The sequence below is a fragment of the Mesoplodon bidens genome (assembly GCF_964165515.1).
Source record: "Mesoplodon bidens genome assembly, chromosome: 3".
Taxonomy (NCBI): Eukaryota; Metazoa; Chordata; class Mammalia; order Artiodactyla; family Ziphiidae; genus Mesoplodon; species Mesoplodon bidens.
In genome coordinates, this window is record NC_138178.1 from 52716104 (window position 1) to 52859652 (window position 143549).

The 143549-nt window shown below is 45.2% G+C and overlaps 1 protein-coding gene across 1 annotated transcript; it reads left to right on the forward strand.

The window, feature by feature from the left end:
* The first annotated feature begins 7320 nt into the window (after positions 1-7320).
* LOC308613919 (uncharacterized protein) lies at positions 7321-110356 on the forward strand. Its single transcript, XM_081228044.1, has 5 exons — positions 7321-7392; positions 51345-51419; positions 77623-77774; positions 89399-89491; positions 109034-110356. Exons 2-5 carry the CDS (start codon positions 51358-51360, stop codon positions 109102-109104), a joined length of 378 nt encoding a protein of 125 aa, XP_081084170.1. The 5' UTR covers positions 7321-7392; positions 51345-51357; the 3' UTR covers positions 109105-110356.
* Positions 110357-143549: the final 33193 nt, after the last annotated feature.

The window sequence follows — 143549 nt, forward strand, 5'->3', positions numbered from 1 at the left end:
CAAAAAGGATCTTGCTGTGGTTTATGTCAGAGTGTTCTGCCTATGTTTTCCTCTAAGAGTTTTATAGTGTCTGGCCTTACGTTTAGGTCTTTAATCCACTTTGAGTTTCTTTTTGTGTATGGTGTTAGGAAGTGTTCTAATTTCATTCTTTTACATGTAGCTGTCCAGTTTTCCCAGCACCACTTATTGAAGAGGCTGTCTTTTCTCCATTGTATATTCTTGCCTCCTTTATCAAAGATAAGGTGATCATACGTGTGTGGGTTTATCTCTGGGCTATCCTGTTCCATTGATCTATATTTCTGTTTTTGTGCCAGTACCATACTGTCTTGATTACTGTAGCTTTGTAGTTTAGCCTGAAGTCAGGGAGCCTGATTCCTCCAGCTCCATTTTTCTTTCTCAAGATTGCTTTGGCTATTCAGGGTCTTTTGTGTTGCCATACAAATTGTGAAATTTTTTGTTCTAGTTCTGTGAAAAATGCCATTGGTAGTTTGATAGGGATTGCATTGAATCTGTAGATTGCTTTGGGTAGTAGAGTCATTTTCACAATGTTAATTCTTCCAGTCCAAGAACATGGTATATCTAATTCAACACCCATTTATGATAAAACCTCTCCAGAAAGTAGGCATAGAGGGAACTTACCTTAACATAATAAAGGCCATATATGACAAACCCACAGCCAACATCGTTCTCAATGGTGGAAAATCTGAAAGCATTTCCTCTAAAATCAGGAACAAGACAGGGATGCCCACTCTCACCACTATTATTCAACATAGTTTTGGAAGTTTTAACCACAGCAATCAGAGAAGAAAAAGAAATAAAAGGAATCCAAATTGGAAAAGAAGAAGTAAAGCTGTCATTGTTTGCAGATGACAGGATACTATGCATAGAGAATCCTAAAGATGCTACCAGAACGCTACTAGAGCCTAATCAATGAATTTGGTAAAGTAGCAGGATACAAAATTAATGCACAGAAATCTCTTGCATTCCTGTACACTAATGATGAAAAATCAGAAAGAGAAATTAAGGAAACACTCTTCCCATTTACCACTGCAACAAAAAGAATAAAATACCTAGGACTAAACCTACCTAAGGAGACAAAAGACCGGTATGCAGAAAACTATAAGACTGATGAAAGCACACATTTTAGAACAAAGAAAAGGAGCATGGGAGCGTGGCTTTACTTGCCAGGTATATGATATTTCTGTGTGAGCAGAGGGTGTTTATGAGGTGCCCCCAGTCCTAAAAAGCCGAGGCACCAGATTCCCTCCTCAGCCCACCCGCAGGGCTGCAACTCACCTCCCACTGAGCCCCTTGACCAACAGTGATTTACTGCAGGCCTGGAAAGGGCCTATTCCTGCCAGGCAGACAAAGGCTCTCCAGGGATGGAGGGAGAAGCTCTCAGAGCTCCCACAAGCTTTTAAGGGAGGGTGTTGACCAAGAAATTTCCCTGAGGCAGTTGGTAAAATGAAATATTTGTAGGTCAAACCTTATTTCCTGTTCTCTGATAAAAGGGCTCTTTCTTTCAAGTATAAATACTGAAACTGGTAGAGACAAAGCTTATTGTCTCTATCAGTTCTGTCTGCTTAAAAGGAGGCAAATCTGCTTTTCGGGAGCTTCTGAAAACCCCCTAGGACAATAGCAACAAGGCAGTACCTCCACTATAGGGCCTACCTGGGCATGTCACAGACCCGTATCACCATAATCCTCACAGAGGCTGCAGGCATGGCCCCCACCCCGCTTACAGAGGCAGGCATGGGGGCTGGTGCAGGGCTAGCACGAACTGTAGAGATCGTGGGTGGCAGAGCTGGGCTTGTCGAGGGGCATTACAGCCATTACAGCTCAGCCTCCACATTTTATTCCTCCCTTTCCCTCCTCTGAAAATTTCCTCAGTCTTGCAGGTAAGAAACTGAGGCACAATGTCAATGTCCTTATTGGCTTCTTGGGAACAGGAAATAAATCCCAGTCCCCTTTGCTGTCTTTCCTTTAAGGTCAGAGGAGAAACAGCTCTTTGCTCTCCTGTTGCAGCCTCCCATCCCCACCAAGGGGTCTGCTGGTCACTCCAGTGGCTGGCTTGCCAGTAAAATCCCCAGGAAGCACCTGGGTGGGGTGGAGCTTTGTGGGGATGGGGAGATTCTCCGCTCCCCACTGGAAATCCCAAAGAGGTGGGGTGTGGGAGAAGTTTCCAGAACTGGCCTACAGATCCCTGGGAGGCATCCCAGCTGAGCCCCTCTGAGCTGACAGAGGCAGCGTGGGCCTGACGCTCTAAGAGAGGCGGCAGCTCAGCCCACAGAACTGGAGTGGTGCTCCTGGGGAGGAGAGGCCAGTGGGCAGGGCACCCAGCTCTGCTCTGGGCCCAAGACCAATTCTGAGGGTTTCATATTCCCTGGAGAGCTCACCTGGGAGCCACCTGCAGCCCAGAGGCTCATGACACTGCTACCTGTGGGATTGCTATGCTTTCCACCCCTCAGCCTCTCGCTGGGTGAAGCTGGGCAGATATATCTGAGCTTTGCACTCAGAGAATGAGGGTTTCGGTTGCAGACCTGTGTGTGTCCCTGACCATACTCTGCTTGGTATGGACATTATAGCCCATGTGGGAGTTCACCAGTCCTACTCCCAGTCCTGTGGTCCCACGCTCTGTGCAGAGAGGTTCCAGGGCACACTTTCTTCCACCTGCTTGGTTTCCCCTGAGCCCAGGGTGCCCTCAGCTCTTGGAGCCCAAGTGGCAAAACTCAGGGTTTCTCTCATACAGCAAAAGCAATCCCAGGGGAGAAAGAGGCTTTTGACTCCTGGGGTCAGGGGTGCGTGTGTTCTAAAAGCCAAGGCTCTGAGGTCAGAGGCAAGCAGGGCTAGTTCAGAAGGACCTCACCCTTGGTTTAATGCTCTGCTGTCACTGTCCTGAAATCCTTAGTAATTTTATTTTTCAATTCGTATTTTGCAAGTGAAGTCCAAAGGACAGGGAATGCACGTAAGCAGAGATGAGTGAACACAGGAGACCCCAGCAACATGCGTGTCAGCCTCTCTGAGCTGCTTCACGTGCACAAGGCATTCGAGGTGCCCCATGAACACAGAATTCCAGGGGACCCACGATGCACAGGAATCCAGTGAGACCCAACCTGAGCACGAGATAAGCGTGTTATGCCTGTGACACTGAAAACCCCAAGAGGCCACACTTTCCAATCAAATCAGAGCTTGCTTCCAATGCAGAAATAAGGCAATGATGTTCTGAGAAACACAGACAGTCAAGGACGTCAACTATATATATCCTTTCTTACGCATGTTACTTCTCTGGATTAGCCGACCACCTATGCTGAGGATGATCTGGTGATTCCACATACAAGTTAAATGCTCTTATGTGTATTTTAAACTGGTATTGCACAATTTAAAGACCAGTAAAATTAACGCTAATGATTAAATTTTTTAATTTAATGACATTAAGTAGCAAATAAAAACAGCAAGACTCTAGAGAGAGACACAGGAAGGAAAGAAAACGCTTTATGTTTTAGCTCCTTTAATGGTATTTTCCCCCCTTGCTTTTTGAACAGGGGGTCCCTCGTTTTCATCTTGCACAAGGCTTTGCAGTTTGTGCAGCCGCCTCTGCAGGGAGCGCTGGGGTCAGAATCTTGCTCGGCACCGCGGCAACCTCGGGTAACTCTCTTTACCGGTTGGAGTCGCAGTTTCCCATCTGGACAACGGGGCCAATACTTCACAGTTGTTGAGGATTAAGGTAAGTAACAGGGCAGCTAAACCTTCTTGGCCTCTTAGACCAAGCAAGGCCCTGTGCTAAGTGCTTTACTGTTTGATCTCATTTGTTCCTCACAACAGCCCTATTTGTGGGAGTCATTGGCCACTGTGTTGGATTTCTCTGATATTTTTGGCCTGGCAGCCATTCACGCTTTCTTCTGGTACTGCGCCCAGCTCTGTTCTGAGAACAATCTCTGTCCTACTCTATGCAGGTTGGCGGGGTTGCCTCGCATCCTCTCTTAGCCAAACGGTGGCCATGTGACCCTGAAAGGCCAGTCAGGCTCTGTCCCACAGGACTGGGATTCTTGAGGGGGCCTGATTCATCCCCATGGCGGATGCAACCTGGGTTTGGGTCTGGCTTCCGGGATCCCTGGAGTAACTCTGGGGCCTGATGTTTCTGAGCCCCCCTTTCTGCAGCAGTCCCCCTCCTCTGTGAGCTGCCTACACCCAGCCCCTCAGTCCCCCTTTGTTTAAGTGAACAAGAGGGTGTTTCTGATGCCCACAACAAAAGGCCCCAACTGCTTCTCCTCACGTTTCAGGTGAGGAAACCAGGCCCAGAGAGGTAAAGTAATTTGCGCAATGCCCCACAGCAAGTGAGTAGCAGAGTCAGCATTTGAACTCAGGTAGTCTCGGGAGGCAGAGTCCTTACCCTCTTCTGCCCCTAGTGTAAGGTACCTGATACAGTATCACTGTAGGGGCCCGTGGGCCCCTAACAGAAGAGGCAGAAAGCGAGTGAGGCAGGATGCTCCAGGCCTGCACTCAGCATGGGAAGCTGACCCAGCCTCCGGCATGGAAGGCCTTGGCTGAACCGTCTCTGTTAAATGTTAGAGGCTCAGGCCTCTCTTTCGACACCAGGAGCCCTGGAGGGAAGTAGAACCCCCCCCACCACCACCACTAGCCCACCCCAGGCTGGCCCTGTGGACCCTCGTGCTCCAATAGGAGGTCAGGCCCTGTGTGTCTCAGGAGAGCCAGTCCCGTGACTACCTTGGATGATGAAGGGTACTGTCGTCTGTCCTCCAGGCCTGCCTGGCTGGATGCAAATACCCCATTGCATCCCAGCAGGGCTAGACCGACTTCTGGCCTGACTGGCCTGACTGGCCTCGCCTCATTCCTGCACGAGGAAGTCTGACGGTTTGTCTGTAACACGGAATGGACCTGTATGTCTGCCCTCTGCCCCTCCACACACGCGCCTTTGTCTCCCTCCGCTCTCCTTGTTTTCATCGATGCAAATGCAGGGCTACATTCGGTCCAGAGACACTGCTGTGTAGGTCCCTTTTTCTCTACTGAGGAAAAACTAAAGTTTTAAGGAAAAGTGAGCCTAAAGAGGGTAATGTGATATCAACATACAGGCGGTGAGATGGTCCTGAAATGGTATCATTTTTGTTATTGTTAAATGTCACATGTGTGTTTATTCAAGGAACCCTTTCATTACTTTATCTGGTCCTCCTAAAAAATCCCACAGCCAGTGGAGCCAGTGACAGTCTCACTGGGACATGAGGCCACTGAGATGCAGAGAGGGGGACTTTGGAACACAGCAAGATCTAAGGGAAACCCAGCTCTTTGCTGTACCGCCTGGGCCCCATCTCAGGGTCTACCACTTGGCTCCAGGTGAAGCGTCTGACCAGGCCCCTCCCTATGTGGCTCCAAAAGAACCCATGGGCCACGCGCTTCTTAATTCCCACGTGCTGGCGGCTGTGGATGAGACCCTTCTGTCTGTAGGACCCTCACGGACACTCTTTTTGGGGCAACTTGAAAGTAACCATTGCATTTGGAAAGCAAACCTTGGGCACAGATTAAGGTCTAAATCATGACTTAATTCTTTCCCAGATGTCAGAGAGCAATGAAGATAAGGCAGTGTTGGTAAAATGAAGCCCAAGCAACTATTCTAGGTCAGAAGAACAGGGCCAAGTCCATATGCTTGTTTGAGATTTTAAGGCCCCTGGTGTTCTTGGGAAGAACCGTGTGATGAAGAGGCTGGAGGATGAGCTCCAGGAGAGCAGGCCCCTTGCTGGTTTGTTGTTGCTATCTGCCACAGGGAGAGCAGTGCCTGGTACATAGCAGGTGCCCAGTGAATATCTGTGGGGTGAATGAATGACCTCCTCTAGTTTTAAGTGAGGTGAAGAAGTTGTCCCAGTGTTGGAGAAGGGATCTGAACTGGGAGCTCCTCTGGTCATTCTCTGAGAGCGCGCTGAAGGGGGTGGGCCTCCTAGGCAGAGAATCCCAGTCTCAGTCTTGCTGAGGGGAACGCAATTAACTAAACTAATAACGAGCAGGGCTCGGACTCACATCCAGGACTGACTGATCGCAGCTGAGTTCTCTTTCTCCCGCTGACCCACACCAATGACCCTGGGAGGCCTGGAGAGCTTCACATGGTGACAGCACTGAACCCTCTTTTACTGCAAGGCTGCGTGTCATGGCAACTGTGTGATCTGAGGTGGCCTCTGTACCAAGCAGAGGAGCAGAAACCATAGGGTCACAGTTCTGGAAAGGAGTGAGGACGAGTGGGGGGGGGGCGGGGAGGGTGGGTTATGTATCGTCTGGATTCCCAAGGCAGATGGAAGTGAAATGTCCATCAGTTCGTTAACTCATAAATATACAGCCCACAAGTGCATACAGAGGACTTAAAATTCAGTAAATATGAAAATAGAAATCATGTAATATTCATCTTTCTACTCTCAGTGGCTAATACAATTTCCAGCACATGGTAGTTTCTTAATATACATTAGTTGGTTGAATTGATTGGGCTTTTCACGTGTCTCAGGTTGATTAGTATTAGGGCCCATAAGAAAGAATAGTCCAATATTGACTATGCAGCAAAATAACGATAATCTTACCACACTTTTAGTTTGCACAGTGCCGTTGGGTACTTTCTCTTATTTATCTTGACCTCAAGGGATAGGCAGATATCAATCCCATGTTAACAGACAAAAAAATAAAGCTAAAGCAAACAACTTAGATGATTTGGCCGAGGACCTCAGAGCTTCTAACAGTTAAGAGGTGGAACCAGAACGAGACCCTGGCCTCATTAGTCCTTCCAGCCCTCACACTTGGCCCCCACTCTCCTCTCTCCATTTGCACTTGGGCAGGCAGACCTCTGTACCCCCAAAACAGGAAAGTTTTGAACAGACCGAAAAGAGGCCTCCTTTTTGTATCTTCACGGCACACACCACACCTGCACCCCCAGCTCACCTCTAGAGACACATGGGAGCTACTTTGAAAGACAGCACCAGGAAGACAGGCTTCACACAGAGAAGGATTAGACCCGAGGGACGTGTCATTTCTTCTTCTTCTTCTTTTTTTTTTTTTATCAAGAAGCAGTTTGTGGTATAAGCACAGCGTATTCTGCAGTGCTGACAAACCCTGCCTCTCAAAGGCCTTCCTAGCAGAAGGTGGCTCGCAGACCTCAGGGGACATGTAGGTGGGGAGGAAACCTGCAGCTGCTAATCCGCTGTGCTGTGAGAATGTGAACTGGTGACTCTAGAGGGTGGGATGAGCACGGCGCGCGCGCTCTCAGCTTATTCCCCGCCCCCCCGCCCCGCGCCGCGCGGCGCCGCGCCGCGCCCTCGCCCTCGCCCCTCCCCGGGCGGCTAAAGTTACGGGACACTTTGATTGCTCTCCCTCCTGTGACGGACCGGCCGCCACCGCTCCCAGGTATGTGTGAGCCATGCATTCGACATTCGGTGTGCGGCGTTAAATATCTTTCTAAAATAAGCTCTCTCAGATTTTACGTGCAAAGCAGCTGGGAAGAGCAGGCCGGCCCAGCCGTCTTCCCAGCTCGGAGACGCAAAGCCTTCCTCTCAATGGCGTGAAACCCGTTCCCAGGTGTAAAAGGCCTCCTTCCGTCACACCTCCCCGAGGGAGGGGAGGTTCCTTGCTTGGACACTTCCAACTGACGAGATTGTGTCCGGGTTACTGCCCCTCCCCCCGGCCTCGCTGCCCACCATGGAAAGCACAGGTTCCAATCATTACAAGGTTTTGTAAAATGACCTCATTTTCCTGTGAGTCCGCCAAGTCTTGTGCATGTCAAAGAATTATGGGGCCAAGAATCATTTTAGTCGTTATGATGCACTGTCAAAAAGTGGGAATTTTTGCAAAGAAAAAAGAAGAGTGAGATGCAGAAGGAAGGTCTAGAGGAGGTATTGATGGAATCAGTACTGATATTTCTCTCTGCATTTTACACACCCACACAGAGCCAGACACCATGGCCCTCTCACTCATGTTTCTCCATCCCTTTATGTGTATTTCAGTCACAGCAATTATCCGAGGGCTGCTGCATGGCCCAGCCTTGGCACGCACCATCCCCAGGTCCGGCAGTCTAGGGACTGGAACCGGGGTTGTGCAGTGGACGACCTCCACAGCCGTTCCAGCGGCCTCAGTTTCATCTCGTTTGTCCTATCACCTGTTATCCTGCCCTGACCCTGCCCCCCATACCCCAAACTTACCCAGGACTGGGCCACTGAGCGCACAGGCTGTACAGTATGTCTTACTTTGGAGGTCCACAGCATGCCAAACAGCACCTCTACAGAGCAGATCCTTCCCAAGGCTGCCTCTGTATTTGCTGTAACTAAGGCTTTTGCCTGCATGTCCTCTGAGTTTTGCAGGGTCTGACTTAGCAGAGTTTGCAGCAGAAGTGTGGGTGCTGCTTGAAAGAAGGCCAGGTCCTGCTGACTTGAGCCAGAAGTGTTTCTCCCCGACCTACAAATCCCGATTTCCTGTCTCCCCCACCGTCTATTTGTCTGGCTTTCTCCACAAATAATGCTTTGATGCTTAAGCTCAGTGGAAGAAAATGGATGGTGAGATCGAAGAACCCTCTGGGAGACCAAGAGCCTAATCTAGAGGCCGCAGGGAGCGCTAGATTCCAGCGCACTTGCTTTTTATCTCATTGCTCTGGGGAAGGCCCACAGTGTAAGTGAGTTGAGAGAGTGTGGAGAGAGGAAATCCATACATGTGATGTTACTTACTTGTTAAAGGTGATATTGACTTTAATATTAAGTACTGAAATAAATGCATGTATAATTCGGTGCTAAATTGCACGGTTCAAAGAAATTACAAAGGAACCTCTCAGGAGCGGAGGACTGGACTCGAGATGGAAGGTTTCCTTCCTTTATAGTTTGTGCTTGAGATAGGCAATAATATTTAAAGAATCCCCATTTTGGACTAGGCCCTAGACTAGACACTTTGAATATATTTTCTTATCCTGTCTTCATCACAACCCTAGAGGACAGGAAATTATCATCTCCATTTTATGGATAACAAAAACTGAGGTTCAGAACGATTCAGAATCTTGTGCAAGAGCACATAGCCAGTAGGTAAAGAAGCAGGAAATCAACCCCAGATGCTCTGGCTTGAGAACCCAAGCTCCTTCCACCCTGTAGTTCCCAAGTTATCCCCCTCCCCAGTGCACCTCAGAAGCAGCACCCAGGCCCGTGGAGAACCACCACCAACCTCATCACTGGGTCTGTGGGAGGGTGGGTTGATGATCCGTGGCTCAGAGTAGGGGGCAAGAGACCAATGCATCTCCCTAGGGAGGCAGCCCCGCCCCTAGAGGATCTCAGCAAGCTGCCTCTTCAGGCTAACTGATAGGAAACAGCCATCTGGACTGAAGGAAGAGTGAAGCAGGATTCTCCATGGAGAGAGAGAGAGAACAGGGTGATGGAGGTCGAGAGGCAGGAGCACTGCTCCCGGGACCCATACCTGGGAGTCCCCCGGTGAGCCCGTTGTGGTCCCACCCTACCTGGGCCCTGGCCACCTCCCTTCCCTCAGCCTGGGCTCTGGCTGCCCATGGGGCCCAAATGCGCTCACCTCCTGTCCAGGGTCTGCCCCCTGCCCCCTCTCCTCCAAGAGACACGGAGCAGGCGGGACCATGACAGGCTACCAGGTCCCGGCCCCACTGGCCACCCCAGACGCTTCCCTGTGCCTTTGGTTTTCCATTGCTCGGAGGTGTTCAGTTTCCCACCCTCTTTCCCTACTGCTGCCCCGGCCCCTGCCCTTTCAAGACATTGATGGCCAAAGCCAGGCCCTTCAGCTGTCCAAGGTGATTCATTCATTTTATTGTCTTCACCATTGCAGTCTTTATAGTATTATTTTCTGTTATTGCTGAGACCCCCCCAGTACAGTTACAAAACAGGTCTTATTACTCTTCAGACGCCTAGTGTCTTCAAGTTGAATGACTCCTTAGAGGTCATCCAGGCCCTTCATTTCCCCACGGAGGGAACTGAGCCCAGAGGAGGGGGTGACTTTCCAAGGGCAGCATGTTCATAACAGTTCAGGACCTGCGATGGGAAACTGTCAGAAATTATAATTTCTATAAAATTTCCATAAATTACTTAGCAGCTCTGTTCCTGTCCCTGACTTCTCTGTGGCGTCAGGTTTCGTGGGGCAATTAAAAGCATTCATCCTTGGCATTGGACAGAGAAGTGCTCGGTTCCCACCAGCTGTACCTCTTTATCCACTATAGGCAGCCCACCAACACTTGCAGGAGCGAGGCAAGAGCAGAAATGAAGGCCGCCCTGCTGTATGGCTCAATATTGAAGAGTTAAAATATATATATATATTTAACAAACTGTTAAATGCAAGTTCTATCCTACACCTTGACAAACGTACCTTCATAACTACCTAGAAGGCTAGCTTTGATTTAGAATTCCCAGACTCCTTGGACTTCTGCTCTGATACTATGAGAAGACCCAGTCTCCAGCCTCCTCCCCTGTCCATGCCTGCCCCTTCCTTCTCTTCCCACTCTCTCCCCACCCCCAGCTCTGTCCTGCATCACCAGAGGCCTCACGTGCATGTGTGCAAACTAGCTCACACACCCCTGCCCACAGCACCCCCTCTGTCACCCTTGAGGCCTGGGAGTACACACATCAACATCCCGGCACCCCTTCAGGAGTATGGATCCAGGGAAGAGACCTCTGTGGGCCTTGAAAGAAGGCTTAGGACCCTCTGTCAGGGAATTCCTGGGTTCCAGGTACCTGGAGCATCATCTGGGGCACGGGGGCACACAGGCTCTGGGGAAGCACATCCCCTGCCCCTGGGACTCTTGACCTCTTGGAGAGCAACGTGGCGAGAGGAGGACCAGAGCGCAGCCCTCTGTAGCCCATTGGCCCAAGGGGAAGGGGACTAGCCATGTGATTTTAGGCAAGCCTTAATTTCCTTGCCCGTAAAAATAGGAATAATATCCCTCAGGGGGAGGGATAGTTAGGGAATTTGGGATTTACATGTACACACTGCTATATTTAAAATGGATAAGCAGCGAGGACCTACTGTATAGCACAGGGAACTCTGCTAAATATTATGTAACAACCTAATTGGGAAAAGAATTTGAAAAAGAATAGATACATGCATATGTATAACTGAATCACTTTGCTGTATACCTGAAACTAACATAACATTGCTAATCAACTATCCTCCAATATAAACTAAAAAGTTAACAAAAAGAGAATTAAGGAGTATTAGTAGATAAAAAACAATAATAATAAAGGCAATTAATAATAATAAATAGGACTCTACTTTGTAGAGTTGCTTTGGGGATCAAATGAGATAGTTTATGTAAAAGCCTGGCACAGAGTAGGTGCTCAGTAAACATTCATTTTCTTCTCTGCCTCTGACCTTCCTAGCTCTTCCCTAGTCTTCCTTTCTCTCCATCACCCCTCCCACTCCACATCGCCACCCTCATCCCCTTTCCTTTCTCTCTCAAGCCCAAGTGGGACTGGGCTGGGCCCACCTGCCAACAGTGGCCCTGAGAAGGGGTCACTCCTCTCATCCTGGCTTCAGGACAGCTGTGATAGTCCTCTGTGAGTTCTTTCTCCATTTAGAAAATATTCCTGGGTTTTTCTGATTTTAAGGAAAGGGAGACGCTGTGGTTTACAGAGTGGGTGAGAACCCTCACATTACTCTCTGGCTTGCCAATGAGAAGTTTGAAAGAGTCCTTTGGGTCCCAACCAAAAACTCTTGGCTTTTCCTTGGCAGAAATGTGATTTCCTGTGAGATGTCAAAACATGCCATGAGCATACCTCACAGAGGTCTATTTTTCATTCTATCTGGTTTTGAGGTGAATGAAAGACACTTCCTTTGTGCTGCCCTCAGCAGAAATGCACGTCTGTGTAACTTGCTCTCTGCCTGCTGGGGCCTGAGGGTCTGTCGAGGGATTCAGGACACGGTCAAGTTCAGATCCCTTTTCAAAACTCTCCTTTCCTCTGCAAACCCCTTTCAAGAAAAACCTCACCATCCCATCTTAGTTTCTTATGACTTAAGCCTGTCTTTACATTGTTGCTGCATAGATGGAGAAGCTGAACCTTAATTCCTAGTAACCAGAGCCTGTGCCAGCGGTCAGACCTTCCATCAGCCACCACCTCAGGGCTCACCTTGAGTCTTCGAGGTCGGGGTCTCTTAGAGACACTTGTCTTTGGTGTTATTGAAACTGTTCAAATCTTGCTTGTCCCACTGCATCCAGTTATTGAGGAATAAAGTTTAACCTCCAGCCCCTCAAACATGTCTGCTCTTCAGTTTTACGTTGTTTAGGATCAGGGCAAGAGATCCAAGATTTCTCTGTCTCTGGAGGAAGTGGCCAGAAAATTAATAAAACACTTAAGTTTCTTTCCTTATATGAAGTGTTTTCTGTGAGCTGGATTAATGCATGTTTTCCTCCAACTTTTACGCAGTTCTATATTCATCTCGTTTTCCCATCTCAGGATGAACTTGCCTTTGAGCTATAGGCGATAAACGCAATTCACCATCATTCCTATCTTGATTTCATTCATTTGGCAAATAGACAGTTGCGCACCTATTCTGTGTGAGACAGTATTAAGTACTGTGAGGGATGCAAAGATTTATGAACCATGGTCTCTGCTCAAGTTTTTTAAACCAATCTTGGCTTGGTTATTCTTTCTATTAAGATGCTTTGTGTCTCTCCCATGTGTGTCTGAGTCAGTGACTCTTTCTTGGAAGCAGAACCAAGCCTATGCATTTCTTTGTACATTTGGATAAGAAAGCATTTATATAACAGATACTGCATACCTGCTCCAAGTACCCAGCACCAAGGAGATACAGAAAAGTTCAAGTCGTGAGCTGCTCCCCAGTGATCCAGATGAACAGAGAAGACAATTATTTGGTGATATAAGACAGATGCCCAGATGTAAACAGATGCAAAATTTTATAGTTAGGTGATTTTCAAATTATGGGAGGCAAAAGTTAAATTTGACAATTATAGAATTTACTAAAACTTAGCATGTACGTACCTGAAGACTCAGCAATTCCAGTCTTAAACATGAATCCAACAGAACTGTGTACATATATTCATCAAGGGCACCTGAAAGAATTTTTATGACAGCAATTCTTTGCAATAGCTCTGTACTAAGAACTACTCAAACGCCCTTGGTATTTGGTAGAAAGAATAAATTGTGGCATAATCAAATAATGGGATATGGTACAGCAATGAGAATGAACAGTCTATCTGAATATGCAAAAATATGGATGAACCTCACTAAAAAATACTGAGCTAAAGCAAACAGAAGCAAAAAAAGAAAATTATTTTTCCATTTCTAGAAAGTACAAAAACAGACAAAAGTATTCTGTGTGCTTAAATGTCAGAATAGTACATTTTGGGGGGATAGTGACTGGAAAGGAGCAGGAGAGGACTTCTGGGGCTGGAAATACTCTTTTTCTTGATATACGTGCTAGTTATGTTGGTGTGATCAGTTTCTGATCCTTTATTTGTTCACTTTTCTGCCTACATATTATACTTCATTAAAAAGTTTCAAAGATTCACCAGTTTGAAAATAGCTAGAACTCTGAATCACAAGGCAAGAAGCCTGAGTCTTAGTCCTGATTCTGATTTTTGAGCATACCCTTAAGCAAATCATTCTCTGTGTGCCTTGGACTCTTCCTCAGTGGAATGGAGCTAAGGCTTTCTTCCTGTGCTCCCAGCTGGACGTTTTATTCTACGTGGAGAAAACCTAGCATACCAAGAGCGGCTGTGAGCTTCTCTATGTTATTTCACTGCGTGTTTAGGAGCCTGCTCTTGGTTAAAATTCATTTCATGGAATCTGGCCTTTTCAATGCAGACCTTGAGTTGGTCTTTGAATCATACCTTCTTTTCACTGTGTTTATTCTCTCCACCTCCTCAGTCTCACAGAACAGTTCCTCAGTCTGAATGTCTACCCTGTGACATTATTTGGCCTCAAAAACATCAAATGAACTATGGCATCCACTGGGAGTATGTAATCTTATTTGGTTATGTTCTGGAACAATCCACACAAGTGCTAAATGTAGAGCCAGTGAGAGGGAATACTGAGAAGGACCCTCTTGCTGCTCTTAAGTTCAGTTCTGAGTCTTAGAAGTTGTGGTTTATTTGCGGCTGGCTGCGGCCTCCTCTTACGTCCCCTGGCCTTGCAGCACTGCCTGACCAGGGGCAGGGTGTCCAACTCCCGCCCTGGTCCTCCCCAGCAGCCCTGATCTCAGATGCTCCTGACCTGTATCTCCTCCGCTAACAGTCCCAACAGAAAGCACATGGTAAACTCCTTAACTTACCACACCCCGCTTTGAGTGAAGTTGTACCGCTTCATGTACGTATGAGAACTTGACAACAGAATGGCTCCATTTCTCCACTCCTGGCCTTTCCACTACTGTCACACATTTTACTTCTACATATTTCATAAATTCCACACTACGTTGTTTTATTTTTTGTTGAGGTACAATTAGTATATGGCATTATATAAGTTTCAGGTGTGCAACATTATAATTTGACGTCTGTAAGTGATTAGCGCCAAAGGTCTAGTTCCCATCCATCACCATACAGTTGACCCCCTTCACCCATTTCACCCACCCCTCAACCCCCTTCCCCTCTGGTAACCACCAATCTGTTCTCTGTATCTATGAGTTAGTTTTTATTTTGTCTTCCTTGTTCATTTGTCTTGTATTTTTTAGATTCCACATATGAGTGAAATCATACACTGTTAATATTTTTGCCCCAAACAGTCAAATGTCACTTAAGGAGAATTAAATAATTTTTAAAATTATACTGTTTAGCCATGAGGTTAACATCTCTGGCGTTGTTCATTCCTTTGCTGAGGTCTGTATTTCCATCTTGTGTCATTTTCCTTTTGCCCAGAGAACTTTCTTTAACATTGCTTATACTGCAGTTCTGCTGTTGATGGATTCTTTCAGCTTTGTATGTCTGAAAAGGTTTTTATTTCACTTTTGGTTGTGGAAAATATTTTTGCTAGGTATAGAATTCTAGCTTGACAGGTTTCTTTTTTTTTTAACTTCAATCCTTAAAAGATGTTGCTCCACTCTTTTCTCGCATTGTTTCCAAAGAAAAATAACTGCTGACCTTCTTATCTTTGTTCCTCCATACATAACTCATCTTCTTTCTCTGGTTGCTTTTAGAGTTTCTCTTTACATTGATTTTGAGTAATTTAACTGGGCAATGCCTTGGTGCAGCTTGATGCATGTTTCCTGTGCTTGGAGTTTGTTGCACTTCTTGGACGTGTGAGTTTATAGTTTTCATCAAATTTGGAACATTTTTGGCCATTATTTCTTCAAATAACTTTTTCTGTTGCCCAGCTTTCTCCCATTCTCCCTGAGAGACTCCTCTTTCACATATATTGGGCTGTTTGAAGTTGTCTTGTGGCTCACTGATGCTCTGTTCATTTATTTCCCACTATTTTTTCTGTCTTCTTTCTATTGGATAGTTTTGGATCATTTCTATTGCAAAGTCTTCAAGTTCATTAGTCTTCCTTCTGTGATATCTAATTTTTCGTTAATCCAATCTCAGACATAGTTTTCATCTCTAGAAGTTTGATTTGAGTCTTTCTTATATCTTTCATGTTACCTTTTAACGTGTTCAGTCTTTTCTTTAGCTTCTTGAATATATAGAATAGAGTTATAATAATTGTTTCAGTGTCCTTCTCAGCTAACTTTAGTATCTGTGTCAGTTCTGGGTCGGTTTTTTTTTTAAATTTATTTAATTAATTTATTTATTTTTGGCTGTATTGGGTCTTCATTGCTGCATGCGGGCTTTCTCTAGCTGTGGCGAGTGGGGGCCACTCTTGGTTGCGGTGCACGGGCCTCTCACCTTCGTGGCCTCTCCTGTTGCAGAGCACGGGCTCTAGGCTCATGGGCTTCAGTAGTTGTAGCATGCGGGCTCAGTGGTTGTGGCGCACGGGCCCAGCTGCTCCACGGCATGTGGGATCTTCCTGGACCAGGGCTCGAACCCATGTCCCCTGCATTGGCAGGCGGGTTACCACTGCACCACCAGGGAAGCCCCTTAAGTGTTTTTGTCCTCACTTTATTTTTATTGAAGTATAGTTTCTGGGCAATATTATATAAGTTACAGGTGTACAATATAGTGATTCACAGTTTTTAAAGAGTGGCTCAGTTTGGGTTGATTGATTTATTGCCTCAGTGTGGGTCTTATTTTCCCACTTCTTTGCATGCCTGACAATTTTTTTTTTTTTTTGATGTCAGACATTTTTGGGCACTGGATATTTTTGGATTCCTATAAACATTCTTGAGCTTTGTTCTGGGACATGGTTCAGTAATTATACTTGGAAACGGCTTTCGGGTTTTGCTTTTATGATTTGTTAGGTGGATCTAGAGGACTCCACCTAGGGTTAATTATTCCCTACTACTGAGGCAAAACCTTCCTGTGTATTCTACCATTGTCCTGTGAGTTATGAGTTTTTCCCTCTGGCTTGTGGGAACAAGCACTGTTTTCAGTTCTGTGTGACCTCTGAGGATTGTTCCTTCTAATCCTTTAGGGTGGTTCTTTTTCCAACCTTGGGTAGTTTTTTCATATGAATGTGCTTTTCAGTACTTGGTTGACTGTTCTATAGATCTCTGGAGTTTTCTCTCTGTGCAGTTTTCACCTCTCTGGTACTCTGCCCTGTGAAACCTAGTCACCTTGGCCTCACCAAACTCCCAGCTCCATCTCCTCAATTCAGGGGGAGCACCAAGGCTCCACGTGGGTCCCCTCTCCCTGTGCTGGAGCCTAGACACTCTCTCTGCCATAAGCTGGAGTAATTGTAGGCTCCCCTCATTTGTTTTCCAGCTCTCAGAGATCCCTGACCTTCCTTGCTTGTTGTCCAATGTCTTGAAAACCATTGTTTCATGTATTTTATCCAGTTTTTAGTTATTTTAAGTTGGTGAGTAAATTCAGTTCCTACTACTCCATCTTGGCTAGGACGGAAAGCATATGTAAACCCAGTTTACTGAAAGATGTTTATGACATCAAACACTTTTCCCATCATCTTATAGTGTTTGCAAGGCTAGTATCTTTCTTTTATTTATTTATTTATTTATTTATTGCTGTACGCGGCCCTCTCACTGCTGTGGCCTCTCCCATTGCGGAGCACAGGCTCCGGACGCGCAGGCCCAGCAGCCACGGCTCACGGGCCCAGCCGCTCCGTGGCATGTGGGATCCTCCCGGACCGAGCCACAAACCCGCGTTCCCTGCATCGGCAGGCGGACTCTCAACCACTGTGCCACCAGGAAAGCCCTAGGCTAGTATCTTTTAAACTTTTTGTTTTGAAATAATTTAAAAGTTACAAAATAGTTTCAAATATAAAGAATTCTAGTATATAACTTTACCCAGCTTCCCCTAATGTTACTATTTGTATTGGTTTTTGTTTTTGTTTTTGTTTTTGTTTTTGTTTTGCTGTACGCGGGCCTCTCACTGCTGTGGCCTCTCCCGTTGCGGAGCACAGGCTCCGGACACTCAGGCCCAGCGGCCATGGCTCACGGGCCCAGCTGCTCCGCGGCATATGGGATCCTCCCGGACCAGGGCACGAACCCGTATCCCCTGCATCAGCAGGCGGACTCTCAACCACTGCGCCACCAGGGAGGCCCTGTATTGGTATTTTTTTAAGTGAATTGTTTTTAAAAAGTAATGAATGCTAATGGTAAAAAAATTTATATATAAGGAACATATATTTAAAATGTTATATTTTATATATGAGAATATAAATAACAATAATCATATGTCATGAATATTCTTTCCATGTTGTACGTATTGGGGAGGGGAGGGGAATACTCTTCTTTTTGTATTTCTACCACAGCAAATAGAAGAGGGAACCTCCACTCTCCTCTCCCCGGAGAGTGTTGGAAGGAACACATCCTTCTGTTTTCTCTCTCCACACTCACCCACTCTTCTCAAGTGGGCAGAAGTGACTATCCTGGTGAGGCTCAACATTGGGCCCTATTTTGCTAGTGGGCAGAGTTAAAGCGTTAAAGGCCAGCTCCTGAGGGTGGGCTCACTTGACCTCTCCTTAGCTTCCTGTCTCCATGTGGTAAACTCAGCCAGGGCAAAGCCCAGTGTCTCCCTCTTTTATGCTCTTTTTTTTTTCTGCAGTAACTATGCATGTGAGACAGGCCAGTAGTCCATGATGCCAGCTGGGGAGCTGGACTCGGAGATAATTGTGTGGGTCCAGCTGTTCCTACAAACAAGTCCTTAGGTCTCTAACCAGGGGAAGAAGGAGGCTCTACTTTGGCATCAACTCTAAGTCCTGTTCTCCCAGCTGCTGATACAAGAGAGCCTTGGGGGGTTATTGGTGCTTCCCTGGTTAGAAATGAAGCTATTATTTTGATACCCATTTGCCTAGTGATTTTTCTCTTGGCCAGAATCCTAAGGAAAGAGGGGGAAATGGTAAGATTTGTGTACCCAACCTCACACCCAAACCCCCAGAAATTTACTTTACAGCATAATTTTTAACAACAGTGTAGAACTACTTTGTATAGTTATATTCATGATGAATTCGTTCAGTTCCCTGCTGTTGCACATTTAGCTTGTTTTCAATTTCTCACTATTATAAAAATGTTATGATTCTAATAATTTTATACATTAATGTTTTCATAGTAGCCTATTTTTTTTTAATTCTTGTCATGTGGGTAAGCTTCTGCCAGCTGAATAATGGTGCCTACATCTAATCTTGAAATCTCACAGATAGGTTTTCCTTAGGTCTGGATAAATAATCCAAAGATGCTACTAAATTGTAGTAAGATCATTTTAATATCAAAATAGCAATGCTCCCACCAAAAGACACAGATTGGCTGAATGGATACAAAAACAAGACCCATATATATGCTGTCTACAAGAGACCCACTTCAGACCTAGAGACACATACAGACTGAAAGTAAGGGGATGGAAAAAGATATTCCATGCAAATGGAAACCAAAAGAAAGCTGGAGTAGCCATTCTCATATCAGACAAAATAGACTTTAAAATAAAGACTACTAGAAGAGACAAAGAAGGACACTACATAATGATCAAGGGATCGATCCAAGAAGAAGATATAACAATTGTAAATATTTATCCACCCAACATAGGAGCACCTCAATACATAAGGCAAATACTAACAGCCATAAAAGGAGAAATCGACAGTAACACAATCATAGTAGGGGACTTTAACATCCCACTTTCACCAATGGACAGATCATCCAAAATGAAAATAAATAAGGAAACACAAGCTTTAAATGATACATTAAACAAGATGGACTTAATTGATATTTATAGGACATTCCATCCAAAAACAACAGAATACACATTTTTCTCAAGTGCTCATGGAACATTCTCCAGGATACATCATATCTTGGGACACAAATCAAGCCTTGGTAAATTTAAGAAAATGGAAATTGTATCAAGTATCTTTTCCGACCACAATGCTATGAGACTAGATATCAATTACAGGAAAAGAGCTGTAAAAAATACAAACACATGGAGGCTAAACAATACACTACTTAATAACAAAGTGATCACTGAAGAAATCAAAGGGGAAATTAAAAAATACCTAGAAACAAATGACAATGGAGACACGACGACCCAAAACCTATGGGATGCAGCAAAAGCAGTTCTAAGAGGGAAGTTTATAGCAATACAATCCCACCTTAAGAAACAGGAAACATCTCGAATAAACAACCTAACCTTGCACCTAAAGCAATTAGAGAAAGAAGAACAAAAACATCCCAAAGTTAGCAGAAGGAAAGAAATCATAAAGATCAGATCAGAAATAAATGAAAAAGAAATGAAGGAAACGATAGCAAAGATCAATAAAACTAAAAGCTGGTTCTTTGAGAAGATAAACAAAATAGACAAACCATTAGCCAGACTCATCAAGAAAAAAAGGGAGAAGACTCAAATCAATAGAATTAGAAATGAAAAAGGAGAAGTAACAACTGACACTGCAGAAATACAAAAGATCATGAGAGATTACTACAAGCAACTCTATGCCAATAAAATGGACAACCTGGAAGAAATGGACAAATTCTTAGAAATGCACAACCTGCCAAGACTGACTCAGGAAGAAATAGAAAATATGAACAGAACAATCACAAGCACTGAAATTGAAACTGTGATAAAAAATCTTCCAACAAACAAAAGCCCAGGACCAGATGGCTTCACAGGTGAATTCTATCAAGCATTTAGAGAAGAGCTAACACCTATCCTTCTGAAACTCTTCCAAAATATAGCAGAGGGAGGAACACTCCCAAACTCATTCTACGAGGCCACCATCACCTTGATACCAAAACCAGACAAGGATGTCACAATGAAAGAAAACTACAGGCCAATATCACTGATGAACATAGATGCAAAAATCCTCAACAAAATACTAGCAAACAGAATCCAACAGCACATTAAAAGGATCATACACCATGATCAAGTGGGGTTTATTCCAGGAATGCAAGGATTCTTCAATATACGCAAATCAATCAACGTGATACACCATATTAACAAATTGAAGGAGAAAAACCATATGATCATCTCAATAGATGCAGAGAAAGCTTTCGACAAAATTCAACGCCCATTTATGATAAAAACCCTGCAGAAAGTAGGCATAGAGGGAACTTTCCTCAACATAATAAAGGCCATATATGACAAACCCACAGCCAGCATCGTCCTCAATGGTGAAAAACTGAAACCATTTCCACTAAGATCAGGAACAAGACAAGGTTGCCCACTCTCACCACTCTTATTCAACCTAGTTTTGGAAGTTTTAGCCACAGCAATCAGAGAAGAAAAGGAAATAAAAGGAATCCAAATCGGAAAAGAAGAAGTAAAGCTGTCACTGTTTGCAGATGACATGATACTATACACAGAGAATCCTAAAGATGCTACCAGAAAACTACTAGAGCTAATCAATGAATTTGGTAAAGTTGCAGGATACAAAATTAATGCACAGAAATCTCTGGCATTCCTATATACTAATGATGAAAAATCTGAAAGTGAAATCAAGGAAACACTCCCATTTACCATTGCAACAAAAAGAATAAAATATCTAGGAATAAACCTACTTAAGGAGACAAAAGACCTGTATGCAGAAAATTATAAGACACTGATGAAAGAAATTAAAGATGATACAAATAGATGGAGAGATGTACCATGTTCTTGGATTGGAAGAATCAACATTGTGAAAATGACTCTACTACCTGAAGCAATCTACAGATTCAATGCAATCCCTATCAAACTACCACTGGCATTTTTCACAGAACTAGAGCAAAAAATTTCGCAATTTGTATGGAAACACAAAAGACCCCAAATAGCCAAAGCAATCTTGAGAACGAAAAATGGAGCTGGAGGAATCAGGCTCCCTGACTTCAGACTATACTACAAAGCTACAGTAATCAAGACAGTATGGTACTGGCACAAAAACAGAAATATAGATCAAATGGAACAGGATAGAAAGCCCAGAGATAAACCCACGGACATATGGTCACCTTATCTTTGATAAAGGAGGCAGGAATGTACAGTGGAGAAAGGACAGTCTCTTCAATAAGTGGTGCTGGGAAAACTGGACAGGGACATGTAAAAGTATGAGATTAGATCACTCCCTAACACCATACACAAAAATAAGCTCAAAATGGATTAAAGACCTAAATGTAAGGCCAGACACTATCAAACTCTTAGAGGAAAACATAGGCAGAACACTCTATGACATAAATCACAGCAAGATCCTTTTGGACCCACCTCCTAGAGAAATGGAAATAAAGACAAAAATAAACACATGGGACCTAATGAAACTTAAAAGCTTTTGCACAGCAAAGGAAACCATGAACAAGACCAAAGGACAACCCTCAGAATGGGAGAAAATATTTGCAAATGAAGCAACTGACAAAGGATTAATCTCCAAAATTTATAAGCAGCTCATGCAGCTCAATAACAAAAAAACAAACAACCCAATCCAAAAATGGGCAGAAGACCTAAATAGACATTTCTCCACAGAAGATATACAGACTGCCAACAAACACATGAAAGGATGCTCAACATCTTTAATCATTAGAGAAATGCAAATCAAAACTACAATGAGATATCATCTCACACCAGTCAGAATGGCCATCATCAAAAAATCTACAAACAATAAATGCTGGAGAGGGTGTGGAAAAAAAGGAACACTCTTGCACTGCTGGTGGGAATGTGAATTGGTACAGCCACTATGGAGAATGGTATGGAGGTTCCTTAAAAAACTACAAATAGAACTACCATATGACCCAGCAATCCCACTACTGGGCATATACCCTGAGAAAACCATAATTCAAAAAGAGACATGTACCAAAATGTTCATAGCAGCCCTATTTACAATAGCCCGGAGATGGAAACAACCTAAGTGTCCATCATCGGATGAATGGGTAAAGAAGATGTGGCACATATATACAATGGAATATTACTCAGCCATAAAAAGAAATGAAATTGAGCTATTTGTAATGAGGTGGATGGACCTAGAGTCTGTCATACAGAGTGAAGTAAGTCAGAAAGAGAAAGACAAATACTGTATGCTGACACATATATATGGAATTTAAGAAAAAAAAATGTCATGAAGAACATAGGGGTAAGACAGGAATATAGACACAGACCTACTAGAGAATGGACTTGAGGATATGGGGAGGGGGAAGGGTAAGCTGTGACAAAGTGAAAGAGTGGCATGGACATATATACACTACCAAACGTAAGGTAGATAGCTAGTGGGAAGCAGCTGCATAGCACAGGGAGATCAGCTCGGTGCTTTGTGACCGCCTGGAGGGGTGGGATAGGGAGGGTGGGAGGGAGACGCAAAAGGGAGGGGATATGGGAACATATGTATATGTATAACTGATTAAATTTGTTATAAAGCAAAAAATAAAAAAATAAAAAATAAAAAAATAAAAAAAAATTTAAAAAAACTGATTATCAAAATAGCAGAGAATGAACAATTAAAATTGATTTTTACTATATAAAAGTATGCCATTTTAAATAAGACTTAAACGTATAGAATTGATGGCAAATAAAAAAATACAAACTCTTTAGTTCAATGTGGTAAGTTTCACGTTAACCTTTGATTCTTCTCATTTACTATAGTATTTAATATAAGTTGTCCCTCAAATCTAAGCAGAGATGAAGCTTCTGATTTACCTTTAATTAGTATAAAAAAATTCCTCGAGATGTTCCTATTTTTAATGTGTGAAAATTGAGGATTTTAGGGAAGGTTGACAACCTATTTCATTTCTCTGTAATGGATTTGCCTCCCCATATGTCTCCCTAGGACTTGTCTTAGATGGGCTACACTTGTCTTTACAGATTCCGGGCCTTTGTCTTTCCTCTCCTTGGAGCAATCAGTGGTGAGGCCTTTTCCCATCCCCAGGGCCCCAACATGGCACCTGACACAGAGCAGGCTCTTGTAAACGCTTGCCCAGGTTCTTACAGTGAACACTGCCCCCAGCCACGGGCTGACACCTGGAGAATGTGCTCTCCCAGCAAAGACTGTACTCCATTAACTAGATCCTGAGCATTACCTGGCTTTGTTCCCATAAGAAGCGTGGTCTTGAGTTCTAAGGCCACTCTGCAGGCACAGTGAGAAAATGTCTTTCTAAGGTCATTTTTCTTGACCAAGAGAGAGCCCCAAGGCACTATTTCAGATGAGGGCTCTTGGAAACAACCCCCCAAGTTGACTATTTTGAGGCACTGGAAACTATAGATTGCCATGATGGGGGCTATTCCTTTAGAGCTGAATTGTTTAAAGAAGCTGGATAGGGCACAAAGGGTCATTCAGAGGGTCATTCCATTCTGTCCACCCCTGAGCCAAGAGTCACTGCTAGTCTGGCCTGTGTGTGCAACAAGGGAAGTAGCCCCAGAGCTAACCTCGCCACCAGGGCCAGGAGTCCACAGTCACACCACAGCAACGTGGGAAAGGACACAGAAAGGTCAGTAATGCAGAGACAGGGTAAAAAGAAGTCATAGAGGCTAAGAACCTAGAATGCTGGAGGCCCTCAAGAAAGGGAGTTGTTTTCATTGCTAAGATTATAAGAAAGAGCAACCTTCCTGGGCTAACTGATCTCTCTCCACCTCCTCCACTGTCGTCTCTTCCTCTGCCCTCCCTTAAGTGTTCGTTCCTTCTTGCTTTAAGCTTTCTCTCTGGGTGATCCACTTGACATTTCTACAAAGACCCCAATATGCCTAATATTGAATCCATCTCAGGTCTGCCCCTCAGCCTGTAATCTCTATGCCCTAGACTCATCCTCACCAGATTCATGGTCTGGTCTGATCTGGCTCTCCTTCTCCATCACGCAAGTGACTCTAGGCTTTGTCAGTCTATCACCAACATGCTTCTCAGACTGGCTCTTCTCTTCATCCCACTGTCCCTCCCTTGGTGCAGACTCATCCTGTCTCCCTGGACCGTTGTGATCCTCTCCAGCCTGGCCTGAATCCAGTCTCATTCTTCACTGAACTGGACATTGCAGTGCTACCATGATTACTTATAAAATCCCAGGTCTGACAATACCCTCCATGGCTTCCAAATCTGCTGTGGCTAAAGCCCAAATCTTTATATATGTATAAAGGTTTTTCAGATTCTTTTCTATTATATGTTATTACAACATTTTGAATATAGTTCTCTGTGCTATACAGTAGGTCCTTGTTGGTTATCTATTTTATACATATTAGTAGTATGTATCTTTTAATCCCAAATTGCTAATTTATCCCTCCCCTACCCTTTTCCCCTTTGGTAACCATAAATTTGTTTTCTATGTCAGTGAGTCTATTTATGTTTTGTAAATAAGCTCATTTGTATCTTTTTTTTTAGATTCCACATATGAGTGACATCATATGATGTTTGTCTTTCTCTGTCTGAATTACTTTACTTAATATGATAATTTCTAGGTCCATCAATGTTACTGCAAATGCCATTATTTCACTCTTTTTTATGGCTGAGTAATATATATATATATATATATATATATATATATCACATCTTCTTTATCCATTCATCTGCCAATGGACATTTATTTTGCTTGTCTTGGCTATTGTAAATAGTGCTTCTGTGAACATTGGGGTGCATGTATCTTTTTGAATTCACGTTTTCAACTTTTCTGGTTATATGCCTAGGAGTGGGATTGCTGGATCATATGGTAACTCTAGTTTTAGGTTTTTAAGGAACCTCCATACTGTTCTGCACAGTGACTGCACAAATTTACACTCCCACTAACAGTGTAGGAGGGTTCCCTTTTCTTCACACCCTCTCCAGCATTAATTATTTGTAGAATTTTTGATGATGGCCATTCTGACAGGTGTGAGATGAAACCTCATTGTAGTTTTGATTTGCATTTCTCTAATGATTAGTGATATTGAGCATCTTTTCTTGTGCCTGTTGGTCATCTGTATGTCTTCTTTAGAGAAATGTCTATTTAGGTCTTCTGCCCATTTTTTGGTTGGATTGTTTGTTTTTTTGATATTGAGCTGTATGAGTTGTTTATATATTTTGGAAATCAATCCCTTGTCGGTCGCATCATTTGCAAATATTTTCTCCCAGTCTATAGGCTATCTTTTTGTTTATCGTTTCCTTTGCTGTGCAAAAGTGAAGCCCAAATCTTTAACAGGCATTCACAGTGTACTCCCCGCTGCACAGTTCACCATCTTAACATGAATATCCTGTATTAAAGTTTTCCACATTGGTTACAGCTTGTTCAGTATCTGCCTCTGGTATTTCTTTTTTTTTTAGCCCCGTAGCATTTCAATCTTCTCAAACCCAATGGTTATTCTCTTTCTTCAAAGTTCTTTGTCTTTCTTTCTATTGTAGAGTTTCAAGTCAGTCTTGAGGTCTATCTGCTCTCCCCTTTGATGTTTAATTAATATTTCTTCCATGGTTTCTCAAAGCTTCTACCATAGTTTAACCATTTTTATACTTCTTAAAACTTTCAAATCCATAATTAAACAAATAAGAATTCAGAATGCATAAAATTCTTTGATTAAGTAAATATACAGTTGAGGATACCTGAATTTCACACACTTTTACGTACTGTTCAAAAAACATTACATGGAGTGGGAATTCTAAGTTTAAATTTGAGAAGGTTAACTACATAAATAATCAGAAATGTATATGATTCTTATAAACAGCTCCATACGTGCCCGTCACCTCTCAGTATCAATATTTATATAAGTTAATAGACATGCTTCTTATAGGATCACTGAGTATTTTCTATTCTTTGGCAGGAGTGACTAAGTAAAAAAAAAAAAATGCCCAGATGAACTCTTAAGAAAAAGGACACAGTGTTTTATGTAGCCCCATTACAGCATGAGCCCACTGTATTATAGTGGTGGAGGGGCTCAGCCTACATCCCACCACCCGAGGACCGTTTCGGCATTAGGCTGTGCTCCATAAATGCTGCTGGGGCCATGGAGGGGGCAGTGCTCATGTTTTGTTAGCCAAGCATGCTGTCTCTAAGAGTGATACCAAGGCACAGCTCTTTAAAAAGAAAAATTGCTCTTCTTGACATAACTTCAAAAGTTGGGGGTCTTTCCCCAAACATCTGTGCCTCCCTTTATAGTTCAGTCATCCCAGAATTTGTGCTGTAAACGTTTACATTCCCCAACCTGTTCCAGGGCTTACCATGAGAAATCAGGTGATGTGATGCTTCCTCTCCTTGGTCCTAAAACTCCCTCTTTCCATCCTCAAGGAGACTTCTCTAGAGACTGCTAGTCAGTTCCACCGTATCTGCTCCTTCCTGAACAGCACCTGTAGCAGTCTAGTCTGAAAAGGTGATGCAACTTTCCTCTTTGGACACTATCCCTGGTGCCAGCACAGCACCTGCCCATGGTAGGCACTCAAGGCATGCTTGTTGAGTGAATGACTGAACACCAAATACGTACCCCTGCAGACCGTTTCATGTATGAGCCCCAACTTCCTAGACCTTCATGACTCAACCGTGGCTGGGTTAAATTGACTCAGGCTTTGTTAGTGACCACATTCCAAGCCTGTGGAGGCAGGAAGGCAGAAATACAGACTTTCTGCCTGAACCACTAGACCACAATTTTCCTGTGCAACAGACTGTCTGATTCCCTGACCTCTCTCCTTATCCCTCTGTCCCTGTAACCCATGTCGGGGAGGCAAACTGCTATCATCTACCAGGCAGCTGGGTTCAGTAGCTTGATATCGGGTCGTAAGCAGAGAACCATAAATTTTAAACAAACCCAGGGCTGTTGTCATTGTTTAAAGTTTCTCCAGGGACCTCCCTAGACAGGACCTGGCTCCATGCAGACACATTTCCCTGACAGCTCTTTCCACAGACCATCCACTGAGGACCAGTATGTAGAAGGTCCTAAATCATGAGCCATCCAGCTGAGATGTAATTTCCCTCCACAAGTTGTCAAACATTCTGTGACGTGTTGAGACCTGGCCAGCTGGATGTGTCCCTCCTCTCTGCACAGTTCTCTGCTTCCCTATGGTCAAAGTCCCCATGTGCAGGTGAGGGTTGCTGGTTGAGTTCTGGACAGAAGAGTAAGTTAGGCTATAAAATCAGATGCCATTTCACAAGCTCAGGCTTTACTTCAAATAGTAGCAGGTTACTGTTCACTCACTGAACAGTTGTTGAGTGCTTCCTAAGTGCTCAGCGAGGTTATAAGGACAATTAGACGTGGTTCTTGCTTTCATGTATCTTATATGGTAATGGGTCAACTGATAATTCGATGAGTAATTATAATCCAGTGATAAAGGCTGTAATGGAAGAAATGTAGAGTGGAATGTGCTCTACTTTCTCCCTCTCTTTCATTGGGAGATGTACATACAGAAAAGTCCATACACCACATATACAAACTAAGAAATAATTACAAATAGACACCAATAAGACCATGACCCAGGACTAGATTGAGAATATTTGCCAATACCCCAGAAGCCCTCTGTCTGCTCCTCCCTGATCAAAAGCAAATCCCACCCACACTCACCCCCCAGGTTAACCACTCTGCTGGCTTTTGAAGTAATTTTTTTTGCCTTCCTTTTTGTTTTACCCTCTATGAATACATCAGCAAAGAATACAGTTTAATTTGGCCTGTTGTGGGAACGGAGTCATCCTCTATATATTCCTTAGTGTCTGGCTTCTTTCATTCAAACTTGTGTTTGTGAGATTCATTCATTTTGTCTTATAGAGTTATATTCTGTTCATTTTAATTGCTGTATAGTATTCCATCCTGTAAATAGACTACAATGTATCTATTCAACTATTGATGGACATTTGTGTTGCTTCCAGCTTTTGCCTGTCACACACACTACTGGGTCATGTGATGTGTGTATGTTCAGTTTTAGTAGCTATTGCCAGTTGTCCACAGTGGATGCTTTCACCCTCAGTATGTGTGAGTTCCTGTTGCTCTGCAACCCTGTCTACACTTAATACTGTCTGATTTTTAAATTTTTGCTAATCTGTTGGGTATAAAATGGTATTTCATTGAGATTTTATTTAACACATCCCTGATTACTAAGTAGATTGGGGAATTTTTTTTCACACACATCTGGGCTATTTGTATTTCTTCTTGAAAACGTCTGTTGTACATTTTGCCCATCTTTCTATTGGATCGTTTTTCTTTTTCTTGATGATGCATAGTTATTTTTATGTTCTGGAGGCTAATTCTTTGGTGATTATATGTGTGGCACATGTCTTTTCTTATATTCTTATCCTCTTTATAAAGGATGTCATTTCATGAAGAAGTTTCTAACTTTAGTGTAATCATATTTATTTATCTTTCTCTTTATGGTTTCCTCATCTTCTATCTTGGCTATGAAAGTCTTTTCCACCTTGAGGTCATTAACACATTCTATATTGTCTTCTAAACATTTTATAGTTTTCCTTTTAATTTTGAAATAGTTATAAACTTCCAGGAAGTTGCAAAAATAGTGCATAGATGTGATATCTTATGTAAAACTGTAGTACAGTGTAAAAACTCAGAGACTTCACATTGGTAAATACTGTTAGCTAGATGACAGACCTTATTCAGTCTTCACCAGTTTTTACATGTATTCTCTGTGTGTGTGTGTGTGTGTGTGTGTGTGGTTTTTATGTGATCTGGTCCCATATATAGATTTGCATTTCATTGTTTAGTGCTTAACCCACATGGAATTGCTTTTATACATGGTGTGAGGTAGGGATTCAGTGTCCCTCCACTCCCCATGGATCATTTATCATGGATGTTCTAGCATCATTTATTGAATAGTCCATCCTTTTCCCCACTGATGTGCAATACTTGTTTTGTAATAACTCAGATTTCCATATATGTTTAGGTCTGTTTCTGATCTCTCTATTGCACTCCACTGATCTATTTATCCATTCCTGCTCTAGCACCACATTATCTTAAATACTTTATATTAATAAGTCTTGCTATATGGCAGGATAATTCCCAGGACTTTGCTCTTCTTCAGGAGTGTCTTAGCTAGTCTTGGACTTTTTCTCTTCAATATGAAGTTTAGAATAGGTTTTTCAAGTTTCACAAATGGTCTTGTTAGGATTTTTATTGGAACTATATTAAACTTCATTGTGGAGAATCGATGTCTTTACAATAAATAATAATAAATAATAAATCTTCTTATCCAAGAACATGATTTAGTTCTTAATTCAGCTAAGTTTTCTTTAACGTCTTTCAGGAAAGTGTTGCAATTTTCTCCATAAAGAGCTTGCACATGTTTGGTTAAATTTATACTTTGCATTTTTTCTCTTATAAATTTTATCATTTCAATTACATTTTCAATTACATTGTTGGTGGTGTGTTGAAGTATAATAGAATTTTGTGTACTGACTTTTTATACATTAGCTTTGCTAAAATCTCATTAATTCTAACAATTTATTTATAAATTCTTTTTTTCTGAGAAAACAATCATGCAATCTGCAAATACTACCATAGGCGTCTATAGTTGCCTTGGATCAAGTTAATACATTTCCTTCCCTTCCTAGTTTGTTTATTTGCTCATCATTTCTCTTTCCCCGTTCTTCCTTCCCACATTATTTTTCTTCCTAAATTATGTCATTTAAAACTCCTTTTTAAAAAGTCTGTTGATGATACTCTCTCTTGATTTATGTTTATCTGAAAATTTTTTTGCTGTTGTTCTTAAAAGAAAAATTTAATGGTCTAAAATTCTATGTCCCTTAACTTTATTGAGGCATAGTTTATATATCATAAAATTCACCCATTTTAAGTGAGCAATTCAGTGTTTTTTAGTGATTTACTGAGTTGTATAATGTAATGTAACCATTAACATAACCCAGTTTCAGAACTTTTGTATCATCCCAGTAAGATCTCTTGTACCCACTCATAGTTAATTCCTTTTCTCACTCCCAGGCAACCACTAGTCTACTTTCTGTCTCTAAAAATTTGCCTTTTCTGGACATTTCATATACATGGAATTATGTAATATGTGCTTTTGTGTCTGGCTTCTTTCACTCAGCATTCCACTCAGTCTTTCATGGTATGAACATAGCTCATTTGGTTTATCCAGTCACTAATTGCTTGTTTCCACTTTTATGATTAATGATGCTATGAACGTTATGTAAGTCTTTATGTGGACATATGTTTTCATTTCTCCTGGGTATTATCCCTAAGAATGGAATTGCTGGGTCATATGGCAAATTTATGTTTAAGTTTTAAGAAACTGCCAAACAGTTTTCCAAAGCAGCTTCCCACCAGTAGTAATATATGAGGATTTTGATTTCTCCGCATCCTTGCCAATATTTATTGTTGTCTGTCTTTGACTCTAACCATTGCAATGGGTGTAAAATGGTATTTCATTGTGGTTTTAACTTGCATTTCCCTAATGACTAATGATACTGAGCATCTTTGCATGCACGCATTAACCATTTGTTTATCTTCTTTGGTGAAATGTTTATTCAAATCTTTTGCCCATTTTTCATTGGGTTGTTTATCTTTTTATTATTGAATTGTTAAGAGTTCCTTGTTTATTCTGCATACAAGTCTGTTATGAAATGAACGTTTCTGTCCCCCCCAAATTCATATGTTGAAATCCTAATCCCCAGTGTGATGGTATTAGGAGATGGGGCCCTTGGGAGGTCATGAGTGTGGCGTCCTCATGAATGGGATTAGTGGCCTTATAAAGAGATCCCAGAGAGCTCCCTAGCCCTCTCTCTGCCATGTGAGGATACAAGAAAATAGCTGTCACCAGAACCTAACCAAGCTATCATCCTGATCTTGGACTCTGGTCTCCAGAACTGTAAGAAATACATTTCACTTGTTTATCAGTCATCCAGTCTATGGCACTTTGTTATAGTAGCCTGAATGGACTAAGACAAAGTCCCTTCTCAGATATGTTATTTGCACATAATTTTTCTCAGTCTGTGTCTTGTCTTTTACTGTGAACATATGTGCCTTGATACTTTATCTGTGTAATTTTTTGAGGCCTGGTAGAAGTTGCATTGCTCCAACTGAATTGGGTTTGCTTCTGCCAGTCACCTGAGGGACTTGCGTGATCCAAATGGACGCCCCCCACCCCATGTTTACTTTCCAGACAACAGGAAAAGGCAGGAGGGGGAAGGGCAGGACATGCTTCTTCAATTTGGGCGCAGATGAGTAAGTTACACATTCACTCCGACTCACGATCCCAGAACTTAGTCATATGATCATACATAGCCATAAGGTAGGCTGGGAAATGCAGCTCTTAGCTCAGTGACTGTGTGCCCAGCTAAAAATCCTATGCAAAATGGTAGTGCACAGTCTAGTAAATAACAAAACCCACATCCAAACTCAGGTCTGTGTGATCCCAAAGCCACACCCTTTGTACTATGTTAGGGAAGAAGCCAACAGAATATTATGTTTTAATGGACTCCTAAGAACCCTCATGCACCAACCCCCCCCCACCCCCGCCGACCCCCAGCAAATGAGTGTCAGAGCCAGGGCTTGAACGTGGGTCTGCTCAAATGATCATCTTCTTGCTCCACCACTCTGCCCTCTGGACTGTTCCTGAAAGGGGCATTTTCATGGTCATCTGGGTAGCATTGTACTCGTTCTGTATTTTTCTGGGGAGGCAGAAGTTACCCTCCCAAATGCCATCCCTTCTTCTCTTTCCAGAGAACTAACTTCGCCCTATGGCCCAGGATTCGGCGTTTTTTTTAGCCTGCGTTGTGGCCTAGAGCCTGCCTGCCAGGGACAGTATTTGGAGAACAAAGCTCCTGATGGAATGCCCACTGCAGTGGCCAGTAAGGAAATGCCACTGGCCTCAAGGCTGCACACAGAGGCATCTATTTCAGCTGGGAGGGTGCCTGAATATGAAAATTGTTTTCTTTTTCTTTCCTTTGAAGATTTTTGCAGGAGCTTGAGAACCAGCAAAGTGGAGAAATGTGTGTCAGTTTCAAAAGTAGGTTCCTCCTCTGGACTGAGCTCTAACCAGCTGTCTGTGAATGCCTGATTCATGCCACTTCACTCTCTGTCTTAGATTCACTCTGTCAGGTCTGCTTTAGGGATGGTTACGGTCTCCCTAACCAGAGACGACAAGCCCCATTCAGTGCTGAGCAAAAAGGTTAGAGAGGTTCCCTTCCTTTGGGATAGATGCCCTGGAGAAAACAAAACACTTGGAGCTGCTTAAAATGGTGAGGAAGTCACTTTGCATCTGTACAAAAGTGACACTCGCACCTTTATTCCCACCTTCATTAGGCTGCTTACATATTCCTAAAGTCAGAGGCCACGATGAATTTGCCTTATCTCAGAGAGCAACTCTAAAATTTGAAATTATTCATCACTCACCAGCCTACTAAAATGCATCTTCTGAGCCAGTAGACAGCACTGGGGTTGATGCTAATGGGATGGAGGGGGAGGAACACAAAAGAATTAGAGGGCACTGTTCATTTGGACAAATATTAATTGGGCGTCTACCATGTGACAGGTGCTATTCCAGGCACCGTGAATAAAACAGCTACTTCCCTCCAGGGAAATGTGGTGGCTTTCTGTCACATAGAGTCATGACAACAGGTAATTACAGCAAAATATGCCAATGCTCTTCTAGAAGACTGAACCTTGTATTGTGGAGCACAGAGGTAAGAACAGCCCCTCCCCTTGGAGGTGTCTGAGCAAGGTTTGAAGGCAAGAAGGCGGAGCATCCCAGACTCAGGCACCAGCTTGTAAAAGGCAAGAGAACGTCAGAGTTGGTGGCTTGGGGAAGGTTTCCAAGCACTGCAGTGGGATTAAATGCGCGGTGCTGGAGGACATGGAGATGGAAAGAGACACGGGTGGAAAAGTGTGCGCTGGGGTCTCTGTGGTCCCTCTGTACCCATTCTAAGCCTTTCTGTGCCCTGCTCTTGCCCTGGAGGCTGACCTCTATGATCTCCCAAGCTGCTGCCTTCCCGCTGGGTTTAGCCAAGGGGAGGCGGCAGCAGCAGATCAAGAAGGAGGACAGGGCTTGAGGTTGGGATGTTGGTTCCTGCCGTCCACGAGCTCCCTGCCTGCCAGGTCTCCCCGGCCCCTACAGCTCTCTGCAGCTTCCAGTACCACTGCTCTTCCCTCTGTCCCTTTAGGCTTCGAGGTAGGACTAGCTGCTGTCTGATACGAGGCCTGGGAGGCTGCACTGTCGGGTCCCTTAACTTTACCAGCCCCTCTATAACAGTGCCTTCATTAAACTCTCTTCAGTGGGCACCTGTTTCCTGCCAGGACCCTGGCTAGTACTGGAAATTTGGGTAAAACAGAAAGAACAACCATACCAAGGAACGACCATTGCTTTCTGTTTTGTTTTTATTTTGCAGTGACAGTGGCATACTATTCCTTTGAACTCCCATAGATTATAAACTGAAATAAACCAGACACAAAAGACCATATATTACCTAATTCCATCTGTATGAAATGTCCCGAAAAGGTAATTCTGTAGATGCAGAAAAGCAGATTAGCTCTTGCCTGGGGCTGAGGTGTAAACAAGAAGGGTCTACGAAGTTGCACAAGGGATCTTTTTAGGTGATGGGTTGCGGTAATGTCATACAACTCTGTAATATATTAAAAATCACTGAATTGTCTACTTAAAATGGATAGATTTTATGATATATAAATTAAAACTCAATAAAGCTGCTATGATTATAAGCCAAATATGCCAATAATATGGAAAGTTTGGAAAATAGAGAAAAAAATCACCTATAAGCCCCACCCTAACATAGCTGTTATCATGTTTTTCACATTCCATTCCAGTTCTATACTATCTACATTTGGCAATTATAGAAATAATGACATTAGCTAATATTTATTGCATGCTTACCAGAGCCCAGGTGTTGCGTTAAGCACGTAACACACATTATTTCACTCAGTTCTCACAACGTATTATGAGGAAGGTACTATTTTTTTTTACTGAAGTATAGTTGATTTACAATGTTGGGTTAGTTTCAATGTGTACAGCAAAGTGATTCAGATATATATATATATATATATCTCTTTTTCAGATTTTTTTCCCTTGTAAGTTATTACAAAATGTTGATTGTAGTTCCCTGTGCTATATAGTAGATCCTTGTTGGTTATCTATTTTATATATAGTAGTGTGTATATGTTACCCCCAAACTCCTAATTTATCCCTCCCCCGACTTTCCCCTTTGGTAACCATAAGTTTGTTTTGATGTCCATGGGTCTATTTCTGTTTTGTAAATAAGTTCATTTGTATCATTTCTTTAAGATTCTGCATATAAGTGATATTATGTGATATTTGTCTTTGTCTGGCTTACTTCACTTAGTATGATAATCTCTAGGTTCATCCATGTTGCTACAAATGGAATTATTTCATTCTTTTTTATGACTGAGTAATATTCTATTGTGTATATATACCACATCTTCTTTATCCATTCATCTGTCTGTGGACATTTAGGTTGCTTCCATGTCTTGGCTATTGTGAATAGTGCTGCTATGAACATTGGAGTGCATGTATCTTTTCAAATTATAGTTTTCTGAGGAAGGTATTATTACCACCCACATTTTATTAATAAGAAACCTGAAGCTCAGAGAGATTCACTGACTTGCTATGTAAATGTCACTTTCCACCTTGCTGTAGTATTGATTCTTTTAATGTCTGCAAAATCATTTATTGCGTTTTTGTTTTGTTTTGTTTTGTTTTTTTGCGATACGTGGGCCTCTCACTGTTGTGGCCTCTCCCGTTGCAGAGCACAGGCTCCAGACGCGCAGGCTCAGCAGCCATGGCTCACGGGCCCAGCCGCTCCATGGCATGTGGGATCTTCCCGGACCGGGGCACGAACCCGTGTCCCCTGCATCGGCAGGCGGACTCTCAACCACTGTGCCACCAGGGAAGCCTATTGCGTTTTTATACTACATAATGCTTAACTCTTCCCTCTTCTGTAACCTGTATAATGTTTTCATAAAAAGTGTTGTGATGAACATCTTCATTACAAATAGCTGTATCGGGCTTCCCTGGTGGCGCAGTGGTTGGGAGTCCACCTGCCGATGCAGGGGATGCGGGTTCGTGCACCAGTCTGGGGGGATCCCACATGCCGCGGAGCGTCTGGGCCCGTGAACCATGGCCGCTGAGTCTGCACGTCCGGAGCCTGTGCTCTGCAACAGGAGAGGCCACAGCAGTGAGAGGCCCGCGTACCACAAAAAAAAAAAAAGGGAAGAAATAGCTGTATCTATATTTAACATCATCTTCTTAGGGTGCTTTTCTAGAAGCTGGATCAAAGGGAATAAGGCCATTTGAAAATGTCTTGAAGTGAAATCAATTTCCAAAGGTTTGGAATTAAAATTCCCACCTGGCAATTTTGTCCTAGCCTCCTCAGCGCTAAATATTGCTAAGTTTTTTATGTTCTGCTTAATTTAGTGGCTTATTTATTCCTATTTTAATTTTCATTCATATAACCACTAGAAAGGTTGGAGTTTTTACCATACCAGTTGAATGTCCTCTTTTATAATATCCGAGTTTTCTGCCCACTTGTTGATGGGTGTCTTACTGGTTTTCTTAACCATGTGTATGAGTTCTGTGTAAATATGTTAACCCTTCATGTTTCATCTTAGCTGGAAATGTTTCCCATTTGCCTGTTTCTTTGTTACACAAACTGCTTTTACCTATTTTTACATAATGAAGCCAATTATTCTTTCCCTTTGTGAGTTTATCCATGGCTTTCAAAGACACCTCTCTTCAAGGCTTTGGTAGCATTCAGTTATATTTTCTCCTGATTTTTCTGTGGTGAAGTTTGTTTTACATTTAAGAATAACCCACCATTTATTTTAGTGTATAGTTTGAGATGGGAGTCTAAACGATTTTTTTCCCCAAATCATTACCCAACTTTTCCAATACCGAATATCACTTCTTTTCCCCAGTTTTGTGTTAGTTCCTTTATCATATATTATCTTCTTATAAGAGGCTCCTTTCTGCTCCAGAGCCAAACTATCATAATAATTCTTGTTTGACAATATGCTGTTGTATTTAGTAGGTCTAAAATATCTCACCTGTTCTTCCAGGAGAGGTCAGGTCATCCCACTTGCAGGGCACCTGGGTGAACAACAGGAAACATGGGTCTGATGCTCAACACAGGAGGCTGTTGCTACAGTTTTGGGGGGAGCATGCCATGATCCTGGGGGTGACTGAGACCCCCAAGGAGAATAGTGAGCAGGAAACCTGATCCTGAGATGCTTAGAACTAACAGGGCCAGAAGAGCCTTCCAAGACAATTTCACATAATCCCTTCAGTTTATAGAGAAGAAAACAGAGGCGAAGAGATAATGTCTTTTACCCAAACCCACAGAGGCAGTTAGAGGCAGAGCTGGAGCTAGACCTGGGCCTCTTGACGGCTGGTCAGGAGTTCTTGAATGTTCCCCAGAAAAGAAAGGTCATGAGGGGCAGAGGTCCATGTGGGATGCAGCACCAGGGAAGACTCAATAATCATGAAGACGGCTTATCTATGAGTGCCACTTCACTAAATCCTCTCACTCCTACTATCTGCAGCTGGTCCTCACCTCAGCCCTTCTGTCAAGTCCTGTGCAAAGTCTCTTAACCAAACTCCCCTTAACTGACTGGCCAGGTCAGCTAGCCCCCATCCTCTGTCTTAAATACACCAACTGATGCTTCCAGCTACGAGCTCATCTCTTACCTGCCTCCATACTTCTGCTTCCACCAAATGTTTACCAAGAATCAATTATTTTTGTTCCCAAATCTATCTGTGACACTTTAACACTGTAGTTATTTAATTTAACCAACAGGAACATAAACCAAAAGAGAGAAGTGGAACAAAAGACAACTATTGTTGTTTTATGACAAACACGTTGCTTTAGAAAAACTTGACAAAGGTGAACCACTAAAAAATGTTTTCAGGGCTTCCCTGGTGGTGCAGTGGTTGAGAGTCCGCCTGCCGATGCAGGGGACACGGGTTCGTGCCCCAGTCCGGGAAGATCCCACATGCCGCGGAGCGGCTAGGCCCGTGAGCCATAGGCTGAGCCTGCGCGTCCGGAGCCTGTGCTCCGCAACGGGAGAGACCACAACAGTGAGAAGCCCGCGTACCGCAAAAAAAAAAAAAAAAAAAAAAAATCTGTTCAAAGTATGGATGGGATAACTGTAAAAAACGGGGAAATTTGTATGAAACTAGGATTCTGCACTCAAACTATTTCATAAGTGACTTAGGTCCTCTCTTTATAAAAACAGAAAGTGAAAATTATGAGTGTGGCTTGTGTGAGACCGAGAGGATTGTCATCAGGGGGCTTTTTTTTAAAAGAAAAGGCCGTGGGTCCACATCAGAATAAGATTATATGTGTCCTGTTTTATGATTTTCCAGCTCGGCCAAACTTTTCAATTAATCAACCGACTGCTAGTCGCAATCACGTAGGATAAGAAAACTTCGGTTTGCTATCAATACAAAATAATCCCCATTTTCAGATGAGTTGTCCAGGCTCTAAGCACCGTGGTCAGACTCTGAGAGGGAGGCCTGTGGATGTGACCTGGGTGTGATGCCACAGAAGACACTGGGTCCAAATTCCAGCTCCACCCTAACCAGTTGTGTGGTCTTGGGCAAATCACTGATGCTCTTTGAGCCCAGTTTTCTCACCTAGTTAACAATATCTGTGTCTTGGGATTATTGTCTAGTTGAAAGGATGTTGGTAATCACCCTGCAGGGTGCCGGACCCACTTTTAAACATGAGCTTCCTCTGCTGACTCTAAATGGAAGAAGTGGGGATGAATGAGCCTTGGTATGTGGACTGGATATGGATGAGCATGGGAGATGGATGGCATCCCTCCTTGTTGGCAAATTCCAATTCACAGAACGAGACAGCCTTAGGAGAGGGGCACCTGCGACGTGGTTCTGTTAGGTGCACATTCAGACCTTGTGCCCAAGAGTTGAGACCAGGGGATCCTGGGAACAGAATGTGTGGGACCATCCTGGAGCCAAGGGAAGGGGAACTTTGGGAGCCTGCACGAGTTGGGAGCAGCCACGTGAACTGGCATGGAAAGGAGTCCGTTTACAGGGGGTCCCACCACCTTGCAGGTGTGCCTGGCAGTGCCTTGGAGGGCATTCTGAGTCCTGGGACTTGTAAGCTATTTTCCCTGGTTATCACCACCCTGTAGCTTCCCCAGCTGCTGGGCCAAGAGCTGAGGGGCACCCCAGCCTCAGTGCTAGAAGAAGCCCCACTCTGTCTGTCTCTCTCTCTGTGTCTCTGTCTCTCTCCTCCCCCACCCTACCTGTGGCTGAGTCAGATGGAGCAGTCCTCATGTTTCACTGCTTGGCACTTTTGGCCTTCCCAGAATGCCTGTGCCCAGCCCACAAGACACAGAAAGAGCTGCTGCTAACCTGAGTTATTTTGGTCAGCTGAGTCACCACGCCAGAAAACAAGATATGGCCCTGCCTCATGTCTGATCTGAGGGGCTGGGGCTGGCCGGGACCTCAGGAAAACTGAAGGCCTTAACTGAGACATCACCCATTTGAGTCCAGGGTCCAGCCTCTGCCCTTACGACCCAGCCCCTAACTGGAGAGGGGAGCCACCCCTCTGCCCTGGCGATGAGGACCCTGAAACCCGGGTGCCTATCCATCATCACAGCCCCTCTGCAGCCTCTGGGCTGGACATTGGCACTGCTGCTCCCTGATGCCCCCTGACTTGCACTGCAGTTAATCGTACCTGGGACTCGGCCGCCTGCCCCACTAGACCCTATATCCCTGTGGTACACATCACAGTGACTGGAACACAGAAAGCGTTCAATAAACATTAGCGTCTTTCCCTTTATTGTTTCTTTACGGCAGGACGTCTGAACGTCAGCTCCTCTACCTTTAAGCATCTTTCCTGCTTAGGACTTCTCATTTGCTCTCTGTAGCCAACTCAGGGTCCAGACCTCAGCCACGCCTGACCCTAGAACTGCTGCCCCCTCTGCCTGCCTCCAACACCTGCTGCCTCATATCTGCTGCCCTTCCCTCTCCTGCCTCTCCTGGAATCACGGGCCGAAGTGGTCTGCATGTGGGCACGGGCATCGTCTTCTGGGAAATCGCTAGCGTCTTTGATCCCCAGAAGGTTGTGGGGGTGGAATGAGGCTTAGACATGTTTGGGATGAGCAGCCCTTTAGCAAGACTGGCCTGGGCGTGTGCGGGTGGGCTCGCCTCCATCTCTTTGTAAGGTTCCCTTTCGGGGTAGGGAACCTTGGCTGAGGCTCCGGGGTGATGGCACATTAGTGCGTGCACACCTGAGTGCCTCCCCTGTGACACCGTTCAAGCACTAGGCCTAGTGGTGCCCATCAGAATAGCCACTTGTTAGGCTTGTCATCTTTACCATTTTTCATTGTTTTACATTCTGAACGTTTTTAAGGCAGAAGTCATTTTCGCTCAGAAACTCGAGATGGAGTGAATCACCCCAGTCTCACCTGAAATAGATAACAAGGCTGAGTTTGGTGAGAGGTATAGTCAGCCTTTTGCTTGGACACCACACACAGCTGCACGAAATGATACCCCCTTGTAAATAAATCACCGGCTGGCAGCCTCACCTTGGAATATTTATAAGGAAACAGACCTGGGAAGGAAGAACTAGGCTGCAGAGATGATTGGAAGAGGGACTTGATAGTGTGTCCAGAAAGTGTGATTCTTGGTTGCCTGTAGGAAGACGGGGGAAAAGGAAGGAAATTCCATGAGGAGGGAAACGGTGTCTAACATTTTATTTCATTTTCAGTGGTGCCCCTGTCCTCGTGTGTGTGTGTGTGCATGTGTGTGTGTCTGTCTGTCTTTTTAAAATTTTTTTATTGAAGTATAGTTGATTTACAATGTTGTGTTAGTTTCAGGTGTACAGCACAGTGATTCAGTTATATATATATAAGTTATACATAAAAATATATATATACTTAGTTAAATATATACAATATATATTCATATATATATATATATATATTTATTACATGATATTGAATATAATTCCCTGTGCTATACAGTAGGTACTTGTTGGTTATCTATTTTTTATATATAGTAGTGTGTATATGTTAATCCCAAACTCCTAATTTATCCCTCCCACCGTGACTGTGTGTGTCTTTCTCACCGCAGGAGAGGGGAGCTTACAGGGGAAGTCTGCTTCCTTCCTTACTAATCCCCGAGCTCTGGCAGGGCAGCCCGGAGCAGGAAACCCTCAGGTGTCTCAGGGGAGTCCCCGAGTTTGTTCCCAATTTATGCCAAAGCCCTGTCTGTGTCATGGGCCACAGGGATGCCGGCCTGGCGCCCCCTTCTCCGGTTCTAATGTTGATGAAGCACTTTGGGTGAAAGGAGATCTGCTGCTGAGAACAGATACAGCTGGGCCTGGGAAGTATCAGGTACGCTTATCGCGGTGCAGAGCCAGACGCTGCAAGGGGACGCCCCAAGTCCAGTGAGCACGGTGTAACCTTAGACAGGCTGCCGCCTCTCTAAGCGTCTTCCCCACTCCACCCCTTCCAGCCCTCAGCTTGTCCCATCTATTAAATTCCTCCAGAGACATTGGGGAATCTCACCTCCACCTCCCCCAGGAACGCCTCAGAGAACCCCAGGAAATGAACCTCAAGGTGTAGTGGAAGGGGCACCAGGCAAGGAGCGGGGAGCACTGAGCTGTGTGGCCTTGGGCCACTGATTTAGGCCTTGCTGAGTTCTCATCAGCAACAGCTGATTCAACAACCACTCCTGTACTACATCCTTGACCTATGGGCACCACTGCTCTAGGTAATGGGATGAAAAGATGCAAGAGGCAAGATCCTGTGCCTCCTGGGAATCAGAGATATGAAAGCAAGCTGAGTACTGTAACATGAGTCACAGTACAATCAAGTAAACTGTGCTAGACATTCATGGAAGGTGCTGGGGGTTGAATAGGGAGTACAACACCCAGACAAAGGGCGGAGCTGTGACGGGGGAGCATCCGAGCTGAAAGCAGAAGGATGAGGAGAGGTGAGCCAGGCCACAGGGGAGGGCCCTTCTGGGCAGAGGGGACAGCAGAGGCAAAGTCCCAGGGGTGGGAAGCATCATGGTACATGGAGAAAATGAGAGCTTTTTGGCATTGCTGATGGATGTGGCCAGAAATAGTCTGGATCTATAGTCAGGACCAAAACAGAAAGGACTTTGAACTTCAACCTAAGCAGTTTGAATCCTGTAGATGGTCTTTTTAAAATGTAGCCTAGACGGGCTTCCCTGGTGGCGCAGTGGTTGAGAGTCCACCTGCCAATGCAGGGGGTGCGGGTTCGTGCCCCGGTCCGGGAGGATCCCACGTGCCGCGGAGCGCTGAGCCTGCGCATCCAGAGCCTGTGCTCCGCAACGGGGGAGGCCACGGCAGTGAGAGGCCCGCGTACTGGAAAAAAAAAAAAAAATGTAGCCTAGAGCATGTCACTCCTCTATTTAGAACTCCGCAATGGCTCCATTTCCCCCACAGTAAAAGCCAGAGCCCTTACAATGGCCCATAGGCCCAGCAAGTCCTGGCTTCCAACTGCCTCTCTGACCTTATCTCCTTCCGATACCCCTGCACACTCTCACAGCCTCCTCCCTAGCCCTCAAACAAGCCAGGCAGCTTCTGCCCCAGGATCTTTGCACTGCCTCTTCATTCTGTCCTAAATGCTGTTTTCCCAGGTATCTACATGGCTCACTCCTTCACCTTCTTTGAGTCTTATTGAAATGTTACTTCTTGGTGAAGCCAGCCCTGACCATCCTTTTCCAAACTGCATTAGCTTCCTTCCCTCATTCCACAGTCTAAACCCCCTTACCCTGTTCAACTTTTTTCTTTCAGAACACTTACCACCTTTTAACACACTGTATAATTTTATTATTTATTATGTTTCCCCCATCTGGAATCTAAAGTGGACCAGGGCAGGTGTTTTTGTCTGCCCTGTTTATTGCTGTATCCCAGCACCTAGAACAGTGACTAGCACATAGTAGACTCTTAAGAAACATTTCTGAATGACTGATTTAGCTAGGGAGCCAATGGCAAGCATTAGATAGGGGGGGTGACATACTCAGATTTATAATTTACAGTCACTCTAGGTAGGCAGTGTAGACTCATGGTGGTTTTCCCACTGGCCCCCCCCCGCCATTTTTTAAATCATGACTCACAGTTAGAAATTCATTTCAATTTCTTGTACACACATTGGAACACACAGAAACATCTAACTGAAACAAAAGTTTCATGAAACAGTAGTTACCTTTTTTTTTTTTTTTTTTTTTTTTTTGCGGTACGTGGGCCTCTCACTGTTGTGACCTCTCCCGTTGCAGAGCACAGGCTCCGGACGCACAGGCTCAGTGACCATGGCTCACGGGCCTAGCCACTCCGCGGCATGTGGGATCTTCCCAGACCGGGGCACAAACCCGTGTCCCCTGCATCGGCAGGCAGACTCTCAACCACTGCGCCACCAGGGAAGCCAGTAGTTACCTTTTCACCTTTGCAATGTTCTGTGATCTATTCTCTTCTATGGTGACTTCATTTTTTAAAATTACTAAATTGACTTCACAGCGCCCCAGTAATAGACTCAGGCTTGGAGTTCAAAAACCACTGGTATAATATTCTGGAATTTGATAGTGATGATGATTGTACAACATTGTAAATGTACTAGAAAAACCACTATAGAATCTAAAAAAAAAAATTGTACTGATGAACGTAGTGACCTAGTGGCAGGGCGTAGACATAGAGAATGGACTTGAGGACACGGGGGTGGGGAGGGGGAAACTGGGCGAAGTAAGAGTAGCAACGACATATATACACTACCGAATGTAAAATAGCTAGCTAGTGGGAAGCAGCCGCATAGCACAGGGAGATCAGCTCGGTGCTTTGTGACCACCTAGAGGGGTGGGATGGTGGGGGTAGGAGAAAGACACAAGAGGGAGGGGGTATGGGGATATAGGTATGCATATGGCTGATTTACTCTGTTGTACAAAAGAAACTAACACAGTATTGTGAAGCAGTTATACTCCAATAAAGATCTATTTAAAAAAACCCCACTGAATTGCACACTTTAAAATAGTTTAAACAGTGGGTTTTACATTATATGACTTTTATCTCGAAACCAAAATCTTTTTTTTTAATGGTATAAAGGATTAATCTAAAAGAGACCAACCTAGAGATAGGAAGACCAATTAGAAAATGATGATAATCGTCCAGTTAAGAGGTGATGAGTGGACAGAGATAGTCCAACTAGACAAGAAGGGCAATTCCAGAATGATTTAGAAGGTTAAATTGGAAAGCATGAGACATAGGAAGCGTCAAAGATGATTCTAGACTTCTGCCTCTGCTACAGGGGGATGATAGTGCTATCAGGTGAAATCAAGAACACAGCCAGTATACATAGTAGGAAACCATTTGGATTTTTAAGAAGTAACTTACGCGTGTGCACGCAAACATTTGTCAAAGCAGAGAAGAGCTATGAGGCTCCCCGCTGCACTGTTGGCTAGCCAGGGAGGCCTGCTGTGTGAGGCTAGAGGTCCACCAGCGATCAAGGGTGGGCAGCGGGAGGGGAAAGCACAAAGGAGGCCTGGGAGGGAAGGGATCCAGAGAGACCAGGGGTGCCACGTTGCAGAAGCCAAAAGACTAGAGACTTTTAGAAGGAAGGTGACCAGCCAAGACATGCAGAGATGCGGGGCCTGGAAAGTGAATGGGCAGCAAAGATAAAGGCAGAAGGGCAGGAGTCTGGAAGGTCAAGGCCCCCCTAACCAGTCTCAGTTCTTTTCAGGAATAGCTCCCCAAGTGATTCTTGGCCTCAGAATCAGCCGGACCTCGGGCCATGACAGGCCAACCTGCCTTATTGTCTTCACCCACCTTCCTCATTCTCTCCTGCCCACAAGCACGGCCAGGCTGGTTCTTACTCCCTCGTCTTTCCTATGTGGAGGTCCAAGTGGCCTCTCGACATCCCTGAAAGGAATTTCCTGTTAACAATCTCCCCTCCTGTGGCCTGGGCAAAGAGTGGATGGATGTGATGATGCCAAGGACTGGATTGGGTGGAAATAGGAAAATGGACAATTTTCACTCTGGGGGAAAGAAATGCACAGTCATTTTTTCAGCTAGCCCCAGTCCTCACATGATTCTGGTAGTAGAATCTTCCACCAGCCACCCAGGTATGTGGTGGGGCTCTGAGACCCACCTGAGTGTGGGGAGAGGCAGACTGCTATTCAGGAGGGAGGGGCTGAGACCTTTCCAGAAAGGGGTCATGATGTGGGACAGATTTCTTAAATCTTTTCAGAGAAGTATGCAGTGTCTTCAGATTAACACAGTGAATCACTCAAGAGGCCCGCAGAGGCAGAGCTAGAAAAGAGGGCATGATCAGCTCTGTTCCTCGATAGCCTTGAATCGCTGTTCAGCACTTACGGTAAAGAACTGGGCTGTGTCACCTGCAAAGCAAAATGCTGAGAGGGGCATGGACTAGGCCCCTTCTCTCCTATACAGCATCTTTGTGTGAAATAGAAAAAGTCATCTCTTCCTTTGGGCCAACGCAGGCCATTGCCAGGGAGCACAGCTTGGTGAGCAAAGCTCAGGCTAAATCAGATCCCACAACCCCCTCCCTATACCCCATCCCCTGCTCCCCACCCAAGCTGGATGCTTTTGTGCAGTGTCCAACCTGTGCAACCATATGCAGCAGCCCCAGAGACAGAGGTGAATATGGCAGCGTCTTCAAGCCCCAGAAGTTCAAAAACTGGTCGGCAAACACACACATGTAATCAGCCAACTAACAAAAGCAGCCTCTGAGAAATGCTAAAACAGGAGGGCTAATGGTGGCGGGGAGATTCACCCTAATGGGGAAATCTGAGAAGACTTCCTGAGGAGATAGAATTTGAGGCAGGCCTTGAAATGTTGACAGAGAGGGGAGTGGAGAAAGGACTGCACAAGATTTCAAGGTGGCTTCTCAAGAGGCGGAGTAGATTGTCATGGCTGGAGGAAAGGGGAGCCGGGGGAATGGAAAAGGGTACTGGGGAAGACATAGTGGGAGGTAAGCATAAGGGCTAAAGTTGTGGAGAGCACTGATTGACTTACTGAGGGATGTGCACTTGGAGAGAGCCAAAGAAGTTTGGGGAATGCGGGTTCCCCATCCAACCTGGCTATCCTGGGTCTTTCTCAGAAGTGGGGTTGTCCTTTAAGAGGAGTGCCCCAGCTTCCAAAGGGTGCCCCAGCTGCTCTTTACAAGAGCTGAGGAAGCCCCTGAGCCAGGTGTCAGTGTGACTGCATTATGCAGAGGTGTGGTGTGAAACATCTGTGCAGATTCATCAACGGGTCAGGGAAGGGCTGGAGAATGGCCGTCCAGCTGCATCTATTAGAAGTTATCTCAGACAGTCCTGGCCCTGCTCCAGCGGTGGAGGGGACACTCCTGCTCTCCTTGAGGGCCCTGTGGATGTGCACACCTCACTGGAAGGCCACCTGAAGAAAGCATGCCTTTCAAAATCCATAGGATGGAGCCCAGAACCCATAGCATCACCTGGTCCAGGTAGACCTAGTTACTGTGAGAAGGGACTTCCTGTCCCGGAATTCTTCCATCCAGGATGGCTCAGTCCTCCTCACTCTCTGCTCCTACATGAGACAAACAATCATTGCAGAGAAAAATCCCATGGCCAACCACTTTGTCCTTCTGAAAAGTCTCTTCCTTGAGTTCGCCTACACCCTTGCTTCTCAAAATACCGTCTGCAGACCAGTAGCATTAGCCCTGCCTGGGAGCCTTATGGAAATGCGGTCTTATGCTCCATCCCAGACTGACTCAACCAGGTCTGCCTTTTTGCAAAATCCTCAGGTGATCTGTGTGTCCGTTGAGGTCTGAGAAGCCTGTCCTAAACCGTTCTTTCCTGCTCTTTGTGTAGCTCTTTGGCCACTCTCAGTCTCCCTGACGTTGACTCTTACCAACCCCTTTTAATGCTAGGAGATCCTCTGCCTATTACCTCCCCCCTCTGCCCCTCTCCCTGGGTGATCTCGGACACTCCCACTGCTTCACGTACCATCTGCTTCTCAAGGATTCCCTTATCTGTACAACCAGACCACTCTTCTGGGTGCTCGACCTATGATATGGTGCCGTAAACAACCCCTCGCATTCCACATGCCCCATATTGAATTCATCTTCTCTCCCTCGGCCCTGTGTCCCCTAGGGCACCCAGGCCCCCATTCAGGGACTCATCCCAGACTCCCCTCTCACCCTTAACTCCTAAATTCATTCTGCACGCTGGGGGTCCACTTCCTAAACTTTCTGGTCGTGCCCCCTAACCCCTCCATCCTCACTGACACCACCTCAGATCCCGATCATCTCTGTCCCAAGATCCACTGCAGGTCTGGCCAACTTACCAGCCCAAATGTCCTCCAAGTGGCAACTCTGCCATCTTGTAGCCACTGGAACACATAGGCTCCTTGGTGGCTGCTGCAGGGGAGGTGAGCACTGGAAGACCTCACCCCAGCAAATGCTTTAGCCCCAGACTGACACCCACGTCACTAAGGCTCACAACCCATTGGTCAGAACTAGTCATGTAGCCTCATCTAACTTTTTCTTTCTTTTTCTTTAAATTGAAGTATAGTTAATTTACAATGTTATGTTAATTTCTTCTGTACAGCAAGGTGATTCCGTTATACGTATATATACATTCTTTTTTTTATATTCTTTTCCATTATGGGTTGTCACAGGATACTGAATATAGTTCTCTGTGCTCTACAGGAGGACCTTGTTGTTTACCCATTCCATATATAATAGCTTACATCCGCTAACCCCAACCTCCCAGTCCATCCCTCCCCAAACCCCTCCCCCTTGGCAACCACAAGTCTGTTAGCCCCATCTAACTTCAGGGGGTGGTGAGGGTGGGTGAACCTGCTGGGCCGTAGCCTGGAAGGAGAGGGCCATTGGGCATAGGTGAGCACTAGAAATCTCTACCAACCATCTTCCTCCTCTGCTCTGTCTTCTCCTTAGCCCTTATCATCATCTGACATAGTGTGTATTTGCCCATTTACAGATATTTGTCCTGCTTCCCCCCCTCCTGCTAAAGGATGTAAGCACTCTGAGGGCGGATCATGTGTTTGGTTCATTGCTGTATTCCCAGTACCTAGAACAGGGGTTGGCACGTAGCGAGCACTCGATACATATTTGATGAATGTTACTAATAAAATGAATAAATAAAGGGCTAGATGGTGTGTGTGTATGGGGGCCAGCAGTGGGGGAGGGGAGTGATGTGAGAGGAATGTGAAAACTAAGAAGAGGTAATATCACAAAAGACATTACAAGGCAGGTAAAGGAGCTTTTGCTTTATCCTGTAGAGTGTAGAGAACCACGGCAGGGGATGGTTTAAAAGGGGAAAGATGGGCTTCCGTGGTGGCGCAGTTGTTGAGAGTTCGCCTGCCGATGCAGGGGACGCGGATTCGTGCCCTGGTCCGGGAAGATCCCACATGCCGTGGAGCGGCTGGGCCCGTGAGCCATGGCCGCTGAACCTGCGCATCCGGAGCCTGTGCTCCGCGACGGGAGAGGCCACAACAGCGAGAGGCCTGCGTACCGAAAAAAAAAAAAAAAAAGGTCGGGGGGGAGAGGTGTTCTGGAAGATCACTTGGGATGCAGTTTGGAGGATGGATTGGAAGGGGTCACGCAGGAGGCAGGGAGACCAGCTGGGAAACAACGGACGGTGGTTTAGATTAGATGGTGGGATTCCTGAAGGAGGAGAAACAAGGCTCTGAGGGAGTGAATGTGGGGCTTGAGAGGAGGAGAGGATGGCTTTAAAGGCTTTGGCTGGAGTTACTAAAAGGAGGGAGTTCCCTTTGTTCATCCTCAAGCCAGGAGGACTGAGGGGTGGAGGAGACTTGCGGGGAGGGTGGTAACGAGGAGTTTGTTTGAGACACAAGAACTTTGACCTGGTCCAGGTGCCCAGGCCTCGCTAAATGGCACGCAACTCCACACTTAGACGATTCATTTCCTCACCACTGAAATTTTGCCCACCCTGTTTCCTGCCCTTGAAGAATGTTCCCTCCCTCTCTGCCAACCACTCCTAGCTCTGACCTCAGAGAATAAATCAGAAAGAACCCTGAGAATATGGGCTCTCTGGCTGAGAGCTGCCACCTGCCCTGAGAGCACAGACCTGCTCCCCTGTGTCGAGGTCTCAGGGTGGAGGGGAGGTGTCAGCTGGGCCCCTTGCGGATCAGGATGGGTGGATGGACAGCCTCCAGGCAAGGGCCAAGGCAGCCATCCTGTTCAAAGGCAGGCACGGCCGCCAGCTCTTGTCAGCGTAGTTACTTCTCGGTGAAATGCAGTCCTCCCCACTGTGGCTGCTGCCTCTGCCCCCTCCCTGGGTTCTGGTCCCCAGCCTTGGCCAAAAACAGTGCCCCTGTCAGTCCTGTTCTTGGCCTGGCCCTGCCCCTTGTGCTGACTTCCCTCCCACATGCCAGCCTTCTCCAAAATTGTCCAGGATTGAAAGTGATCCCCCCGCGCCATCACTCAGGGCAAAAGACAGAAGCCCTTGTGCCGTCTCTCTCTTTCTCCTTGAGGGAAAGAGGTGGGCTTACTTAATCCAGTCCACAGGAAATCCTCCCCGGCCACCTCTGGAAACAACGTACTAGGGACCAGTGTGGGACCACTGTTCAGCTACAGCCTGACTCCAGTGTTCTCTAGGCTGGTAATTTTCTGCGTAGTTAGCTGCTCTCCTGCTCCCACCTGCTGCACTGGAGGTGATTGAATATCACCTCATGCATTAACCATGCACAGAAGAGGGCTGCCAGAGCTCCGTTACCCACCTGCCCACCTGTGGCCCCCACCCCTCCATCACAGGCCATCTGGATTGACACCTTGATTGATTACAAGGGTTCCATCATGTGTGGAGCAGCCGCAGCATTACCTGGTGGGACAGGGAGGGCTGCGTGGTAGCCAGCCCATCCGTCTATGCTGAGTGTCCCCTCCTGTGGGACCTGGGCACCTCTCTCTGACATATTCCTCAGAGCCCTTGTTTTGTAGGCGCCTGTCTCCTGCTAGGACAGCATCTGCCAACCCACCATCTGCTCCACATCCTATAGAAGGGGCTTTGGCAAAAAGAGTCCGAATTCAGCAGTTTTGATAAACCCCCAGAGAAGATCACCCCTGTGCCATTTCCAAGAAATACCCACACCAACTTGTGAATTACAAAACCCAGCCACAAAATAAAGGGTTGGTAGTTTGCAGAGAAATTGACACAGCCAGGAAAGAGAAGAGAGGTGCTGCTCATGAATGCCTCCTCTTTCCAAATACTGGTGGGTAAAGAAGAAATGGCCAGCCACTGAATTCAAAGCCTTTGGAGGAAGAAGAAAATAATGCAAGAGTTTGATTTTGGGTTGCAGTACAGAGCACTGTTGCTGTAAAAGCTCAGCAGGAGGGGAATGAGACGGGGGAGGCTAATATTTGTTGAGTTCCCGGCACGTGTCAGACGCTGTGTGGGCAGTTTCACGGACGGTAGCTCGCTGAGTCTTTCCCATAGCAATGTGAGACAGGTATTTCTGCACTCATCCCTCAGGTGAGGCAGCAAGTTCCGAGAGCTGACAACTCACATGGCAAGGTGGTGATTCAAGTCAAGCCGTCTCATGCTGAAGTTCATTCTCTCTCTGCTGTACCACGTGTTCTCCCCAGCACATTCCAGGAAGGTGGGAAACCAGAAAGGATCTTAACTCATATTAAAGCAAAATCAGAACAAGAAACTTGAGAGCAAGTGTCATTGAATAAAATTAGCTTGAATAATCTATATTTAAGGGTCCCATGAGGCATCCGTCAAGAGGGAACAGTAATTGTGCTTTCAGATACCATCTGCTGTTCTCTGAACATTTTGGCTCCGAGAATCTCTGTACCCCTCCCCTCCTGGCCCCCTGACCCCCTCATCAACTGAGTTGCCTACCTTCCACCAGTATGCTGAATGAAATGCCCAGCATGGCCTCAGAATTGCTCTCAGAGCAGCTGTATGGCTGTCTTAGTCTGCTTGGGCTCCTGTCACAAAGCATCACAGATGGGGTAGCTTATGAACAACGGAAGTTTATTTCTCACAGTTCTGGAGGCTGGAGCATAAGATCAGAGTACAAGCATGGTTGGATTCTGGCGAGGACCCTCTTCTCATTGTATCCTCATATGGCAGAAAGAGGGCGAGAGAACTCTCTGGGATCTCTTTTATAAGGGCACTAATCCTATTCATGAGGGCTCCACCCTCATCACCTAATCACCTCCCGAAGGCCCCACCTCCTACTTACACTGCGGGTTAGGATTTCAACACAGAAATTTTGGGGAGACACAAACATTCAGTCCATTGTAATGGTCATTGCTAATCTTAACCATAATAGTTGTAATTTTTCAAAACAGTGGAATTGAAAGTAAGGGTTTCAAACAGCTCTGGGCACAAGGTCCCCCAAACCATTTCCTGCTCACCCTTACTACATCCAAATTTTTGTAAGGAGGCCTGGGAATCTTAAAGTTGAGTGCTAAGGTCATGAGGCAAGGGGCCAGCAGCACTGTCACGTAGAACTTGCTGTGACACTGGAAATGTCCTTTACCTGCGCTGTCCAATATGGTGGCCACTAGCCACACATGGCTATTGAGCGCTGGAAATGTGGCTAGTGTGACTGAGGAACCGTACTTTCATTTAATTTTAATTAATTGAGATTTGAAACTTAAATAGCCACTTGTGACTAGTGGCTCCCAGGTTGGATGGTACAAGAGAGGAAACTAACCGCAAAGTTGGGAAAATCCTAGAACATAGGCCTTGTCTATAGGGGGCCAGCCTTGATCAGGTACCACTTTGGGAGGTTGCTAAGCAGCTCTGGGCATCTGAGACACAGAAGGAAAATTCTAAAGGAAGGAGGATGGCTGAGGAGGGTATGAAGACAGCCTCACCAGTTCAAGTTTGTCCAGAAACAGCTCTGTTCATTCACCATTTGGAATTTGACCGGGTAGTTGTGGCTCCAGGGTGTGCAACTGAGCTCCAAGCTTTACACAAGCTCTGGGAGGCACACTGCTGTGCAGGAGGCCATGTGACTTGACACTGACTCTTCTTTGATTTCAGGCCCATTCTATCCATGCCACTTGATTCCACAAGCTGGAAGAATTGCTGCTCGCTCCATTGTTTCCCTCGATCCCTGTAAGTACCTCCTGGAGAGTACCCACTCTGTGATTTCCGCCTTCTTTCTTTTTTCCTTCCTCCCTCCCTCCATCCCTTCCTTCCTTCCTTTCCTTCTTCGGTAAAAAAAATTTTTGATACAATGAAACAGAACGGATTGACAAGTCCTAAATTTTGCCCTGGGGGTCCCCTTATCCTAGCAACTGCCTCTCTCAATTAATGTGTCTGTCACCTTTGCCTGAGGCTTGTGATTGCAATTCTAGAGGCCACTTTTTGTTTTTTTCTTAGACCCATATAGGGTGTGATCGGCAGAGCATCTCAGACATCACGTGTCCAGATCCCTTGTTATATATGAAAGGACAGATGCTCAGAGAGCGGGGAGACTCACCCCAGGCCTTTCCATGAACTTTTTGGTGGAAGAGGAAGGATTAGAAACTGTGTATGACACACCGCGGCCTCCTTATCCAGGAACCGCTCATCCTCCCTGCCTAGGATAAATATTTGGTTTTGCCAGCTCCTTGTGTGCTTCCACTGTCTCTAGTTTCCTCAAAAAGGTATTCCTCTCCCTGTCTGCAGGGATGCAGCTCAAATCCTTAGAACTTCTAACACAGTATTCTCCCTTTATCCAACCTCCCAGGCTCCAGTGGAAGTTAGGCCACAGAAGAATCACTTTCCTCCACTGGGCTCTATTCAGACCTCTCTCTCTCTCCAACACTGATAATCTAGGAATATCTGGGACAGCCTTCTCAAACTGTAGTGAGCATACAAATCCCCCTGCGGTCTGGTTCAATCGCAAATGTAGACTTAGTAGGTCTGGCATGAGGCTTGAGACTCTGCATTGCTAACAAGATCCTAGGTGATGCTGAAGCTGCTGGTCCATGGACTGCACTTTGAGTAGCGAGGCCCTGGACTCATGTTTTGGTCCTGGAGGGCTAGAGCTGAAAGAGACTTCTTGTAGAAGTGCTCTCCAGAGAAACTTGTAAGATGGTATAGGATGAGGCAGGGGAAGAAGCTAAGCCCAGAGGTTGAACTCTAACCTCAGCCTGATCCCAAGGGCAGCTCTGGAACATAAGTGACCCCACAAAGTTCTTCTGCCCTGAGGCAAGGGAGCCAGGTTTTTACACCGTGTATCAGTCAGTCATTGACTGTGGGCTGCCCTTGGGAGAAGGACATAACCTCCCTGGATAACCTACCAGGCATTTTCAGGGTTGGCAGCTCCCATCTGGTCAAGGGCAAGTCTCCACAGAAGTACACAGCTGTGAGCCATCAGTATCAGACTCACAGCAGTGGGAGGTTGGGTCCTCCCACAGTGTGGGGGAGCTGGGCTAACAGTCTACCACAGAGGCCTAAAACTCTTCCAAGCCAAAGGCCCATCCCACTTACTTTCATATTAGAGATTTTATCTTTGAAAGCTGTGTATATGTACCTAGAAAAAGAGAACTAGAAATATATACACAAGCTGTTCACAACAGTGATCTCAAGTCAACTTCCTTGTCTTTTTCTGCATCTTTCAAACTTGCTACAGTGAACATGCACTAATATAAAGCAGCAAAGTAAACCACTGATACCCCAGCTCAGGATCTTAGAAAACATTTTTATTTAATAACTATTTATTGAGTGCCGGTTATTCCCATTTACACTGCTGTGTGATCCTGATCAATGTTTATAATGGGATAGTAATGACAGGGCACAAGTCTGAAATGCAGTTTGTGGCAAAGAGAAATTATAGACTATTCAGTACAGTTTTAAGTTTGAATTTATTTATTTTTCCAATTCTCTGAAATTTGCTCATCTGCATAGCAAATGCCCTGTAACTGGAACAGCCTGTCTATGAGGTTTAGCATTGCAAACTCTTGCTCCCCTCAGGTCTTGGCCAAAGGGCAAACAGAACTCGGACCTCCCGACTCCTGCTGGTTCTCAAAGACCACACAGCCTGTCTGTGTGCCATGAGCTATTTTCATGTCGACAGTCTTCCTCCCTTTTTTTGCGCTGCCTAATTAAGCAATCAAGTTAATTGAGATTAATGGCTGGCTATTTAGTAGGGATTAATAACTTGCAAAAACTCCCTTGGGTTTGGAACCCAGCTCAGAGCAGCAGAAATGCTCCTTGGGAAAGCTGGAGACGCGGTGGCCAAGCTGAACCTCAGCCCTCGGGCCTCTCCTCTCACTTCTCCCTGCTCAGGCCTCTGGAGGCAGTGGGATGCTGAGGGCAAGGAGGTGGGGAAGGAAAAGCTGCCATATTAGCCTGGACTTCAGTGCTGCTCTCTGAGCTGCAAGGCTCTACAGCTCCTGCCCACACCACAGCCAGCACCCTCTGCTGAGCAAGATGCAATCCCCCCATGTCCAGGAGCTGGGTCCCCAACTTGTGAGTGTGCCCCAGGGGCCTGGGCTCCTGATGAGTGCTCAGGAACCTCCAAGTCCTGACTGCTTCTGGGTCTCATGGTCTCAACCCTGGTTCCTTTGTTTGCTTGTTTGTTTTTATTGCAGTATAGCTGATTTACAATTTTGTGTTAGTTTCTGGTGTAGAGCAAAGTGATTCAGTTATATATATATATATATATATATTCTTTTTCAGATTGTTTTCCATTATAGTTTATTACAAGATATTGAATATCGTTCCTTGTACTATACAGTAGGACCTTGTTGTTTATCTGTTTTATCTATATATACAGTAGTATATATCTGCTAATCCCAAACTCCCAATTTATCCCTCCCCTGTCCTTTTCCCCTTTGGTAGCCATAAGTTTGTTTTCTATGTCTGTAAGTCTATTTCTGTTTCGTAAATGAGTTCATTTGGTATCATGAAGTTCGTTTGGTATCATGAGTTCGTTGGTATCATTATTTTAGATTCCACATATAAGTGATGTCATATGACATTTGCCTTTTTCTGTCCGACTTACTTCACTTAGTATGATAATCTCTAGGTCTGTCCATATTGCTGCAAATGGCATTATTTCATTCTTTTTTATGGCTAAGTAACATTCCAGTGTATGTATATACCACATCTTCTTTATTCATTCATCTGTTGATGGACTCTTAGGTGCTTCCATATCTTGGCTATTGTAAATAGTGCTGCTATAAACATTGGGGTACATATATCTTTTTGAATTATACTTTTCTCCAGATATATGCCCAGGAGTGGGATTGCTAAATCATATGGCAACTCTAATTTTAGTCTATTAAGAAACCTCCATACTGTTTTCCATAGTGGCTGCACCAATTTACATTCCCACCAACAGTGTAGGAGGGTTCCCTTTTCTCCACACCCTCTCCAGCATTTGTTATTTGTAGACTTGTTGATGATGGCCATTCTGACTGGTGTGAGGTGATACCTCATTGTAGTTTTGATTTGCATTTCCCTCATAGTTAGCAATGTTGAGCATCTTTTTGTGTGCCTTTTGGGCAATCTGTGTGTCGTCTTTGGAGAAATGTCTATTTAGGTCTTCTGCCCATTTTTTGATTGGATTGTTTGGTTTTTTTGTTATTGAGTTGTATGAGCTATTTGTATATTTTGGAAATTAAGCCCTTGTCGGTCACATTGTTTGCAAATATTTTCTCCCATTCCATAGTTAGTCTTTTCGTTTTATTTATGGTTTCCTTTGCCGTGAAAAAGCTTATAAGTTTGATTAGGTCCCATTTGTTTATTATTGCTTTTATTTCTACTTTTGCCTTGGGAGATATACCTAAGAAAACATTGCTACAATTTATGTCAGAGAATGTTTTGCCTATGTTTTCTTTTAGAAGTTTTATGGTGTCATGTCTTATATTTAAGTCTTTAAGTCATTTTGAGTTTATTTTTGTGAATGGTGTGAGTGTTCTAACTTCACTGATTTACATGCGGGTGACCAGCTTTTGGGGGGAGCTTTTTAAAAATGCTGATGCTCTAGTCATACTCCAGGCATTTGGATTTAATTGGTCTTGCAACTGGGGGGCCATTTTGGTAAAAGTTTCCCAGGTGAGTCTAATGTGCAGACATTGATAGTGAGATCAAGGAGTATTTGTAAGCAGGTTGGCTTGGAAGAAAGAAAGAAATTGAACCACAGCCAGGGATAAACCACTGACACCAGGGCGTTATCATATTGAGGGGAAACACGGCAATCAGAGCAGGACGGGAGACGCACCAAAGGCAGCTGCGCCTCTCTCTCGTCTGGCAGCTGTGGAAGGATTCTGGTTGTTCCTTCTCATCCTCAGTGGAAAAAGAATCGGTGACGTGGATTTTTCTGTCCTTTTTTATCTGGACTGATCCCCTTGGCTCACTCAGCAGAGGCCTCAAAGAGGTGGGACCACTTGTCTCCCATAAACTGCAGCCAGCCTGCATGCATTGATGTAGGGAAGGCTGCTCCAGCTGCCACCTGGCGCCCCTCCCCAGATGGATAGACTCTGTCCCCTCCCGTCCCACAGTCACTTAGCCTGCAGGTCTGACATGGGCATAGGAGCCAGACTCCAGGGGGTACCCAGGCCTGCGGGCCAGATGATGATTCCAGTGTTACAAGACCCCTTTCTCCCTCCTTCTAAACATCAAAGGCTTCCCAAAACATAATTGTGTGGCTCTGGGGCAGAGACCTTTGGAAAGAGGTGGGAGGCTGTGCCTATCAAATTGAGTGGACTGAGAATGCTAAATTGATTGTTGGTAGGAGAAGCTAAGAACCATCCATCTTGAGGGGTAAAGGGGAGTAGAGAGAGAGAGACGCTCCTTGAGAGCTTGGGGGTGTTTTGAGATGGGACAATGAGAGACCTTGGAGCATCCACTCTACTCTCACAAGGTGGGTGGGAGCAGATGTGTGCGAGCCCACGATTCTAAACGTTTGGTTACGCTTCTTGGATATATTGATACAATCCCCTTAGATGTTTTCCAAGAGAAAACAGAAACAATTTAAATTGCTTTTCCTTTATATTTGGATGTAGGGCCAGTGTTACTTCTGAATGAATGCAACACCTCATGAATGAAAGCTAAAGCTTAAACCGAGAGTCCCGAGTTTATTCTGGGACACAAATATCTGCCAGGTGCAGGTGAGTATTGAACTGACGACATAGCAAATGCCCAGCAGCACAGTGCCTGGCACAAAATGGACAGGTCCCTGCTAAGTGCTGGATCCCACTACACCCTCCCACATCCATCCTTCCCTAAGCTGATCCGAGAGAACCTTGTGTTAGCCTAACTGCATGACGCAGGCTGTGTCTCTTTAAGGGGTGACCGGAGGTTTTGTGGCCTCCTAGGAAATGGCTTAAGGACAGTCGTGACCTGGTGGCAGGGGTACACTCACACACAGGCAATATTGCAGGGTGAGGCTTACGGACAGTTTACTCTGGGTACCAATATTCCCTGGCAAGGTGAGACCCCGGATGGCTTCCTCTGAGGTGTGGTCACCCAAGTGACCTCTGTAGCCGCCATCCGTCCGCCCACACCCTGTCCCTGTCCCTGGCTTGCTCTGGCTCTCCTTTCAGGCTGGGCTCTGGCTGAGCCTGCAGGGGCTGCGGTGGAAGCGGCGAGTTGCCGTTGGACACTCCAAGATCAGTGTCTGTAATTTGGCTTGGAGAGAGTGGCCATCCAGATGCAGGCAATTTTGACTTTGATGTGAGCAGAATTATAAAGAATCGTAAAGAGAGCCTATGATTTGGGCTGAAACCCTGCCAAGGCATTCGGGTCCCAGCCCTGGGTCTTTCTGAAAAGAAATACTTGAGAAGTAAAAATCCTTAACCCCAGCTGGCAGCAGCCTGTGGGACTGCCCCTGCTGAGCATCCCAGCCCCACCCCAACCCATGCCCCGGCACCCACGTTAGCCTTCCTCAGCTCCTCATACCTGCTGCACTCCTCCCCCTCCCAGCCCTTGCCGCACGGCGCCCATTCTGCCTGGAAGTCACCCCTCCCGGCAGTCACCATGCACCTGGCCTGGCACTTCTCCAGGGAAGGCCCCCTGACCTCCACCCTCCAGAAGAGTTTGGGAACCCCACTGTCCTTGCTCACAGCACCCCACAGCCCTTCACTGCACTCACCACCTGATCAGTGACATCTCCATGGGTGATTACTAACCCTCTTCTCCACTGTCAGACTGAATGTTCCGTAAAGACAGCGACCACAGCTGTCATGCTCAGCCCAGCGTCCGAGAGCTGGTCCAGGGCACCTTTGCTAAACAGACGAATGAATAACAATGAGCTGGTTTGTCAATAGGACATTTTATGTTACATAAAGAGTGCATCACGCGGTCCGAAGACAGGGATCGAGGTGGAAAACCTCCTTATACCAGAGGAGAATCCAGATTTTGTGAATCCTGAAGCTTATATAATTTGGGAGCCCCTCTGAAGAAAAATAAAGTTGCCAAAAACATGATGTGGGAGTGTGAATGGAGACCACGCCCAGGACTTGTCAGTGAGGAACTCTACAACTTCAGCCTCACTAACTTCCTAGTAAATCCACCCGCTCTGGCTCTAAGTGAGGATGGCCAGAGTGAGTTCCAGAATACCTCTGCTGATGCACAGCTTTTGGGGTGTAAGGTGCAGGCCTCCCTCCTCAATGAACGCTCTGCTCTCGCCCCTCCCTTTCCTGAGCCTCAGTCCTGTTGGTTAATTTGGGTGCTGAGAGGTTAGAGGTGCTGGGGCGAAGAACAAAAACACATGAAGAGTCATTTCAGGGGGCTCTCCATGCCCCTCGCAACCTCATCTACATAAAGTCGCTGCTGCCTTGAATCCTTTTAGCAGGAGCAGAGGTCCTCTGCTTGGGCCTTCAGGGCCATCTCAGTGCTTACCAGAGACTCAAGAACAACCCTCCACAGCGCTCTCTCCTCTCCTGTGCTCTGTGCTCCACATCCTAGCCACCTGGGCCCCTCTGAGTCTGCAGCTCTGTTTTCTCAGTTCGGGGAGACCACTGCTCTGTGCGTGCCCTCACCGCACCGTGGCCTGGAAGCTCTCCAGACAGTGAGCTGGGACTCCCTTCTCTCAGGGATCACTGTCCCGAGCTGTTGTTACCGAACCAAACTTGGGTCCGCTTGCCCACGTGCAGTAAAGCCAATCTGCTGACACCGGGTTGTGGTGAAGGACAGTGCAGCGTTTATTGCAGGTGCCAAGCAAGGAGTCTCAGGCAGCTAGTGCTTAAAAGTCCCGAACTCCCTGAAGGCTTTCGGGGAAATGTTTATAAGGACAGGGTGAGGGAAGGGGGTTGTGGGGTGTGTGATCAGCTTGTGGACCTTCTTCTGATTGGTTAGTGGTGAGGTAATTGGGAGTCAGCATCATCAACCTTCTGGTTCCAACCGGTCTGGGGTCTACGTGCTTGTGGGCAGCAGACAGTTAACTTCTTCACCTGGTGGAGGTTTCAGTCTTGGCCAAACAGCTCAAAGGACATGGCTCAGGATATTATCTACAGTCCTTGAGGAGGAACTAAAGGTCCTTGACTTCGTTTAATGGCTAAACTATTATTATTTTGGCTTGCTTGACTGTTTTCCTTTCCTTCCACATTTTCTCACTTCTCTGATTAAATTTATTCTTTGGCTAAAGTTTTTCTACAGACAAGAGGCAGGTGGAGGACATGGGGGTGTCTATTCTGGGAAGGCCTCATAGGGTCCTGCTCGGTTACACTGTCTGTTGTCCAGTATCTGAAGACCATTATTTCCCATATTTTGTCTGGCTTTTTTTTTTTTTTTAAGTTGTTTAAAGTGAGAGAATAAATTCAGTTCCTGTTGCTCCAGTTTGGCCAATAGTGAAAATCCACTTCAGCCAGCTTCAGGAATCTGTGTGCCAGATACAAGTGTAAAGAACTGGACTTTGTACATCAGTCATTCTGAGCAGCGTCCCACAAAAAAGTGGCTAGTTCAGCTTGCAACTCAAATAGTGGCACAAATGTTTGTCCTGTAGACGTTCACTTGGGTACACAGCAGCATACATCCCATTTCATCACCCAGAATATTAAAAAGACACCTCCTCAAGGGCTGAGATTTAATATAATTAATAGTTGGACTGCTTCATCAAGGACATGTCTAACTGTAACTGGCATTTTCTTTCTTTTTATCTTTTTGTTAATCCCAAATTCCTAATTTCGCCCTCCACCCCCATTTCCCCTTTGGTAACCTTAAGATTGTTTTCTACATCTGTGTGGCATTTTCTTTCTTTTTTTCCTTTTCTTTCTGATGAAGATGATGACTGGTTCACGCCCAGGTGCCCACCTTCACACCGCCTCTGCTTTTGCACCAGCAGTGCGAGTGTTATGCAATCGCCGTGGTATCACCATGAAAACTGTCTGGGCCTCTCAAACCCCCTGAAAGAGTTTCAGGGATCCCTGAGGGTCTGCAGGACATTCTATGAGAACTGCTGAGTTGGGGGACCCCAAGTAACCCCCAAACCGTGGGCTTGTTGGGCCTCGGACTCCCCAGAGAAGCGGCCTTGCCATGGATGCGTTACAGCTTTCCTAGTCTGTTTCTCATTTTCAAGAATGAGTTTACCCCCAGTGTGAGCTTGGCGGTGTTTCTGTCCTCCCTGCTCTCCTTTCTGCCTCTGGAGCCAGGACTCCGGAGTCAGCTGCTGTCGCTCTCCCAGAGCAGGAAGATTCCAGCAACTGTTCACGAATTCGGCTCATTCCGACTGAGTGGGCTGATGGAGATACTAATGACAGCCGACACTTCTTGATTCCTTATTCTATGCTGAGAAGTTGCAAACATTACTTCACACGCTCTGGAGTTTTCTTGACCTGCTGCAGGCTGAGCCCATCACGTCTCTACTGAGGCAGGTCCTGTCCCTGGGAAAACAGTCCAGAAATCCCCCCATTTCTTTCATGCTGTGCCTGACAGATGTGTGGGTGTGTGTTTATCTTTGTTACATTTTTTTTTAATTACAAAGTAATTCTTTCTAGAAGGTAACAAATGAATTTATTTTCTTCTCTGCATTTTAATTTCCTCTCTGAATTTATTCAGTGGCAAGGAAAATAATAAAAATTTTGTCAAGTGTGTTCTCAGAGCTGGTAGCTATTTGCCCCACTCTTTTTGAGGAAAGAATGATCATATGTGACCTTTTACATGCATCAGATCTTCATTGGAATGGAGCCATGTGTATAATGAATGAATGAATCCAGAGTCTCGTTTAATTAGTGCCCCAGAAGCTATTAAAAGTGCCTGAAAAGAGCGCTCTTCAAAGCTGAGGAGAGAGGGTGGGGTGGGGGGGCAGGAAAAGAAGGTTTCCAGATGTGAAAGGACCTGGGAGTACAGGAACAACATTGGAAAGCCACATTGGGTTCCTTATCAACCTTTTCTTCTCCTCAATTCTGGACTACTTTTCCTGTACTTTTTCATTTCTTAGTCACATGGATATTCCCGGGAGCCATGGGAAGGAAAAGCACTACCCCAGCCTCTGTGCTGAGGCTTGTGTGATACCACGGCTAAGAGAGTGGGTGCTTGAGTCAAGGAGACCTAGATTCAAATCCAGCATCTGCCCCTCTTCACTGAGTGCCCTTGAGAAAGTTACTTAACCTCTCTGAGCCTCAATTCCTCACCTATAAAAGGCAAAATAATAGTACCTAGCTCACTGGGTTGTTGTGAGAGTTACATATAATTTAGGGAAAGTGCCTACACACTAAACCAGGGACCAAGGTGTTACTCTTCTTGCTCATAACGATATCAAGCTCCTGGTAATTCTCCAGAACAGTGGTTGGCAAATTACTGCTGCAAGCCAAATCTGGCCTTTGGCCTGTTTTTGTATGGCCTATGAGCTAAGAATGGTTTTTACATGTTAAAAGGGTTATTATAAAAGGAAGGAGAGGGCTTCCCTGGTGGCGCAGTGGTTGAGAGTCCGCCTGCTGATGCAGGGGACACAGGTTCGTGCCCCGGTCCGGGAAGATCCCACATGCCGCGGAGCGGCTGGGCCCGTGAGCCATGGCCGCTGAGCCTGCGCATCCGGAGCCTGTGCTCCACAACGGGAGAGGCCACAACAGTGAGAGGCCCGCGTACTGCCAAAAAAAAAAAAAAAAAAAGGAGGAAGAGGAGGAGGAGGAAAGACTATATTGAACATCTAGCCCATTATGGAGGAAATTTGCCACCCACTGCTTTAGAAGCCCAAAAGTAGGAGCTCATTTTCAGATTAGTGACAGCCCTGCCACCAGTATCCTCTCAAATGATCCCAAATGTAATGTTTCCATCTAAGAATGGAGAATTAAGTCAGACCTGGGCACTTGCCCTGGGGAGCTCTCCCCAGATTCCTCAGGTCTGGGTTGTCTTTTCCTTCTTCGAACTTCACCTTGTGCTATTCTGGGCACCTTCTCCTGTCCCCCCAAACAGGCATTCAGCTCCCTGAGGCCAGGGACCATCTCTTAGATCTCTGTGTCCATGCAACCCCTTATAGCATATTATCCTGGTTATAGTAAGTGCTCAATAAATATTTATAGGATGGTTGGATTGGTGATTTAGCAGACACTAATAGGCTGCCCACTTTCCTGATTCTCCTAAATAGGAGAACCTCTCTGTGTGGCAAGCAAGCAGACAGCAATTAGGTACAAATGCTGATTCCTGGGGTCCCAAGGCAGCATGTCAAGTTACAGGTGTTTTGTTGGCCTCTAATGAATGCTGTGCCCAGTCCCTACAAGACAGCCGATTCCCTGAACTGGCTTTTCCCTGGGGCAGGTCCATAGCCCAGCCTGCCTCTGCGCACTCTCCTCGGTCACCAAAGCCAGATCTGGGGGGGCAGCCCTTGCTAGAAGTGGGGTGCAGGCTGAGGTGGCCTTGAAGAGAAAGAACCAAGGGAAATCTGGGCTCCAGGAGGTAGCAAGCGTTGGGGCACCCACCTGCTTACCACTGTGAGTGGACGACCATAGATGGAGGGCTTTCCACAGCATGTGCATCATCTGAAAACGTGGGCAAAAACATGATAAATGAGTGAAGTAAGTCAGAAAGAGAAAAACAAATACCATATGCTAACACATATATATGGAATCTAAAAAAAAAAAAAGGTTCTGAAGAACCTAGGGGCAGGACAGGAATAAAGACACAGACATAGAGAATGGACTTGAGGACACGGGGAAGAGGAAGGGTAAGATGGGACGAAGTGAGAGAGTGGCATGGACATACATACACTACCAAATGTAAAACAGATAGCTGGTGGGAAGCAGCCACATAGCACAGGGAGATCAGCTTGGTGCTTTGTGACCACCTAGAGGGGTGGGACAGGGAGGGTGGGAGGGAGACGCAAGAGGGAGGAGATATGGGGATATATGTATATGTAGAGCTGATTCACTTTGTTACAAAACAGAAACTAACACACCGTTGTAAATCAATTATACTCCAATAATTATACTCCAATAAAGATGTTAAAAAAACATGATAAATGATTTATTAATACTGTATTACCATACATGACAAACTAATAGAACCTGTTTTAGACGTGGTGGCCAGCCTGTATATGTCTGGCACTGAGCTAGAAGCACTTCACAGGTATCATTTAATTTAATCCTCACACTGTCCTAAGAAATATTTACCACCAGTTTACAGATAAGGAAACTGAGGCTAACAGACTGCCTCTGGCCCATGTCACACAGCTGATTAGAGGCTGAGGCCAGATTTGCACCCAAGTCTATCTGACCTCAAAGCTGGTTCCCTAAGGACCCCCCTGTGTAGGAGACAACTTGCCAAATACTGTGGAGACCAGGAAAGGGATGCATGTCAGGCCCTGCCCAGAAACAGCTCACCCTGGGTCACAAAGACAAGATGGACAGAGATCCGAAGGTTGGGAGAACCTTGTCTCTAGGGAGCCCAGAAGGCTTCTTGGAGGAGGTGAGCCTGATCCTCTGCAGGCCTGTAGGCCAGTCGGGCCTGCTGGGGGCAACTGGGGGATGGGGGGCCGGCAGGAATGCCCAGAGCAGGAAACCAGGCAGTATCCTGAACCTACCCTGATCCTAGGCCGATCAGACCTGGATGGGAGCCAGCAAGTGAACTCATTTCCCCAGGCTGGCTCCGAGCCATGGTGAAAGGACTTGGCCCAGGGATTGGGACTCAGGCTCAGCCCACTTGTCTGGTTTTGCAATAGCTGACTCCTCTGCTGCCCCAGCCCTCCCTAGAGGCTTTCTCCTGCTCTACCCAGCACACTAATCTCCTGCTGAAAGACACGGCCCTCCTGGCATGACAGCCCAGAACGTGGGCTGAGGACATGTGGCACTGGCCCAGTGATCCCTTCCCGGGCCTTGGGGACTGAAAAGTAAAGTAAAAAGTGACCCCACAGACATCCCCTGCAGAGCGAGAGGGAAGTGATTTAGCTCCCAAGGCCTTGGGAAGCCCCTCACCAATGGCCATTATCGTATTATTATTGTTGCCATCATCACTGCTGGCTTCAGAGTCTCCCACACTTTCTTGAATAACTTTCTTGCCCTTTCCTTGACTCCATTCTTTTCCACCTTTCTCTGTAGCATCTACCTCTCCCACTCGGCTTCCCCTCTGTCCCAGGCTTCAAAATATATCTTCCCTTGTCTTATTCCATCAGCACCTGGGGAGTCCCTGAGACTCAAAGGCATCCTCTTCTAACAGATGGTTGATCTGTGAGTTAATCTGCTAAACGAGTCCATGCTGACATGTGAGAGAGGCAGGTGGCTCCACATGTGGCCTCTCACACACAGTATGGGGAAGACACAGACTTTACTCTAATACATGTTTATTGAACAACTATTTAGCGCAAGGCACTGTGGGGGACTTTGTCAATGTCCTCCAAAGCTGAGAAGGTTACTTGAGAAGGATACTGGAAGAGGCATTTCCTGAGCTTAGTTCTCATGTCTGTCTGTCTGTCTGTCTTTGCGATTTGTTCATGTTTTCATATTTCAGCTGTCAGATCTAACTCTTCCCCGGGATCAGGGACACAGTCAGGAGGATACAAGAAAAAGAATGGCAGAGGGAAAAACAAAGAGAGCCCACAGAAACCCAAGCTGTGTATGAAAAAAGAGAGGCAATGCTGAGCTGTGGCCATGGGACTCTTTCCCTTCCAACATCAACCACGGTGGGGAGAAAGAGGGTGAAGGATGTCCTCCACCCCTAGTTAGAGCTGCCGGGGATTGTAGAAAGTTCCACCAGAGGCCTGGCCCACAAGGATTGAGATGAGAGCCTGGGTTGTGTTTTAGATATTAGGCAACTGAAAATAGAGTCATGAGCCCACTCTCTTCTCAATCCCATGGGCCTCCCTGGAAAGCCATGCTCCAGAACAGTCTGGGACCCACAGAGAGACAAGCCTGAGTAATCACACCAGTGTAATGAGAGATCCTTCTTATCCATCAATGTGACTCAGCCCTGTGCCACAGTAAACTTTCCTTTTTGTTTCTGTGAGCACCGCAGCAGGGCTGGGTTTCCTGCCCTGGAGAGAGACCCGCCAGCTCACTCTGTTCCCTGCAGTCTCCTCTCTCTCCTCTGAAATTCCTGGGAAGAGGCCCAGAGCAGAAGCCAAATTGATGCAGAAGATGCACCACGATGTGGTTGGAGCCCAGAAACTCACTGTGGGCACAAGGCTCCTTGGGGGCTTAGCAGCCAGCAGTCCTGCTTGTGTTCCAGAAGCTCTAGGATGGATGTGCCCTCCTAACTTAAGCCAGAAGGACCCTGAGGAGATCTCTCTACTAACTTGCAGAATCAAGAGATGTCTTTTTTTCCCCCTTTTCCTTTTTTTCAAAAATCATTCTTTGGAAGCTGCTGCATAGTACAGGGAGATCAGCTCGGTGCTTTGTGACGACCTAGTGGGTGGGATAGGGAGGGTGGGAGGGAGGCTCAAGAGGGAGGGGTTATGGGGATGTATGCATATAGCTGATTCACTTTGTTATACAGCAGAAACTAACACAACATTGTAAAGCAATTATACTCCAATAAAGGTGTATAAAAAATCATTTTTTCAGGCTTCCCTGGTGGCGCAGCGGTTGAGAGTCCGCCTGCCGATGCAGGGGACACAGGTTCGTGCCCCGGTCCGGGAGGATCCCACATGCTGCAGAGCGGCTGGGCCCGTGAGCCGTGGCCGCTGAGCCTGTGTGTCCGGAACCTGTGCTCCGCAATGGGAGAGGCCACAACAGTGAGAGGCCCGTGTACCACCCCCCCAAAAAAATCATTTTTCGACAGTGGAGAAGCTTTCTAATTTTTTCCTAATTAGGTAAATAATATATACTCTATATTATATTTTTTAATTGAACACCACAAAGAAGTGCAAGGAAAATAAAAATCGCTTGAATTCCCACCACACTGAGCTATAACCACTAATAATTTAGTAGCCATCATTTCATTTGTCATTATATGCAGATACACACACACACACACACACACATATCTTAACATGAAAATGGTGTCACACTTGATACTTAATCAGAGACACTTTGACAGTGTGTTTTTGTTTAGGTTTGGTTTAGTTTGGTCTGGTCTGAGCTGGTTTAGTTTGGTCTGCTCTGGACTTGATTGACTTGGTTGGGTTTAGTCGGGTTTAGTCGGGTTTAGTCTGGTCTGGTTTAGTTTGGTTTGGCTTGTTCTGGTCTGATCTGGTTTGATTGGTTTTAGTTGGATTTAGTTTGGTTTGGGCTGGTCTCATCTGTCTTGATTTGGCCTGGTTTGGTCTGGTCTGGTTTGTTCTGATCTACTTTGGTTTGGTTTCATTTACTCTTATCTGATCTGGTCTGATTTGGTCTCATCTGGTTTGGTTTGGTTGAACTTACCTCCCTGGTTCCCTCCTTGGCATGCATCCTCAAGTACCTTTCTTCATGAGGGGACTGGGAGCATAGTTTATTTCACAGAAACTGAGACTTTGCTGTATACGTCTCTCCACACCTTGCCTTTCTTTTTCCTGATACCTCCTGGAAATCCCTCTGAGTCAGTTGGTATAGATCCAACTCATTCCCTTTAATTGTTGCCCAATATTCCATGGTATGTGTGGACCCTATACACTCAGCCATTTGTCCACCAAGAGGCTGTGGCCTGATTTCCCGTGTTTGGCCACTGCACTTGTGTTTCTGTCAATGCCAGTATGCTATATACACCTCCAAGGACAGCATTCACATGACTGTGCCACCCTGCAATTAATATTATCCTGTGACTAGTCTTCCATTCTGATACTTTTATTCCTATGAGATGCACACCCAACAGTGAGATTGCTGGGTCAGAATATATGTGTGTTTTTACTTGTAATAGGTGTTGCCATATTGCTTCCCTCTCCTCAAAAAAAAAAAAAAAAAAGTTGATAACTTATATTTCCATTGGCAGTATATGAGCAAAAATTCTCATCATCTCCGAATTCCAACAATATCTCATTGTTACTTTATTTTGCATTTTCTAGATTGGTAATGAGACTGAGCATCTTTTCATATGTTTATCAATCAATTTGGATTTGCTCTTTAATTTTTCTATTGAGCTACTTATCTTTTTTATTTAATTAATAAGAATTTTCTATTATAGATTTTCATCCTTTATCTGTCATATGTGATGCACATCTATTCCCTGACCCCAACTTTATTTGCTTTTTTATCTTATTTATAGTATCATACATTTATTTCAAATTTAATGTAGCAATTTAATGTGGTAATTCATCTATTTTTCATTTATAGCTTTTAGGTTTATTGTCTTAGTTTGAAAGGTATTGCTATTCCCTAGATGATACATGTTTTCCTAGATTTCAATATTTTTTTGTTCTATTTTTTACATTTAGGCCTTTAATCTAGAATTTATTTGTAAATACAGTATAAGAGAAGGATTCAACTTTATTTTCTTTCACATGGATGGCCAGTGATGCCATCATCATTTATTACAGAAATATTCATTCGCAACTAGAATAAAATGTCACCCTTGTCACATATTACAGTCACAAACATTGTGACTATTCTGATGCTTTCTGTTTGTGTTCTATCCATCTATTTGTGTGCCAGTACTCTTCTGGCTCTGATTGCAGAGGCTTTGTGGTATGTTTTAATACCCTGTAAAGCCCTCTAGCCTTGTTTTCCAGAAGACATATGAGCCATTGAGATCCCAATTAGAATTGCATTACATTCTTATTATATTAAGTTTTCTATCCAAGAATGTGGATAGAAATGTGTCTTTCTATTTGTTCAGCCCTTAAGACTTTAAATAAGACTTTAAGTTTTCTTCATAAAATTCCTGTACCTGTCTTTTCAAATTTATTCCTAAGTTTATTATAACTTTGATGCTGTTATGAATGAGTTATTTTCCATTTCTTCCTATGGCTAGTCTACTATTAGTTTAGAAAAAAACCTACACTTTAAAATAAAATATTTATCTCAGTACCAAGTGGCAAATTTCCTTATTAGTGCTGGGGGTGTTTTGGTTTTGTATTTTTTTTACTAACTCTAAAATACAAGATGTAATTATAGCATCAGCAAAATGGGCAATTTTATCTCTTTTTCCAAAATGTTATAGAAATTATTTCACTTTCTTGTTTTATTGCACCCATTAGAACCTCCAAAACAATGTTTAACAGTAGTGGGGACAGTGTTCCTGATTTAAATGGAAATGTTTTAACGTGTCACCATTTGTAATATTTGCTGTTGTCTTTTGATAGTTATATTAACTATTTCCTTCTATTCTTCTTAGGATTTTTATTAGGAAAGGCTGCTGAATTTTACTGAATGTCTTGTCAGCCTCCATTGATCTGATCACATTTTCTTCCTTTAATCTGTTGATGAATGTAGAAGTAGAAGTCTAAATAAAACATTAGCATTGTAACAAAAGAATAATATACTTTGATCCAAGGGTTTATCCCAAATATCAATATGTAAGGATATGTTGGTATCTCTATTCACAAGTTAGATTATTTAGTTTTTGTTTTTGTACTTTTTCAGGTTTTATATATAAGTTTACATATTGATCGACTCAAGTTTTTCATCTCATTGCATCTATTTTTGCTCCACCATTTCTTCTAGTTTTCAAATTTGTTGCTATAGTTACACCTGCATTTGCCTACAATTGCTCTGATTCCTTCTACACCTGTGATCACACCTCCCTTCCTCAGGGCTGGTCTTCTGTACTTCTGCTCTCATTTTCTTTTCCCCTTGGTCACATTTTTTTTCTATTTTCATTGGGCTTTTCAAAAATAGGAATGATGGTTAACACTGAAATCTGGCTATTTAAAACCTTACATACATGTTTTTACTAAGTGAAGTAATGTGGTCGCCGTACCATCTCTACCCGCCTTGATTGACACAATTCCTTGGGGGTCCTGACTCTTTCACCTGAAAAGGTGACCCCCCCACCCCACTGTGACAGAAGAGGCCCCATGAGACTGTGAGCTTTTTCCAGATGAGAACTCTCAGTTCCTGATTCCTGGCAGAGGCCTGGGCCCTGCTGGCCCTTCAGGAATGTTGAGAGGAAGGATGCAGGAAAAGTTGAATTTGTCCCCTAGGATGGTTCTAAAGGAATGGGAAAAGGGAAGAGATGTTTCAATCACGCTCTTGCTCTCTCCTTATTACAAAGGCAGTATTTACTCACTGAAAAAAATAAGAAAATATGGATAATCAAGAATAACATTTAAAACCACCCAACTCCCCCCGCCACACACACACACACACACACACACACACACACACACAGATTAAATGTCACTAATACACACCACTGTTGAGGTGGTGGTTCATGGCAGCCGGGGCTCAGCATCGATAGACAAGCTCCACTAGCCACTCCGGTGGGATCTCAGGCAAGCGAGTCCACCTCCTGATCTGCATTTTCCTCATCTGTAACACAGAGAGAATACTTCACCACACAGGTTTGTAATAGGATCAACTTAAATAATATTTACAAAGCACTTGATACATAGTAAGAACTCAGGGGACAGGTATTATTAATAACATACTTTATATGTCCATTCAGTCTTTTCCTCTATGCAAATCTACATGATATAGACACATACACCTATGCAGTAAAAATGGAAGCTGGGTCCCGGTACATTTCTAGAATAAGCAGTGAATGCTCTTATTTCACCCCAGCACATGAGCTGGCTTGCTTTCTACACCCTCAGTCCACAAACAGCATGCACGCTTCTTCTCCTTGGCCGTCAGACTGGAGCCTGCTTCTCACTTCAAGGTGTGAGCGCCTCCTAAACTCACCTGGGGGTTATTAGTGGACAGGATCAAAGGAAACCTAGTTGATGTTTTTTTCCTTCAGTGTGACCCATGTGTTCTACATCTTACTCTTTAGTGCAATGATACTTGTCAGAATGAAGCAAGAGTTCACTATTTCCAGTGTCACAGGGTATAAATAATTTAAATGCACTCCAAAGATACTGTTTTAAACTAGACTGCCCAGGCAGGCTGGACAAAGGGAGGTTGAGAGAGTCATTCTATCCTGTCTAATCCTGCAACAGTCTGGGAGGGATCTCAGAGATTCCGTCATATTTATAAAATATCTAATATTTATAAAATTCTCTTTTCTAAAATTTATACAATTATTTCAACATTTGGTATATTTCTGTCTGTACCATAACACTTGAGCTCTTTATTCAGCTTTCGTTGCCTAGAGTTAGACATGGAGTGGATACCTGTACTGCTCATTGAACAAATGAATGAATGAATGGGTAATGATCTCCTGCCCAAGCTAGAAAGTAAAAGAGAACTAAATCCAGAACTAAAATCCAGATCTCATGACCCCTGACCCCAGTTCTGATATCCTTCTATCTTTTCACTAGGATAAGTTATATCCTATACCAAACCCAAACAGCAGTTTTCAGTCCTGTTCACCCTCCATTCATTCATTTAGCAAATAGTCATTGGGCACCTACCGTGTGCCAGGTGCTTCCTCTAATAGTTACACGGACAGAAGTGTGAGTGATGACCTTGGCCATTGCTCTTATCAGAGAGTCCAAGTCATCCAACCCATGCTGCCTGGGGAGAGCCCACTTCCCTTCTCACCCTGCTCTAGCCCAGCCTGATAGGAGAGTCAGGATATGGAGGAGGAGGGAGGAGGGAGAAATATCATTCCAAGGGCTTCCTGTGCCCTGATCCCTTCTTTGGGTGCAGCATCCCAGGTTCTCAAGTCCTTCCCGCCAACCCCTCAGCTCCCTTGGTTCCCAGCTATTGCACTTCACCCAGGTTGTGCTGCCTCAGGCTTCAGACCTCTTCCTCCCCCTTCCAGGAAGGATCTAAGTCCACCTGTAGCCTGTTCATTGGCCACCTACAGCATGGCCTCTCTCCCCACATGCTTCAACTTCTTAGCACATTCTACCTTATGTTCTGGTTATCCAGTGTGTATCTTATCTCCTCTACTAGATTATCAGCTCCTTGGTCTCAGGACCCATGTCATATTCATCTTTGCATCTTCAGCTGTGCCTGGCATGGTGCCTCATAGTGAATATTGCTTAATCCTTGTTGAATAAATGAATGGCTGAATGTGCAATAGAAGGAGGAAATGTTATCTGATGAGACAGAGGTTAGAGAGAACAGGATTATTTGCTTAGCGTAAGAAATGAACTAGAATTGAGGGGAACAGAGGAGAGAAAAGAGGAAGGGAGAGAGTCTGTGTACATGGCAGGAACCCAGGTCAATAGAAATGGCCAAGGGACTTTTTTAAGAGCAGAAGAATTTGATATTTGAATCTGGAGTTTATAGGGTGTGATGGAACCATGTTTCACCATATCCTCAATCTTCAGTGACACATGCTGCACTTATAGAAACCTTGTATGAATCATTTTTTTCTGTGGGAAATCAAAGAAATGGAGCGGTGTTGCACATCTGGAGTGAAGCCAGAGAGGATAGGTATGGGGAATCCACAGAATTAATTCATCAGATCCTGGCACTCAGAGCCCACGGTGATGAGGAAAAGCTCAAGCTCCCTTCCCCACCAGAATCCATGGAAAAATTAGGAGGGAGAGGGAGGTTCCCACCACACATGGAATGAGGTTGAGGTTACTGTATTTCATTTGAACCTTAAAGGCCAGGATACTTGATACCTGGCATATGAATGAATGATAAATTAATTATTGCTAAAGTGTTAACGAGCTATAGTAGCTTAGTGGCTTACTGTCCTCCCCCTCCCCCCAATAAAAACATTTCCAATGGCCATCAGTGTCTCATGGAGTGGCTTCAGGGTCCATGAGAGAGATGCTTTTGAGCTGAGACAGTTATCTGAGGGTTCTTTAAGTTTATGAGCTCTGATTCCAAGGACCTTTTTAACCCTACCTTGCTAGATAAGTCAGTGTCCCAGTGAAGCCAAAGATGAGTGGCTGGAAGCATCTGACTGTTGTTACACGCTGCCAAACAACCCAGTGGGCACAGCAGGAAGCTAGGCATTAAAATGATCTGATTTCAAACCTCAGTTCATGAGTTCATGTGAGTCTAAGCAAGCCAGTTCATATCCTTGAGTTTCTGTTTGTAGACCTGTCAAACTGTGGAAATGTCACTGTCTGTGCCAATGACACAGTGTTATTGAGGTATAAATCAGGAAACTCTCTGGGAAGCCCAATCAAAGGGCTGGTTCTGCCATGGGCACAGATTGTATTTTACTTCATTTTAAACACAGTCCTTCATGGAAACAACCTAAATGTCCATCAACAGATGAATGGATAAAGAAGATGTGGCACATGTATACAATGGAATATTACTCAGCCATAAAAAGAAACAAATTGAGTTATTTGTAATGAGGTGGATGGACCTAGAGTCTGTCATACAGAGTGAAGTAAGAGAAAAACAAATACCGTATGCTAACACACGTACATGGAATCTAAAAAAATGGTACTGATGAACTAGTGGCAGGACAGGAATAAAGGTGCGGACGTAGAGAATGAACTTGAAGACACGGGGTGGAGGGGAGGAGAAGCTGGGACGAAGTGAGAGAGTAGCACTGACATATATACACTATCAAATGTAAAACAGATGGCTGGTGGGAGGCAGCTGCATCACACGGAGAGATCAGCTCGGTGCTTTGCGACCACCTAGAGGGGTGGGATAGGGAGGATGGGAGGGAGACTCGAGAGGAAGGGGATATGGGGATATATGTATACGTATAACTGATTCACTGTGTTGTATAGCAGAAACTAACACACCATTGTAAAGCAATTATACTCCAATAAAGATATAAAAAATTAAAAAAAAAACCCACCACAGTCCTTGGTTTCCATGGGCAATCTTGATTCTGCTCCACACTCAGTTCCAAACAGAAAGTGGAGAAGTGCATGGAAATCATGGAAATAGATGTGCAGGCAACTGGCTTCAAGAAGTGATGACAGAGAACAAAAAAGGTCACAAGGTAGGAATCTGAAAAAACAACAACTCTGAGAACAAGACAGACTGAGCTATTTATAGGGCTATAAAGCTCCATCACCCCCTAAAACTTAATAATCCCTAGCAGTATCTCTGGAGAGGTAGTGGGCAATCAAGCAGTTCTGGCCAAGTAAGTGATGGCTCAAGCCAATTACTAGGTCCTTCTTTAGTGCTCGAGCACATACTGCAGACAGTGGCTTGTGTTCACAGGGATGGCCTTGCAGCACCAAGAAGAAGCTAGATTGTGTTGCTCCACGTTTACTAAGGAAAGTACGTACTGGTGAAGCATATTTTAGAAAGATTTTTGTTAAAATGGTAGCAAAGGGAAGTGGGAAACTCATGCCGACGTGGATTCAAACCCAACTCCATCCTAACCAGGCCACTGAAGTGTGCAAGTTAACACCTCTGAGCCTCAGTTTCCTTATAGGCACGATGGGAATAGCAAGAGCCACCTCACAGAATTGTTGAGGGGCTTCAATAACATAACATAGACTGCAGCCAACACACAGGTTGCCCTGAAAAGATTAGGTTTCAGTGATCAAGGAAATTTGCAGATCTAAAGCGCTGGACCCCTGCCACAGGGCTGGATAAATTAAGCATTGCATCGTTATTGCCACTTGCATTGCTGCTGCTGCTGCTGCTGCTGCTGCTGCTGCTACTTCTTCTAATACTAACCTCGTTGTTACTCCATTCCCGTGGAGAGAATAAGGGCAGCCATCGACCATAGGGGCAGGAAAGAATTATCAGCTGAGGTAGGCCGTCAGTTCACAGACTCCTTCCTCAATGAAAACTGCTCTCACCACTGGCCTCTCCCAGACAGCTGGTCCCTCCCTGCTCTGCTCTCGCCAGGCATTTGTCCACACGTCCATTAGTCAGGCTTTCCGATCTGCTTGGAGGTGCTTTTTAACGATGGGTGAGAGCAATCCATTGCATTCAGGAGGACTGGGTGCAAACCTATGTATATCCCTGGCCAAGATATTTTACTTCTCTGTGCCTGATTTTCCAAATCTGTAAATGTGGCATCATAAATTACCTATCTCATAGGGACAGTATGAGGATGAGATGAGTTCTTACACGTAAATTGCTTGGAGCAGTGCTTGGGGGCATAGTAAGTGTCGCCAAGTATGAGCTAGTTGTGATGATGATGAGTTGTATATAATATGTATATATTTATGTGTGTGAATATATAAATGGCACCTCATACAAATGGACATTGGGTAAGTGTTTTATAAATGAAAGTAGATGGGCTGGGAGAAGCTTTGACTATTTCAATGAATTGCTGGGTAGCTTTGCTAGAGGGGCTGTGACCTTTCCTTTCTAATCAATAGGCTTCTGGTGGTGGGGAGAGGGTTGTGAAGCAGAAGACACTGAATCCCTTTCTTGATTTTACGAGACTCCCTGTCTTGTGATAGCACAGAAGAGGAATTCAGAGGATGGAGACCCTTGCCCGAGGCATTCAGGAGAGGAATTCCATCTGCCGTCCTATATAAACAAACAACACGGCAGGGGCTAGTCCCTTCTCTCCATAGGAAACCACTTGTTCCCATATTTTGTTTTTGCCCTCCTCTGCCTTTATAGGATGATAAATCACTAAAATGTGATGTGGCTTCAAAAAGCTAACGGTGCATTTTTTTGTATCATCCAGCTCAGCAGATCTTCACATCCATGGGAACTTGCTGTTCCACAGAGACTTGAAAAGGTCCCCAGGAGCCCTCCCCCCATCAGAGCTGGAGCAACAGCCTTTTGTGCTGTTCCCATCCCCCTCTGCTCAGGGACTAAGAGGGACGTGGGGAGTCTCTAAATGACCTGCTAAGAGCAGGAGGCACAGCTAGGAGTTAGAGAGACTTGGATTGAAATCTCAGTGCTGCCACGTTCTGGCTGTAAGAAATTGGATGAATTGCTTAAATTCTCTGAGCCCCCATGCCTACATCTGTGAAAGGGGGACCAAATCCCCCACTCCCAGGACTGTTGTGTGGATTAAGTGATAGTTAGTCTTAAAGCAATTAGCACATGGAAGAGACAGCCAATATGTGGAGCTGTCTTTGCCCTACATAGGGATGTATAGTCCCTGGAAAGACGTTCATCCTGAGTTGAGTCCTCTCATGCCAGTGCCAGCCCATGGACGCGTCCTGGAGTTTGTGCACATCATTTAAGCTCTCTGCCTCAGTTTCTTCTGTGCAACATGAAGATAAAAATAATTATCCAGATGACTTCCCAAATTTACAAGAAGGTGGAAAAGTTTATCAATGTACTTTGAAAGTTCTTCGAAAAAGTAAAAACTGTTTAACTTCTTTTTTCTAAAGTATCAACACCAGAATTTCTTTGAATTAATCAAGATTTGCCCTGTGGCCTTTGATAGACCAAAATAGACCACCACTCACAGATGAGAATTTAACTCATTAGAGGCACGTTCAGAGAAAAGCCTTGCATGACTTGAATTCTCACTGCAGTGTCCATGACTGATGGCAGAGCCTTAATAAAGAGAAGATTTTGATAGAGCAGAGGAGTGAGTGAGCACAGAAGCATCTGTGGGCTCAAAATGTGCTCCACAGAGGGGCACCTGAGAACATCAGAAACACATCCACAGCCTTTAGGCTGGTCTGGACACACAGTTGTTCTAATTCCTGTGTTATGCTGTCCTCTCTCAGGACCAGCTGCCTCCATCATTTATAAACGGAGAGGCAAGAAGAGCTGTTTATTAAAAGGTATCTCATTTCATAAACAAGTGTTCTTGCTACAAATATTCCGGCAACAGGCTGCCTAGTGTCCCCAGTCTACTGAAATCCAGGACAAGTGTTCCTGCCAATCTCCAGCCATCCATCTCTCCGGCAGATCCACAAATCATCATGGAAGTTAAAGAGCTGCTGGTGGTCGCAGCAGGGTGACCTGGATCCTCCCTCTCACCCATCAAAGCTCCCTGGCCCTCAAGTCCCACAACAACAGTTCCTCTTCTTGTCATCAGGCCCAGGTGATGAGCTCAAAGAATGCCCCAGAGGGAGCCAGGAATGTCTTTGTCTGGCTTGGCAAGTGACTTCCCTGCCCTACACTGGTCAGGATGTGGGAGTGGAGAACTATTTTTGTTTCCTTCTGGAAATGACCACAGTGACCAGGGCCAGCCACAAATCCGTTAACTGCCCTGAGGGAGATGTGCCTCCCCTCAAAGGACAGTAGGAGAGAGCTTGTTTGGGAAACCAAAGTGTCTCCAGGTGCCACATTCTACCCCTGGGCCACAAAATGAAACCGGGGGGCCTATCTGGATGAGAATGAGACTCTTCACTAGATTTTCAGACACCCCCCCAAGCCTCTGCTGTTACCAAACCAAACTTGGGTCCACTTGCCTATGCAGTAAAGCCAATCTCCTGACCGTGTTGTGGTGAAGGACAGTGCAGTGTTTATCACAGGCACCAAGCAAGGAGTCCAGGGCAGCTAATGCTTAAAAGACCCCAACTCCCCAAAGACTTTCAGGGAAAGGTTTTTAAAGACAGGGTGAGGGAGGGGGGTTTTGGGGTACGTGATCAGTTCATGAACAGTCTTCTGACTGGTTGATGGTGAGGTAATCAGCGGTCAGCATCATCAACTTTCTGGTTCCAACCAGTCTGGGGTCTACGTGCTTGTGGGCAGCAGACAGTTAACTTCTTCCACCTGGTGAGGGTTTCAGTCTCTGCAAAACAGCTCAAAGGACGTGGCTCAGGATATTATCTCTAGCCCTTGAGGAGGAACTATAAAGGTCCTTGACTTTGTTTAATGGCTAAACTATTTTTATTTTTGCCTTCCTTGCCTGTTCTCCTTTCTTTCTGCATTTTCTCAACTTCTCTGATTAAATGTACTCTTTGGAACTCAGGGAAGCCTAGGAGGCTACAGTTTTTCTACAGACAAGAGGCAGGCAGAAGACATGGGTGAGCAAGGCTGTTCTGGGAAGGTTCCATAGGGTCCTGCTTGGTTACACTGCCACCATGACTATTGGTGACTGACTTTCCCACTGGTGCTCCATTTATTCAATCAGTCAGTGATGTGTGCCTGGCCCATTGTGTGCCAGGCACTGTGCTCACAGAGAGGAGAGGGATCTATGGAAGGATTCCAGTTCCACACCCTCCAGTTTCACTTCCCGGGTCATGAGGAGGTGGGAGGGGGAAGGGAGATTGCTACTGTCTTTGGCCCTGGCAAAATGCTTCCACTCCCATGTGAAATCCTTTCCCTCAATGAGCTTCTGCAGAGGTGGAACCTTCTAAAGAGTTTCTATTAAATTCTAAGAGTACAGAGAGGGGGGGGGGAGGAGGAATGGAACTATGATTTATTCAACTGCTATTTGTTCAACAAATATTTAATGAGCCATTATTATGTGCCAGGTAGTGTGCCAGCAATGGGAAAACAGGTGGGAAAGAGCTGTCCCCTGACCTTAGGGGATTTGATAAGCTCAGATGCTGAATTCGTGGTCCACTGGTTCCCAGGGAGCAGCACCCCACCGCCTACCCGACCCCTTCCTTCCTTCCACTGCCAGTCATTTTATTAAAAAATGAAAGCCTAAGGTAATTTGCTCTCCCATGTCAGCTAGGAGGACTTAAACTCCCACAGGCTAAAAGTTCACACTAACAGGCAGGATTAATTAGTAGTTGTCATGGAAATGGAATATCATTAATTATACAATTTGAAACTGTTCAAGTCCACGTGCACCAAAATTACATCTTGAAACTACAGCATCACAAAGCCTTCACACACTCTTGACTCATATTTGAGTCATGTGCAACACTTCAGTATTAAATATTATTTGCAAAACAACCAGTATTGTCCATTTGTTTATGTGCGATGGGGTAGGAGAGGTGGTGCTCCACACACAGAAGGATGCCTGAGCATGTGGCCCATTATTCACACCTAACACACATCAGTACATCTGTTTTGAAATGCCGTTGCATCCAGACTGTTGTCTAGTGGATAAAGCTTCCTATGGGCCCCATAAAGTGTGCAAGGTGCCTGCATTAGTCGTTTACTGTTGCGTGACAAATCACCCCAAAATGTAACAGCTTAAAACAGCAATAATCATTTCACATTTCTCACAGTTTCTGTGGGTCAGGAATTTGGGAACAGCTCGGCTGGAGGCTCCTGCTCAGGGTCTCTCCTGCAGTTGCCGTCCAAGTGTCAGCTGGAGCTGTACGTGAAGGCTTGACTGGGACTGGAGGATCCTCATCCAAAGTGACTCACTCTTATGACGGTGAGTTGATGCTAGCTCTTGGCCAGGGGCCTTTTCCCTCCATGTGGGCCTTTCTATGGGGCATCCTGAGTGTCCTTAAGGTATAGCAGCTGGCTTTATCCAGAGCGAGCAATATAAGAGACCAGGGCTGAAGTGGTAGTGCCTTTTAGGACCTATCCTTGGTCCTAATTGTCATTTGTACAATATATATTAGTCACACAGGCAGCCCTGACTAAGTGTGGGAAGGGCTCATACAAAGGCTTGAATACCAGGAGATGTGGATCATTGGGGGCCGTGTTGGATGCTGGCTACCACCAGTGTTGATCATTGCAAATGCTTCCTCTGCTCTCCAGCATAGTCAGGCAGCAGGATATTCCCATCCATGAAATCTCTGCATATTTGAGTGAAGCTATGTGTAAATGGATGCATTTCAGAGAATTCTGTAGTAATAAAATAGATAATACCAAAACAACAGTGAATACTATTTGGACTGTTTTCGGACATTCAGAGGTCTCTCGATTCCAGAATCTACAGATAATCACTATTAACATTTCAGCATATGTCCTTCCAGGTCTTTTCCATGTCCTTTCCACTGGTTCTTCTCCTAACAGCATTTAAAGGTGTTTATGTCTGTCCCATCCTAACACCACCTTTCCTTATGCTCTGTTTCCCTTCAGCTGTTACCTTATATCTCTTATCACCTCCACAGTCTAGCTTCTTAAACAGCTTGGCTATACTTCTCACCTCCCGATCGCTCCTCACACCACTTAAACTGGCTTCAGTCCCCACTATTCCATGGGAATTGTCCCTACCACAGTCACCCATGACCTTCTCATTGCTAAATCCAGTGGACACTAAGTCCCTTTCTTTTCTGACCTCTTAGTGCCATCTGATGCTGTTGACCACAAATCTCCCTTTCCTGGTTTTTCTCTTACTTCCCTGACTGCTCCTTATCAGTCCCCACTCTGGGCTCCTATTCTTCTATCCACCCCTTAAACGTTGGGGTTCCTCAAGCCTCTGTCCTAGACCACTTCTCACTCTACACGTGTTGCCAGGGCAACCCCGTCCATCTCTGCACCTTCATTTACCAGCTATAAGCCAGTACTTTTCAAATCTATGTCTCTAGCTCGTACGTCTCTCCTGAGCTTCAGACCTATATAACCAACTGTGTGATGAGTATCTTTGGTCACGTCTCGAGCTCAATGTGTTGAAAACTGAATTTATCATTTCCTCCGGCTCCTCCAGTGTCCTCCCATCTCAGTAAATAGCACCTTTATCCACTCAGTTGCCCAAGCCAGAAACACAGACATTAATTATCCCTGACACCACTCTCTCCATCTCTCACATTCATCAGTCACCACGTCCTGGGGATTCTACCTCCAATATATCTCTAGAATCCATTCACTTTTCTCCATCCCTTACTCTCAGCTCTCAGCAGCTCTTAACTGGTCATCCTGTCTCCAGTCTTGCCTCATCATTTACTTAACCACTCTTCTATCATGGGATGTTTAGGTTTCTTGTACATGATTATACTTAAAAAAAATTTTTTTTTTGGTTACCTGAGCTCTTCGTTAGATTGGGTTTTGATTTCATGATGTTAATATATTTGCCTCTAAGGTATGCTTTACAAATAAAGAATCAGGAAAAAGCATCTGATCCCCTTCTCTCCAGACCAAATCTCTCTCCAAAGTCCTGTGTGGTCTAGATTCCAGGGGAATGGATTTCACTGTGTTCCCAGGAGTGGACACACCATTCCTCAGCCTGACAAAGCCCTCTGTAACCCAGGCTGACCGCATCTAGCCAGCCCCGTTCCCAGCCACACACTCTTCCATTCTTTTATGCATCTGGTTGTTCCTTCATCAAGTGTTTATCTAGTACACATAAGGCACTGTGCTAAGAAATACCTTCACTGTAACAGGTCTGTATCCTCATGGCATGCTCCACCCCACCTCCAAACTACATTTGATTTCTGATTCTGGACCTTTGCTCACCACCACCCCACTACCTGGAATGTCCTCTTTCATCCCCTTCCCAATAGCCTCGTCTTTCCCATCCTTTGATGTAAGCCTACCTTCACTGACCATCCCAGACCACAGTGATCCCTATACCTTTCTTATCTCTTTTCTCATTTCAGAATGTAATCAATGTATCTTGCATTGCTATTTTATTATTTCTCATATCAATAGTTCTAACTGTAGCTGTATCAGTACTGTCTCTCCATCTGGATTTAAACCCCTGGAGAATCAGAATCATACTTTTTTTCCTTTCTAGGGAATTACTTAAGTAGGAAATTACTTATTAATAGCTGATTAATTAACTAGTTAATTATTTTACTTCTCTGAGCCTCGAGGTCTTCATATCTAGGACTGGATAATAATTCCAACAATTTAGGGTGGTTGTGAGAGTTAAAGATGACAACAGATGAGAAAAGGTATCCTATTGTGCCTGGCACACAGAAGGTGCCCAATAAATGTTAGTTCTCATCCCTGTAATGTCTAATCCTGGGCTGAAAACACAGTAACTAAAAGTACTTACTTGGAAAATGAATGAATGAATGAATCGGTAAATGAATGACAAAAGGCTGAAGGAATGAAATAATGCATTCCCTGTCAGGGAAAGAGGCACTTTCCTTGGCTGGTATGGGAGCGTATTCTGCCAGAGGAGAGACTGTAGATAGATTTCCTGCTCGGCTCCAAGATCATGAAATGTTGATTAATGGGAAATCAAGTTTGATTTGGGTATCTCTGCTGCAGCCAGCTAATTTTTGTAAGTTTGACTGAATTTGTGATCTGTCAGAATTCCCAGAAGAAAGTAGCAGGCACATGTTTCTTATAAACTGAAAAGAAATTCTTGTGTAAATTAATTTTCACTGGCATAGATCTGGCTCCAGACACTGTAAGAAATGAGAATATGTTGGTTTCAGAGCCCAGGCTATAAATAGTTATCCCCTCACTGTCACTGGTGTTTGTAGAAACTCCTTTTTCACTAACAGTCATTCCATTTGTTTTGAAAAAGACATAAAACTGTCCAAAAAGTCCTGAAGGTCATGACATAAAAGGCCTTTGGGGAGGAGGACACTAAGAAGAGGGGGTGTCATCTCCAAATGCTAACCATTTGGTTTTCTAGCTTCACACGTTGAGTTCATGGTATTAATTTTGCGTTCTTCATGGAGGGAATGACTTTGTAGTCAGCTGCAGTCAGCAGTGACAATTAACCCCTGTCCTCCTATCTTCACCACAGGAAGTGACAGAGGTGACAGAGATTTCTCCATTATTCCCTTGATCCCCTTCTTCATTCCCCGCTCCCCTCTCCTCCCCATTCCTAACAGACCTCCCCATCACCCCACACCATACCTTCCCAACTACATGGAATGTTCTCGAAGAAGAGGGATCATGATTAAGGACTGCAGTCTTGGCACACTGACCCTCCATAAATGCATGAACAAATTGGAGAAATTTATTTTATGTGGCCACAAAATGGCAAATCTGGAAGGGACATCACAGATCACCTAGTTCAGGGACTCCTCAGCAGGGTCCATGGAATTCTAAGGGATCTGTGGGTAGAATTCAATGAGTCCACACATTTGGATGAAAAAGGTTTAAATCTTTATTTTCATTACTAACTGAAATTTAGCATTTTCTTGAATTACAAATAAAGGTAACACCCCACAATAGTGTTGGCACTATCTATGACTTTTTCACCAAAGAAATCTTACTCATTTTTTATATCTCATTATAGATATTGCAGGAATCTCAAAATAATCTTTTATTTTCAACATTACTTCAAAATCACAGCAAAATGATAACATTATAAGTAAAAAATTACTTGCCACCAGATCTCATTTGAAGCATTAGTAAAGAAGCATATCTATTATTATGTCAAGTATTTATTCTTTTTTTCAATTATATTGAAAGTTATATCAACATAATTGGTTTCTTCTGTAATCTTTGGTATTTTGTCTCACGCATTTAACAACATTCTACTGAGAGGGGAATCCCTAGATTTCATTTGACTGCCAAAGGGGCCACAGGACAAAAAAAGGTTAAGAACTCAGATCTAGTCCCTGGAAGCACAAAATTTGTCTCACACCATATTCCAGGATCTCTGAGAAAGATAATGAAGACACATCAGGATGCAGAGGGAAAGAATACTGTGATCGATTAGCAGTGTCTGTCTGGGGCACAATATGAAGAAAGTGGTAGAATGGAATTGCATTCTTTCCAATCTAGGCCAGTGCTGCAAATACAACTTTGTGCAACGATGGAAATATTTTATCTGCACTGTCCAATATGGTGGCCACTAGCCTCACATGGCTTTTGAACACTTGAAATGTGGCTGGTGCAACTGAAATTTTCTATTTTTAGTTCTATTTAATTTTAGTTAATTTACACTTAAATAGCCACCTGTGACTAGTGGCCACTGCACTGGACAACGCAGCTCTAAACTAATCCCACCTACACCTACCTTAGTCACCTCCCACTCCACCCCACCCCCTCTCATGGAGGCGGAACCTCAACCCAGAGAGAGATGGCCTTTGCCAAAGGTCATTGGACCCATTGGTGACAAACCCACATCTCTCTACCTCCCAGCTTGGAGTTTTCTCACTTATACAGCATTTCTAAACTATCATTTAACAGGATGTTCATTCCCTGAACAATGCCCGGTGCACCATGAGAGAAGAAATTATTCAAAGTTATGTAAGTCCTCTTGGTAGAACAAGATAAGGCACTATCTCTTCATTGCCGTGAGGTCTGATTTAATGACTTCCTTTTTGTTTATGTCAGTTTGAAGGGCAAGGGGTGGAAATAGGAATTATTTTGCTTTTTTGGTCTGCTAATTTGCTTTAAGAAAATGTTCACAGATACTCTGCATAAAAGTATATTGTTTGCTGTTTTGCAATCTCCAAACATTTAAGAAACCTGCTCTAAGCCAGACTGTTTCTGAGGATGATTCATGCCCCAGAGTAGGTCCCCATCTTGATTCAGGGTTAAAGAACACAGACTGTACCGTGCCCACTCTGTTTGCCGGAGGGGCCTGTGTTGATGAAGAATTGGTGGTGAGGAGGCCTGAGGGGGGGATGCATTCTGATGAGGTCATGGGGAGGGAATGCCTTCCTCTGCAGAGGTGGGAGCCTGGGGCAGCTGCCAGGGGTGTGGTCTGGAAAGCGCAGCCCTGGGACAGAGCAACAAGAATCATGCATTTGCCCTGCGCATTAGAAATCTTTGGGGGCCTCAACAAGCTGCTTCACAGTTTCACCCTCCTGCAAGCTCAAGCCTCAAGAAACAAAACAAAACAAAGACAAAAACAAAACAAAACAAAACAATGGCCTTTTCTCCTGTCCTGGCTAAGAGAGGGCTTAACCTTGAGTTAACTTTGCCAGTCTGACCGCAGCTAAGGTCTGCCACAACTCAAAGCATTCATAGACAGCAAAACTGGCCAACACACTGATTATAATGTTTTCTAAAGTTTCAGTGGTATATAAACAATTTTCAGAGATTTCTTACTGTGAACCAGCAGGCCCTCCTCCAGACATGCTGAATCAGAATTTTTGACGATGCATCCTAGGTATCTAGGTCTTAAACAAAGCTCCCAGCTGATTCTGATGTACAGTTAGATTTTAGGACTGCTGGCCTAAAAGATGACATCCATACCCTTAATCCTGGCATCCAAGGCCTCTGGGAGCTGGCCCTGCTCTATACAGGTGGAGCATCATAGTGGGAAACATACAAATTGTGCAGTCATTGTCAACTGAAAAAAACCACACAACCTAAAAGCTGAGAGTTGTTTTATTTGGAGACCTTACCGAGGACTATAGCCTGGGAATCAGCCTCTCAGATAGCTCTGAGAAACTGTTCCAAAGAGGTAAGGGAGGAACCAGGATACGTAGGAGTTTCTGAGGTAGTTGAACAGCCAAAGATTACTTCTAATGACAAAAACAAATATCTCAAGTTAATGATTTTAATGCTTTTCTATGTGTGGGAAGATACAAGAGTCTGGGCTCACTGAAATTATTCCTTTGATAAGCATCCTAACTATCTAGGGCCAGTATCCTGTTTTTCTCCATCCTGAATTCCCCTCAGGGTGCACCATCGGGGGTGGTTGCAGTGGCAGGTGGCGGGACACTTTCCTTGTTTACCGGAATGGCAGGCAACGTTTTTGTCCACATAATGATATAAATAACAGCAGCTACCATTCATTGGGTGCCTGCCAGGTGCCAGGTATAGGACTAAGAGCTGTAAGTGAATCACCATTTAATCTGCACGTTGGCTCTATTATCACCATTTTACAGATAATACTTTGAGGTTTAGAGTGGTTAAATAATTTGCCCAGGGACACACAGTCAGGAAGGGTAGAAATGGAACTCATCCTGAGGTCTATCAAATTCCAAAGTCCATGCACTTAACCTAGGGTGAGCAACTATCCCAGTTTGCCTGGGACTGAAGGACTCCATTACACATGGCACCTTCTGTGCTAAAACCAGGATGGTCCTGGGCACACCAAGACAAGCTGGTCACCCTATCTCAACTTGGAGATTTCTGCCTGAGATCAGCTCCACCACTTGTGACCAAATTACATCAGGCAAGCCTGCCACCCTTGGGTCTCCCAGGTTCCTCGTCTGAAAACAGGAATTGTCACATCTGTCCCAGAAGGTGGCTGTGAGCATTAGATGATATAGTGCCTGTAACAACATCCACTGAAGGAAGACGTGAGCGTCCCCGCAGGCCCACCCGGTGGAGCCCTGTGTTGTGTTGCTCAATATGTGTTTATTTGAAATCTGGAAAACTCTCAGCCATGATCTCCTCAAATAATTCTCCATTCCCTCCATTCTCATCTTCTGGAACTCCTATCCAATTGTATATACATTAGCATCTCTCAGTTAAGCCTACACATCTCAGACATTCTCTTTCCCGTTTTAAAAATGTTTTGTGGGGACTTCCCTGGTGGCGCAGTGGTTAAGAATCCACCTGCCAGTGCAGGGGACATGGGTACAATCCCTGGTCCGGGAAGATCCCACATGCCACAGAGCAACTAAGTCTGTGCACCACAACTACTGAGCCTGTGCTCTAGAGCCCACGAGCCACAACTACTGAAGCCTGTGTGCCACAACTACTGAGCCCATGTGCCACAACTACTGAAGCCCACACACCTAGAGCCCGTGCTCTGCAACAAGAGAAGCCACCGCAATGAGAAGCCTGGGCACCGCAACAAAGAGTAGCCCCCGCTCGCTGCAACTAGAGAAAGCCCGCACACAGCAACAAAGACCCAATGTAGCCAACAATAAATAAATAGAATAAATAAATTTATTTAAAAAATAAAATCTTAATAAAAAATATTTCGTGGCGCTCTGGGAGAGGTCCTTGGTGCTCTCTTCTGTCTTATTCTTTCTTCAACTGTACCCAACTAAACTTGACAGTAATTATTGAGTTTATCAATAACTACATTTTCATTAGCAGAATTTGTAGCTGGTTTTTCTTCATACCCAGCTGGTCTTGCCTTCTATCTGCCTGCTTTTTGTTTTACAAATGTCTTGGGTCTTCAACTTTCTTTCTCCTTATATCCCTTTGAAACACTCTTCCTGTTTGCTGATTTTGGTGACGATCTTTCCTGGCATCCCCTTGCCTCCTGGTTTGGAATTGAGGTTTGCAGGTGGCTCTGGAGTTGGAGCTTGCTGTGTTTCACTGTGCGTTCTTCCTCCCTCTCTGTTCCCCCCTCTCTCTTGCCGTGGTGTTGCCTCCGCTCTGACCCAGCGGCCCCAGTTAACGACGAAGTCTACTACTGATGGTTCTGACTTCTCTCAGGGGCAGAGACTCTGGCAAGGTGCTGGCATTGCCCTTGACCTGTCCACCTGGCCAGGTCTGCTTCCTTCTCCCTCCCTTGGACTGCAGCTTCCGGCCGGTGGCTGCCCAGGCCATGGTCACTGCTTCCCTTCAGTCTCATTTCACAGGGAGGGGGGTGCTCTCCAGTCCCACATAGGGGGCCTGGCTTTGTCCCTACCTGACTTGGGGTGCTTTTACTCCCCATTATGTCAAAAGGAGCCAAAATGGCCAGTTTTCCCCTTCTGCTCTCAGACCCAGAGCCCCGTGCCCCAGCCTCACCTACCCCCACTTGCAGGTTTGTGTCCTGTGCTGGGGGTTTTTTTGTTTTTTGTTTTTCTTATTGAAGTGCAGTTGATTTACAGTGTTGTGGTGTTACTTTCAAGTGTATGGCAAATTGATTCAGATAGATAGATAGATTCCTTTTCAGATTCTTTTCCATTATAGGTTATTACAAGATACTGGATGTAGTTCCCTGTGCTGTAACAGTAGGTCCCTGTTGGTTACCTATTATATATATAGTAGTGGGTATATATGTGTCCTGTGCTGTTCATTGAACACTGGGATGTTTTACATCTACGTGTTCCTGTGCCTTTTTGGTTTTCTATTATTTCTAGTCTGTCTTTTCTCAGCATTTGAGAAGAAGATCCTGAAAGGATCGTCCTACAAAGCCATCTTGACTTAGGTATTTCCCTGAAATTGTGTTTCAAAAGAAAATTAAAATCAAGGAAGATTCAAAGTTCTCATGAATGTTTCCTTTGGCACTTAAAATAATAGTCCCAAGCAACCAGGAGAAAGGAACAGGAAGCCACACTGTGATGACAGCATCTTTATGTGATTTTTCCCAGACCAAAGGCACACGGGGTGGACAAGGAAAGAGCCCGATGCTGGGGCCTCATCTGAGCATCTACTTAACTCAGTGCATGACCTTCGCTGCCAGTTATTGAGCTCCTCCTCTCTCGCTGTTAGACTGAGACCTCCCCCACCAATTCTGAAAGCCTGTGGTTCTCTAACCAAAGGGCAGCATAGCCCAGTGTCCTGTGATCCCGAAGCAGTGTCCCAAGTGTTCCCTTCTTACCTACTCGCACCCTCAAATGACTGCCTGGCCACCACCTCCAGGGCTGCCATTCCAGAAATTACAGCACTTAACAAAGTCTGTTTGGGGTCACAGAGAGAAATTTTGCTCAAATGCTACTTAAGCTTTTCATTTTTCTTCTTCCTTTCCCTCTGACCCAAATTTGAATTCCTAACTAGTGTTTCAGAAAGTCCCAGTTGGGAGGTAAAGGGAAATAGGGGTGACTGTCTCTATTCCACAGAGGGAGACATTGCAGCCAACAAAGTTTCAGGAACTTGCACGAGGTCACCCAGCAAGTGGATAAGGCAGGCCTTTTTTTAATTATTATTATTATTATTTTTTTTTTGGCGGTACGCGGGCCTCTCACTGCTGTGGCATCTCCCGTTGCGGAGCACAGGCTCCGGACGCGCAGGCTCAGCGGCCATGGCTCACGGGCCCAGCCGCTCCACGGCATGTGGGATCTTCCCAGACGGGGGCACGAACCCGTGTCCCCTGCATCAGCAGGCGGACTCTCAACCACTGCGCCACCAGGGAAGCCCAAGGCAGGCCTTTTGAAGGCAGGTCCATCTGCTTCCACAGCTGCCCCGCCTCAGCATAGAATGTCATTCCCGGGCAGATGGAGGGGGGTCCTCTGAGCAGCTGCCATAGTAACAAGGGTCTCTGTAGTATCTCTCCATCCCCATTGATGGCTCTCAGAGCAATTCCTCAGTCAGAAAGCCACAGGTGACCACGGGTACTTACCAGCAACTCTAGCACCCACCCAGGTTTAGGGCCAACTTTTCCACTAAATCTTGCCAATTGGGACCTTTACTGAAATCCCGGGGCACAATTTTTGCAGATCAAGTCAAGATCTCTTTCTCCACTCACCATCAGTTAACTATCAGGGCACTGTTACAACCTCAGAGCAAAGCTCCTCTGCCAAGAGAAATAGGTCTCTACTTTCTGTTGTTTTCTTGACTTCATAATTCTTGGCTTAGAGCAAAACTGTGAAGCTGGCAGCTTTCATCCCCACCACCCCTGCTGGCTCTCTGCTCTGCACCCTTTCCTCTCTTCAGAGGCCCTGTCACCCTCACCCCTGCCCCTCATTCCCACCCCCTCCTCACTCAAAGCTGCTCACACCAGAAAGACAGAGATTTGGGCATGGCAGCAAAAAGGGGACTCTGTCCCAGGGGATTTCCATATTGAAGAGAGTGCATTCTTTAAGCATGCACCTGTCCACCTGTGCGCACGTGCACGCATACACACACACACACACACCACACACACCACACACTCACACAAGGTTTATTGTTTTATGATTAGATAATTGACACATGTACATCACAGAAAATTTGAAAAGTACAAAAAATATAAAGAAGAAAGTCAAAACCTGTAATCCAACCACCCAGACAAACCTCCATTAACTCTTTATTTCCTTCCAGTTCTTTGTCTTAATGTATATGCGTATATGCATGCATGGATATATCACACATATATACATTCTAATGTCTGTTTCAAGGCTATCTTGTTTCACTGCTGTGACTGCCAGTTCTCCCTCAATACCACAGTGCTGACATTATTATTGTTTTAGAATCAACGTTAATCCCTGATGGCTCGAATTCTCCATCATCACTTTTTTTCAACATTTTAAAAATTATTCTCAACTCTTTCTTTTTCCTGGTGAATTTTAAATTTATTTATTTATTTCTTTTTGGTTGCATTAGGTCTTTGTTGCTGCACGCGGGTTTCTACTCTTTGTTGCTGCACACGGGCTTTTCTCTAGTTGCGGCAAGCGGGGGCTACTCTTCGTTGCGGTGCGTGGGCTTCTCATTGGGGGGCTTCTCTTGTTGCGGAGCACGGGCTCTAAGCACGCGGGCTTCAGTAGTTGTGGCACAGAGGCTTGGTTGTTGTGGCTTGGGGGCTCTAGAGTGCAGGCTCAGTAGTTGTGGTGCACGGACCTAGTTGTTCCGCGGCATGTGGGATCTTCCCAGACCAGGGCTCGAACCCATGTCCCCTGCATCGGCAGGCGGACTCTCAACCACTGCGCCACCAGGGAAACCCTTCCTGGAGAAATTTTTAAATGTACTCTTGAATTTGATTCATCGATGTTCTATTTAGGATTTGTACAGCTGCCATATGCACAAGTGAGATTAGTTTACAGCAGCATGTCCCAAAGTCTGTTCTATGGAACACTATTGCTATGAATTGTTCTACAGAAAAAGGAAGAGAAGGGAAGTCCTGTGTTAAAACTAATTTAGAAAATACTACATATCCCTCTTGGAGATTCACAAGGTATATTCCCATTTTAAGATTCTGAGACAAGCTGGGGTTAAAAAGAGAAAAAAGAGAGAAACTTGGGTTTAAATTCGCAGAACCCAGTATTTCCCAAACTGATTGACTATACGAGTCCCTATCTGACATAATTCCTATTAACACCTTGCAGAGCTCATGTCTGAGGCATGCACTTTGGAAACTGTCTTTATCAGTGTTGACACTGGTTTCACTGGAAACCTCTTCCATCAGAAGTTCTAATCAAAGTCTTATAATCAATTAAACTCTGTTGCTGCTACCCTACACAGTAAGATACTTATTGTTTCTTCCAATTAAAGTTGATGCCTTTCAGTTTCATGATTCTGAGACATTGTCTCACTCCACTGGGTCCCTTTGGGATCTCAAGGATTCAGAAAAACTCAACCTTCACCTGGGTCCAGTTCGGGGTTGTCTTTATTTAACCTTCCCTCCAAGCTTGACTGGCTCTTCCTTGATCTTCTCCTCAGTTCACGGGACTACATGGCCTTGGCCCTCCACCAGTGATGTCTTCACTCCAAAGCAGCCTGACTCTTCAACTCAAGTGACCTTATGTGGCCCAGGTAACTTTTCCTCCATCCCTTGCCCTGCATCCTGAAACCGTCTATTCCCACTCACCATCCCCTTTGCTCTCTCTTCTCCTGCCAACTCCAAAATCCCACTTTTTCTATAAATACCCAAGAGATACTCAAGACTGAGAAACACATAATCTTAGTTGCTAAAAAGTTCCCAGAAGCAAAACCCTTCTAGACGTTGCAGGGGATAGATAGATTTACCATATGGCCTCCACCCTTCGGCAGCTCTGATTCTTGTGCTGGGGATGAACAAGTATCAAATCATTGCAGCGAACCTTTTGCCCAGTGCCTGGCATAGGAAGAGCTTAGTAGCCATTGACTAACATCACACTGAATAGAAAGTGGTAAGTGCCTTATAGAGTTATGTGTATGGTGTGTGGTTAATCTTCTGAAGAATTCACAGAGCAGTGACATTCGAAAGGGGTTTAAAAGGATGAATAGGAGCTCATGTGGTAGAGCCAGGAGGCAATGAAACACTTTGCAGCTGAATCAGACTTTCCAAAGCTCTTTCACATACCAACCCCACTCGATCTTCACGACGCCGTGAGGTAAACTTCATTGTTGCTAAACCCATTTTTCTTTTTTTTTTCTGCTTTATAACAAATTTAATCAGTTATACATATACATATGTTCCCATATACCCTCCCTTTTGCGTCTCCCTCCCAACCTCCCTATCCCACCCCTCCAGGCGGTCACAAAGCACCGAGCTGATCTCCCTGTGCTATGCAGCTGCTTCCCACTAGCTATCTACCTTACGTTTGGTAGTGTATATATGTCCATGCCGCTCTTTCGCTTTGTCACAGCTTACCCTTCCCCCTCCCCGTATCTTCAAGTCCATTCTCTAGTAGGTCTGTGTCTTTATTCCTGTCTTAGCCCTATGTTCTTCATGACATTTTTTTTTCTTAAATTCCATATATATGTGTCAGCATACAGTATTTGTCTTTCTCTTTCTGACTTACTTCACTCTGTTTGACAGACTCTAGGTCCATCCACCTCATTACAAATAGCTCAATTTCATTTCTTTTTATGGCTGAGTAATATTCCATTGTATATATGTGCCACATCTTCTTTATCCATTCATCCGATGATGGACACTTAGGTTGTTTCCATCTCCGGGCTATTGTAAATAGGGCTGCTATGAACATTTTGGTACATGACTCTTTTTGAATTATGGTTTTCTCAGGGTATATGCCCAGTAGTGGGATTGCTGGGTCATATGGTAGTTCTATTTGTAGTTTTTTAAGGAACCTCCATACCGTTCTCCATAGTGGCTGTACCAATTCACATTCCCACCAGCAGTGCAGGAGTGTTCCCTTTTCTCCACACCCTCTCCAGCATTTATTGTTTGTAGATTTTTTGATGATGGCCATTCTGACTGGTGTGAGATGATATCTCATTGTAGTTTTGATTTGCATTTCTCTGATGATTAAAGATGTTGAGCATCCTTTCATGTGTTTGTTGGCAGTCTGTATATCTTCTGTGGAGAAATGTCTATTTAGGTCTTCTGCCCATTTTTGGATTGGGTTGTTTGTTTTTTTGTTATTGAGCTGCATGAGCTGCTTATAAATTTTGGAGATTAATCCTTTGTCAGTTGCTTTATTTGCAAATATTTTCTCCCATTCTGAGGGTTGTCTTTTGGTCTTGTTCATGGTTTCCTTTGCTGTGCAAAAGCTTTTAAGTTTCATTAGGTCCCATGTGTTTATTTTTGTCTTTATTTCCATTTCTCTAGGAGGTGGGTCCAAAAGGATCTTGCTGTGATTTATGTCATAGAGTGTTCTGCCTATGTTTTCCTCTAAGAGTTTGATAGTGTCTGGCCTTACATTTAGGTCTTTAATCCATTTTGAGCTTATTTTTGTGTATGGTGTTAGGGAGTGATCTAATCTCATACTTTTACATGTCCCTGTCCAGTTTTCCCAGCACCACTTATTGAAGAGACTGTCCTTTCTCCACTGTACATTCCTGCCTCCTTTATCAAAGATAAGGTGACCATATGTGCGTGGGTTTATCTCTGAGCTTTCTATCCTGCTCCATTGATCTATCTTTCTGTTTTTGTGCCAGTACCATACTGTCTTGATTACTGTAGCTTTGTAGTATAGTCTGAAGTCAGGGAGCCTGATTCCTCCAGCTCCATTTTTCGTTCGCAAGATTGCTTTGGCTATTCGGGGTCTTTTGTGTTTCCATACAAATTGTGAAATTTTTTGTTCTAGTTCTGTGAAAAATGCCAGTGGTAGTTTGATAGGGATTGCATTGAATCTGTAGATTGCTTTGCGTAGTAGAGTCATTTTCACAGTGTTGATTCTTCCAATCCAAGAACATGGTATATCTCTCCATCTATTTGTATCATCTTTAATTTCTTTCATCAGTGTCTTATAATTTTCTGCATACAGGTCTTTTGTCTCCTTAGGTAGGTTTATTATTTCATCATTAGTATATAGGAATGCCAGAGATTTCTGTGCATTAATTTTGTATCCTGCTACTTTACCAAATTCATTGATTAGCTCTAGTAGTTTTCTGGTAGCATCTTTAGGATTCTCTATGTATAGTATCATGTCATCTGCAAACAGTGACAGCTTTACTTCTTCTTTTCTGATTTGGATTCCTTTTATTTCCTTTTCTTCTCTGATTGCTGTGGCTAAAACTTCCAAAACTATATTGAATAAGAGTGGTGAGAGTGGGCAACCTTGTCTTGTTCCTGATCTTAGTGGAAATGGTTTCAGTTTTTCACCATTGAGGACGATGCTGGCTGTGGGTTTGTCATATATGGCCTTTATTATGTTGAGGAAAGTTCCCTCTATGCCTACTTTCTGCAGGGTTTTTATCATAAATGGGTGTTGAATTTTGTCGAAAGCTTTCTCTGCATCTATTGAGATGATCATATGGTTTTTCTTCTTCAATTTGCTAATATGGTGTATCACATTGATTGATTTGCGTATATTGAAGAATCCTTGCATTCCTGGAATAAACCCCACTTGATCATGGTGTATGATCCTTTTAATGTGCTGTTGGATTCTGTTTGCTAGTATTTTGTTGAGGATTTTTGCATCTATGTTCATCAGTGATATTGGCCTGTAGTTTTCTTTCTTTGTGACATCCTTGTCTGGTTTTGGTATCAAGGTGATGGTGGCCTCGTAGAATGAGTTTGGGAGTGTTCCTCCCTCTGCTATATTTTGGAAGAGTTTCAGAAGGATAGGTGTTAGCTCTTCTCTAAATGCTTGATAGAATTCACCTGTGAAGCCATCTGGTCCTGGGCTTTTGTTTGTTGGAAGATTTTTTATCACAGTTTCAATTTCAGTGCTTGTGATTGTTCTGTTCATATTTTCTATTTCTTCCTGAGTCAGTCTTGGCAGGTTGTGCATTTCTAAGAATTTGTCCATTTCTTCCAGGTTGTCCATTTTATTGGCATAGAGTTGCTTGTAGTAATCTCTCATGATCTTTTGTATTTCTGCAGTGTCAGTTGTTACTTCTCCTTTTTCATTTCTAATTCTATTGATTTGAGTCTTCTCCCTTTTTTTCTTGATGAGTCTGGCTAATGGTTTGTCTATTTTGTTTATCTTCTCAAAGAACCAGCTTTTACTTTTATTGATCTTTGCTATCGTTTCCTTCATTTCTTTTTCATTTATTTCTGATCTGATCTTTATGATTTCTTTCCTTCTGCTAGCTTTGGGGGTTTTTTGTTCTTCTTTCTCTAATTGCTTTAGGTGCAGGGTCAGGTTGTTTGCTCGAGATGTTTCCTGTTTCTTAAGGTGGGATTGTATTGCTATAAACTTCCCCCTTAGAACTGCTTTTGCTGCGTCCCATAGGTTTTGGGTCGTTGTGTCTCCATTGTCATTTGTTTCTAGGTATTTTTTAATTTCCTCTTTGATTTCTTCAGTGATCACTTTGTTATTGAGTAGTGTATTGTTTAGCCTCCATGTGTTTGTATTTTTTACAGATCTTTTCCTGTAATTGATGTCTAGTCTCATAGCATTGTGGTCAGAAAAGATACTTGATACAATTTCAATTTTCTTAAATTTACCAAGGCTTGATTTGTGACCCAAGATATGATCTATCCTGGAGAATGTTCCATGAGCACTTGAGAAAAATGTGTATTCTGTTGTTTTTGGATGCAATGTCCTATAAATATCAATTAAGTCCATCTTGTTTAATGTATCATTTAAAGCTTGTGTTTCCTTATTTATTTTCATTTTGGATGATCTGTCCATTGGTGAAAGTGGGGTGTTAAAGTCCCCTACTATGATTGTGTTACTGTCGATTTCCCCTTTTATGGCTGTTAGTATTTGCCTTATGTATTGAGGTGCTCCTATGTTGGGTGCATAAATATTTACAATTGTTATATCTTCTTCTTGGATCGATCCCTTGATCATTATGTAGTGTCCTTCTTTGTCTCTTCTAATAGTCTTTATTTTAAAGTCTATTTTGTCTGATATAAGAATTGCTACTCCAGCTTTCTTTTGATTTCCATTTGCATGGAATATCTTTTTCCATCATCCCCTTACTTTCAATCTGTATGTGTCTCTAGGTCTGAAGTGGGTCTCTTGTAGACAGCATATATATGGGTCTTGTTTTTGTATCCATTCAGCCAATCTGTGTCTTTTGGTGGGAGCATTTAGTCCATTTACATTTAAGGTAATTATTGATATGTATGTTCCTATTCCCATTTCCTTAATTGCTTTGGGTTCGTTATTGTAGGTATATTCCTTCTGTTGTGTTTCTTGCCTAGAGAAGTTCCTTTAGCATTTGTTGTAAAGCTGGTTTGGTGGTGCTGAACTCTCAGCTTTTGCTTGTCTGTAAAGGTTTTAATTTCTCCATCAAATCTGAATGAGATCCTTGCTGGGTAGAGTAATCTTGGTTGCAGGTTTTTCTCCTTCATCACTTTAATTATGTCCTGCCACTCCCTTCTGGCGTGTAGAGTTTCTGCTGAGAGATCAGCTGTTATCCTGATGGGGATTCCCTTGTGTGTTATTTGTTGTTTTTCCCTTGCTGCTTTTAATATGGTTTCTTTGTGTTTAATTTTTGACAGTTTGATTAATATGTCTTGGCATATTTCTCCTTGGATTTATTCTGTATGGGACTCTCTGTGCCTCCTGGACTTGATTAACTATTTCCTTTCCCATATTAGGGAAATTTTCAACTATAATCTCTTCAAATATTTTCTCAGTCCCTTTCTTTTTCTCTTCTTCTGGAACCTCTATAATTCGAATGTTGGTGCATTTAATGTTGTCCCAGAGGTCTCTGAGACTGTCCTCTGTTCTTTTCATTCTTTTTTCTTTATTTTGCTCTGCATCAGTTATTTGCACTATTTTATCTTCCACCTCACTTATCCGTTCTTATGCCTCAGTTATTCTGCTGTTGATCCCATCTAGAGTATTTTTCATTTCATTTATTGTGTTTTTAATCGATGCTTGGTTCATCCTTAGTTCTTCTAGGTCCTTGTTAACTGTTTCTTGCATTTTGTCTATTCTATTTCCAAGATTTTGGATCTTGGAAATAGAATCTTGGATCATCTTTACTATCATTATTCTGAATTCTTTTTCAGATAGACTGCCTAGTACCTCTTCATTTGTTAGGTCTGGTGGGTTTTTATCTTGCTCCTTCTCCTGCTGTGTGTTTTTCTGTCTTCTCATTTTGCTTATGTTACTGTGTTTGGGGTCTCCTTTTTGCAGGCTGCAGTTCGTAGTTCCCGTTGTTTTTGGTGTCTGTCCCCAGTGGCTAAGGTTGGTTTAGTGGGTTGTGTAGGCTTCCTGGTGGAGGGGACTAGTGCCTGTGTTCTGGTGGATGAGGCTGGATCTTGTCTTTCTGGTGGGCAGGTCCACGTCTGGTGGTGTGTTTTGGGGTGTCTGCGGACTTTTTATGTTTTTAGGCAGCCTCTCTGCTAATGGGTGGGGTTGTGTTCCTGTCTTGCTAGTTGTTTGGCATAGGGTGTCTAGCACTGTAGCTTGCTGGTCGTTGAGTGAAGCTGGGTGTTGGTGTTGAGATGGAGATCTCTGGAAGATTTCCGCCGTTTGATATTATGTGGAGCTGGGAGGTCTCCTGTGGACCCGTGTCCTGAAGTTGGCTCTCCCACTTCAGAGGCACAGCACTGACTCCTGGCTCCTCAATTGGGGATGATTTGTTGTCTATTCATGTATTCCACAGATGCAGTGTACATCAAGTTGATTGTGCAGCTTTAATCCGCTGCTTCTGAGGCTGCTGGGAGAGATTTCCCTTTCTCTTCTTTGTTCTCACAGCTCCCGGGTCTCAGCTTTGGATTTGGCCCCGCCTCTGCGTGTAGGTCGCCGGAGGGCGTCTGTTCTTCGCTCAGACGGGACAGGGTTAAAGGAGCAGCCGCTTCGGGGACTCTGGCTCACTCAGGCCGGGGGGGGAGGGAGGGGCACGGGGTGCGGGGCAAGCCTGCAGCGGCAGAGGCCGGCGTGACGTTCCACCAGCCCGAGGCGCACCGTGCATTCTCCCAGGGAAGCCTTCCCTGGATCCCGGGACCCCGGCAATGACGGGCTGCACAGGCTCCCGGAAGGGCGGCGTGGACAGTGACCTGCGCTCGCACACAGGCCTCTTGGCGGCGGCAGCAGCAGCCCCAGCGTCCCACGCCCGTCACTGGGGTCCGCGCTTTTAGCCCGGCTCGCTCCCGTCTCTGGAGCTCCTTTAAGCAGCGCTCTTAAGCCCCTCTCCTCGCGCACCAGGAAACCAAGAGGGAAGAAAAAGTCTCTTGCCTCTTCGGCTGCTCCAGAGTTTTTCCGGACTCCCTCCCGGCTGGCTGTGGCTCATTAGCCCCCTTCAGGCTGAGTTCTTGCCGCCAGCCCCAGTCCTCTCCCTGCGCTCTGACCGAAGCCCGAGCCTCAGCTTCCAGCGCCGCCCGCCCCAGCAGGCGAGCAGACAAGCCTCTTGGGCTGGTGAGTGCCGGTCGGCACCGATCCTCTGTGCCGGAATCTCTCCGCTTTGCCCTACCCAGGTACGTGGGGAGTTTCTTGCCTTTTGGGAGGTCTGAGGTCTTCTGCCAGCGTTCAGTAGGTGTTCTGTAGGAGTTGTTCCACGTGTAGCTGTATTTCTGGTGTATCTGTGGGGAGGAAGGTGATCTCCGCGTCTTACTCTTCTGCCATCTTCCCCAGAAGTCGACCCCATTTTTCTATTGAGGAGGTTAAGGATCACTTGCAGCAATGCGCTTTCCCAAATCAAAAGATTTCAGGAATACATGAGTAGCTGTCCTAGCACTCTGATAACAAACAGCCATTCTTAAGAGGTGTTGAGGTCCCAGGAAAACAAGGCAGGTGTGGCCCTGCCGTCATGGAGCTCATAGGCTAGATTCACAGAACTTCAGGGCTGCAAATTCTCCCCATGTGGAGGTCTTTATTTTTTATTTATTTATTTATTTTTTTGCGGTACGCAGGCCTCTGACTGTTGTGGCCTCTCCCGTTGCGGAGCACCGGCTCCGGACGCGCAGGCTCAGTGGCCATGGCTCACGGGCCCAGCTGCTCTGCGGCATGTGGGATCTTCCCAGACCGGGGCATGAACCCGTGTCCCCTGCATCGGCAGGTGAACTTTCAACCACTGCGCCACCAGGGAAGCCCCATGCGGAGGTCTTTAGCTCAGCAATTAGAGAGCTGAAGAAATTGCTTTTTTCCACAGACTGAAGCTGGGCCCACATTTAGCCTGGGAGTAAATGGTGCAGCAACCAGAGTGTGAGGCCGACAGACACCCTCAAGGTGGCGGTAGGCAGGGGGTGGGGGCACCCCTGACTTACATCTGAACCTCCTGGGGAGCCATAAAAAATACTGGTGCCAGGTGTGCCCTGGACCTCTGAAGTCAGAAGCTGGGTTTTGGTGGGAGGGGATAGTCATGGGTACGTTTAAGTGTCCCACTTGATTCTAATGTGCAACCAGAGTTATAAATCAGTGTTCTGATAGAAAGATTGGGGCAGTACAGGGACACAGTTGTGAAGTTCTAATTCTGCTTCTTTACTTCTCTTTCCCCTGCCTTCCTCCTGTATCCCTGCAGCTCCTTCCTGCTGGTCCCATCCTGAGCACCCACATCTGCTGCATCCCAGCTACCTAACATGGGGGCTGAGATGTGCTCCTGGGTTCATTACCATGAAAGTCTTCACTCTCTCAGATCCTAAAGATGCATTTAAAAGGGGCCTTCTCAGGAAGGACTTAATAGTCATAATGGTGACAAATAAGGCACAGAGAGAGCCAAGGTGCAGTGGGCCTTCGGGTTTCTGTTCCATCTCACTACAGAGGCAGCTGTCTGCTGGGCTGAATTATAGGGCTGGGCCTGATGTACAAAGGTAGGTCAGCTCTCACTGGTGAGACTACCTTCTCTCTCCCCACCCCTGCCTCAGATATCTCAGGGGAGTTAGAAGACACTCATATCCTGCTGCTTGTCCATGGCCAGAATGGCTCCAGGTACACAGCCCAACAGAGGCCGGGGCCTGGAGCAGAGCAGGTGCCAACCCAGCTCATTCCCCCTACCCTCCCCACCTCTCACCTCCCCTCGGGCATTTTCTCAGTGACCCAGAGAAGGAAAAGAAGTCCTGCAGTCTGTGCCCAGACACGTGGTATTATGGGCCTTTGTGAAGCTGAGCCTGCCCTGCCCCAAGACCTTGATGCTTTCCTAAGGCGGGGGTGATTCCCCCAGCCTACAGCAACTGGAACATGTTCTGGAATTCATCGGGATTACCAGGGGCCATGAGAGGAGGTGGACAGGGACACTGACCAAAGGCCCCAAGGCGATACAGTCCAGCTTACCTGATGCCAGAGAGCGAGATGTTATGGTGACAGAAGCCAGCTTTAGGACTGTCATCCTATTGGTTGGTTATCACTACTGTTATCTGATTTACATATTTCCATAAGCATTTATTGCACTAGATCCCTCTGGCCTTAAGTCGATGGTGTAATGGGAAAACGACCCACAGATGAAACCGTGCCTGTGGATGCAGAGCGTTAGATGGTAGACTCCCTAGCCATCAGCTGGACGGAGGTGGGTGTCCCCACGGAAGTCTGCCTATTGGTCCTCCTTGGCCTGATTTCTTCAACTGCAGAATCAAAAGAGCACTGCTGACTCCAGGGCTGCTCCCGTAGGATGTTGTAAAAGTGAACAAGTTATTGATGGCAGGGAACTGGCAGTCTCTGAGTAGAAAGGGTAATAAATCAAACATTCCATTATGTCTGTTTCCAATTTCTCCTTTCAGTGAATGTTTGCTCATCGTCTACAGCATGTAGCAGCATACCCCTGCTCTAGTAATGCTAATCTTCTGTGTGTCATAGGTTAAGAGCATAAACTCGGGATCCATTCTGCTTAGATTTTAATCCCGGCTCTCTACTTCCCAGCTGTGTGACCCTGGGTAAGTTACTTCACTTCTCTGTGCTTCAGTTTCCTCATCTGTTAAGTGAGGATAATAATAGTACTTACCTCACAGGGTTGTTATAGAGAATAAATGTGTTAATATATATAAATGGCTTAAAATCGTGCCAAGCACATGATAAGGGCTCTTCACTACAAAGATGATTAACACAGCACTTTCACATAATGAGTTCACAGAAGCTTATTTATCTGTTTGGCACCTAAACTCTAACACAGTGTTTTTCTAACTTGTCTGATGTTTAAAAGACAAAAATACCCAAGGTACTTGTGAAAAATAGAGGTTCCAGGCCACTGCCCTGAAGATTCTGATTCAGCAGGTCCGGAAGGGATCCGAGAAGCAGTATATTTAACAAATGGCCCAGGTGATCCTAATGAAGAGTTTAGGGAATCAGCTGCTGTAATGGGGCTAAGAGGCAAAACCTGGCCTCTCTGGGCTTCCCTGTACTCCTGCCAGTTAATCTGAAACGCCAGGGAGAGGAAGGCTCTTTCACTTTGGAGCTTTGGGAAAGCTCACGTTGTCCCTGCCCCCATCCCATTTCAGCAAGAGAGGCTTCCTAGAAGAGGTGGAGGGATTTCCAGGACTGGAACAAAGGGAGAGACCTTGACTCACAGACAAGAAGACGGTGAGGTATTGCAAGACTGGGGATGCAGGAGAAGACGTGGCCATGGCAAGGTGGGCCAGGGGTGCCTAGAGGCACCCGAGTTTGGCACTTCTTTGAGAATTGCACATGTTTATAGAGTCCTGAGCTTCACGGCGTCTGGCCAGTCTCTCCAGGCATCTGTTCTTCCCTACACCCAGGATAAAATCCTGAGGTCCCTGTAAACTACAGGCCCATTTTCCCAGAAGTTCAGACCCTGTTCTTGAATCAGGTATTCATTGATTGAACCACATCTCCTGAGCATTCACCAGGCATTGGGAACACAAAATTGGGTGAGTCTATGACCAAGAGCTTCTCTCCCAGTGTGATTCAGACCTCTCTCCATGGAGAAGCTCGGAAGCTTGGTGTCCCGTGGGAAAGACATGTGAGAAGCTATTAGCAATGCTAAGTGACAAGTGTGTGCTAGTGGTCCACCACTGCTGCCATGGGAACTCTGAGGAGAGGCGAACTCTTCTGGGGAGGTGAGTGTTGCAGTCTTGGAAGGCTCCTCAGAGGAGTTGAGCCAGTTCTTGAAGGATGAGAAAGTGCAGTCAGACTGCCAGAATAAGAAGAGGTATTCTTTTTTATATAAATTTATTTATCCATCTATTTTTGGCTGTGTTGGGTCTTCGTTGCTGCATGCTGGCTTTCTCTAGTTGCAGCAAGCAGGGGCTACTCTTCGTTGCTGTGCACGGGCTTCTCATTGCAGTGGCTTCTCTTGTGGTGGAGCACGGGCTCTAGGCACGCGGGCTTCAGTAGCTGTGGCATGCGGGCTCTGTAGTTGTGGCTCACAGGCTCTAGAGCGCAGTCTCAGTAGTTGTGGCGCATGGGCTTATTTGCTCCGCGACATGTGGGATCTTCCCGGACCAGGGCACGAACCTGTGTCCCCTGCACTGGCAGGCAGATTCTTAACCACTGTGCCACCAGGGAAGTCCCAGAAGAGATATTCTAATTTTTAAAAAATTAGAGGAAAGGCAGCAAGGTGTAAAAGGGCACAGATGTGGCTGGAATGCAAAGGCTGAGCATGGGGATGGGAAAGTAGGTTGGCCTGGCTCCCAGAGATCCCTGGGTTCCATGCAGGGCATCCCTCCCTCCCCGTGGGGAGAGCAGCAGAGATGAGAAAGCCCCAGGATGATGTCCATCCCCACTTCCATGGAAAATCCAGCCCCTCACTCATCTAGGAACAGGAAGCAGCACTCACTGTAACTGAACCTTCTGCCGGGACTTGCTTTACCCACGATCAAATCCTGGCCCAGTCTCTGCCTGAGGCCAAATTAGGCCCTGGTGTTATGTGCTAGCCAAGTCTCCTCTTGTGAAGGGGGTGTGGCTTCGTGGTCATTTTGTAACTTCCCGAATGCGTCTTTGAAGCTTTGGAGCAAGCCGGGACCTATCTGTGCCCTCAGATCTCTATGAAGGAGAGGGTATAGTTAGAGCCGTTATCCCCCAGAGTGTGCTGGGCAGGCGGGGTGGTGGTGGGGGCTTTAGGATGGGCCCTCGCTCCTGCCCAGATGCCCCCTCCCACCTGTCGTGTTGCTATAAATTCTTACCATCTGAGTCACATTTACAATCCTGTAGAAGTGAGTAAGGCTGTGTCACCTTGGGTTGGTAAGTCACAGGTGTTTATTGGTGCTCCTTCCACACTTCTCTATCTTTGCACCTGTCACCTCTGTTTAGACAACTGCCACATTTGTCTGATGATCAGGCCTATTAGCTGTGCCCGGTATTTTCGATTGGCAGCAGGACATGTATGGCTGAGAGCAGTATATCTTTGTTGTTAAGGACAAAGACTCCAGAGTCCGTCTGAGTTTGGAACCAGTTCCACCTCCTATGTCACCTTAACTTTTCTTTGCCTCAATTCTTTTATCTGTAAAATGGGAATAGGAAAGTACCTCCCTCCTTGGGCTGTGGGGAAAAGAAAATGAGCTCATATACATAAATTTCTCCAACAGTGCCTGGCACACGGTAAGCACACAATAAAAATTAGCTGTAAGTATTATCTCCTTTCAGAAGTCCTGCTCTCGGGGCTTCCCTGGTGGCGCAGTGGTTGAGCGTCCGCCTGCCAATGCCGGACACATGGGTTCGAGCCCTGGTCTGGGAAGATCCCACATGCCACGGAGCAGCTGGCCCCGTGAGCCACAATTACTGAGCCTGCGCGTCTGGAGCCTGTGCTCCGCAACAAGAGAGGCCGCGATAGTGAGAGGCCCGCGCACCGCGATGAGGAGTGGCCCCCACTTGCCACAACTAGAGAAAGCCCTCGCACAGAAACAAAGACCCAACCCAACACAGCCATAAATTAAAAAAAAAAAAAAAAAAAAAAGAGCTGGTGACACGTACGTGCGCCGAGACAGCGCGAATTGGAGAAAAAAAAAAAAAAAACCTCAATAGGTTACCAGAGTAATTCAAGGTAAACTACAAATAAAGGATAATTGAGACAATTTAAAAAAAAAAAAAAAGAAGTCCTGCTCTCACTTCAAACTCGTATGTTGAAGTGGAGACCTGAGTTCTTAGTTCTGGCCTGGTCCCTCCATTAAAAAGCTCTAGAAGCTCTTATATAACAGGCAAAGAAATGAAGCCCAGGGTGATGAAGCCACTTGCTCAGGGTCACACAGAAAGCCAAAGGGAAAGCTGGTGCTTCAGACTCATGGCCACTTCCCACGAGCCTGCTCGCACCAGCCCGGTGACCCCACAGGAAGCTTCGGGCACTGCGGAGAGCCCTTGAAGAACAATTTAAACTTAGTACCACAATCACCTGGGCTACTTTCTGAAAATGCAGATTCCTGGGGTCCCCTATTGGATTCTGATCCAGTGAGTCAGGGTGGGGCCCCAGATTAGCATTTTAAAAAGCATACCTTCTTCCCTTCCCCCAACCAGGCAATTCTGATTCAGCTGGTTTGTACTTTGAAAAATGCCTCTCAAAAGCCAGTCTCCCTCACGTGCTGCCCCTGGAGATGAAATCCCAAGCAGGGCCCAGTAAGGCCCTCTGGCCAGCCCTAGGCTGCACTAGTGCAGTTACTAGGCACGCCTGTGGTCCCTCAGAGGTATTTCAGGAATTTGGTCACATTCTTTCACACTCTCATCCTGAAAAGGAACTGCCAGTCCTTCAGACAAAGATGCACCTGTACCCCTGCAAAATCAGTGGGGCATTCAACACCAAGATTATCATTCCACTGAGCCTTGTTTACTGCAGTCGGAAGGCTGGGAGCTAGGGGGATTGTGGGTAATCTGATTCATGGCACCTCCCTCCGCCATGGGTGACCTCATCCAAGGCTCACTACATGCAATACTGCCTCAGAAGCTTCCGTCCTAACTTTCCTACAACACTGACTGTGTGGCCCTTCTTACCAGAGGGAGGAAATCAAATACTCGAAGAAAGAACAGATACTCAGAGAGCAGTGTTTTGAGATAGTGGAAAGGACAGTTCTTTCTATCTGCCTATTAAGGGACTCTGGCTGTGGACAACTATCCGCTAGGAAAAGAGAAAGCATTCCCAAACAGAGTAAGTGCTCCATTCTGAGATATTTTTTAAAACGTTGACAGGAGTCATCCAGCTTATGGAAGATTTCATTTTGGAGGGTTTTAAGAGCTGTTTCTTCTCAGCTTTTGACTTTCTCTTGCTCAGAACTTGTACCCGGGCCTGTGTTCATTTATTTCCATTTCTGAGTTATCACTGGGACACAGAGATAACAAGGTCTGCTGATCAGAATACAGCTGTGAGGACTAAGAAAGACCATAATAACTGTCCTGCAGCAATCTGAGGTTGGCCTTTCTCAGCAGGGTGGCCTGCAGGGGCAAGTGTATAACCTTCAGGATCACCCAGAATGGGTTCCAGTCCCAGATCTGCTGGTCTCTGGCTGTGGGGCCTTGGACGGGTTACTTAATTCTGAGTCTCCATTTTCCTGTCTGTAAAATGTGGATACTTATATGGAACTTATAGGGCTTTTGTGCTGATCAAAGGACACAGTGAATGTCTAGCATGATGCCCATCACAAGACAGCCAATATATAGTTGTTATTCTTTTCTTCCCTATTTTCTTCTTGGTAACAGTGATTGAGATTGTGCCATTGTTCAACTAAAGAGAAAAGGAATCATTCTGAAGCTAGAAGAAAGGGAAATGAAATAAAGCATATTTAACCCATCCAGTGGAAGGCAATAAAGCAAAAAAAAAAAAAAAAAAAGAGAGAGAGAGAAGGAAAGACACAAATAACTAGAAAACAAAAAGTGGTAGAAGTTAGTTAAAATATATCAGTAAACAAAACACATATAAACAGATTAAACTCAGCTGCTAAAGAACAAATTTTCAGATTGGATTTACTTTTTTTTCCATTCACTCATTCAAGAAATAATTATCAGGAGCAAGCCCCTTCCAAACTATTCTCTTTATTCTGGAGAAGGTTGAAACCACAGAGCAGGGAAGTGTACACTTGGCAAAAAGAAAAAGTAAAAAACTGATTCCTAAGAGTAAAAAAAAAAAAAAAAAAGAAAGAAATAATTATCTACTATGTTCTAGGCACTGGTCAAAGCACTGGAATCTAGCTAAAAGCTATTCACAAAATATACATGTAAAGACAAAGAAAGAAGAAAGTTGAAAGCAAAAGATTAGGAAAAAATACACCAGGTAAGGATTAACTAAAAGAAAGTTGATTTAGCAATATTAGTTCAAAACAAAATAGACCTTAAGACAGAAACTTGGAAGTAAAGAAGGTCTTGATAAAGGGAACAGTTCACCCAAAAAATATAACTATCTTGAACCTATACTCATAACATGGCCTCAAAATACATAAAGCAAAAACTGACAACATTATGAGGAAATACTGACAATCCACATCATAGTAGTAGATTTTAATCACTTCTCTCAGAAAGTGTTCCAACAAACAAAAATTAGGAAGGATATAGAAGATTTGAACTACAGGTTAAATTTATGACCCTTGCATCTCATAAATAAAGAATAAATAGCTTTTCAAGTAAAACTTATAGGAATTAATCAGTACCATATGCCACAAAGGCACTAAAGAATTGATAATATACAATTAATTCTCTGTGCAGTGCAATAAAATTATGTCAGTAACCAAAACCTTTCCACACAGAACCCATGTGTTAAGAAAATTTCTAAGTAGATTTCTAAATAATTAATGGGTCAAAGAAAGAATAACCATGGAAATTTAAAAATATAACTGAATAACAACAAAGTATTACATAGCAAAGAGCAACATAAATTCAATTACCACCCCACGGGCATCTCCATAGCACAGCGATATTCCAAGAGCTTGGGGCTCAGACAGCATATGGAAGCCCTGAAAACTAGAGCAGGTGGAGTTACAGTAGTGCTAGAGAAGATTATTTCTCAAATACCTTTTTTTTAAAAATTGAAGTATAGTTGATTTACAATATTGTGTTAGTTTCAGGTCTATAGCACAGTGATTTGGTTATACGTACATATATATCTCTATTCTTTTTCAGATTCTTTTCCCTTATAGATTATTACAAAATATTGAGTAGAGTCCCCTGTGCTATATAGTAGATCTTGTCGGTTATCTATTTTATATATAACAGTGTGTACATGTTACTCTCACATACCTTTTATTCCTCCCTGCTTTCTCTTACACTGTTGCCTCTGTCTGGAACGCCTTCTGCCCCTGCATATCCTCCAACTGCCTACGCACCCTGACCCTCATCTGGTGAACTTTTCATACGTTAAGAACCAGTTCAATCGTCATTGACTCAGCTAACCCTTGGCTCCTACAGCGTCTCTTTTCAGGAGCACTTCTTGATCACAAGTGCTGTACGGTGTACATGTTTCTTCTTTTCAATAGCTATAAACTCTAAAGAGTAGGGACTACATCCTAGTCTTCTTCACTTACCTAGAGCCACACACAGTAGGCACTCGGTAAGTTTTTGTTGAAAGACCATTGGGATTTTCATCTCCACCCTATGTCTTGAATTACCTGGAGCATTTCAGACTGTGACCTGCCTACCGTGGCTGGAGGGAAGCCCTCCACTCTGGTTTCCAGAGCTGTACCACAGAAGCTCCCACCATTTCTGTGCCAGGGAGAGCCAGAGAGCCACATTCCTACCAGGTCATGGCCCCCACTGAAACCACAGTTAAAATGCAATGCCACCCTGAAAGAGGACGCTTTAAGTCAGAGCCCAGTATTTTTAGCAGATTTCATTTCACAATCTGCCCCCGGAAGTCTGCAAATTTGGACTTTGGGCCCAAACCCTGCCTAGAAATTGACATTCACCTGCTTTTACAGAAAAAAGTAAGATTTCACTCTAGGCAAGGAAAAACCTCAATAAAGACTGCACTTACCTTCCTGGGGAGCCATTTACCTGATGTGAACTGAATCCTAAAATGCAAATTCTTTCTTGGGGAATGAGTATGGCAGCTGCTGTTGCAACATTGCTCAGAACGATTTGAAAACAATTCTGTTATTATTACTATCACTATCATTATTTCAACCTAGCAATTAAGTTAGTATGGTTAAGTCAGCATTTTCAGCAAATTGTTATGGCATGAAGGAGTGTGTGTGTGTCTCTGTGTGTGTGTGTGTCTGTGTGTCTGTGTTTGGGATTACAGCTGTCATCATCATTTCTATTCTGTTTTAGGGGTTAAATATTTAACCACAAGTATGTGCTGCAGGCTGAAACCTGATGAGTGAGGGGAGCCAGGGAGAAAGGGGGGCTCCTAACCATACTTCTTATTAATATGAAAGTAATAAACATGACTGTTTAATAGAGTACGTGTAAGCTGGCCTATGAGGCCACAATAGATCACGTGTGTACACATCAGCATCTCAGCACCTCCCATGGATCCTGGCATTCTCCATGTCTGAGCACTGTGGCAGCCCATAGGAGGCTAAAGTGAACTTGACTTAAGCAAGTGGGAGCAGCACTTGTGGTGTGTATCCCCCAGAGGCCACTACTTGATTTATTAGCACATCTACAATTACCCAGCACTTCAGCAGACCTGTAAAGCAGGGGAGGGGGCGAATAGTGTTAGATCCCTTGCATGGAGTCAGGGCAGCATCATTGAAAAAGTTGGAGTGTTGGAGTCAGCCAGACCTGAATGTGAGTCCTAGCTGTGTGACCCTGCGGAGATTACTTAACCTCTCTGAATCTGTCTTCTCATCCACACAATAGTGGCTATAACCCTCTCTCTTAGGGTGGTCATGAAGATTAAAAGGGATAAAATTTATATCACATTTACTCTTTGTACATGCACTGTAGGCACTCATTGAAGAGCAGCTACTTGGTTGTTAGTTATTCTGTTCTCATTAGTTCATGTCATTTCAATGCTTATTTTCTAGCCCAGTGCCTACCTCAGGGCTCCCATGGTACTTGTTGACCAGGGCCATTCAGAACCTCGATGGCCAAAAGGACTGTACTGAAGACACCCAGGAAGATGTACCCCACCTCTGGGAATCTCTCCACTCTCTCCCCTGGCCCTGGGAAGTAATTTGAGATGTCCAGCTGGGCATTGCTCTTAGAGGACAGTGTGTTTACAAGCACTGCCAGGGCCATGGTGTGCAGGCTGGGATGGGACTGTCTGCTCAGGGACTGGGTTTGGGTCTCCCTTCCCTGGGGGCTCCCTGTTGATCGGTAGTGTTCCTTGGGAGGCACACACGTAACATGCCCCTACATGCACACACTCATACACACACTTGTACACACATACACAGATGTACATTCACACACACACACATACACTCATACACAGCGTTATGCCTCATCTTCTTTTCGGAGACTTCGGTTTGAGCTGAATATCTTGGGCCATCACTGCAATGGCAGTACCCCTGTTGAGAGCATGGACATAAAAGATACATAAATAATCTTATCAGTGGTTTAATCCCCCATCCTTAAGCTTACTTTTTAAAACTTGGAAATAATAAAAAGGTAGAAAATAGAGGGGAAATATCTATAGTCCCACTCTCCACAAACCTTTGCTAACACCTAGCAATATCTCTTGCAAGTCTTTATGCATATTTTATTTTACATCGTAATGATTATCCTATGTATTTAATATCTGTGTGTATGCACTGCTTCTTTCACTTAATTTTATAGAGTAAGCATCATTTTAATAGTTGCATAATATTCTATAAAGAAGGATACACCACGATTTATTTGTCCCAGTCATTGGAATCTTAGATTGCTGTCCAAATGTTTGCTATTATAAATGGAATTATGAAATCAAGTTTTCTTCTGCTTTGGGAGTTATTATCTCAGGAATTATTTTCTAGAAATATAAGGTTAAAGGTTATATGGCTCTTAATACATATCACCAACTGATTTCCAAAAGAGTTACATCAGTGTATAAACCCCCAAACTTTTGCTCTTGATCTTCACTGATATGATCCCCCAAGAAAAACCCCAGCATCCTTGGAGGATGCCTCATTTAGGCAGCAGGACATAGTTGCACCACTAAGTTCATCACTCATCAAAAGGTGTCTCCAACACCACTGAGTACCGGAGATGACGTTAGGGTTCAAAGAAACAAACTTCTTAAAGTATTAGAAAAACTATGAAACACACAAAATCCCTGTTTCCATAAGTATTATTGTTTAGGACTTGGCTAAAGTATGTATTTAAGTTTTGTAAAAAGAAGAACTACTATGTAATGAAAGTGCAGACCACACCCTTTTATGATAAAAGCTGTAAAAGTGCAGCAGCAATGTCCATCCTGGTCAAATAGGCAGAGCCCAGCCATGCCCTTAGAAGGAATTAGGGACAAGGGCAGGAAAAATGAGCAAAGAAAATGGCTTTCCACACACATAGGACCACATGCTAATGAAAATTCAGAGACCCTTGGAGGGTTGGGGGTAAGGTGAGGGCAGTATTTTATGCTGTTATCAGACACTGTTACCTGAGCGGGAGGGAGGGATCTAAGAAACTGAAGGGGCTGGAACAGACCTTAGGGTCTTAGACTCCACCATGGTGGGTGAGGGTATGGGGAGGAAGGAAAAGATGAGAACAGGCAACTCAGAGGGAAATTTTATACACTAATTTGCCAGTTTCACAAAGTCACCTTGAAAACAAGTTATCATCCAAGTAAAGCCAGAGCCGAGTCCTGTTTCCCTGGTGCTAAAATATCCAGGTGATACAACATTGTAAATCAAATACTCCAATAAAAATGTTTTAATATATGAATAAATTTTAAAAATAAAATATCCTGGTGTGTGGCAAGAGCATGAGCTTCAGATCAGCCAGACCTGTGGGCAGATCCTGGTTCTGCCACTTCCTAGCTGTACGAAGGCTCAGTTTTGTAACTTTGAGTGGGGATGGTAGTGCTACTGATTTCATTGCACCACTGGGAGGACGAGAAATGATGGATGTGCCCAGCCCGGTGCCTTGCACAGAGACGGGCTTCAATAGAGGCCAGTAGTAAGAGCTGGGGAAGGAGGGGGGGGAGGAGTGGGTAGTAGTGACAAGTAGTGACAGTGGGGGAGGGAAGAAGAAGGGGGACGTGATATGGTGTTGAATAGCAGTAGTGCTGCTGGTGGTAATTACACCCCCACCCCCAGTAATTCTTGATTCTCCTCCACAGAACTCAGAGGACATCCTGCCTCACCCAGTCTTTTTCAAAGGAGTCCCAGCAAAGGAGAGGTGCCTGACTAGGGAATCCTACATACCTACCAACTTCCAAAGGGCCAAAACTGGTAAGAACTGTTGAGAACCTATGATACAACTATAGTGAGTTAAATGGTGTCCCCCCAAAACTCATGTCCACCGTGAACCTCAGAATGTTACCTTATTTGGAAATAAAGTCTTTGCAATGTAATTGGTTAAAGATCAAGATGAGATCATACTGGATTACGATGGGCCCTAAATCCAACGACTGGTGTCCTTAGAAGAAGGAAAGAGGATACACAGAGGGAAGAAGACCATGTGAAGACAGATGCAGAGATTGGAGTGATGCTACCATAAGCCAAGGAACAACTGGAATCACCAGGAACTGAAAGAGCAAGGAAGGATCCCCTGTAGAAACTTCAGAGAGAGCACAGCCCTGCTGACAACTTGACTTGGGACTTCTGGCCTCTAGAACTGTGGGAGAATAAATTCCTGTTGTTTTAAGCCACCCCAGTTTGTAGTACTTTGTTGCAGCAGCCTGAGGAAACTAATCCACCAATCATCTCAGTTTACAGAGGAAGAAACCAAGTCCTGAAGAGAAACCAAGGTCATCACTGTTCACCCGCAGAAAGGTAGCAGCTAAACGGGCTAGAACCCAGCCCTCAACCCCCATCCAGGGCTCTCCCCTTAGGGAATGCCCCAAGTCTTTGGCATATGATCTCACACCTAGGTTTGGGCCAGAGGAAGGCCTCTTTTGACAGGGCCACGTATCCCTGTGTGTGTATGTCCTCCCCAGAGAGCACTCAGTGAGTGGAACCCACTTTTCCCGATAATGACTTACTCCTCAGTTCTGGGTGAGAGCTCTGACTGGTACATATCTTGAGACTGCCAAGTTTGCTTGTAGCTGTCATGAAAGAGGAAATGCCAGCAAGCCCCCTCCCCCTGCTGAGAAGTTAATCTCCAGAGACCTTGCTGACTGACACATGGTGGGTACTTCATAATAAATGAAAAATGAACTTAAATAATGTGATAAGTACCCGTTGCATCAGTGAGTGTTGCTGCATTAATATGCCCAGGTGTCCCTTTAACAGGGCACAGAGTTTTCTGTTCTCATGTGAATAATTGCTTCCATTGGTCGGGGAACGTCCTAGGAACCAGGTACTTTGCTAAGTTTCTCCATCAGGCCCCGCCGGAAGCAGGTTGAACACTCATGTCACTTAATTTGAGGAGAGTTGAAGAAAGGGGCTATTTATAAAAGTGTGGGCAGGGTGTGGGGGAGAATGCAGCACCCCAGGGTGGGTGGTGTGGAGCCATCGCCACCCTGGGCTAAAGGGATAAGACGCGGGAGAGGCAAGAGCTGTGAGGACAGGAGCTGTGACATGGGATCGAGGGCCACGCCTATGGGTGGCATCCAGCGGGGAAGGAGCCAGCTTCAGCCTCCTCATCCTGTACGGGATCCAGAGGGCCAAAGGGAAGCTTGCCTCTCCTCTCAGGTGTCAGCTGGCTTATAATTATATCCATTAATTTTCACAGTAACCCTGTGAGGTAAGTGCTATTGCTACCAGCCTGTTTCAGAGATGAGGAAACTCAAGTGAAAAAAAGAAACCATTTCTGATCATCGATGGGCCAGGATTTGAACCCAAATCTCTCTGACTCCACAGACTATAGAGTTCTGTTCTCGTGTATTAGGCCATAATTTGCCATGAAGTTAGCACCAGATAGATGCCGTAGATGTGAGTAACTTCAAGAACACAGATGATAGTCAAGTGTCATAAAACAATTAAGAAGGAACAAATTTTTAGTATTTATTAAATTTTGTTTTTAATAGAATGTACTTAATTATAAGCTTATATAATTTACTCTTTAATAATGGCAGTGTTTAACAACTGACTTGCAAAGTTCCTGAAGACTTAACAATCATCTCTAGCAAGCCAGTATGGGCTATCTCCAGCACCCCTGAACAGCTATATTTCTCTTCTGTGGCTTAAACAGTACTATCTCCCCAAATTAATTACTGTTTTGGGGAGAAGAGTATATTCATAATCTAGTAGCACTATTAGATCGTAGAACCCACATGCATGCAGCTCACAATGATGGAAATGTTGAGAAGAAATCCAAAGACAGGAATCCATATCCACTGGTGACCATAGACTACAGGACATGGAACTTCTCCTTCCTTGGTCCCGGCTGGTCCCTAGGATCTGAGGGGCCATGAGAAGGACTGGAGAGGAGAGGATGGCTGAGCAAATGGCTGAATGGGCAATACTCTAGAATGAATGTCCCAGGGCAGGGGTATCATAAGGAGGGGCTGGAAAGGATGAATCCAGAGAGTTAGAAACTTCTAGTGGCGAGGGGGAGCTGGGTGGAGATGGGAAGACCTGGACCCTTGCTAAACTGTGGGAGAAGCTCAGGGTTTGGTGAACCAGGTCAAATGTCACTGGGACCTCCGCTTGTGATAGACTTTAAGTGCCTTTCCTTTAAAATTCAGGAGCAAGTCCAAATTAATAAGAAATAGGACTGTTCTTCTCCTATGTTATAATTCCAAAGTGGCTGCAACCTCTTCAGTAGAGAACTCAGCTTATGCCTTGTTCAGCCTGACGTGGCTGTTTTAGGAAGCCCAACAAGATGGGGTGGCAAAGGAACTCTCATCTATTCACTGGCCTCAGAGGAGAGGGACCTGTAGCCTCTCAAGCACCCAGTGACTCAGGGTTCCAGGAGGCAAACCCGCCAATACTATGGGAGGCCCTGAGAGGACCGGCAGATAACCCACCCTTCTGCTCACCCGTGTAGATTCGAGGATGCTGCCTTCTGGAAGGAGTGGGGAGGGACCCCATGTCTGGGTGACATCCCTGACCCCACCTTGCACATAATACTGTCATGGTTGCTTCAGTTGCCTGCTTCCTCCCCTAGATCCTATACTCTTGGAAGGGAGGAGAAGGTGCCATCCCTAGCACAGGATCTGGAGAGCAGGTGCTCAACAAATGTTTGGGAGTATGAATGAGATCCCAGAAGGAGCACCTTCAGTCTTCCCAGGAGAAGAAAGCTCCAAGCAGCTTGAGGCAGCAGTGAGCAAGTGAGGGACGCTGGCCCAGGAGCACCCAACAAGATGTGTAGTCGATGGACAAATGTCATGTTTGGCTCCAAACCAGCTTGAGGCACTGGGAGAAGACAGAGAAGGAGAGAATGGACCCTGGCCTTCAGGGACTTTCCCAAGGTAAGGAGCTGCACACACCTGAGAGGAGCAAACAAATCTGGACTTGAGGTGAGTTCATGGGCTCCTCTGTGACATGGGGTGACTCATCTAAGGTCTCGGCAGCAGGATGAGGATCCTGCCTGGGTTTCTTGCTCCTCAGCCAATGCCGGCTGCTCCCCTCTTTCCCAGACCCAGCAGTGGTGCTGAGGAGGGCTGGCAGGTCACCTCCAAAGGAGGAGACTTCAGACACATGAGGCTGTTCCAGGGCTTTCCAGGGGTACTGGAGATGCCTGGTGGAGAGAAAGGAGGAAAGAGGAGAGGAGGCATCCCTGGAGGTGGAAGAACACAAGTTAAACCTGGAAAAATGCATTGAGGTCTGGATGGTGCTGGGGGTTAGGTGGGAGGGAACGTGGGCCCAAGTTGGAAAGGTTTGGTAGTCCAGAGGCTGGAGTGCTAAGCATCTGGCACTTTCACAAATCAGTTTCTTCATACATGTTGGCGTAGGAGGGAGTTAACATTCATTTGTGTCATTGTTTATTTAATGTGTATTAATCAACACCAAAACATCAGCCCCATGAGGGAATGTGGGGAATGTGCCTGGTTTTGCTCACCAGTGTACCCCCTCCACCTGGAGAAGTGCCAGGCACTTAGTAAGTGTTTACTGAATGAATGAATAGAAATTGGGCCAGGACTTAGTAAGTGTTCACTGAATCAATGATCAGAAATTTTCAGTTTGTATGTTTGGTGTTAGATTCCAAGGCAGCTCAGGAGCCAGGGAGGTGCAGCCAGGAGGCTCCAAGCCTTGCAGCTCATCTTCTTCCAGTCTTTGATATGCAATGGGCTACCTGTAGCACCTCACTTGAAGTCCAAGCTCCTTAACTAAAAAAAAAAAAAAAAAAATATTGAGGTTGGCAACCAGTGGAGCGAGAGTCCCCTAAGGCCCTGGGTGCTCTGTCATTCTGGGCGTGGCCCAGTTGCATCACCCAGAGGGCTGTGCGTGAATGGGCCAGGTCCTGGTTCTCTAGGTCAATCTGTCTCCACCACTGGTTGTACCAGGACATTTGCCCATTTTCGAGGGCACCTTTCTCTAAGTTCAGGGCCTGATCACCAAATAGGCACTTTCCTTTCCCATTACCTGAGGCCCCAGGAAAATGACACAGCAGAAGGCCCACTTCAGTCTCTGCAGGCCCAGTGTGATCACCCCCTTGAGCGGGCAGATGCCCTGAGCTGCTGGAGAGTCACCCCGAGCCCTGCTAGCTCCCTCTAGCTCCCCAGATTTTCCAGACCTAGACTCAGAGCAGCCAAATCAGTTGAAAAGAAAAAATATATATATCCGCCCTCCACACCCAGACTCCGTACACTTGAGCTGGGGAAATGCCAACAAAAATAACATGATGTCATCCCCCTACTGATCCTGTTAATCCCTTTTCTGCCGAATATTGAGTCTTGGTTTTTATTTAAAAGTGATTTTATTGTCAGAGGCTGGTTAAAAGCCTCTGAGAGCTGTGCCAGGAAAGCTGGTGGTGTCTTTGATGTGCAGAGCAGTGCAGGGCCCTCAGCCTCTGAGGCCTGACAAGGAAAGAAATGGGATTTGCAGAAGGCTGGGAAGCTGGAGGAATGCTGTTTCAGACAGTGTGCTTTACCAATGGCATCTGGTTTTGCATTTCACGGCCAATGCACCTCTGCAAGACAGCCTCTGAGAGAATTTCTCAGACTCTACAGGGCCTGTGAGGACCACCACAGTCCCACTCCCTCTGGACCACCGCCTTCCCTGCCCCCGTCATCACTAGGGAACACTTTCCCCTCTGTAGAGGTGCCCTGCTCCCACTCACACCCTCATCACCAAGTCTCCAAATCCCAACCTATTCTAGAAAGGCTGCCTTCAAGAGGTGAGGTGGACTTGGGCCAAGAGACATGGGTTTGAGGCTCGGCTTTGGACAAATCTAGAAAAGGCACTTCACCCCTTTGAGCCTTAGTACCTCATACATAAGACAGAAGTATGAATCCCTACCCTACATCGTATGTGACCACCCAAATGTCCAAAGACAATCATGTGTCTTTGGAAGCTCTACAAACATAAGAGCCCTGTACTAAGGCCAGACACTTTTGCAAGGAGGGTAAAGGGCAGAGGAGGCCAAGAGGTGCAAGGGAGTTGGAGGTGTGTTCAAGGGAGTGAGTCCAATGAAGGACCATGGAATCTGAGACAGAAAGAAAGGGAAGTGAAGCCACTGATGGATAGTGGGGAAGAACTGGGCCCAGTAGGCATGGGTTCAGCATGAGATCAAAGAATTGTTACAGGAGGGCTTGAGGAAGTACGCTGGAAGGACAGGCAATGATGACCAGAGAGCGAGACACTTGGGTTTGGAATTTGGGAGGTTATGCCCTTTTGGTGATGGGAAAAGAATGGGTAGCTAAGGTACAAAAGTGTTCCTGGCAATGAGGTCAAAATTGGAATCCTGGAAAAGTTATCCTCATGCATGATTTAGGGCCCAGGAATCAGGAAGGAGTTGGGGTGGAAAGGACTCCAGGAGCCCAGGAGCCAAGGTGGTCAGTGAGCGAGTGGTTGACCAGAAGGCCCAGGGAAGCATCAGGGACGGCGGCGGGGATGAATGGTGCGAGTCTGAAGGAGCAGGGGTTTTACAAGATGAAGGGGTGTATAGGTGTGGCCTGGGGAGCCAGGAGGATTGCAGACTTACCCTCCGACCCTGAGGAGAGCATGTGAGAATGGCAACCCCGGCCTGAGAGGACAGCAGGCAGAGAGAAGGGAGTGTCCCAGGAGAAGGGTGAGGATACAGAGGAGTTTGTGGTCATGGAGAGGAGGGGATGAGGGGGATGGGGGAGGCGGGGCAGGCCAGCTGAGCAAATGAACAGAGCAGTGTGGGGATGGAGTCTGGGAGCCAAAGGGTACCTGAAGAGGCCTTGGCTCCTAGCTGATCATGAGGAGAATGGGTTTGGATAGGATGATGTCACCCATGTGGTCTCTAGGAGTGGGGTGAGGACTTGGAGCTGAAGCCTTCACACAATGGCTTTGCCACAGAGTGGGTTTGGGCAGGTAGGGCTCAAGCCGGCAGTCATCTGATGGCTGCTGCCATGGACCTCAAGCATGAATGGTGGGTCTTCACACAGCTGTTCACACAGGGCTTGTGAGGAGAGATGGTGACCCCACAGGCTGGGGCGGGGGTGCTGGTTAGATCAGGGACCAGATGAGGTCTGAGACCCATTCCATCTCTGCCACCCTGTGATTACATAATTCACAGTTGTCCCAAGGACTGGCCCCAGCTCTCAGCATGAGACTGCTCTGGTTGCTTGGTTCCTGATTTCAGCTGTAACAGGTTTGCAAGTGCCTTGACCACCAGATGCTGAGAAAGGAAACAGACACCTCCAGTCTACCCCAGAGGCCTGAGTGCAGCTGCCCAAAGCCAGCCCCAGAGGGCATCAAGAGTCTGAACTGATGGAGGAGGAGGGAGGGTACTACAGAAGCCCTTTGTTCTCAGGGCTAAGAACAGATTGTGGAATCAGAGACCTCAAAGCCAGACGTGATGTTGCTACTTCTGCTGCTAATAATGGCAGCAAACATTTACTGAGCACCTTCTATGTGGTGAGCATAATACACAGCCCAGCTCATTTATTCCTCACATCAACCTTAGGAGGGAGGTGGTATTCTTATCCTCACTTTTACAGATGAGGAAATTGAAGTCCACAGAGATGAAGGAACTGGCTAAGTGGTAGGGATTGGCCCCCTATGCCACACTGACCCAAGTTCAAAAGCCTTTCTTATCTGTGGTTAAGAAAACTACCGGTCCAGGGCTTCCCTGGTGGCACAGCGGTTGAGAGTCCGCCTGCTGATTCAGGGGACACGGGTTCGTGCCCCGGTCCGGGAAGATCCCACATGCCGCGGAGCGGCTGGGCCCGTGAGCCATGGCCGCTGAGCCTGCGCGTCCGGAGCCTGTGCTCCGCAACGGGAGAGGTCACAACAGTGAGAGGCCCGCCTACCGCAAAAAAAAAACAAACAGAAAACTACCGGTCCACTAGGGGACATGACTCATTCAAGGACCTATAGGAGGCCAGGGGCAGAGCCAGCACTGACGCCCAGGTCCTGACTGCCAGCCCACAGTTTTCTCCATCCCACCATGCAGAGACCAGTAAGAGCATCCATCTCATTCTCTGTATACAGGACACTTTCTACCACCCATGAGCGCCCTTATTTGGGATGAGATGTGTGGTATCCAGCCTCCAAAAGGGCCCATATGACTCTTACCTCTAGGTGTTCACGCTGTGTGTAGTCCTTCCTCGCCAATAGGTAGCCAAGAGGACAAAAATAACTTTGTGCTTTCTCTTGGGGAAGTCAGCACCACATTGTAGCAACACTCAAGCAACCTGTGGAGAGGCCCACATGGGGTGGGACTGAAGCCATGTGTCAACAACCAGTACTGACTCAGCAGCCATGATAGAAATGGGGAAACACCGTAGAACAGCTTCCACAGCTCAAAGAAGGCACGGGAGAAAACAGCTCCTGCTAGAGCAGAGCGTCTCCGAGTGTGCCTTTCCATCTAGTGTGTCTCTAGTAGCCTCAAGGCTATCTGGGGGCCCAGGCCAAAAGTCTGGATGACCTGGGACCACACTGCAAGGACCACAACAGGACTTGAAGTAACATGCCCATCTTGGATGCTCTAGGGTCTCAGGGCAGGCCACAAAGAGTTCCATTTGCAAAGCACTGCAGATGGGACTGGAGGTATCTCTCAGTCATGCTCTGGATTAGTTCCTGGAGGACGTGTAGCAAGTTCTTCACTGGAAGAATCTATTCAACACCACAGGTAGGGCCACCCTTGAGAATTCTAAAGAGCAATTATTATTGAGAGATGGGGAAGTTCAAGTTCCAAAGACCTGTCATCAGGTGGTAGTAACTTTGCCTCTTCAAGAAACCCTGAAAGGGATTTACATAAGGAGGAAGCACAGCACGTGTCCCTCATTGCTGCCATTGTTATATAAGAGCAGTTATCATTTATTATATCACCATTATCATTTGCTATATAAGAACAGTCATTAAGCACAATGCTATGTGCTAATCCTCATAGCAGTCTTGCAAGCTAAATGTTTCCTCATTTTAAGAGTGAAGGAACTCAAGTTGAGAGATGTTAAATAACTTGTTGAAAGTTAATTTGTTGCATTAAAGTGGCAGGGCTGGAATTCAAACCTAGATCTGTCTGACTCTGAGGTCTATGTTCTACTCTGTCAACTGTTACTACAATAACAGCAGAGTTGTAGTGACTTTGGCACCAAATGACCTTCCTCTGAGTATAACTTCTGGAGATGCAGGACCAGCCAGGATTCCCAGTTGCAAGTAACAGAAACTGAATAGCTAATTTAAATAGCAAAGGGATTTGGGAGAGACATAGGGTAAATCAAAGACTGACAGGCTGAAAAACCGGACAGGAACCTGCCCCTACCAAGACTCACACAATGGGAAATTCTTCTAGGAAGGTATTCAGATGCTGGGAATCCCAAACAGAAAGACATATGTTTACTGCAGACTCTTAGGAATGTCAGAGCATCAAGGATGGTAGTATTAGAACCCCAATAATGAAAACTTATGGTCAAATGTAGCTGAAAACCACAGCCATTGGTACCTTGATGCCCTCAATATTGAGGGCCTGGAAAAACAAGTCACCTATACAGATTTGAGCAAACAAGTGATGAGTCTCTTCCATTTGCCCCTCCTCACACAACCACCAAACTTAAGTGGGCAAGCTTTTGTAGTGGCGACTGTCAGTATGACGCTAATCTCAGAACCCACTCATTCTACCCAGCCTCCAATGTGGTTCCCAGCGATCCTTACCTCCTGGTATACTTGCTCTTGTATGGTCCCTTTCCCATTGAATCAGGGCTGACCTAGGTGGACAATAGAATGCAAAGGATATGGCAATGTGTGACTTCCAGAGCAGGTCACAGAGGCATTACAGCTCCTTCCTTGGTCTTCTCGATAGGTAGCTATTGGGGAAGCCAGTTACCATGTTGTGAGGACATTCAAGCAGCCTTGTGGAGAGGGACCAACTTGCCAGCCATGTGAGTGAGCCATTGAGTCTGGGGGTAATTTGCTATAAAACAATAATTGGAGATGAGAAAAAAGGGAGGTACTATGTGTGAAAGCAGTAACCACTGGAGCAGTGCCTGGCACACAGTTCTTCCAGGGGCTAAAAGAGATTTTCCAGCAGATGTGGCCATTTACTCAGTAACATACCTAACAGCTGCCCAGACTGCCAGTAAACCTGGAGCTCCCTGACATATTCTTCATGTGTAGTTTTGTTTGCAAGAGATGATAAATATCTTGGCCTCCTGCAGCAAGGGTAAGGCAATAGTGGGGCCCAGGGTAAGGCAGTTCATAAACAGCCTCTCCTCTATGGGAAGTGTCCTTCTGGCCCTCTGAGCCTGTCTGGCCACAGACCTTCCTGTATTGTGTTTTTCCTTTGTATAAACCTGGGATTAGAACACTACAGCCCATGAATCACTCACCTGTTTTTCTAAGTAAAGCTGTATTAGAACCCAGCCATGCCCATTCATTTGTATATTGTCTAATGCTGTTTTTGTGCTACAGGGGCAGAATTGAGTAGTTGTAACAGAAGTATTGTGTATGGCTTGTGAAGTCTAAAATACTGACTGCCTGGCCTTCTAAGGAAAAATTTGCTAACTCCTGGTAGAAATGGTCAAAGCATTGCTGGCTAGCACAGCTGAGAGCCAAAGAGGCAGCCTGGGTTGTCTAGTCTCTGTTCCCAGCTCTGCAGAGGACAGAGGGGCACCGTGGCTTCTCTCTTTCTCTCTCTCACGATGAAGGACTTTCCAAGAGGATGGGGAGTAGAAATGTCAGGGGGAATCTCACCAATCCTGACACATGAGCCCAATAGATGTCTACCCTCCTGCATTAGTTATCTATTGCTGTGTTAGAAAATTACCCCAAAACTTGGTGTCTTAAAACAATAAACAATCCTTATCTCTCACAGTTTCTACGGGTGGCTTAGGCTGGTGGTTCTGGTTTGGGTCTTTGATGACGTCAAGTTGTTGGCTGGGGCTGCTGTCACCTGAAGGCTTGACTGGGGCTGGAAGATGTGATTTCAAGGTGGCTCCTTCACATGGCTGCCAAGTCACTGTTGGGTGTTGACAGGTGGCTTCCACCCCAGCAGGAACTCTCTTCTTTGAGCTGCCCCATGGTGTTTTGCCTTTTCTAAGTGTTGTCCCTGAGCCTAGGGGTTCATGAGAAGTGATCTGCAAACCTCATCCCAGGCTGCTCGAAGAATGGCACACTCAAACTAGTCTGGGTAAGACGCTGACTCCCCTCCATCTCCTCCCCCAAATCCTGGCAACTGCGGGGGTGGCACCTATGCTGATTGTGTGGGCCCTGCAGATAGATGGGCAACTGCAAGGCCAAGGAGTCAGCTTAACGTGGAAGGAAACCTTACTTGCTCTGAGACTCCCTCATTGATCACCCCAATCAACTCTATGGCCCTTCCCCTGCCCTCCAAAACAGTAATTTGACACTTAGGATGCTTATTTGTTACATTAACAGCTGAATAGCAGCCATATTTATTTTTGGCTGCACTGGGTCTTCGCTGCTGTGCGCAGGCTTTCTTGTTGCGGTAAGCGGGCTTCTCATTGCAGTGGCTTCTCGTTGTGGAGCACGGGCTCTAGGCGCACGGGCTTCAGTAGTTGTGGCTCACGGGCTCTACAGCGCAAGTTCAGTAGTTGTGGCGCATGGGCTTAGTTGCTCCGCAGCATGTGGGATCTTCCCGGACCAGGGCTCGAACCTGTGTCCCTTGCATTAGCAGGCGGATTCTTAACCACTGTCACCAGGGAAGCCCTCATAATACTTTTAATTTATTTGCAGGCCTATCCATAACATACCAGAGGCATCAGACTAATTCTTTATGTTGACCACAGATAGACGTTGGAAGCTAGAATCATTTTGTTTATTTATTTTTCAGCCTGCACATTTTATTTCAGGTATCAAACTTTTATTTTCATAAAAATATTTTTAAAGATTTAATTGCATTTTCAGGGGATTAAATAGCAGTTTTACCTTAGTAATGTTGATTTTCAAAGTTGATAGGAATTTGTTATAATTTATATTTTATCTTTCATTTCAATAGATTGTTTTGCATATTTATTTGCATAAATATTCAGTCACGTAAAAACATTGGATGGGTTCACTCCCCACTCCAGCCACACTCACTTTTCTCCCCACAACCCTTCTTGAACTGGAAAACAGTGGGTTGTCCAAGTGTGGAGCCTCATCCTCAGCACCTGGCTCAGCAGGAAGCATGTAAAAGGCTCCCTGACTGGGGCAGGAGGGGCCTCACTTACAAGCTATTTCAGCTGCTGCTGTGTATACTGTTCAGTTCCTCACTTTGTCTTGCTTTGACCTTGGTCTTCTGACTCTTCACCCGGCTTCCTGATTACCTTGACTGATAGTTTTAGCACTGTCCTCCTGAACCAGGTCTTTGTCAGCTTTGCTCTGATCATCACCATCCCTGCTTCCTCCCCAACAAGTATCCCCTCACATCCATTGGCCTGGTGTAACACAGTTCATTAATACAAATATATGCTTTAAAACTGCTCTTTTCTCCTCAAGAATACACAGAGAATGGCCTACTTCATCACTCATTTCATGTAAGTTATTGTACAAACAGCCCTGATCCTGACCTCACTAGGTCCCTTTCAGGGTAACTCATAAATCATTAAGCCTAGAAAGGAGAGATAGGCCAGTTCATCACAGTCTTTTTACAGTTGGGGAAACTGAGACACATGGAGAGGAAATGACTTGCACATGATCACGCAACAAGAAAACTGAGACTAGAGCCAGCTGTCAAGGCTCCAAGGCCAGTATCTCTTCTGTTGCTCCACACCACCTAGTTGGATAATTGTGCATTCCAGCAGCAACCCACCCTGATAAATCTGTCCATGACATCCTGAAGAACAGTTATTTGTGAATTGTGGGCCAGAAATTTGATGCCGAGTGTGCAAAGGAACAGCAAGAGGGGCTATTTCATCAATGACAAAATGGCCCTCTCCCAAACTGAGTTGCAGGGATTCTGCCACCCTGAGAGTCTTCATGCCTTTCTGGAGACTAAACATTTTCACAGTTCCTTTAGCCCAAGGGTTATTTTCTTGTTGGAAAAATGGAAAATCCCCCTTACAGATGGTAAGAAAAATAACTTCAGCTGGACTAATCTAGAGACAAAGGTTCCTCTGAAACTGAAGGAGGATAGAGTAGTCAGGGGAAGAAAATATTTACTTTATATAAATACTGAATGTTTCTTCTGGGTTTCTTTTTATTTGGTAATGCCCAAGAACTCCTAACTGGCTCGTTAGAGAGAGGCTGGGTTGCATAGCTGATAGGAAGAGTTGGGCAGTCATGAGCCTGCAGGAGAAGCCCAAGCTCACTGGGGTCCCCTGCCTGGCCACAGCTGTTAGGAACTGCAGCCCACAGACCCTGGGCTGAGAATGGGATGTTTCTTCTGGGGGGAACCTCCACCCACCCAGATGAGCCCCTCCCTAGAGATGGAATTATCGGCAGTTCGAGACACTATTTATTACTTATCTTCAAAATGTACTTCTTCCTAATGAATTACTTACTGCTTTTGGCATTGAAATTTCTCTTGTTACAATTTGTTTCTTGATATCAGAATAATTTATGTCCCTTTCAGTGATTTCATAGTTCATTTTTATCTGAATATTCTCAGTTATTTAGCTAAAGAAAAATGAGTTTCTATAAGGAAAAACCTCAGTTAGGATCTATATTTAAAATATTCCACCTAGGAGACAAACCTGAAAAGAAAAAATGTAACTGTTGGAAACACTGAGAATGTCAGCAACTTCAGGTATCATGGAAGAGAGATTTCTCCCATGAGATTAAGGAAACCAGCTGGACTTGACACCTATTCTGAGAACCCACTGATGTTTTCACAAATGCTTGCAGCTGCATTGTCATGAGTGACTGTAAATGTTGTTAAACATCAGGTTACCGTCTTCTGGAATTGTTTCAGTTTGTTGCATGAAGTCACAGATAAGTGGTTCTTACTTGCCAAAATGTTTGGAATTGCCCTGGAAGGGCCAATGCAAGTAAAGAGCCTTAAGTGTCACTAGCTTTGCAGTAAATCCACCCAGTAAACCATAAAACGGCGCTGGCTCAGCCTCCCAAGGGTCATTTCACCTATACTTCAAAAAACCCACCTCATAGCCAATGAGATGAACAAAGCCCAGTGAACTGGGGTTACAACATGATCCTGTGGTATGACTAGACCAGGGAGAAAGGGCATCAGATTCAGGCTGTGTGACTTTAGGTGATGCTTTACATATCTGAAGTAAAATAGTATTAATAACACTACATATGAATACTTCTATAAATAGGATTCATAATACTAGCCTGATCTGTCTCACAGAGGTGATAATCAAATTGTATAAGATCTGGAAAAGTACTTTATAAACTACAGAGTACTTCCTGAAAGTCATGTATACTGTTCACTCAATCATGCATTCACTCAGTGTTTATTGAGTACTTACTATATGCTAGGCACTGTTCCAGCATTGGAGATAAAACCTTAAATATTATCTTATTAATAGATAAAAATCTTCCTGGCCCCTAAGCTGAATTGTTCTTTGGCATGGTGGTCAGTCTCCAAGATGGTCCCCAATGATCCTCAACTCCTATTATCTGTTTCCTTATGTTGCCCCTACCACATTGAATCTGACCTGTGTGACCAACCGAATATGGTAGAAGTTACATCTGTGGCTTCCAAGGTTAGGTCATAAAAGACATTGCTGCTCCATCCTTGGTCTCTTGGATTACTTGCTCTGGAGGAAGCCAGCCACCATGTCATGGGGACACTTACGAAGCCATATAAAGGCTTGTGGGGAGAACTATGGTGTTCTCAGCACTCAGCACCAAATTGCATCCAATACTTTGGAAATAAGTCCTTCAGCACCAGACGAGCCTTCAGATAACTGCAGTCCAGCTGACATCTTGCCTACAGCCTCATGAGACGCCCCAAGCCATAGTTGCCCAGCTAAACTACTTCTTAATACCTGACCCATAGAAACTGTGAGAGATTATTTTTTCTTATTTTAAGCCACTAAATTTTGAGGTAATTTGTTATGCAGCAATAGATACCTAATACACTTGGTCAAATAATTCTTCCAAAAGGGTAAATGAAGATAACTTCACATTTGGTCTCATATCACTACAAGCTAAAGTTTGTTGCCTCTCAATTGTCATTTGGCTGAGGGACGTTGCTCCTACAGCACCAATCATGTAGATGGTGTTCCATAAATAAGTACTTGTTGGCTATTGGATTAATGATTTTAGAACCACTGAGAATAACAATGGCTTAGAGGGCAGGGAATAGGTCACACAAGGTTGGCCAAGACACAGAGAGACCCACCAAGGCAAGGCAGGTGGTGGAGGGTGGTCTCAGCAATAGGTGATCCTAGAAGTCCAGAGAGATGGGCTGGCCTAGGGGAAGTTTGGGGGTAACCAGTGGACATCCCCATGCTAGTCAGACAGATCCAGGCTAGAAGGTCTGTATTGGAGGGAGGGAAGTATTAGGTATAATTTGAGGGAATGACAGAGGACAGGTACTAGGATTCAAGGGCAAGACTTCAGACTAAGACATGGCTGCAAGATGGAGCAGGAGGGACAAGATAAAGAAACACGGGCTTCCCTGGTGGCACAGTGGTTGAGAGTCCGCCTGCCAATGCAGGGGACACGGGTTCGTGCCCCGGTCCAGGAGGATCCCACATGCCGCGGAGTGACTAGGCCCGTGAGCCATGGCCACTGAGCCTGCGTGTCCGGAGCCTGTGCTCTGCAATGGGAGAAGCCACAACAGTGAGAGGCCCGCGTACTGCAAAAAAAAAAAAAAAAAAAGGATAAAGAAACCCAGTCTTGGAGGCTTAGGGAATCAAGGTAGAAATGGTGAGTGAATCAGAAGCCCACACCTGGAGCTCAGGCTAGGTGGTGCTGAGGAGTGGAGCAAGGCCATCGAAGAACCAGCTGCCAAGTTGACTCAGCACATGTCTACAGAACTGCAGCTCCAGATCCTGCCATTCCCCCTGTCTGAGGTCTTGCTTGATCCAGGAGCCCAAAACGGAGTACAGTGTGCAGAGGAGACAGTTAAAGAGGCCCCTGTCTGGTAAAGTAGAGGGAGGAATGGGCAGAAATCAGATCCATCTGCAATTTGGGAGAGGGATCTAACTGGTATGAACTGTTAAAATCTCTTTCCTCAAAGTAGAGAGAGGCAAGGAGACATAAACAAAACCATGAGTTGAAATGTTTGCTTATTTCCACCTCTGATCCTTCATCAAAACTGTTCTTTTGTTATTGTTACTGGTTGGTGGCCAAGTGGACTCTTGCGGTTTCTCTGTGCTTCCTTCTCCCTGGCCACTTTGGGATTGAAGGCCGAGTAGATAGATGGATTCAGACAGAGAATAGAGTCAAAGCAGCAGGATGGTTAAGAAAAGCAGACAGGCATGAAGATGAAGTCTACAGATTCTCAAGGGACTCTGGGGTGAATGTTTAGGATCAACACTCTCCTCTAGTGAACCAGCCACTGGGTGTCAAGGGTGCCTTAGAACATGATTTCCTTCACAGAATGTCCTGACTCTTCAGCCCAGTCTCTTTTCCCAACTCCACCCTCACCTTTGTGCTTCTTCTCCTCTTCCACCTCAGCTATCTTTTGGATTTGGCACCTGTTATGGTCCCCTTGGTTTTTTTGACCTCCCCCCACACTATGCTTCTTCATCCTCAACTTAGCAAAGCATCCTTGAGCTGCTTCCCTGTGTAACACTCCACTCACCCAGAAGTTAGACCTTCTTAGCCAGGCACCCGTCCCACTGGTAGAGAGCCCACCACACTCACCTCAAAGTTTTCTGGTTCCTAAGTCTGAATTTACCCTGATTTGCCATGGGGGCCCTTTACACAGTCCTTCCATGTCAAAATCTCAAGGGAAGCTGTCTTTCCTTAACCATACCTTCACAGTTTTTTCCCTCTTGTGGCCTGTGGGCTTCGGGGCAATAGCCAATGTCCCCAAAACAGATGACAATGAAAATTCAATGATGACACCAGCTTGTGAGACTCCAATGAGGAGTCAAGGCAAGAAACTCATTGACAAGAGAAGTACTTAGCCCAGGAGCTCTGGGCTAATCAGATGGACACAAAACACAGAGTAACCAAAATAAAGCCCTCACTTCCCCAAATATCTTTGCCTTCTAAAGCTTGATACTCTAACCACAAAAAGAATAACACAATGTGAAATGACATGCTTCAATCCAAACTCCCTCCTACCACTCTAGAGACTGCTTGTGGTTTTGCAGCACCTCTTTTTCAAATTTATCAGACACAAATTTTCCGGGCATTATTCCCGAAAGTAAACTTCCCCTACAAAAAATCACCCAAATATTAGGTAGATTGGTCCTGAGTTCTTCATGTCAACCTTTGCACTCTCTTTCCCACTCTTAATACACAATGTTCAGGTCCCAAGAGAGTTTTTCTATAGCAATTTCTCTACACAATGTTCATTGCTGTTAACTGGCATAAGTCTTTGTGCCTTGTTTGAGCTGTAAGAATTGTCATTACTGGAAGTGTTTCTGAACTAAATCAAATTGGGCTCTGATTCCTCACAAACCAAGCTCAGTGTAAAGTCCCATTTTGGTCATTTTTTGGTGGCTCCTATGCCCTCTCCCTGGGGCTTTCATGACCCATGAGGAAGTCCTCTAGTTGTGGTCACTGTTGGGGTCCCTGGTCCAAGCTTGTGGGGTCCATTCAAAGGTGGGCTGCTCTACAAACATATCCATGATCGCCATGCCAAGCTCAGGCATGGGACAGAAGCCAGAGTTCCATAAGTATGGTGTTTGGACCAAGGTCCTTAAGCATCCAAACAACCATCCCACCCTGGGTCCTGCCACCCTCAGAAATGAAGGTCTCCGACTTCCCTGGTGGTGCAGTTGTTAAGAATCTGCCTGCCAACACAGGGGACACAGGTTCGAGCCCTGGTCTGGGAAGATCCCACATGCCGCGGAGCAGCTAAGCCCATGTGCCACAACTACTGAGCCTGCGCTCTAGAGCCCACGAGCCACAACTACTGAAGCCCGAGTGCCACAACTACTGAAGCCCATACACCTAGAGCCCGTGCTCCGCAACAAGAGAAGCCACCGCAGTGAGAAGCCTCCTCACCGCAACGAAAAGCAGCCTCTGCTCGCCACAACTAAAGCCTGCGTGCAGCAACAAAGACCCAACGCAGCCAAAACCAAATAAATAAATAAATAAATAAATAATTTTTTAAAAAGAAAGAAATGAAGGCCTCCCATCCTCTCCCCGCCCCAAGGCCCTGTCCCCTTCTCCTCTAGGACAACCAAGCCTTCCTCTTAGCTGGATCTTCCAAAACAGCCCAAATGCTTTTCCTCTTGCTCCTGGAGTCACACACACACACAGTGAAGCAGTTCATTATCAACCCTCCACCCCATCCCCATCCCCCAGGGGAAGATGTGCAGGGCTCAGCGACGGGAAGCCTGGCTGTCCTACCCAGTGAGGCTCAAGGGAGAATTAACTCTATTCTGCTGATGAGCCCACAGCATCAAGACCCTCATTTTTCACAACTTGATCGATAATTGGTAATCACCTTTCCATGTTCTTGATTCTAAAATAACCTACACCTTTAGAGCAGAAGGTCCACGGAATAGAACTCGCACAACAGGGGCTCAATGCAGCTTGGTGTGCGAGTATCAAAGGATTGTGTGAAACCCGCCTTGCTTCTTGCAGCTCCCTGAGATCTGGCTCAGTACGATTTGAGGAACTAAGGTAAGACTTCCAAAGACTACACTAAACATTTGTCTATTTTGTTTGTTGAAACAATTTGTTGCATGTTTGTTTGGCACTGTCAAAGATGAAAAGAAATAGATGACGTGGCCCCTACTCCTGAAGACTTTTATTCTCTAGTTGAAAAGGCATGCACCCATGAGAAGGGTTAATAACAGTATAAAATAACAGTGAAAGTAATGTCCCAAGACACATCAGTACATCTCACTGGATTCCTGCAGCAACCCTGAGTGGTAGGTATTATGATCTCCCATTTTGTAGATGAGGAATCTGAGGCTCAGTGAAGAGATGCTGTCTTCCCACAAGCTATGCCTCTGGAGGTGGAAACCTACATGGGACCAGAAGAAGCCACGTTTAGCTGTTACCTCTCGCTAGCTTGCTCCCTCCCCTTCTTGACCTGCAAACTTCCCACACACACCCACAATCTTACTCTACCTTACAGGGCAACTGACTCTGTAACAGTCTATAAAAGTTTTATTGTTCTTGCTTTTAGAAAGTTGCTGAATCTCCCCAGCACTTGTAAATAATATGGCACTCCAACTGCCGCCCCCACCTTGTCCCTAACCATAGGCACCCAATGAAGCCAAGGAAACTCAGGGGATTCTGAGGTCACAGGCTCTACCTGTGGGTTGTTGACCCACCACCCCATCTGCCCCAACCTGTCAGAGATAATTACCATGGCCCAGGTGAGAGGCACCCTGGTATTCCAGTCTCATCCCTCACTCTGCCCACCAGTCTCCCCAATACATCAAGACTTCCCACTATTTCCTGAACACTCCTCCCCAGGCTTTGGCTCATGTAGGGCTCTCCTGGAGTGTTCTTCCCTGCAATTATGCTTGTCTAATACTGCCCACCTACACTTAAGAACTAGGTCAAAATATTGCCTCCTCCTTCAATCTTTCCTCAATTTCTTCCATCTGTATATGAGCTCAGCCGTCTCAGTAACGCCACAGAATTTCACCTGGATCATCTAAAGGCATTCTTCTCCATCTGCTTCTTATTACAGTTATTTGTGGATTTGCCTTGAGGGATGGGAGTCAGTGTTCTGAGTCTGTGTCCAACCTTCTCCACTTATGACTTGTGCAAAATTGGGAAACTGAGCCATAAGCAACTCATCTGTAAAATGGGGTTTCTTTTATTTTTTTTTGGCTGTGTTGGGTCTTCATTGCTGCGTGCGGGCTTCTTGTTGCGGTGGCTTCTCTGTGGAGCACGGGCTCTAGGTGTGTGGGCTTCAGTAGTTGTGGCATGTGGGCTCAGCAGTTGTGGCTCATGGGCTCTAGAGTGCAGGCTCAGTAGTTGCGGCGCACAGGCTTAGTTGCTCCGTGGCATGTGGGATCTTTCCAGACCAGGGCTTGAACCCATGTCCCCTGCATTGGCAGGCGGATTCTTAACCACGGCGCCACCAGGGAAGCCCCTAAAATGGGGTTTCTTGAGGATGCAGTGAGATAATAAGGAGGAAAGCACTTTATAAATGATATTGGGCTTTGCTTGTGTTATATACTTCATTACTCTCTGCCTCAGTTTGCACATCCATAAAAATGGGAGTAATAGCGTCTCTCTCTTGGATTTGCAGCAAGGATTAAATGGGCTCGTGTATGTAAAGCAAACTTTAGCACAGTTCCGTGCCTCTGTCTCCGCCCCCCACCATGATACAAACAGAGTTGGGACCGTACATCCAGCTTTATGCTCTTTACTCTGACCATGAGGTTATGCAGGATCCAGGGTGCCGTTGCAAACGCTCCTGCACGTGGGTGACGTCTGGAATCTGGGCAGGAACTCCAGTGCTCTGCAATAATAATTATCATCATAAACAGTTGGCAGCCCCTGCATCCAGGAAATTCATTTTTCAGGGCCAGGTCTGTGCTGTGATGGACACCCCTCCTCGGGGAGAGACTGAAGAGCATGGGAGTCTATAAAACCACAGCTGATTCTCAGAGCCAGATGAAAGAGCCACCATGCCGAGTAGCTGGACACTGAGGGGCAGTCAGAAATGCCCCTCAAAGGGCAGTTTGGGGAGCGTTGATCCTAGTCTTCCCTGAGCCATGTCATCTAATTGCTTCAGTTCAACTTGGGTGCAGGGGGTGACTAAGTCCATTTAGACGTTGGGTCCAAGGATCTGCATCTGAGAAGAAAAAGAAATCATAGACTATCAGAGCTGGAAGGGGCCACTGTGGACCACAGTCCTTCCTGAGAACCTCAAGCCGTGCCCCTCCCCCTTCCTCAGGAGCTCTCCCTCTTTTCAGGGGTGGATCCACAACCTTTTAGCATCATGTGTCCCTAACCCTCCAGCCACAGTCGACATGACCAAGCATGGACCCAGCCAGGCCAGTCAGATACTCTCTCCTGGAATTCTGGAATTGGAAATCTGATACACTGGTCAGTTTCTGTTGGGATCTTTACCCAGGAAGACTCACTTTCCTGGATAGCATACAGAGTGGAAGCCAGACTAGAGAGAAGAATATGGGAAACTTGGACCTCATTCCAGAGAGAAACAGCTCAAGGAGGTGACCCATTTGAAGAAGATGGCAAAAAACACCCACCAAGATACCAAACTTCTTTTGCCTCCTTGCTTTAGTTAATTAACAATTAACAGTGCCTTGCACATAACAGCCACTGAAAAGTTTATTGGATGCTTGAATGAATAATCAAAAACAGGTGGAGCCTAATCATAATATAAATCTGAGGGAGAAACAAATAGTCACTGAGCTGCTCAAAATTAGGGACCAGATTTATATAAAGTTCAAAAACAGGGTAGTGGTTACCCTTAGGGAGATAATATGTGGAAGGTGGAAAAAAGGACTTCTGGAATGTTCTGATTCCCAATATAGGTGCTGCTGAGTCTGTGAAAATTGGGTTGAAGCATATGTATATGATATATGTACATCTCTGTATGTATGTCAATAAGAAGTTTAAAAATAAAACAGAACGGGATTAGGTCTTGACTTGCCCCCAGAGCCCACCTGATACGGTTCTGGTAGGGGTTCAAGGTCCCGCCTCCCCAGCATTTTCATGCAAGAGATATCTGGTTAAATAACCAAAGTGGCCTGGAAGAGAACAGGAATCTGAGGGCCAAGTCACAGAAGAGCAACCTCGTTCTGAGAACAGTTTGGGGTAGAGAAAAGAGCTCATTGCCTAGAAGACAACCCCAAATGGTGTGATAATAATGTGTTTGGGCTAATGTTTTAGACACAGACCCACAAAGACGCATATGTGTACATGTTCACATGCCTTGGACCTTTTGATAAATTTGTAATAATTATAGGAGTAATTTTATTGAAACTTTCTACATGACAGGCACTGTGGTTTACATTCATTAATCAGCTCAATTATCACAACAACCTGATGAAGTGGGTACTATTATTTATCCTCATTTTTCAGTTGAAGAAACTGATGCACAGAGAGGTTTAGTGACTTGGCTAATGTCACACAGCTAATAAATGACAAAATCAGGTTGGGCTAATTCCAAAGCCTATGTTTTTCAAATAATACTTTGCAACTCCGTAAAAAATGTACAAATAGAAGTGTGTACCCTTGATTCCTCTGTGTGAAATACAAGAAATGTCCTCTTTCATTCATCAGTGGTTTATACTTATGACATATCTGGTAGAAAGACAAGTGAGCTTGTTTGTTTTGAGGAGTAAACAGGACTTGCTGATCATTTTCCCACACATGACTGTTGAACGGGAAGCAGCAGACACAGTGGTTCTCTTATGAAACTTAATCCTCCTAAAAATTTTATGAGGTGGGTATTCTTGTCTGAAGTTTGCAAAAGGAGAAACTGAGGCTAGGAGAGATTAAAGGGCCTTCATCCCTATTCAGGTTCTAGCCTAGGTGATGCCAAAGCCCAAGAAGGCATTTTTACCCCCAAACAAGGCAGTCTGTCTCCCAGTGTTGAGTTCTGAAATGCGATCCATTTGGCTGTTGGGTTGAACAAGAGAGCTCGTATGTGGCCTGGCCTTGCCCCGGATCAGGTGTGCTCATTGAGTTGTGACTTCTTGGGGCTTCTGTTTGTCTCTGGCAATTCCAGGGCTCCCAGGCCCAGCAGCTCAGCAAGTACCAAGAAGCAATCACATTGAGTCCACAGGAATCCAGAGAGCAAGCATCAGCATTTGTGCCTTGGAGGAATTTGGCTGATGACTGAGAAGTCACAGGCCATGCCAGCTTCCTCAGAGGACAGAAGGACATGAGTCATGGCCCCCCCACCGACCACACACCTGGGGGAAGCACATCATTTGCAGCCATGTGTTCACCATCCTTGTGCAGACGGCAAGGCTGATGGAGAGTGAGCAGAGGTGAAAACAGGCTAGAGTGATCTTTGTCTTCTCTTTTAGCTGGGAAGATGCTGACTGCCGGCTTTCCTATTGCTGTTAATGATGTGTAAGTACAAATTATTACGACTGCACTTTTCTTAATGCACCCGTGCAACATTTGTTCACTCAATAAACATGTGTTAGCTAGTGGGAAGCAGCAGCATAGCACAGGGAGATCAGCTCGTTGCTTTGCGACGACCTAGAGGGGTGGGAGGGAGGCTCAAGAGGGAGGGGATTTGGGGATATATGTATGCATATGGCTGATTCACTTTGTTGTACAACAGAAACTAACACAGCATTGTGAGGCAATTATACTCCAATAAAAATGTATAAAAAAATAAAAATTTAAAAAGATAAACGTGTTGTGGGTCTGCTGTCATCAAGCATTTGCAGTAGTGATATAGTCTAGTGGTTAAGAAGGTAAACTCTGGCGCCTGTCTGAATTGGGTTCAAGTCCTACCCTTGTTCAACCTAGTCTAGTAAGAGTCTGCTGCTATTACTACTTGTGCTATTATTACTTAGGTCTCAGTGGAAGTCCTAAGCTGGGTGCTAGGGGAAGAGGGATAGTACTCAAGGAGTGTTCCCGCTAGAAGAGGCATTAAGACAAGCACACAAATAGCCTGTGATTGTGAAATAGGACACATGCAGAATATGGCAAGGAACCTAACAGGTAATTCAGAGTTATAAGCCCTGTTCCTTTCATATTGTTCCTTTGGAGGGTCTCATATTTACATATAAAACATCGTTGCCAGAGTCCTTTATTAAAGGAGCCTCTGAGCAGTCATTGATTTTTTAATTGTTATTATAAAAATAAAACATGTTCAGGGCTTCCCTGGTGGCGCAGTGGTTGAGAGTCCGCCTGCCGATGCAGGGGACGCGGGTTCGTGCCCCGGTCCGGGAGGATCCCACATGCCGCGGAGCGGTTGGGCCCGTGGGCCATGGCCGCTGAGCCTGCGCATCCGGAGCCTGTGCTCCCCAACGGGAGAGGCCACAACAGTGAGGGGCCCGCGTACCGCATGCATGCATAAATAAATAAATAAATAAAAACATGTTCATTTTTGAAACTTTGAAAAGTACAGAAAGCATTTCAGAAATTTCTTATAATTCCATCATCTAAGAAACCATAGTCAATATTTTGCTACATATCCTTTTATTTCCATTTTTTCCAGAAGTATTTTTGAGCTCTACTTTTGGAGCCTCTATTCCCTTAGACTTGGTAGCACATTCTTTTGACTTTGCCTCACGAGGCAAATCTTTATCCTTTGAAGGTAGGTTGGTGTTTTGGAACATTCTTAAGTTGCCAGGAACCAGGTTTGGCAAATTTGGTTAGTGATTGAGCTGAAGGCATGTTGCTTTCGGTCCAAACACAGAATGGTAAAGAAATGAAACTCATTTTATTAGGTGGCTTGTAAAATAGCACTAACAACCGTTCCAGGGGGTAGCTTGAGATTGAGTTTGCCACAAGCAGTGGCTTAGAAATAAAGGATCTCATGGAAGGCCAGAATGCTGGGCTGGACCACTTTATTTTTTAATTGTTTTTTTTTTGGCCGCACTGAATGGCATGTGGGATCTTAGTTCCCTGACCAAGGATGGAACCCACGCCCCCTGCAGTGGGAATGCAAAGTCCTAACCCCTGGACCACCAGGGAATTCCCCATTTTTTAATTGATTTTTAATTTCTGTGTGGCTTTGGCTTGCGTACATGCCAAAGTGGATTTTCCTTCTGAAAGACTTGGGCAGTGATAAGACTTCTGGAATTTTCTGTGATCCACTCAGGAATATATTTTAAAACAACAGTAAGAAAAATAAAAAATTGTTAACACTTTAATTGTATAATTCATAAAAATATTCTACTTATACAAACGAAACCTTAAAGATATGGCTACACTCCTTTTTGACCACCATATCCAATCCTAAACCCCCTCCTCTCTCTCCAGAGGAAATGAATACAATGATCAGATTGATGTGCAAATTTCCAAAATTTTTTATGTTTGTGTGTATACATATACATTATACATATGTACTATATATATCAAACATATCATTTTTAACTAAATTGTGTCATGGTGTGTGTGATTCACTGCTTGCATTTTTCACTCAACTAAATGAAAACTGACCACTTTAACGGGGACAAAACATTTAAATATTTAAGTTCTGGTTCACTTCCTTTTGAAATAAGCTCTTAACTTTATGAACAGGCATTGGGAGAACTTAGAATAGTCAGAGAAGTCAGCAGAGGCACATAAGAACTTCCACACTGAGCTAGCCCTAGAATTTATCAGCTCATTATTGTGTGTCTGACAGTGGCACCAAGGAATGCGGTGGGTAGTATGGGCTGAGATCAAACTCCAGGACTAGAGACATCCTAAAACATTCCCATTATTCTTCATGCCCCATGCTGCAACTGTCCTCCACGAATGTATCAGGCTTCTTAAGAACCTATTTCTATTTCCACCTTGCTTCATCTTTAGGGGATAATGAATTCAATGAGTTATATCTGCTGTGAGAAAGATGTTTACATCCCCATTGTCACCATCTGATCTAGAACATTAACTGGGTTTTGTCTCTTATCTTCACATATCTTCATAGATATCAAAAGAGGATTTTGGTTCAGGGAAATGTGTGTAGACATTCTCTTGTTGCTTCCATTTGGCATGAACAGTAGAGGGAAGGATTAAAGTTGGGAGCCAAGAGTAAAAGCATCAGAACTAAACTGGCTGGCATGGAGGTACACGGATCCCTTGGTTTTCTCCAACCTCTTCCCAAGGCAGATGTCACACACCTCAGCCAGGATCTGTAGCAGCTCCACAGTTTGGGGAGGAACAAGAAAAGGAACAGAGCTGGTAATGCCATGTCTCCCACAAGAAAAGCCTCCCTTGGGTGGTATTTTAGGACATTAGCTCAGGCTGCCTTGTCCTCAGTCATCTCACTGGCATTTAAGTAGCCCCTTGGGTTACAGATCATGGCAGGTGCTGGGAAGTAAAGAAGGCCATGCTAAAAATACCCAGCCTCTTCTGGAACTCGGCTGGCAGCCAGAGCTCCCTCCTCCAGTGCCAGGACCTTAGAAAAAGAACAGAGAATTTCCTTCACCTCAAGCAGCAAGAAAGGTCTGGCTCCCTCCTCCACTGAAGTGACTGAGGTGGAAATCGTCCTCTGGAGAAAACATACTCAAAGATGCATTTCTACTGAGAAATAGCAATTCCTACCAAATCAAGAGAACAGGCTCTCTTAAGGAGAAGCCAGGGTTCCAGTAGAAAACACTTGGAGAGAAGGATTTTGCTAGTCAGGCAAGAAAGGGTCTTTACAAAAAACAAGCAAGTTCACTGCCTACTTTCAGTATCCTAGATCCACCCCTAGGCCTCCAAACCAAATCATCTCAACTGAAAACGAAGTTGTTGGCAGTGGGTGGGCATAGGCACAGGAACAAAATTTTAGAAATCCTGGTTTCGACTTGACCTAATTCAGCGGCCCTCCTAGAGCCTGGATGGGTGGGAGGCAGACCTCAGTTCCAGCAGGAGGCACCGGGGTTGTCCATATCCACGGTATTTTTCATCAGGTTTCACGGTGTGCAGAGTAAGCGTGGAGCTCTGCTTACCACTTGGGAGGCTGCAGAGATCACTTTCACATATGTTCCTGTTAAGGACATCAGTGGAAACTTGAGAACCAAGTATAAAAATATAAAAATGAATAGGTGGCATCCAATACAAAAGAATGTAGGCATTGCCAGGAAGCAATGATTAAAACCATTCCAAAGCTTCGATATGGCTCCTGAGGCTGGCTCAAGTCTCTAGAAGCCTGTAGATGCTTTCATGTCTGCCCAGGCTATGGTTTGAGGAAGCACTAGATGCTGTCCTGACCACATATTTTGTCTTCATTTTCCCCCAAACATACGGCCTGGATTGACTGGTGACTCATTCCTTTGCTGACCCAAAAGTTTTGAAAGAAGGAGATGTAGATCTCTCACAATTACTTCAAACTCTCCCTTCGAACAAAATCAATGTACTTGCCTATCTCTATGAAGATGTCCTTCTTGTCCAATCTTGGGCCATAAACAGGAGAGTAGGCAAGGTTGCGTTGGCCCAACCGTCCTTTTTCACCAGGTTCTCCCATCATCCAAGAATGAGGGTGCCTTTAGGAGCCTGGGCTGCAGTCCTGAGCTGGCCCACGAAGGGTGAGACACTCCTTCAGTCCCAGTCTCATTACTATCACCTTTTAACCATGTTCATATGTAGAAAAGACCTCTGGTGGTCCCCTCTCCTCTCCTCTTCACCTTATAATGTGTTGCTTTTAAATATGGAATCAAATATTCATATAAAAACAGGTTGGGAATGGTTAATGAAAAGAGCACCATTGCTGGGAGCTGGGGCATCCACGTCTTTGTTCCTGCACAGCCACCTCCCAGCTGGATGATCTTGAGTCATCACCACCTCTGGTTTTCTCATCTGTAGAGTGAGGATAATAGCACTCAACCTGATGCTGTCATAAGAGGTTGTGAGGAAGAGAGAATGAACTTGAAGGTGCCTTCTAAACTTTACATCCATAGGGAATAGTGCCATTCTTGAGACAGCTGAATTTCACATGTCGGCTCGATTAAACCTATACATAGTTGCTGCTGTTTAAAGAAGATAAGATGTAAGGCAGGAAAACTTATGGCCTTTTTTTGTACTGGGAGAACCATTTTGCCTGTGCAAACCCTCCAGGTAGCAAGAGTACTCGGGCCTCGCTTCAGAATCAGGACCAGCTGTGTGTCACTAAACAATGAAGAAAGACATTCACAATGGCCTAAAGACCTTTCTCAGAGCTCCAAACCCTCCCTGGAAACAGGGCATATTTTCCTCGGGTTTTTGATGGTAGTACCACAAACCCGCAAGAAAGAAAACACTCTTGTGTATGAGAAGAACATGCTGTATCTTGTTCCATGGGACATGACACGCTGCATTCCAAAACTCAGTGCAAGAAGCAATTGTCTGTCAACTTAATTACAGATTCTTCACTTTCCCTTAATTGCTTGAGTCAGCACTGTGGACTCGGGGGGTGTCATGGTACACAGGTAGAGAGGAATTGCTGCTAAGCAAGGTGGGACTATCAGGTAATTAGATTTTTGTTTTGTTGTTTTAAACAAACAGACCCTGATGTACATATTCAAGTGAGTCTTTCTGTTAAAGGTGCCGCATTAGTAAGCTGTGCTCATGTTGACTCTTTTCTAACCAAATATTGGGAAATGTAGTCTGATAAGTATGGGCGCTCTAATGGGAGGAAAGGGACAGTGTATTTAACATTAAAGCTCTCCTAGAGAACCTGTGATATGTTCCTCACAGCTATAGGGGGGCCCAGGCAGCATTTGGGACCATGGTAACATAGGTGGAAAAACATATTAAATGACCCCCAGAAAGAGGGTTTTACCCTGCAATATACATAGATGCTTTTCCTGGAGGAAAAGATCCATGTCCTTACCCACCTTCCCTGATCCCATAAATTCTAGTTAAATGCCTTGCACACAAAAGGTGTTCAGTAAAGGTTCTGTGGAACCTTTGTCCTATCCTATCACAATACTTACATTCATTCTTCAGAAAGTAAAACATAGAGTCCCTATTTTGAGTGGAAATAAGTCTTTTGAGCCTAGTTTTGTTGTGGTTCCTTCCCAGATACTGTTTCTCCTGCTTACTTGTATGGTTAATAGCCAAGAAGCAGTCATTCAACAAACATTTATGGGGAGATGACTGAATACCAAGCACAGGAGAAATCTCCTGGAAATACCAAGGACGTTTCTTGGTGTTCACCCAGAACCTCTGGACCAAGGATCCTGTGCAGGCTCCCACACCACCACGGTTTGGTCAGTTTTTTAACTTTCAAGAAACACAGACTCTCATGTAACCTCAGGAAAGAAAGAGAGTGATTATAAGGACCCCTGGAACTGAGATTTGGTCATCATCTCCCAGTCTATTTCTTTCAGTGGTGCTTCTGTTTATCTTCATATGTCTACTCCATTCTCTTTCTCTACAACCAGACTTCTTTGCTTCCTCATAACTTAAACGATACATGGCCTATTGTGGTATATTAGTCAGGAGAAGCTAGTTATGCTTTGGTAACAAATAGCCCCCAGATCTCGGTGGCCTAAAATAGCAAAGTTTTTATCTCACTCATACTACCTGTCCACCAAGGGTTAGTTGGGGAGAGAGGGAGATGTCTACTTATCACAGCCACTTGGGAACCCAGACTGACAGAACAGCAACAACCTTGAAAAAGAACATGGTAAGGCATATACTAACTCTTATGGTGGCCACCATAAGTCACTTTGGCTCACATTTCTTTGGCCAAAGCAAGTCAAATGAAAAAACAAAAAGTCAAATGACCACACCTAACTTAACTGGGTGGGGATGTGCAATCCTACCAAGACCTGACTGGGAAGAAAGCCCAAATATCTGTGAATAGCCTTAATCACCCTCATACAAGGCATCTCTGGCCCAAGATTGCAGCCCCTTTTTTTTCAGCAGCCTCAGCTATTGATTCATATTTTTCATGCTCCTTAGTTCAAACTACAGTGAAAGAGAAGCTGAGGGATGCAGTCCATCTCTGCCTGACAGGCCACAACACTAGGTCCCTGGTTAGCCTATGGATCTTTCCTTAAGTCACAGCCAATCAGGTGGGGAACAGGGATATACACTGTATCCCATGACTGTCTAGCCCACCCCTCTTGATGCTATCCAGGGACCAGGAGATCTGTCTAGTACAGAAGAAATTGTTGTTTAAGTCACAATATTTTGCTGGTCCTAGCCCTTGATAATAGAAAGGTCATGGATGGTGCAGTCCATGAAGCTGGGTTGAGTCTGGCTGAGAGTCATGGGGCAGAATCTCAACAGTAGTGAAATGGAAATGACTGAGTCCAGTTAACCTGCTATGTTAACCCACCAGTCTAGGGATATGGTACCAAGGGATTTTAAAAATTAGCTTTGTGCAGCTCCATTTCCACACTGGACACCACAGTCTTTGACCTCTGAACATAGCCCTAGGTGAGAGGGGCAGTGAGGGGAAGAGAAATGGATGGCTTCAGTTTACATAATAAGACCTGAACGTCTGAACCTGGAATTCAAGGCCCTTCACCATATACCACCCCCCCCATCTATCTTTCCAGTCTCACGTCCCAGTTCACCCCCAAGTGAACCTACTGTCGGACCACCATCAAACATTCTCTTTTCTTCCCTTGGCTCATACAATACCCTCCACTCTATCTAACTGCTATCCTTCCGCTAAAATCAGTTTAAAAACCACCACGTTTCAGAGAAGTTTTTATCTGTCTACTCTGACCTAGTCATTTCTATTTCTTCCTCTGAATTTTTATAACCTTGCTCATGCCGGAACACCTGGATGGCATGGATGTGTCTGTCTTATTTGGGGATCCTGGAGCCTAGTGCCTGCCTGGCATACAGCAGGTGCTCACCAGTGGTATGTTTGAATGGATTGTAACACCAGTTCACTTAAGGAAACTTTAGCGCGTTCCTCTGCTATGTTTGGCACAATGGAGAAAAGTCGGTAATATATGGTCCCTCTAGGAGTTTCTCTAGTTCAGTTGCCTCATTTTATAGATGAGAAAACTGAGGCCCAAAGAGGAGAAATGACTTGCCCTCTGCCACCCAAGCAGCCACAATTTTTTTTTACATCTTTATTTGAGTATAATTGCTTAACAATGGTGTGTTGGTTTCTGCTTTATAACAAAATGAGCCAGTTATACGTATACATATGTTCCCATATCCCCTCCCTCTTGCGTCTCCCTCCCACCCTCCCTATCCCACCCCTCCAGGCGGTCACAAAGCACCGAGCTGATCTCCCTGTGCTATGCGGCTGCTTCCCACTAGCTATCTACCTTACGTTTGGTAGTGTATATATGTCCATGCCTCTCTTTCGCTTTGTCACAGCTTACACTTCTCCCTCCCCATATCCTCAAGTCCATTCTCTAGTAGGTCTGTGTCTTTATTCCTGTCTTACCTCTAGGTTCTTCTTGACATTTTTTTTTCTTCTTAAATTCCATATATATGTGTTAGCATACGGTATTTGTCTTTCTTTTTCTGACTTAACTTCACTCTGTTTGACAGACTCTAGGTCCATCCACCTCATTACAAATAGCTCAATTTCATTTCTTTTTATGGCTGAGTAATATTCCATTGTATATATGTGCCACATCTTCTTTATCCATTCATCCGATGATGGACACTTAGGTTGTTTCCATCTCCGGGCTATTGTAAATAGGGCTGCTATGAACATTTGGGTACCTGACTCTTTTTGAATTATGGTTTTCTCAGGGTATATGCCCAGTAGTGGGATTGCTGGGTCATATGGTAGTTCTATTTGTAGTTTTTTAAGGAACCTCCATACCGTTCTCCATAGTAGCTGTACCAATTCACATTCCCACCAGCAGTGCAGGAGTGTTCCCTTTTTTCCACACCCTCTCCAGCATTTATTGTTTCTAGATTTTTTGATGATGGCCATTCTGACTGGTGTGAGATGATATCTCATTGTAGTTTTGATTTGCATTTCTCTAATAATTAAAGATGTTGAGCATTCTTTCATGTGTTTGTTGGCAGTCTGTATATCTTCTGTGGAGAAATGTCTATTTAGGTCTTCTGCCCATTTTTGGATTGGGTTGTTTGATTTTTTGTTATTGAGCTGCATGAGCTGCTTATAAATTTTGGAGATTAATCCTTTGTCAGTTGCTTCATTTGCAAATATTTTCTCCCATTCTGAGGGTTGTCTTTTGGTCTTGTTTATGGTTTCCTTTGCTGTGTAAAAGCTTTTAAGTTTCATTAGGTCCCATTTGTTTATTTTTGTCTTTATTTCCATTTCTCTAGGAGGTGGGTCCAAAAGGATCTTGCTGTGATTTATGTCATAGAGTGTTCTGCCTATGTTTTCCTCTAAGAGTCTGATAGTGTCTGGCCTTACATTTAGGTCTTTAATCCATTTTGAGCTTACTTTTGTGTATGGTGTTAGGGAGTGATCTAATCTCATACTTTTACATGTCCCTGTCCAGTTTTCCCAGCACCACTTATTGAAGAGGCTGTCCTTTCTCCACTGTACATTCCTGCCTCCTTTATCAAAGATAAGGTGACCTGGGCTTCCCTGGTGGCGCAGTGGTTGAGAGTCCGCCTGCCGATGCAGGGGACACGGGCTCCTGCCCCGGTCCGGGAGGATCCCACATGCCGCGGAGTGGCTGGGCCCGTGAGCCATGGCCACTGAGCCTGCACGCCCGGAGCCTGTGCTCCGCAACGGGAGAGGCCACAGCAGTGAGAGGCCCACGTACCACAAAAAAAAAAAAAAAAAAGATAAGGTGAACATATGTGCATGGGTTTATCTCTGGGCTTTCTATTCTGTTCCATTGATCTATCTTTCTGTTTTTGTGCCAGTACCACACTGTCTTGATTACTGTAGCTTTGTAGTATAGTCTGAAGTCAGGGACCCTGATTCCTTCAGCTCCATTTTTCATTCTCAAAATTGCTTTGGCTGTTCGGGGTCTTTTGTGTTTCCATACAAATTGTGAAATTTTTTGTTCTAGTTCTGTGAAAAATGCCAGTGGTAGTTTGATAGGGATTGCATTGAATCTGTAGATTGCTTTGGGTAGTAGAGTCATTTTCACAGTGTTGATTCTTCCCATCTATGAACATGGTATATCTCTCCATCTATTTGTATCATCTTTAATTTCTTTCATCAGTGTCTTATAATTTTCTGCATACAGGTCTTTGTCTCCTTAGGTAGGTTTATTCCTAGATATTTTATTCTTTTTGTTGCAATGGTAAATGGGAGTGTTTTCTTGATTTCACTTTCAGATTTTTCATCATTAGTATATAGGAATGCCAGAGATTTCTGTGCATTAATTTTATATCCTGCTACTTTACCAAATTCATTGATTAGCTCTAGTAGTTTTCTGGTAGCATCTTTAGGATTCTCTATGTATAGTATCATATCATCTTTTTTTTTTAAATTTTATTTATTTATTTATTTATGGCTGTGTTGGGTCTTCGTTTCTGTGCGAGGGCTTTCTCTAGTTGCGGCGCGCAGGGGCCACTCTTCATCGCAGTGCGTGGGCCTCTCACTGTCGCGGCCTCTCTTGTTGCGGAGCACAGGCTCCAGACGCACAGGCTCAGTAGTTGTGGCTCACGGGCCTCGTTGCTCCGTGGCATGTGGGATCCTCCCAGACCAGGGCTCGAACCCGTGTCCCCTGCATTGGCAGGCAGATTCTCAACCACTGAGCCACCAGGGAAGCCCCCAAGCAGCCACAATTTACTGAGCAATTTGCTATGTGCTAGACAAAACGCTTTCCATTCTTTATCTCATTTTCATCCTTGTAACAATCCTACGAGGGAAGAATTTGTATACCTACTTTACAGAAGAGAAAACTGAGGCTTAAAGAGGTTATAACATGGTTAAGGCCACCCTGCAAGGAGGTGGCCAGGCCAGGTTTAGATCCCAGGGTCTAACTCTGGGGTCTCTATTCATGCCCCCTATGCTGAGCCCCAAGCTGGGGAGTCAGCCCCCAGTGGTCAACGCATCTGTATATCACCCATAGGCCTTGAACTTTGTCAGTGCCCCAGTGGCTGGGTTCACATCTGGTGATTAAAGGGTCCTGGTGAATTTCTGTGCCTTGCAGTACCTATGCACACAAATCTAATGTTCTGACCATCAGGTCAGGGTATTTTTTTTCCCCTCCTGGGCAGTTGGGTTAGTGAAAGAAACCTGATAAAATCCTGGAGAGGAACTTGATCGTTCTCTGAAGGACTTACAAGTTGTTTGGCCTGCCTAAACTGCTCAGATACCGTCCGGGGAATATTCGGTATCCATGTAGTACAGGTTGTGAATTATTCTGCGGGGACTGTTAACAAGACCCTCACCAGCTCTGCCTCATCCAGTCTCAAGCAGGGCTTTGGGGCAGCCCCTTTCTTCCCCTCCCACCAAAGCTCTGAAAAGAGAAGGCTCTTCCCCAATGGGGGCTGGGAAGAGCAAGAGGTATAGGGAAATCCTCCTGCCTCTAAGCAGAGCTTACTCTACAGAACTGGGCCTGTTCCCTCCTCAGAGCTATAGCTGTGGATACAATGACTTGGCAGGGGTCACATTTACCCCATGTTTTGGCAACCTAGTACCTGAATACCTAACATGGAAAGAGACCAACTCCCTAAAATCAGTGTAAGAGGGCTTCCCTGGTGGCGCAGTGGTTGAGAGTCCGCCTGCCAATGCAGGGGACGCGGGTTCGTGCCCCGGTCCGGGAGGATCCCACATGCCGCGGAGTGGCTGGGCCCGTGGGCCATGGCCGCTGAGCCTGTGCGTCCGGAGCCTGTGCTCCTCAACAGGAGAGGCCACAGCAGTGAGATGCCCGCGTACCGCAAAAAAAAAAAAAAAAAAAAAAATCAGTGTAAGAAAAATGATTAAAAGTTAGATATGGAAGTACCTCACGGATCATCTACACCCCTGGATTTAAAGATGAGGGAACTGCAGCGCCGAGGCTAAGTCACTTGTTAAGGTCACAGAGCTGCTGGTGATAGAGACCAAAGACCAGGTTGCCTGAGTCTAAACTCAAGGGTCTTTCCCCTTAAACTCACACGCACCCACCTACACACCAACAAACTCACTCCACCCTTTGCGGAAGTATGGCACACAGGCACACGCAGAACTGAGTCAACTGGGTCCTATGTCCCTAAAGTATACGACTGTCCCTCCTCTGGGGGACAGGGCACCGCATAAGACAGATTCTCAGACATTCTGACCCGTACCAGCAGAGAAAGTCTCAAGAGCAGCACCCCAGACCTTCCTCCCAACTCTTCCTTTCTCTGCTCCAATTGAGTTTCCAGAACGTGAGAGCCCAGGCCGATACCCGGCAGTCTGGGAGCTGCCGGGAGAAGCGCGGGGCGGGTGTCCGGAGCGCACGGGCCCGGGCGCCGGGTACGGGGCCTGATGCTTAGCGCGCCCGGGTCTGGCGGCTCAAGGGGGCGACGAGCATCCACTACCTGCCCCTCTCCTCCGGCCTCCTGTGACTCAGGACGGCTCGACTGGGGACCCTAAAGGCGGGGCATGGACCCGGGGAGGAGGAGTTGCGGAGGGCGGAGGGCAGAGCTTAGCGCCTCGGCCCCGGCTCGGCCCCCGCGAGGCCCCGG

Bases quoted from the DNA above. Each gene is read 5' to 3' on its own strand.
- LOC308613919 (XM_081228044.1), top strand. From the start codon at position 51,358: ATGCCACTTGATTCCACAAGCTGGAAGAATTGCTGCTCGCTCCATTGT. The intron at 51,420-77,622 runs GTAAGTACCTCC...CATTTCTCACAG, and splicing joins CATTGTTTCCCTCGATCCCT to TTTCTGTGGGTCAGGAATTT. The intron at 89,492-109,033 runs GTAACTTTTCCT...TCTCCTCCACAG, and splicing joins AGTGACCTTATGTGGCCCAG to AACTCAGAGGACATCCTGCC.